This window comes from Periplaneta americana, chromosome 13 (assembly GCF_040183065.1).
Source record: "Periplaneta americana isolate PAMFEO1 chromosome 13, P.americana_PAMFEO1_priV1, whole genome shotgun sequence".
Lineage (NCBI taxonomy): Eukaryota > Metazoa > Arthropoda > Insecta > Blattodea > Blattidae > Periplaneta > Periplaneta americana.
In genome coordinates, this window is record NC_091129.1 from 48,933,262 (window position 1) to 49,055,157 (window position 121,896).

General features: G+C 34.7%; 1 protein-coding gene across 5 annotated transcripts; it reads left to right on the forward strand.

Annotated features, from left to right (window-relative positions):
• The first annotated feature begins 32,339 nt into the window (after window positions 1-32,339).
• LOC138711870 (uncharacterized) lies at window positions 32,340-109,806 on the forward strand. 5 transcript variants are annotated; one of them, XM_069843124.1, is made up of 7 exons: window positions 32,340-32,477; window positions 47,353-47,495; window positions 57,368-57,402; window positions 74,592-77,383; window positions 82,513-82,617; window positions 85,423-85,513; window positions 105,632-109,806. In XM_069843124.1, exons 2-7 carry the CDS (start codon window positions 47,371-47,373, stop codon window positions 105,796-105,798), a joined length of 3,315 nt encoding a protein of 1,104 aa, XP_069699225.1. In that variant the 5' UTR covers window positions 32,340-32,477; window positions 47,353-47,370; the 3' UTR covers window positions 105,799-109,806. The 5 variants fall into 5 exon arrangements, with proteins under 5 accessions (XP_069699225.1, XP_069699228.1, XP_069699226.1 ...); XM_069843125.1 differs by having other exon boundaries at window positions 32,397-32,505; XM_069843126.1 differs by lacking the exon at window positions 32,340-32,477 and adding an exon at window positions 34,498-34,528.
• Window positions 109,807-121,896: the final 12,090 nt, after the last annotated feature.

Sequence of the window (121,896 nt, forward strand, 5' to 3'; positions counted from 1 at the left end):
AAAAGTTGTTTTAAAATTAGAGGTTCAGTTTTGTATTGTTGGTTGTCGTGTAAAAGTGAAGTGTGTGAGTTCTCATTTTTCTCGAGAGTATAACATAATAGTGTTGTTTCATAGAAATGTCGAAACGTGGTTGTGTAAATGATTCAAATTTGTTTGGCTATATATGTGGGTCATATACGTTAGTAAAACAGAGACAAAATATAAGAGCTTTTGTAAAGAATACTTACTTTCAATATTTTGGCATTAAGTTAGGAGACCAGGACAAACCCTAGTGCCCCCACAAAGTATGTCGTAGTTGTGTTGAAGAGTTGAGGATTTGGAAAAATGGAAAAAGGAAGTCATTGCCCTTTGGTATCCCTATGATTTGGAGGGAATCTACAAATCATGGAGACGATTGTTATTTTTGTACAGTTAAGGTAGCTGGATATACTGCTAAAAACAAGAAAGAGATTCTATATCCTAACATTCCCTCTGCCATTCATGGTCCTGATATTCCCGTTCCCCTCAAAGACGTTATAATGTTCCCCTACCCTCTGAATCAGATACATTGCCATCTGCATCAGTAGCACTGAAACTGAATCTCCAGTGGATAATACTTATGAACCAGACATTACTGGTGATGATAGATGTTTTAATCAAAGTGAGCTTAATGATTTAGCGAGGGATTTAAATTTGCTTAAAGAATCAGCAGAACTACGTATTAGCACAGTCTACTATATACAGTCGCGAAGCTTGAGGTGATTTTTTGCAAATCTCGTGATAAAGCGCTCCAAGCGGTTAGCAACTAGAAACAATAGACTGTCCACGGTCGACTTTGGACTGTGTCGTATTTCCATCGAGTCCTAGCTCGTTGCGTATTTCACATTGATGCTTGTGAAATGTTCGTTATTGGTTGTAATGAAAATGTTAATGGCTAAAATACAATAATTGGAATAATGATATTTTACTAGAGACGTAGAAAAATTAAGTTTGTTTTAATGAAATTTATTGATCCCGTTTTATTTTCAATTTTGGTGGGATTATTATTGCTTAGGCCTACTTTTTTTTTCAAAGGATATGTTTTTAATTATAGCTGTTAATTTTGTTGTTATTTTTATTTGTTACTTTAGTAGAGACGTAGAAAAAGTCTGTTACAATAAAATTTATTGATCACGTTTTATTTCCAATTCTGGTGTGATTATTATTGCTTAACCTCATCCCACTTTGTTAACTACGTAAGCCTACACTACAAGTACCGGTACACGTAAGTTACTCCATTAATTCATATTTCCATTATTATTGTTGTAAAGGGAAATGCAAATTAATATTTATTGGTTTCATAGTTAATTATCGCTATAATCTTGAATGAGTGAAGCGATTATAATAAATTTCAGTTTGTTTTGCATAAACCAAAATAATATTAACCTATTTCTTGCAGGTATCTTCGAGTTTATGGTGGAATTTAATATACTTCATTAAAATAATAAATTAACTTTATGCATTTAATATTTAAATAATGGAAGGAAGGTGTTAATATTTCTAAAAGAACACAACGAAAATGTAACATATTTTGTCGTCTACTAGGAGAGAGATCTGCGATGATGAGGCGATAGTAGCGATCCTAGTGGTGGGCAACTACCCATGTTTGCATTTTTACTACATATTGAGCTTCGCGACTGTATATAGTAGACTGTGGTATTAGGTTCTAGGTTAAAAGAAAAGAAAGTATTGACTCAAGGTACATATTTTTCATAGTATAGGCATCATGAGAAGGAACTTGTCCCTTTTTTTGCTGAAGAAGAAAATTTAGTGTATTGCCAAGACATCATTGCCGTCTTAAAATTTTATAACATAAACTATAATTCCAAAGAGTGGAGGTTCTTCATAGATTCTTCTCAGAAAAGTCTTAAAGATGTTTTGCCTTATAATGGAAACATTGCAGACTATTGCCGGTTATTAAAAAGAGACTGCTCTGAACAACATGCGAGGAGGTCAAAGAGGAGAAAATTTGAAGTGCAATATTGAAGTAAGGTTATGAAAGTGTTTATAATTATTAATCCATATTAATTAATGATTAATTAGTGGCAAATAGCAAATTGTGGCCTAACTTTTCTCACAAAATTCTTGTTTAAAAATAATTTTATGACGTTTCACAAAGCAATAATTTCATTTCTAGTTATTCATGAATTGTCTGAAAATCTGACGTAATGGGAAAAAATGGAGATTATTTTCGAATTCAGCACAAAAAATCCGTATAGAATCGCCTATCAGATTGAAAACAACAGAAGATAAGTTTTGAAATGCAGAAGGGTGAAATTTATAGAAGTTTGACTTCAAGCTTATAGGCCTATAGTTGTTTATGTCTTCTCTCGTACCTTTTTTGTGGAGAAGGAAGATAGTGCTTGTTTTCCATTGCTCTGGAATGGTCTCTGTTTCTATGATTCTATTGAATCTTCTGCATAATATAGGAGTCAGTTCTCCAAGAGTTTCAGCACTTCGTTGCATATTCCGTCCTGGCGGGGGTTTGTCCCGTTCTTCAATTCGGTGATTGGAGATCTTACTTCGCTTTGTAGAATAGGTGGTGTGAGCGTGGTTATACAGGTACCAGTTGTAGGGTCGGGTTTGGGTTTCTTTATGGATTTGTGGAAGGAGCTAGTATAAAGGAGCTTGTAGAAATCTGTTCCTTCGTTAAGTACCGGTATGCCTTTTCTTGATGTTGTGATTTCCCCTGTTCGACTCTTTGTTCCCAACATCCACTGCTTTCCTTTTTGTAGGTTCCTCCTTGCTCTTCCTACCGACTTTGAAGATTCTAGAATTTGTCTCGTTCGCAGAGAGCGATAGTGCCGTATATCTTTTCTTATTGCTCTTTTAGTCAACTTATCTAATTCTGCATATTGTAATCTCCGGTGTTCTGAAGTGTCTCTGATTTTCTGCAAGGTTGACCTGCGTTCAATTAGCTCTTTTGTGTACTGGCTTAGTTTCTCGTTGTTTTTAAATGTTTCCTGCTTCTTGTCTGATTCTCTGCTCGCCTGTTGGGGATTCTTTTATTATAGGATATCACTTAATTTTCGTGAAGTTTGACAAACGATGACGTCACAACATGGCCGGCGTAAACCAACACGACGATTAAATAAAACTCTCTGAGATATCACCTCAGCTAACCCACTAATCTTCTCAAATACGTCGACCTCATGTCACTGAGATATCACCTCATCTAACCCACTAACCTTCTCACATACGCCGACCACATGACATCACCCCATTCTCCAATCTAGCCAACATAGATTCTCATAAACATACTACCGATCTCTATTCATTTATCTATGCTACCAATATCCTATAGTCATATAGACACTGTACCAGTTGCTCCTTTCTGTCTAAATTTATTGATCTCCAATACCTTGCCATTCATATGAAAATTATAGGTTATGTTTACTATACTTAACTTACAATCCTAAATTTGCAATTATATATTATAATTAAGCATAATGTCATGTATAATACCCCGCACATTCAGTTTTTCTATATTTTAATACTATAGTCCCGACGCTGTTATTTCCGGCGTGACTCCGCCTCTTTGCTTACGTTTCAGAAAGTGAAGGCTCTATAAAGTCTAGGTAGGTAGTATCGTTTGCCATTTTTGTTCTTACGCTGCCGAGCTACCATACGAGGACTCTATTTGCCACACCGTTAAATATTATGTCGTAGGTCCTATGATAATAAATCAAACGCGATGTAATTCAGCAAATAATTGAGCGGCAAATAACGTCTTCGTGTGCTTTCTGCGAACGCCAACGGAAGAGCTAAAATGGCGGGCGATTATATTAAGTATTTATTGAGCCTTAAGAAATGAATCAGCGAATCACAAGACGCACATGTTTAAATGTAGCCGACCTGCAACGCGATTGGCTGCCGGAAATTAGAGCGACGGGACTATACAATTGAGTACTGAATTATTGTATTTATCTACTACTTAAGAGACGAAGTAACACAATTGTACGTACACTAATTTCATAGGTGTGGTATGGTAAATCTTTTGTCTAACATTAAGGAAGGTAGATGTGCTAAATTGAAATCACAATATAAATTCTTTTTTATTAAACCTCAAAATAGCTTCCATTCTAAACTTAAAATGTTGACGCGAACAGATTATGTTAACATGTAAAATTCTCTTCACATTAAAATAACACAGTTTTGTAATTATTTCTGCAACATATTATGCAACAAGAAGTAAACGGAACTTATGGACACATTATACTAAATAAATCTTAGCAATGATACGCAATAAAGTTATAATATTTCACTGAGTTCCATACACTGAAATAGAAAACTCGATGGTACATTACGGTTTGGATCGAAAAGGCATTGACTGTGCCGTATTTCGCATTGTTGTGAAAAGTTGTGTAAACTGTGATATGTTCGTTATCGGTTGTAATAACTGTAAATAGCTAAAATACAATAATTTCAATAATAATATGCAACAAGGAGACGTTTGTAGTACGGTACTATAAAGTGTAATAAAATGAGGTCAGAGTTATCCTTCCTCCGAAAGATCCAGGAAGGTGAGTTACAAAATAGAATATTTTTTTATGAAAATAATATATAAACCTTATGTATTTCATATTTAAATAGTGGAAGGAAGGTGTTAATTTTTTCAAAAGAACACGATATCGAAAGTACAATACATTTTATCGTCTGCTAGGGAAAGAGTCTGTGATGAGGCGATAGTAGCGATCCTGGTGTGAGCAACTGTCTGTGTTTGCATATTTAGTAAGTATTGAGCTTCGTGACTGCGGTATTATCTCGATAGTATATTTATGTTAAATGTTATGTTTTATTTAACGACGCTCGCAACTGCAGTGGTTATATCAGCGTCCCCGGATGTGCCGGAATTTTGTCCCGCAGGAGTTCTTTTACATGCCAGTAAATCACGAGACGATAGAAGTCACCCTCGGCTCTCTTTTTGCGCATGCGCCAATCGGTGTAGTATTTCCGTTTCTGGTGTGATGCTGGGCCCCGTTGTAAGCATAAAAATTGTTTTATTCACCGCATGCTAGATTCACCTTCGTCACAATCATATATTATTTACATTTCGGTGATACAAGTTACGTAATTATAATAATAGTGCATTGGTAGATTTCGCAATTATTACTCCAGCTCTTGTTATCCAAGTCAAACCTTATTTTCGTATAATTGTATTCCAGAATATTTCCTCATAAGTCTTGATAGGCTATATGTATTAAGAGTTAATTTCTGGTGGTAGTATTGATATTAAACTTGGCCAACACAATATTCCACCTACAACTTCAGAGGGGCGGCAAGAACTAGCGCTGAGGTAGTTCTGGATATTTCAACTGTAAACCAACTTATGAATGTCGTGATATGCAAATAAATATCACCAAACGTAGATGCCAACTTCAGAGGGGCTGCAAGACACTTTGTGTGCAAATTTATAAAACCAGGGGCATCACATCCAGTAAAATTAAGAGTGATCTCAACCTTGTTAACAATTCGAAGAGATATTCCTATGTTAATAAAGCGGCGAAACTAGCGCTGAGGTAGTTCTGGTGATTTCGGAAGTGAAAATTGTTGAATTTATAACGGATTCTTTTTATGTAGATACAGTTGATCGTATATGCATCATAGACAAATATATGCATGGCATAACAAAAGCCTAAACTAACCAAATCTAACCTGTCACAGATTCGTATATGCAACATGTATATAAGCGGGGAACTACTTCAGCACTAGTTTAGCTAAAAATCGAATTAATTTATTTGAAAGATGAAGTAGGATGTAGGCCAAAGATTATTATTTGAACTCTATAGAGAGTAGTGGTTTGGTTCGACTGGAACATCTCGGAAAAAGAAAATATATATTTTTTTATTATTACCGGCATAGACCTATATTCATTATTATTTATTATTCCACAGTTGAGTAACAAAATGGACAAGAAACCATCAAGAAACTGTATTACAATAATATGTAAGATGTTTACAGGACAAAAATTATTAAAACATGTAACAATGCTATACAATATTGAAGTATAACTTAATACACAATTTATGGCATTCATAGTTGACAAATTACCTAAGCAAGTGGTTGCCCACCTGGGTGTGTGGAACCAATGTATGTTTTCAAACGTTATTTTAACTAAATTTAACTTCATCGCATTCTGTGACATATCAGCTGGCTGAAATATTTTTTATCTCACACTTCTAAGATTTTAACAGGAATGAGTTTGTCCAAGGACTTCCCTTGGCTTGAAACTCTTGCTTACATATCCGATATTATTATTATTTTTCTTTATTTTAATCTCTAGGTTCCAACTGTGTTCAGCATTCAGGATAAGACTAAAGCAACAATAAAGAAATTAAACTTGTCTTGCTGAGTTATCAATCGAGAATTCGATTAATGTTCCACTCCGTGACTTTCGTCCAATATGTTTGGAAGCATAAAAGTATCTTCATTGATTGACATTAAAATTACGGAAATATTATCTAATAAAGACAATTGTATGAAAAATTCATTCCCGATGACAAACAATTAATAGTTTGACCAAAGAAAAGGGTCTCTTAAAATTATTAGAATTATCTACTGATATCGTGGTTAAAAATTGTGTTTCCTAAAACATCTCTGTTGCAATCTTGGTTCTATGACTCACCAGTATATCTCAATGTTTTCTGGATTGCAGTACTACACTTAATGCCATTTGCATCAATATATTTGAGTGAGAGTACATTTTCTGCTCTGGTCTTCTTGAAGAACAAATACGAGTATAGAAGTAAACATAATCTTAAGGTAGATTTGCAACTTAAGCTACGGTTTGTTTATGGTGATCATCACCGGACGCACATCGCCGGCGATTATAAATGCTGGCGATGATCGTCAGGAAGTGGTATCTTTATCAGTGTAAATCGCTGTCATTTCTCATTTGTTTTGCTACTTTAACTCGATTAAATATTTCTACATGGCCTTCTCTAAAAATCGATTATTGAACATGTCGCTCATTTGCGACAAGAGAGGCACAACTCAAAATTTTTCATTTTTGAGATTTTACAAAAATGAACTCCAAAAGTAGTATATTTTCATCGTGAATAACGACAAATACATGATTACATTATTTTTCCCCCAGATGGCAGATGTGTCTTTATTAAATTGTTTTAATCTAACAAAATCATTACAACAACAAAGACTTAATTTTAGTTGTTACGAAGCATTCAAACTGAAAGGTTTAAATCTTTTCATGAAGAGTGACAGAATTTGCGTTGCGTCTTTTCATTGAATAATTTTTTTTTTCAGCGGCAAAGAATTATTGTGTTGTGTCATTATTTTAGAAAAGTAACAAATACTTACTTAACTTCCCTTATTATCAGTAAGCTTACATTTAATATTGTGACGGTATTTATGATTAAAACTATTTTAATTTAATAATTATTTAATGTTATGTCTGTCTATTTGAAAAGTATAATAACGTTTTACCTTTATTTTGAATATGGTTAGTCATTTTTTTTACACGGAAATGAGTCAATTACGTTCCCATGTAATTCTAAAGCTGTCAAAACAAACATTTTTAGACAATGATGTCTGGCACCCGGTTACTCAAACACAACTCGAATGTTTGTTCAATAATATACCGAAAATTTTATCAAGATGAATAGTATTAATGCCTTGATTAAAAATTTAAAAGAAATAACAGTGTCCCTGTAAATGAAATAAGTTTAAAATATGTAACATGAATAATGATCTGCCCTGTTATTTACATAAAGTAAGCATGCTAGTGTAAATGATGCTGATACAGATTCTAAATAGAATGTTTTTAATTTAACATTTTGACTTGAAAACAACTGATGTCACCTATTTCATTTGGCATGTGGGAGAAGCAGAAAGAGATGTCAATGAAATAGGTACCTGTGTACTTAACTTCTTGGAAGAAAAACAGAAAATGTCGGCTGAAGTCATAAACATAATTTTCTATACTGAGCATTGCTGAGGACTTCTGTTCTGAGGTTCATGATCCATCTGTACGTGTTCACTGTATCCAAATTCCCAAATCTGAAATCCATTATCCATAAATTCTTGATAACTGGACACACTCAGGATGAAGATGATAGTGCCCTTTCAATTATCGAGAGCGAAGTAAAACGCGTGTCCAAAAGTGGTCCGATTTACACTCCACATCATTTTGTCTCTATTGTTAAAGCTGCAAAGAAAATACGACGGACCTACAAAACCAAGGAAATATCCCATAAGGACTTTTTCAATATCAAGAATCTAGGAACAAATTACAAGAACGCAAATTACTTCAGGAGCACAAGGAAAATGAACGAAGTAAAGGTTTTGACAGTGCATCAAAGTCATCCATTGTCATTTTTCTACAAAACATTCTATTTCGACGAAGAATTTCAAGAAGTATAACTAAAAAAAGTTCTTCAAGAACTGAAACCAAAACCGAGACTCCAGAATTGCCACAAGTTTATAATGAAAAAAATAGGTATAAGTGAGAGAAAAGAAGCAGATTTACTAGATCTCATTAAACTGAATCACATTCCAAGCTTCTATAAAGAATTCTTTGAATCTTTGAAAGTGTAGAGAAGTGTTGTGAACTGTATTGAAAGTGTTGTGCTGTAGTTTATGTTTACTGGGCAATTTATTTCTGAAATAATTTTGTGTAAAGAATTTCAGATCTTTTATAATGCTTTCTCAATCTAGGTTGTTGCTATTATATTATTTTTTCTAGCATAATTCATAGTCATGTATTTAAAAAGAGTCATTAAGTTATACGGTTAATTATAAAGTATAATTTTTATAAAAAGTTATTACATTCGTTTGTCAATAAAACAACATCTTTGTTAAAATTTAAATTTATTAATTAATGTCACAGAGCATCCTTACAATATTATTCTGTAATGACATGCCAATAAATTATTCCCTTGCATTACTTTATCGAAAAATTTCCTTTCTAGATTCACAATAATTGTGCAGTTATTGTACAACTGCAATAATTGTACAATTATTGTACGTCAGGTAAATATTCTTACTGTCATAACTAAAAACAGACATATATTTATTTAAAAAAGAACGACACAACTTAAAATAATTGTTGAAATTATTGAAATTAATTAATAATTATGGTACTATACGCTACAACACTAGAAATATAATATATATGCAAAATTGCATTCCGTTTGGAAAATGCGTGTGCCTACAATTTGATTTCTAAGAATATGAAAATTTTGAAATGCTTCTCCTGTAAAATTAACACTTTTTTAAGTTGTGTCACTCTTATCGCAAATGAGCGATGTATGGAGTGATATGCGTCCTGAATTTGCTTCAGAAGCAACCTCCAGCGATCTGCACCGCGTCCAACAATCATCGCTGTAAAGAAACAGTGCTCATTCATTTTAACTGCCAGCAACTCCAAGCAATGATCGCCGTAAACAAACTGCAGCTTTAGAGTACCTACAATTCAGCCAGACTTCGCAAAGCGACTTCAACCATTCCACTAATAATTTTATAAGTATAAAATAAAACTTGTTTAACACTAGAAGAACCAACCGATCATTTGACTCATTTCGATATTTAATTAATTTGTACCTCCTCTGTGTATTTGCTCATCAATCTAGTCCTTCAGGACATTTATTGAATTTACTCTTTTTAAATCCTCTGAAAATGTCAAGTCCCTATCATTATTTATGGGGATAAAAGTACAGTTACCTAGAAGGACGAACATAGGTCATTTTTACTGGTCTGCACTGTCTTATTTTCATGCAGCAGCAAACTACAAATATTGCTGTTTTATGATCGTCTTACGCCTCCTAATAATGAACTCAATAGGCCTACATTGTCCCCATGTGACAAGCTTATTGAATGTATGTGGCAAGTCTTTCATATTACCGAAAATATTCCCTTTATGTAGACTGGTTGATACTCAAAACATAAGAACGACAATAGGGAGTTTATAACCGCTTTCCTATGACATTACAATATAGTCAATATATTCTGGATAACAGCGGCAATTCTTTTGGCAACTGTGTGAAGTATTTCATTAGTCTATCTCAAGATTTCTATTTGCCATGTACTGTAGTTATTTTGCAAACATGGCACGAAAGGGTTTGAGCGATGAACTTCTGTTATGAAAGATTATGAGGGATGAAGAATTCTGCATTATTTAGAAACACTGTCAGAAATAGATTAGGAAAGAGAATATCCAGTTAGTGTTTGTGACGAAGATGAAAATGAGACTGGTGATTTTAGTTATATCTCGCGAGATTATATATTCCAGCAGTGTCCAGGAAACCAGAGAGGAAGACCTGTCAGATTGGAGGGTGTCACAGCAGAAATAAGACCACATGTCTGCGCAAAGTATAACAAATTCTGAAAGAATCATGTATGTGTGTGCAAAGTGTAGAATCATGTACATGTGTGTGTGTGCAAGATGTGATTATAATAATCAATAGACTATAGATAAATTCAGAAAACACAAAATATATATGTCAAAAATATTTAATGTAAAATTGAGTGAACATGATGTTAAGAACAGAATTACATTTGAGAAATGGCAGAATTAATATGCTAGTACTTATACACAGTTAATAAAACAATTTTTCTTCATCTACACATAACAATTTCTTCTTAGAAGAAGAGTGTATTGTGGTCTCAAATTTTGTTCTGAAATTATTAACTCGCAACTCTTTAATTATACCCACTAAGTCTGTAATAAGACGATATTTCAAATGAAAGCTGCTAATGAGACAGAAATTTAGGATAAAACGTACATGTCAAAATGACCTGTGCTGGTCGTACTAGGTAGTTTGAAAGTCCCAGTCTCTGTAATGTTAATTTTAACAGCAAAAGAAACATCCCACTGGAAACCGTATAGTTTTATTTTTGACAGTAAAGATATGATAAAACATAAAATAACCTTGTATTTGTATATTTATATTCAAAACTTAAAACTGATATTTAATATAGCTACCAACTTATTAAGGGTAGTTAATTCACTACATTATGCAAATGTTTAATGAGTACAAAATGATTACCAGATTATTACAGAAAACACTGGAGGTCCACCAAAATGAAATGTAAGCTTCAAAGGGTTCATCACACACCATATTTGGAAACCACTGATTTAGGTTATGGCAAAATATAAGGATAATAAATAACGACTATAAGATGCAATGTTACAAATGTAAGATATTTACAGGGCAAAAATAGAGCACAATACATTAACAGAAAATAATATATAAATTATGAGGAATATTTACAGAAATTATCTTTGAGAAAATAAGAGACGATACATGGAGACATTATTCATTTAAGATAAATGATGATAAAAACAATAATACGTTAGCATTAAATAAGTGCAAAATAAGTGTTTGTTGCTTGAATAGTGGTGCAAAATTACATGTTGAGGATGTAATGTAATTAATGGAACGCACTGAATATCTGGATTGCGGTAAATAAAACATTTTTATGCTTACAACGGGGCTCAGCATCACACCGGAAGCGGAATTTCTTCACCGATAGCGCATGCATAATAAAGGGAGCCGAGGGTGACTTTTATCGTCTCGTCAGTAAATCTATACTGAAAGCCAGGTTATGAACCGACTAAACAGGAAGTAGTTGGCATGGCGAGAGGAAAGTGCGGGTTAGAGGGGTAGACTGTGCAGTGATGACACGTTGAGTATGGCGGGGTGTAGGGGGGAAGGAGAACGGAGCTTTTCATTGGACGTCACGTGAAAATGTCGTCTGCTAACGAGAATCTGGCAACGGAATCACGGAGACAGTGTAGCCAAACTTCCCAGTTCATTTGCTCTACCATGTGCATTACGAGTCGCATTTCGTACCAGCGTCATTAGCTCGTCCTAATTTTAATTACTAATATCAAAGGCTCTCACTAATATTGTTGATAGTGTTATCGAGAACTATAGACAGTAGTTATTTTAAACATATCGGTGGCAAACGCTTAACATGCTTTGAATCTCGCGCCACTATGTGGCCATAGAGCTCAGAAAGAGAGCAACAGAACGTTGCTTCCGGTTTAGTGGGTTCATAACCTGGCTTTTAGTATACTGACATGAGCCTGTCGCATTTAAGCACACTTAACCCTGGTTCAGGCGGTGCGTGTTTCTGTGATGGCTTCCAAGGTGGCTGCGCGGATGGGTCGCCTGCGTGCTGACTGGCTGGCTCCAGTGTTACCTACGGTGATGGTAGTTGTTCACACGGAGCTGGCTCTTTTCACCAACGAGATAGAAAGAGAAGACTATAGAGTGGCCATGTTGTCCTGTACAGCGCTCTTTGCGGTGCCACCGCGAAACACGGCAGATCTGAGCTAAGCGCCCACCTTTGTAAAAATTCGTCTGCTTACAATGTTGTATAACGGAGGTAAGGAGTACAAAAAAACGAAGAAAAAACATGCCTGTTGTGTGTGCTGCATATAACTGCAATGTCAAAAGGAAAAAGACAACTGATATATCATATTTCATGTAAATTTTATGAAGTTAAGTCCATAGTTTTGTTAATTAGCAGCATTTTTTTCATGCATAAATGTGTAACAACGCTCGGCATAAACAAAATAAATGGTTCACTGGTAATGTACTTAAACTAAATACGGATAAAACCAATACAATTCCGTTTCAGACCCAGTGAAAACAAATAGCAATACAATATTAAAACTGTATTTCGTCACCGGCATCCTTTATTTCTGCTCCTTCTGTCCTTACTGCTTATACAAGAAGATGATGAGCTGTAACTTATAAGAAGTAGGCCTATTTCGAAGACAAACGATTAATCAAATAAATGGTTCACTAGTAGTAAAGTTAAACTAAATACGGATAAAACCGCTACAATTCCGTTTCAAACCTAGTAATAGCAATCAAATATTAAAATTGTATTTCGACACTCGCATCCAAAATAACGCAAAACTCTGGGGTAGGTCGTATTATTGTTAGTATTTTGACTGGAAGGACATGAAAGAACATAATTGAGCACCCACTTGCAATAATGGGGTAAGTATGAATATATTATTGTACGTGGGTACTCAATTATTCACTAATAATTATCTTTGGTGCCACAGCCCTTGAAAGGCTCAGACAGACCAGACGGCTGTTGGCCTCACGTTCACATTTCGATAATAATTATACTTTACTGTAACAAAAAAACTGAAAGCGTGTTTTGTCATGTTTCACCCACGTTACAAGCTTGGAGGTAAAGGTTGTTTACTACATATAGGGCCTACTTTCATTCTATATCTTATGGTATAGTAAATAGTTTTGCAACGTGTAGAGACAGGGAAAACAATTTAATAAAATCATCCGAATCATACTCGTTCATTTTATAGGCATTCTTGCAGGTCGCATTTAAAAGAACCTAGGAATATTAACATTTTCTTCAGTATGTTTGCTAGGACTTCTTGTCATACTACATGACAATTTTGCTTAGGTTATTCTTTTAAGCATTCCTTCTAGGAATAGCTCAAGTGTTTTAAATTTAGCGTACATAAGTTTAGATTAAGTTCCTAGCACGTATTTGGCGAAATACTAGGTTTTTCCACTTCAATTTAACTGATTTATGCAAACGAAATTAAGACAGCTGACGATTCTAATGTCAGTTATCACCACGCCCACTTTGTTTTGGGCGCATAAGTTCATTACCGACGGTCGTTCAATTTTCTTCAAACATGGCGGCGCAATGACCACTCTATATCTTTCTCTTTCTAACTCGTTGCTTTTCACAGTTCAAATTGGAAAATCATCTGCTGTTTCATCTGTTGCCAACTCTCATGGTCAAAAAGAAACTAAACCGTGAGTGGAAAACAACTAAAGTCCTACATTAACAGTAGTAAATGTCGTAATAAAGTAATTAAGCCATAAGTGCAAAACAGCTAAAGTCTGATATTTAATTGTTGTTTCATAGAAACTAAAGAATATAGAAAGAACAGGTTTAGTTGGAAAACAACGAACATGGCGACATGGTTTCTGTCAACGACTCGTTGGTTTCAGTGGTGATATTATATGTTCAACTTTGGTTTCCAGCCTGCAAACCATCACGAAAAATAGCAAGGAACCTACCCTCGAGATCCAGCAAGCCGAGCCCCTACCACGCCGTAGCGGAGAACTGAGAAATATGTTCCCAAATTGAAGCAGCAGAAAGCAACGAGTTAGAAAGAGAAAGATATAGAGTGGTCATTGCGCCGCCATGTTTGAAGAAAATTGAACGACAGTCCGCCATGAACTTATGCGCCCAAACAAAGTGGGCGTGGCATTAGAATCGTCAGCTGTCAAAATTTCATTTGCATAAATCAGTTAAACTGAAGTGGAAAAACCTAGTATTTCGTCAAACACGTGCTAGGAACTTAATCTAAACTTATCCACGCAAAATTTAAAACACTTGAGCTATTCCTAGAAGGAATGCTTAAAAGAATAACCTAAGCAAAATTGTATGTAGTATGACAAAAAGTCCTAGCAACTATACTGAAGAAAATGTTAATATTTCTAGGTTCTATTAAATGCAACCTGCAAGATTGCCTATAACATGAACGAGTATGATTAGGATGTTTTTATAAAATTGTTTTCCCAGTCTCTACACGTTGCAAAACTATTTATTATACAATAAGATATATAATGAAAGTAGGCCCTAACTGTAGTAAACAACCTTTACCTCCAAGCTTGTAACGTGGGTAAAACATGACTAAACACGCTTTCAGCTTTTTCTGTTTACAGTAGAGTATAATTATTATCGAAATGTGAACGTGAGGCCAACAGCCGTCTGGTCTGTCTGAGCCTTTCAAGGGCTGTGGCACCACAGATTATTAGTGTATAATTGAACACCCACGTACAATATTGGGGTAAGAAGTTACGAAATATATTTATACTTACCCCATTAATGCATGTGAGTGACCAATTATGTTCTTTCATGTCCTTCTAGTCAAAATACTAACAACAATACGACCTACCCCAGAGTTTTACGTTATTTTGGATGCGAGTATCGAAATACAATTTTAATATTTGATTGCTATTACTGGGTTTGAAACGGAATTGTAGCGGTTTTATCCACCTTAGTTTAACTTTATTACTAGTGAACCATTTATTTGATTAATCGTTTATCTTCGAAATAGGCCTACTTTTTATAAGCTACAGCTCATCGTCTTCTTCTATAAGCAGTAAGGACAGAAGGAGCAGAAATAAAGGATGCCGGTGTCGAAATACAATTTTAATATTGTATTGTTATTTTTGTTTTGCACTGGGTCTGAAATGAAATTGTAGTGATTTTATCCGTATTTAGTTTAAGTACATTAGCAGTGAACCATTTATTTTGTTTATGCCGGGCGTTGTTACACATTTATGCCTGAAAAAAAATGCTGCTAATTAACAAAACTATGTTCTTAACTTCATAAAATTTACATGAAATATGATATATCTGTTGTATTTTTCCTTTTGACATTGCGGTTATATGGAGCACACACAACAGGCATGTTTTTTCTTCGTTTCTTTGTAGTTGTTACTTCCGTTATACAACATTGTAAGCAGACGAATTTTTACAAAGGTGTGCGCTTAGTTCAGATCTGCCGTGTTTCGCGGTGGCACCGCAAAGAGCGCTGTACAGGACTACATGGCCATTCTATAGTCTTCTCTTTCTAGCTCGTTGGCAGAAAGCCGCCATTTGTTAGGTAGAAAACGCGCGTGATTTCGAAACCGCTATTTGAATACGTGTTGTATTGCGTATCCGAAAGCTAAATGTTTTTGTTTAAAGGAACAATACTTCCTTAGCAATACCTTTAATACCGTGTTTCTACTGTCAGCAGAGTTGCTAGGTTTTCTGCGAGTGAAGTCGGGTTGTCAGAAGCTAACCTAAGACATTAGACTTGTCAACAATTTAGCCTATCATAAGATTTATAGCAGTTTTCTGCATAGTGTTCACGTGCTTTTTAATGTAATAGGCCTATTCACCTCCGTGAGAAATACTAAAATACGAAGGACATACAGTGCAGTGAACACTAAAATATTTTTCTCTTTTACTGGCCGCGAATAGCCTATGTTTTAACAATTTGCTAATAAATTAATTTTGGAACCGGTACTGCAACAGTTTCACTATCTGACGATGAATCCATGTTTAAACATAGTTTACTAAACTACAAAACGCAGCAATTGTATGTCTCTGTTATTAGTGTAAAGTACGATATCAAAACGCTATCTTTCTTGCCAGTCAACGCACTTGAAATACACAATGTTTACTAATTGCGAGAACAGCGACTAGGGACCGGAAAGGAATAATCAACGATGCGGTAGAACCACAGTCTAATATATACAGTCGCGCAACTTCAACACTTTTTTTTTGTCAACATTCACGACACTAGCGCTCAAGCGGCAGGCAAGGCACTGGTCATAGGGTTGATACAGCCAGCACGTGCTTTAAAGATATGCGAGATGTTATAATAACGTTTTAATCATGCGTCGGAATAAAGGCAATGTGTGCAATGACGAAAATTGCAGTAACAACAAGTTTAAATCTCCGAATTTGTCGTTCTTCAGATTCCCTAAAGACAAAGAGAAAATCATAATTCAGTCATAACCTATAATCCACGCTGTAGGTAGCCTACGTATTGTTTTCTATAAAACATTTATTAGTTATCTATTTGTATGTCAGGAAGGAGAGTTTAAATAAAAACAAAGTAAATACCTGTTACAGTGTATTACTGTTTTTCAGAGATCATATGTAAATGTGTAACCATTCCGATTTTGGATAATATATCTACAGCTTTTAATGCAAGTAATTCCATAATTTTGTATTCGTATTTTTTTCTTTATATTTTTCAAAAGTTGAATGTTATATTGCATTCAAGTAGGGATTATGGTGTTAATTTTTTCAAGAATTCATGGCGTATTACAATCCTTTTGCAAAATATTCACTTCTTGAATAAATCCAGACTGTGTCGATAAATTTCTGATGTGTTGGTGCAGATTCATGTGGCAGACGTATTAAGTTCTCAAGAAATAAAAGAGCCTTTTTAAATTTAATATAAAAAGCAATCTTTTCTGTAATAATTTTCATGACTGTTATTGGTGTTGATTTTACATTACCAGTGATTATTTGAGCTGTTCAGAGCAGAAGTGGTATAAGTCAAAATTAGGTAATGAGGTTTAAAGTAAAAATTCTGTAAAATACAGCGCAAGGTAGCAATTAATATATCCTTCGTGCTACTCACTGACTACTAATAGTTTAAATAAATTCAATATTAACTGCTACTTTGCGCTGTATTTTACAGAATGTTTACTTTAACCCTCATTACCCTTTTTTGACTTACACCACTTTTGCTCTGAAAATAAAAGTAGACCTACATTTTCTGAGTTAATTGAAGTTACAATGTTTTCAACAAAGTTCTGTAGTCATTTGTTCTCACCTACGTCATACTAACAGTAAGTGCATGTAAATTACGTATTATATAGGCAGGGTAAGTTAAAATTAAGCTTATGTGTGAAAACTGGAAATGTAATGTAAAATGCAGCAAACTTTCCATAAAAATTTAAACCATAATATCAGCACTATCAGCGACTCAAAATAATATTAAAAAAAAATTGAAAAATAATGAATTTCATAAATTGATCTGTCAAATTAAGGTTTAAATCTTCCCCTTTTTTATTTTTAAGTTTACCTCAGCGGCCGAGTTTACCCCAGTTTGCGGTATGGAAAATAGTTAATTTCTCAGGAAATAGGGAGAGGAGTTCACCACGCGATGTACCCTACGAGATATGCCCTACAATTTTGACTCTTCTCAGAGGAAATATAGAGTTCCAGTGGTTTATAAATATATTTAGGAATGAATTGAATTAACCGTCCACGTACAAACAATTATATTATTTCAAACCATGATATGTGATCAGGGCCATGATTCAGTTATAAGGAGCAGAAAGAATTACGTTTATTCCCAACTTCTGAAACTTGTAGATTAACTGCGTGTGAAATTCTTCCAGGATTCTAAAGTAGAATTAGTAAGAACCATATACACTTATTGTATAGCATAAAAATATAAATTAAATTACGCATAACCCGTTTTTTGATGTGTTACCATATGTCGTGTGCACACTTTTAACTTGCCTGCCGCTAGGGGGCTACTGTCGCGCCAGCTGTCAAATGTTGGCATATTTTATACGTATGAGTTGCGTGACTGTATCTATTAGACTGTGGTAGAACTAGAAGAAGTATTATTTTGCGAGTTTAGTTGCCTTACGGCAATCAGCTGGGCTACCTCATAGACTTCCTAAATATCCGCGGATTATCTCTATGTTTACAATGATACCATTTGAGTTAATATATAAATAAAATAATGGATAATGGAAAATACAGACTAATTTGCTTAAATATGTTCAAGGCTAATATCTGTAAAATCGGAATTTTTGTCAATCCCGACTCCCTTTAATCGGAATTCGACCAGGAAATTGGGAGAATCCCGCCTAAATTGGGATACCCGATAACCCTGGCTGTCAGACATAGGTACTGTGTTCAGACTTGCATCATTTTCATAGGAACTCTGAATGTGAACATTCATAACTACGGTTAATAAAAGAATTAATATGTCAACTTTTAAATTCAATCTGTAGGTTAAACTGCTGCATGAAGTAAAAAAGTAGTAACAGCAGTAGCAGAAATAGTAGTAGTAATAATAGCAGTAGCAGCAGCAATAGCATAAGAAATTGTTTCATTAATCCGTAACTAAGACAAGAATTACTTTCAATCAGTTATATTAAAAAATATATTTTTTTATAATTTATGCAGTTTCTGTATGTTTAAGTTCGGTGAATAATTTTATTAGTCATGTATACACTGAAACAACAACTGTTTGAAGAAAATGAATGATATAGATTGAGTGAAGGACAATAACAATGTATAATAACGTAGTTTGAAAGGTAATCACTATCTTCGAAATGAGTTGAACACACTGAATGATTCAATGTCGGGTAGAAATTCTCTCTGCGGATTGCACCTATCCATTTTCGGTTAAGGGAATCTTTACTCAGAGGAAACTTGAAGTATAAAGAGTCACATGGCAAGTACAATAGTTTGTCTTCTGTAACATAATATGGAAAAAAAATCGTCGTAGAAATTAAGGATTATCAAACCAGTGAAATATAACATTCCTTCCTTCTTCATCGTTACAACCGTGTGCATTGCTGTAATAAAAAGCAGCACACGAAATAACCATACTTATACAGCTCTACCAAACAAATGGCCGCTCGTCGATTGTTCAATTTGGGAACATAACACTAGCGCCAGTGAGCGGTCTAGCGGTTATTTAGTAAGTCAATGCAGCAAGCTAGCCATCCACGGAGCCACCAGAGCGCATTACTTCCGGTGAGTTTTTTTTTTTTTTTTGAGATGTTTTTATTAAAAGTACCAGGTCTCTTGGACCGTTACCTTTTACAAAAATATGATTTTATAAATTGAAGTGTAAATAGGTGTTGTTAGATAAAGTTGATTACTAAGACCGTCAAAGACGGAAGTATTTTGTTTGAATTTATGTTATGTATCTTAGTAAAGGGTTGACATGATGAAGTAGCTTGTTCCTGTATGTAGTCTGTATATCTTGAATATGAGCAACCAGGAAGGGTATATGAAGCAACGAGTTAGAAAGAGAAGACTATAGAGTGGTCATGTTGTCCTGTCAGCGCTCTTTGCGGTGCCACCGCGAAACACGGCAGATCTGAGCTAAGCGCCCACCTTTGTAAAAATTCGTCTGCTTACAATGTTGTATAACGGAGGTAAGAAGCACAAGAAAACGAAGAAAAAACATGCCTGTTGTGTGTGCTGCATATAACTGCAATGTCAAAAGGAAAAAGACAACTGATATATCATATTTCATGTAAATTTTATGAAGTTAAGTCCATAGTTTTGTTAATTAGCAGCATTTTTTTCATGCATAAATGTGTAACAACGCCCGGCATAAACAAAATAAATGGTTCACTGGTAATGTACTTAAATTAAATACGGATAAAATCAATACAATTCCGTTTCAGACCCAGTGAAAAACAAATAGCAATACAATATTAAAACTGTATTTCGACACCGGCATCCTTTATTTCTGCTCCTTCTGTCATTACTGCTTATACAAGAAGACGATGAACTGTAGCTTATAAGAAGTATGCCTATTTCGAAGACAAACGATTAATCAAATAAATGGTTCACTAGTAGTAAAGTTAAACTAAATACGGATAAAACCGCTACAATTCCGTTTCAAACCTAGTAATAGCAATCAAATATTAAAATTGTATTTCGACACTCGCATTCAAAATAACGCAAAACTCTGGGGTAGCTCGTATTGTTGTTAGTATTTTGACTGGAAGGACATGAAAGAACATAATTTAGCACCCATGTGCAATAATGGGGTAAGTATGAATATATATTTTCGTAACTACTTACCCCACTATAGTACGTGGGTGCTCAGTTATACACTAATAATTATCTGTGGTGCCACAGCCTTTGAAAGGCTCAGACAGACCAGCCGGCTGTTGGCCTCACGTTCACATTTCGATAATAATTATACTTTACTGTAACAAAAAAACTGAAAGCGAGTTTTGTCATGTTTCACCCACGTTACAAGCTTGGAGGTAAAGGTTTGTTTACTACAGATAGGGCCTACTTTCATTCTATATCTTATGGTATAGCAAATAGTTTTGCAACGTATAGAGACTGGGAAAACAATTTAATAAAATCATCCGAATCATACTCGTTCATTTTATAGGCAATCTTGCAGGTCGCATTTAAAAGAACCTAGGAATATTAACATTTTCTTCAGTATATTTGCTAGGACTTCTTGTCATACTGAATGACAATTTTGCTTAGGTTATTCTTTTAAGCATTCCTTCTAGGAATAGGTCAAGTGTTTTAAATTTAGCGTACATAAGTTTAGATTAAGTTCCTAGCACGAATTTGACGAAATACTAGGTTTTTCCACTTCAGTTTAACTGATTTATGCAAATGAAATTAAGACAGCTGACGATTCTAATGTCAGTTATCACCACGCCCACTTTGTTTTGGGCGCATAAGTTCATGGCGGACGGTCGTTCAATTTTCTTCAAACATGGCGGCGCAATGACCACTCTATATCTTTCTCTTTCTAACTCGTTGATATGAAGTTCACTGTAGATTTTGACATTGTTCGTGAGATAGTGTGCATCAGCGATTGTTCTGCAGACAGCTCTTTGAATTCCTTCCAGACTCTTCAGGTGGCGAGGATGAGCTTGGCCCCATATCTCACAGAAGTAGTGGATGTATGATCTGATGACTGATGTATACAGCAGGACTTTTGCTTTCCTTGAAGTCAGACTTTTGAAAAGTGGATAGAGTGCCATGTATCTTTGAAATACTTTGTCTCTTATATTTTGAATGTGATGCCTGTAAGATAAACGTTTGTCTAGAAGTACTCCAAGATATTTCACTGATGTGGTAAAAGGTATTATTTGATTTTGAATACTCAGTTGGTCTATAATCCTGGGAAAACGTTTAGTAAAGACCATCAATTGAGACTTTTCGCCGTTTACTTTAAACCTCCATTTGGTTGACCATTGTGTTAATAAATTTAGGGCATTTTGCATGTTAACACAAGCTGCATGAATATTAAAATGTCTGGTAAATATGACAGTGTCATCAGCATAGAGACTATGGGGGCAGTCCGGCATTGTTGGCATATCCTGGACATGAATGGAGTAAAGAACAGGTGCAAGAACAGATCCTTGAGGAACGCCTGCTTCGATGTTCCTGGAGGTAGAGAGGGCTGCTCCTATTCGAACTTGAAATGTACGATTTTGAAGATAGTCAGCTAGCAGATGAATGTAAATATCAGGGAAGTTTAATTGATGTAGTTTGTATATCAGGCCATTGTATCATACCTTATCAAACGCCTGTTCAAAGTCCAGAAAGGTAGCAACTGTATGGCTATGTTGTTGAAAGCCATGTTGTATAAAGTTGTCAATCTAAACAAAGCATCTGTGGTACTATGAAGACTCTTAAAACCAAATTGAAAGTGATTTATTCTTTCAGGTGAGTTTAAGATTGGACTGAGGCGATTTAATATTAAGCGTTCAAAAATTTTACTTAGAAAGTTCAGCAGACTTATTGGCCTGTAGTTATGGGGATTTATTGGGTCTTTACTAGGCTTAGGAATAGCTATGATGTGAGCTGTTTTTCAAGTTAGAGGAAAATAGTGATAGCGTAGGCATAAATTAAATATTTTAGTGATGTGTGTCAGTGCACGATTAGGTAGTCGTTTCAATGCTTCCGTACAGATTGAATCTGGGCCTGGTGCTTTGTTATTTGGTAAGTTCTTAATTATAATTTTAACTTCCTTAGGGCCTACATGAGGTATGATCTTCGATGGAGATCTAGTAAGTATTTGTTTTACTTGCTGAGTAACAGCCATAGTGAAATTGTCATCTGAGGGTTGTGCACATGGACGGAATCTGTCATAGAAACTATTGGCCAGAATTTATGCTTTGTTCAGAGGTTCATAAATCATATTGCCTACATTATCTTGCATGGGAGTTGGAATTTTTGACTTAGATTTTCCAAGAAGTCTTTTAGTGAAAGTCCAAAAATCTCTTTCTCCTGGTGAAAGTCGTTGAGCTTCGTTTGTAAATTCTTGGATTATGTAAGCTTGACTTTTCCTTCGTATTGCTCGCTGATAACGATAGTAAGCTCTCTTTGCCTGAACATCTCCAAAACGTTGCCAACGGCGTCGTGCTTGATTTTTAGCTTTGACGAGGAACTGCAGTTCTGTGTTGTTATTTGTATTATAAGTTTCAGGTAAGAAAGTTGTTTCATCAAGGGTAGTTGTTATGGTATCAATAAACATCTGTATTGCTGTGTCAATATCACATTTATTTTGAATTGAAGGGTTTCCTGGGATAGTGTCATGTAGGCGTTTGGTATATTCATTCCAGTTCATCAATTTAAAGTTTTTAACTGGTTTAAAATATCTAGTGATGGATCTGCTGAAAGTTATAAGCACCGATATATGATCAGAATCTAGTGCTGTTAGACAGTGTTGTTCTATAGGGGTGTTTTTGCCATGATATAGACAGATATCAAGAACATCTGGGTGATGCATAGCAATCCAGGGATATCTCGTTGGTTCCAGTGGTCCGAGCACAGTGTCATTGTGTGTTAAGGAATGATCTAAAAGAAGTTCGCCTTTCGGGGTATTGATTCTAGAGTTCCATGTGCTGTGTTTGGCATTGAGATCCCCACATATAATAAAGTTTTTATGTAACGAGATTAAGGAATCCAAATCATTTCTATCCAGACGATCATATGGTGGGTAGTATACAACTGCAACCAAGACTTCTAAATCCTCAAAACTAATATAAATAGCTGTAGCTTCTAGTACATTAAAGGTGGGGATGATGGCTGATCGATGTGGAATATCCGATTTGATGAAAATGGCTGTTCCACCTCCATAACGTCGATCCCTGTCATTCCTACATATTGTGTAGTTTCTGATTCTCATCTTTATGTTTGGTTTAAGATGTGTTTCTGAGATACATGCAATATCAATATCGTGGGAGTTTAGTTGTTGTTTAAATTCAAACTGTTGACTTTTTATACCGTTGGCGTTAAAATTAAATATTTTCAGATCTTTATGAAACAGCTTATGCCTAAGGGCCATTTTGAGGAGAATTTGTGATGAGAGCGAAACCCTCCATTAATATTACTGCCTTTGATACTAGATCATTTGCACCTTTTAAGCGGTGATTGACCACGCAGGCGACCAATCCGCGCAGTAACCTGGGATTCCATCACAGAAACACGCACCGTCTGAACCGGGCTTTAAATGCCATCGACCTGGCGCGGGATCGAACCCGGAACCTTGGGCATAGAAGGCCAGCCAACTATTCCAATTCGCCAACCAGGCCGACTAGTATATTTGGGCCGTATTCATAGACATTTCGTAGCACGCGCGCTACGAGCGTACTAAGCTAGCCCCGGTTATCCACTGGTTACTAGTACAGAATTCAAATCATATCCTATCGCTAACACTAGTTTATGAATACGAAAAACATTGATAATCCACCGAAAGCCCGCGTTAAAAATGTCTATGAATAGGGCCCTTTATGTTTAAGTTGGTTTTTGGTTTGTTTATTATTTTTATTTTATTAGTTATTTTTGTTATGCTACCTCCACACTCTCGCCGAGTCGACCCGAGTGCCACTCGAGCCCCTACCACGCTGTAGCGGAGAACTGAGAAATATGTTCCCAAATTGAAGCAGCAGAAAGCCGCCATTTGTTTGTTAGAAAACGCCCGGGATTTCGAAACCGCTATTTGAATACGTGTTGTATTGCGTATCCGAAAGCTAAATGTTTTTGTTTAAAGGAACAATACTTCCTTTGCCATATATCTTTAATAACGTATGTCTCCTGTCAGCAGAGTTGCTAGGTTTTCTGCGAGGGAAATCGGGATATCAGAAGCTAGCTTAAGACATTATATTTATCATCACTTTATCAAAGAGATATATAGTTGTTTTCTGCAAAGTAGTATTCCCGTGCTTTTAATGTAATATTCGCCTCCCTGAGAAACACTAAAATACGAAAGACACACAGTAGGCTACAGTGAATACTACAGGCTAATCGTTTTTTCTTTTATTAACCATGAATATGTTTTAACCATTCGCTACTAAATTAACTTTGCAACTTTTCTTATTCGGAACCGGTATTGCAACAGTACATCGACGATGAGTCCATGTTTAAACATAGTTCACTGCACTACAAAACGCAGCAATTGTATGTGTCTGTTATTAGTGTAAAATACAATATCAAAACGCTCTTTCTTTCTTTTCTTTTTTTTTGGCACTCAACGCACCTAAAATACACAATGTTGATTACTTGCGAGAACAGCAACTAGGTACCGAAACGGATTAATCAACAATGTGGTAGAACTAGGGGAACTATTATCTTGCGAGTAGAGTTACCTTACGGCAATCAGCTGGGTTACCTCACAGACTTACTAAATTTCCGCGGGTTACCTCTATGTTTACAATGTAACCATCAGAGTCAATATATAAATAAAAATATCGGATAATAGGAAATGCAGACCAACTTGTTTAAATTACGTTCTAGGCTACTATCCCTCAAATCGGGATTTTTATCAATCTTGATCCGCTTTATCGGGATTCAATCCGGCTGTCAGACTTGCATCATTTTCATAGGAACTCCGAATGTGAATATTCATCACCAAGGTTAATAATGTCTACTTTTTAATTTAATCTGTAGGTTAAACTGTTGTATAAAATCAAAAAGCATTATTATTATTATTATTATTATTATTATTATTATTATTATTATTATTATTATTATTAGTAGTAGTAGTAGTAGTAGCAGTAGCAGTAGCAGTAGCAGCAGCAGTAGCAGCAGTATAAAAAACTGTTTCATTAATCCGTAACTAAGACAAGAGTTACTTTCAATCAGGGATATTAAAAAATTAACTTTTTGTAGTTTATACAGTTTCTGTTGAGTTGTCCAAAGGAACGATGGTGTGAAAATTCCTTCCTCTAACAGGCTATGTGGCCTAATACTTGTTCTGGGAGATGAATTTGAAATGTGTTATGCCATTACTTAATGAGTGGTTAGTACATGCAGTATTAATGAACATGTTTCAGCTTTTAGGCTCTGAAATTTGTTTATATATATATATTTTTTAAACAGGATCTATTTCTACCGTCCCGCGCCGTAGCGTGGTGGTCTAAGGCATACTGCCTAGGACTCGTGTTACGAAATGCGCGCTGGTTCGAGTCCTCATGGGAAAGAAATTTTGTCATGAAATTTCGGCCAGTGTATGGGACCAGTGCCCAACCAGAATCGTGATGCACTTGGGGAGCTACGATAGGTAGCAAAATCCGGTTGCGAAAGCCAGCTGTAAAGGCTGGGGGAATCATCGTGCTAACCACACGATACCTCTGTTCTGGTTGGATGATCGTCCACCTCTGCTTCGGCATGTGGGCGTGAGGCCAGCAGCCGACTGGTCGGTCTGGGGCCTTCACGGTCTGTAGCGCCACGGATTATTATTATTATTATTATTATTATTATTATTATTATTATTATTATTATTATTAATTCTGTATCTTCGAATTCGGCGAATAATTTTATTATTTATGTATACACTGAAGCAACAGCTGTTTGAAGAATGGGAAGGATATGGAGTGGATGAAGGACAATAACAATGTATACGGTAATAACGTAGTTTGAGAGGTAAGAACTATCTTCGAAATGAGTTGAAACACTGAATGATTCATTGTAGGGTAGAAATTCTCTCTGCGGATTGCACCTATCCATTTTCGGTTAAGGGAATCTTTACTCAGAGGAAATCTGAAGCACAAACAGGCGTATAAGTACAATAGTTTGTCTTCTGTAACATAATACGGGCCAAAAATATTGTAGAAATTAAAGATTAACTAATCAGTGAAATGTACCATTCCTTCTTTCTTTATCTTTACATCTGTGTGCATTGCTGCAATTAAAAATAGCACACGAACTAAACCTATACTTATTCATCTCAACCAAGCAAATGGCCGCCCGTCGGCTGTTCAATTTGGGAGCATAACACTAGCGCCAGTGAGCGGTCTAGCGGTTATTTAGTAAGTCTATGGTGCCACTCGGCGAGCACCGAGCCCCTACAGCCCCACGGCCTAGTAGGCCGTGTACAGCCGAGGCTGCGCAGAAGTTTAGAGTATGGACAAATTGTAGCTTGCGTCCGTCGCCATGTTTTGGGGAAAGCGCGGATAGCAGAAGGGTGTGTTATGCAATGTTGCATGTTTAATTCATATGTCTGTGTATCTTATAAATCAATCTGAATGGATAAATGAAAAAATCCTATTATCATTTAAAGCAACCACGTTATGAACATAATCAAGTTTACAGTAGTTACGTTAGTTTGACAAGAAAGAAAAGAAGACTGCAACAATTTGATACTGTAACCAAAGACGTTGTATAGTTATTTGACAACATATATAGCGAACAGAAATACAAATGCATAGTGTAGTAATTAGTTCAGATGAAAAGAAAATTATCAGTATTATTAACAAAACACTGCCAGCTATGTAAGGCATTACATTAGGCCTATATTGTAAACACAGGTTTGCTTTCATGTGAACGAGAAACGAACAATTATTATTTATCTGCTTTCATTTCACATAATAGACACTTGTAAAATAAAAACAAGTACATAATGTTTAGTTTGAAATATAAGTAGGCCTACCATACATTAGCTTATTATCACAGCTGTAGTACTAAATAAACATCACATGCATGAATCAGTCATATAAGCCTAATAGAACTCAGGTGTAGTTTACAGAACATCTTGCCTATTGATTCATTATTATTATTATTATTAATATTATTATTATTATTATTATTATTATTATTATTATTATTATTATTATTATTATTGATTTCGTTAAATGTTGTCTTTGAACTCTTTTTATGTAAAGACGTGTTGTACTAGTAACTTTAAGCTATGTGGTGACACCTGCTCTTTATGTAGTACTTTCTTTCAGTTGGTTATTTAACGACGCTATATCAACTATTAGATTATTTAGAATTGATGGTATTGATGATAGCAAGATGGTATTTCGCGAGATGACGCCAAGGATTAGCCATAGATTACCTGACATTAGCCTTACGGTTGTGGATATCGAAAAAATCTCAACCAGGTAATCAGCCCAAGCGGGAATCGAACCCGCGCCCGAGCGCAACTTCGGATCGGCAGGCCTTAGTCGATTGAGCTACGCTGGCAACTCTTCATGTAAGCCTACTTCTATGGTCAGTTTAATAAGTTTAAAATGTGATTCTCGGGGGGAATCTGGGAACCCATTTTCTAAAATATGTTCCTATAGTTGTAGAAAGATTGTATAAGTGTTCTACTGTTATCACATTGTTTTTCACACGATGTAAGAGAGACCCTTGGATGGTAGTCTGCCATATTCTCTCTCAATATCTGTATAATCGCTCTTTCACTTAAGCGGCATATTTCTATAATCTCAAATGATGATATGATAAGACTCCGATTATTCTTTCGTTAAAGAAAAAGAAAAGAGATTTTGTTTACTGCTAATATGTCAGGGGCGGCTTTTGGGGCAGTGCCAGTGTGCCATGGCACCACCAATGAAAGAAACAAAAAATAATACCCTAAAAAACAGTTGTAATAATTTATTTCTACGTATTTTATTCCAATTTCATTTGAACGAGCGCGCGCACAGATCGGGACGCACTCTTGCAGTGTTTTTTCGAACGTTGGAGCCAGTTCTCTGTGGCACCGGGTAAGCCCATATAACACTGTACAAAAGGCTACTGGTTTAGTTCATATGCGGTTCTTATGGCGGAGACTGAGCCGAGTTCAATTTGACTCAGTAGTTAAAATTCCGCCCGCTGGAGCGCAGTAATCCAGAAATTCCGCTAGATGGCAGGGTTTGTTGGAAAAGTTTGGCAGGAAACCGTTGTCTCAAGAGCAGACTTACACGAAAAGTTCGGCGCCAAATCTTAATGCAATGTTACCAATTCAAAACTAATGCACACAACTTGGATTTGAAAGTACAAATTACTATTCATTTAACTGTATCGAATGCAGAGAAAGTCAGTCATGGTTATTTTTAGAAAGACAACTACGTATTTCCTCATATTATGTAACACTATTTGTTAATTTAGTGTGATATTTGTTTTATTTCGCGGCAACTAAATATCGTTACACTGTTGCTAGTATTGATGATTTTGTTAACGATATATGAGATTTATGCAGGACATGAACATGTGTTATTCAAGCTGCTGCCTAGGATTCATCGGTCTGTTTAAGTGAAATGTAAACGTTTTCATTTATTGTCTGTATCACCGTTCATTTCGTGTGTTTTTGCCAGTAACTTTACGAGTTCTAAAAGTTATTTATATTTTCCATTTCTTTCCTTAATTCTAGAAGATGAAATATGTGATACTTTCGAGGAGATAATCAAAATTTTGAAATTGTTAATTACAATGCCCATCTCCACTTCTGAAGCTGAGCGATGCTTTTCTATGCTGAAAAGAATAACCACATTATTTCTTAGAAACACTATGAAGGAAGAAAGATTGAGTGCTTTAGGAATGTTATCGTGCGAAAAATCTTTCGTATGCAAGATTGAAGTTTTCAATGCAAAAGTGATAGACTTGTTTGCCAACAAAAAGGAACGACGAATGGATTTCCAGTACCGTTCTTTTTAATCCAGATGCAGATGTCTCTCTCTCGGCGTTGGATTGGCACTTTGGTGAGTACATTGCTTGGAATTTAAAAATGTTAGTGATTAGTTAAATTCCTCTCTTAACATTCAAGTGATAAATTTTATATAAGCATATTTTTAAGTTAGAAAAGCGTTTATTGCTGTTTTTGGTTTGGTTGAAAGAAGCCACGTATGTCAAATATCTGGGTATCATTATTGATCAGAATTTAAAATGGCCTCATCACATTACTTATCTTTGTAAGAGGCTTCGTAAAACAATTTATAAATTCGTTAATCTTCGATGCTACTTACCTATTAGAGTTCTACGAAATGTTTATTTGGCCATTATTCAGTCTATCATTCAATATGGTATAATTGTTTGGGGTGGAAGTACAAAAATTAATCTTAGTCCGTTAAATTTACTACAAAAACGAATAATTAAAATTTGTTTGAAGAAACGTTTCGATTATCCAACTAAATTAATTTATTCTGAATTTAATGTATTTAATATTGAACAAATTTATAAGTATACGCTGTTAAAATTTTATCATAAAAATCGTAATAAGTTTGTATTACAGACACACAATTATGACACAAGACGAAATATTAATTCAACATTAGTAGAACCTAAATGTCTCACATCTGCTGGTCTAAAGCATAGCATAAATTTTGGCCCTCGGTTGTACAATGCTTTAACTAAATTACACCCAGAACATCTAACATGTAACCCACTAACATATAACAAGAAAATTAGAAACGTGTTAATATCTTAAATTTGATTAAATAAATTTATTGCCTATGTGTATGAATTAATCAACCTATATTATATTTGTATTCTATAATTTTGAAATATATAGTAATCCTACTTTTCACGTGCGAAATTATTCTTCTCTAGTGTTAATATTATATTATATACTTAATTCCATTGCCGCTGTAATTATATTTTAGTTCCTATTTTATTTTACTTATTTATTTATATTATTATTTTTTATTTTAATATTATATCTGAACTGCGACCGAGCACGAGCGCTGCTCATTCGGTCTCAAATTTTGTTAATACTACTGTATCTTCTTTTTATATTGCTTGTATTATTTTATTTGTATTTCTCTTTGTTTGTTTTTGTAATTATATTTCTTTATTCTGTATATTTGAATTTAAATAAATAAATAAATAAATAAATATAGGCCTACTAGTTGCATTATTAACTGCACACCTGGTAAAATAGCTCGGTTAATTAATTTGTTTTATTTAACATAATGTAAACATGAGCTGTGATTATCACCTTTCACTTGGTGATTTGCGTGCAACCTTCTTACATTTTTGGCACCACCACCAGAATGTCTCACCGGCCGCCACTGTAATATGTACCATAAATTGAATCTCTAGATTTATTACACTATATTTTCTTAATGTTAACAACAAATCCAGCAATGCAAACAATCACATTTTCACAATATTCTGTAATTGAGAATAATGTAAGAATGAGGGAACTGTAATGAATGTCTGCAGTTGAAACTTCTAAAGAGACATATCGCCTCTGATCCTCAAAACACTGAGGATTATTGTTAAAGTGCCTTATGTGTTTGGAAAATAGCATTGAGTATATAGCCATCTTTTTAGCGGACATCCCCTCTTTGTAATATAACTTATATAAGTTATTTACGTATTTCCTAACGTATATAAAATAACATAAGTAAAAACATCCCATATTTTCGGTCATTGGAAATAGAAATAAACTAATAAGTATATTTATAAGCAATATAAAGCTTTTATATTTAAAGCAATGCTTAGTTACAGTATTTATATTTACTTATTATACATTAGAAAATACGTAAATAAGTTTAGTTATATTACAGTACAGTGGGATGTCCGTTAAGAAAACGCCTATATACACAATGGTATTTTCTAAACTCCGAATGATATATAGAAACAATCATTTGTGCTCCCCAAACATGGCGTCGCGCGAACCTGCGCGAGAGGTTTCAAATTTGTACACGACACCAGCACCAGTTGTGTGTCTAGATATATAACTACAACGTCTTTGGCGAGCACAAACAGTGTTGTTGCCAAGTCCCCACCGTCTAGGCGAGACATGGCGAGGCGAGGCGAGCTCACCGTCCACACCAGCGAATAGGGATTATAAAGAATGGACACTTAGCGAATTTTCCTGTGTTTTGTTTCTCTGTGCGCCAGCGGCTAGTTCCACTTTCAAGCGCTAGAGGTAGTGTAATCGAGCATACGCTGAGAATAATTGAGAATAGAATTAAGGCACAGGATCCAAACATCGCCTACCTTATTGCATAATCCAGTAACGGTTTGCTTCAAATAAATTCAAGTTAACCGCTTTTCCTTATTTCTCAGTGACAAACTAGTTGTAATAATAATATTTTATATTTCAGATATCATAAATTATATTATAAAATAATATAATACATTATAAAATTAAGTATCGAATTCGTTTAATATTTGTATATAATATAATATAGGTATATGGTTTTACTTCTCATAAGAGTTTTGTTTTTCCATTTTCAGCGCTATCAAATCATTGCATATTTTAATTGTTGTTGGGGTCAACGTCTGAACTCTCATTATAAAGGAACTCTAGAGTCTAGACATTACAGTTAATGAAGGATTTATTATTTTATGGATCCAATTTATTTTATTTGAGTACATAATGTACTAGATGTATTAATTGTATGTGTTATATTTCCGCTGTGTCGACTGCTAGCTGGTGTGATGTCAGCGCCAACTCTAGGGAGAAAGCAGAATCTGACGCTCTAGCTGACTTGAAGGTCATTGAAATCAGTCCGGCTACATCAAAGGTACCGACGCGAAGTGTCCATTCTTTATAATCCCTATTCGCTGTCCACACTCTCGCGCTCGCCTTGGCTCGGGTTGACTCGGCGAGAGTGTGGAGCTAGCATTATAGTTGGGGGTGCCTTTTTAACTTTATTGGAACGTAAGATTCTTGATCACAGTTATTTCCTTTATTCTAGATCATGGCCTTTATTTCTCATATTTCTGATTGCGCCATATTTATTCAGATCCAGTATTCAATGGCGGAATTTAGCGGAATTTTGACAACTCTGTACATGATTTTCCGTTTCTAGAGTTGGAGGCACTGGCAGTGACTTGAATCTAGCTTGAATTTGTTACGGGAATGTTAGGAGGGGAATATTGGTACTGAGGGTTTTGTATGTCATTTAATTATTTGAACTTATCCGTTTTGTCGCCGAATTTGAAATAAAGAAAAGTGTGTTGTTTGAGAAGTAAGTGCATATTTGAGCATATTATTATGTAAGTCTATGAAATTGGAGTATATTTAGTTATTGCAAAATAGTTGGAGTATTGTACGGAAATGGTGTTGTATCTGGTGAATGCATCTGATTATAGTTTGAAATTATTTGATAGTCATTTGACCTCTTGTAAGTTACTCCCAATATTTTTCAAAGATATTGTCATGATCAGCCGCTGAAACACAGATTTTGAGGTGTTCCAAATCCATTTCTTGGTTTCAGTTGCACAATGGGCAGTTAGGAGACATATATTCCAATTCTATGGAAGTATTTGGTCAAACATTCATGGCCTATTGCCAAACTAAATGCAGCCACAGACGATTTGCGTGGTAACTTAAATCGGGAGTTAACTGTGGATTATGATGCAGATAGTTTCATTTTTTCCTTTGAGATTATGTTATTAAATTTTCTTTGTTGAAGTCTAAGTATGTAGATTTAATAAATCTTCACAGAGTAATACGTAGATTTAGTAACTTGTCTGTAAGTAGCAGTGCTGCCCTTCTTTGCTAAAGCATCCACATTCTCGTTTCCAGGATTCCACAATGGGATGGTATCCATTGGAATACAATTCTTTTATTGAGTGTTATTAATTGAGAGAGCATTTTAGTTATATCTGCTGTTTGAGATGAAGGTGTGTGTGTCAAGGCTATTGATAGAATAGCTGCTTTGGAGTTTGACAATATAACTGCATTCTTAAATTTATTGATCTGGCATAGAAGATTCCTGAGCCTTTCATTTATTGCAATGATTTCTACATCAAAACTTGTTCCATATCCAAGAGATCTATAAAGTGAGAAGAGACAGCACGTAACACTTGCACCAGCACCTTGTTCCCTGGAAGTCAAGGATTCGTCAGTGTATAAAGAAAGCCGTTTTTGTGGAGGGTGTCTAATTTTAATTGTCTCTAAAGACAGTTGTTTCAGTATGTCATTGTTTACTTCTGATTTCAGTATTTCTTCTGTTAAATTTAGATTAGGACTCTATATTTAATAGAGTTAAAGGGTTTGGTTTAATTTGTAGGTTTTCTTTTAAATTCGGGATGTTGATTTTCTGTTTTAATTCTTGAACCGTAGATTTGAAACTTTGAGGACTGTATGAATGCCAATTGTTTCCTGCTAATCTGATAAGTTTTTCATATTGAATCAGTGCTTTTTCTTCTATTATCATTTTGATGCTGTTAATATTAGTGAGGAATCTCATAGAATCTATTGGAGTTGTTTTGATTCCACCAGTGATGAGCCTGAGAGCTTGGTTTTGAACACGTTCTATTTCGTTTATGAAAGGTGAAGTAATTAAAATTTCTCCGCAGTACGTCAGCACTGGCTGTATAAACATTTTGTATGTAGTGTTCAAAGTATTTCTAGAGCAACCTCATTTCTTTCCTGCTAGTCTTTTCAGAAAGGAGAATCTTTTACGAGCTTTTTCAGAAATATATTTCAAATGGTTGTTCCATGTTAACTTACTGTCGAAAATAACTCCAAGATATTTGGATTCATAAGTCCTAGGGAGGTGTTGGCCATTGTATTGAATATTGAATTCTCTTTCTTTTTTACCAAGTGAACATATTTGGTAGTTACTTTTGCTTAAATTGAATGTCATCAAATTTGATGTGTTCCATTCATGTAGTTGATTTAGAGCTTTAAGAGCAGAATTTTGAATTTTGTCTCTATGTCTGTGAGGTCTGGAAGTCCACAAAACTATATCATCTGCAAATAGTGCTGTTTTCATATTAGATTCCTCTAATAGGGAGGGTAAGTCATTTATATAAATAGCCTATTGAATAAAGTTGTGCTGAGGGCAGCAGTCTGGGGTAAACCTCGATATGTTTGTAACTAGAAAGTGAGTTATTGAAATGTTTGTAACTAGAAAGTGAGTTATTGAATTTAGTAGCAATGAATCTTTGACTAAGGAATTCTGATATCCATCGGAACATGCTGGAGATACCTAATTTCTGGAGTTTTAGTAATAATTTATTTCTCCAAACAGAATCATATGCTAATTGAAAGTCAATAAATAATGCCAAGGTATCTTCTTTCTTGTTAAAACTCTCTTTTATTTCTTGGCCTAGGCATAGGCTTATGACTTGGTCGTTAGTAGAGTGTAGTTATCGAAAGCTGGCTTGTCTTGGTGATAAAAGATTTTGGGATTCTAAATACCAAGTTAATCTGTTGGAGATCTGACTCCATAGTTTTTGCTATTATGCTTAATAGTGCTACTGGCGATAACTATTAACATCATGAGCAGGTTTCCCTTTTTTGTGAATTGGTGCATTGATTGCTTTTTTTCGAAGCTGCAGGAATTGAGGTGTTCCATGATAAATTGAAAATTGATAAAAGTATAGACTTGGCCTTTTCCCCCAGATGTTAAAAAAATTCTGAATGAATGTTGTCGGGACCAGGAGATTTCTTGGTTTTTAAATTTTGTTTACAGCTTTAGGTAATTCTTTGGAAGTAAAATTTTGATAAAATATTTCAGGTTATGTTATATTACTAGTAATAGTGTTTTTATTATTTTTACTTAATTCATATATATAATATATATATATATATATATATATATATATATATATATATATAATGCTGGGGTAGTTCCGGTGATTTTGAAAGTGAAAATCGTTTAATTTATGGGGTGGGGGGCGTAGAAAACGTTGGTCAGGGAAAATTTCAGAACACGGTTACCACCAGTTATTCCCACGTTATGAAATTTATCCTCATTTTATGCATATTGACCAATGTTTTCTATCGAATTATCGCAATTTTTTGTGTAGATGCAGCTGTTCTTATATGCAGGGCATAATAAAAACCTAAACTAACTAAACTTCACACCCCCCTGGGTCAATGCAGAGTATCTACCAGCTTCTGAACGAATGTTGCACACTTTTATCACTGCCAATGTAATGCTATAAATCAATTTTCAACACTTTTATCACAACCACAACACATTTAAATTTTTGCTGCAGTAGCTATAAATATATATATGGAATTATCACTGCATTAACACATTGATTCATTCACACACTTTAAACGAACTAAACAAAGAATGGAGGCAAAAGGCGTTCGCTGTGACATTCCACTTCTTCCACTAGATTGTTCTTGACACGTACACCAAGATGGGTAACAAATGCAAACGAAGTGATACGAAACTTGAGGAATGTTACTACAGGGGTGTAGTATTATGTGAAGGTTAGGTTAGGTGTGGGACACCCTTCCATATAGGGGCAGTGGCATTTCTATAAGGTTAGAGTCCAATTTAGGTGTGTGTGTATTAATAAAAAAAAAAGTCACATAAACATGCGTTCTATTCTCAATATTTTCCAGCCCCTAATTTTCGATTAATACACACACACATCTAAACTGGGCTATAACCTTAGAGGAAATGCCACTGCACCTGTACGGAAGCGTGCCCTAGGTGTGTAGTATTATGTGACAGGTTAGGTTAGGTTAGGTTAGATTAGGTATGTAGTATTATTACTATGTTGAAACCCACTGTCACATTAAGGAAGTATGGTCGTATTTATTCACAGACGACGATTTTCGTATATAAGTAAGGTACGTATTTAGGGCAGATTGGGTACGCATACAGGTCTCCCAGTGATCACATCAATTTCTAATAATCAATACTATAAATCCAAGGCATTTTCAAGTTATTTTAGCAAGTTCATATAGTGGTCAGGACATAAGTAACCTTCACCAGGTGATGAAACCCGAACCTCATTATTAAATTGAGGTTCGGGTTTTTCCGAGGTTTTCATAATTGTAAGGCAAATGTGAGGCAATCTCAGGGTAAATGTGAGACCTGCCTTGCTATCCCAAAATCCATCGACTCCAGATATATAAGGTAATTGGCTGTGGTAAATGGTTCTGGTCCCTCACGTTTCTATTTCATTTCTCTGCATAGGCGGAGAGAACAGTTTCCTTGAGGGGGGGGGGGGCAAAGCAAAACCATAGAATCCCGATATAATGATGTTATGGAGGACATTATTTACCATCTCCCCCTGTTATAGCTTGACTGTGGTACAGTATATCGGAATGTGATCATTTAATAAAGGTATTTTCGGGGAGGGGCATATTTCTTACAGTGTTACATCCATATCTGTGATGTTTCGGACCAAGTTGTGTAGGGCTTGAACTGTAGATCTACTACAAATTATAATAGGGTATAACTTAAAACAATCTCCCTTTTTTTTTTTTTTTGTCATACACAAACACATGCATACATCAATAACACTAAGTAACAGGACTAACAGAAACTTATCTGAAGCTTACCTTCCTGAAGATATCATATGAAATATAAATTCTAATTATTTTACTTAATCTCTTGTCTTTAAATTTACGCATTATACGTGGATCACTTTTCTTTTTTCTGCATTGATCTGCAGTATGTTATTCGTATTTCTCCAAGTGACGGCTTTACTTGCAGATTTCTAACACATGAGTAGGCTGTTACAAAAGAAACATTACAGTGCTTCCATTCTTCAGATGGGGTATAGAAATTCTTATAAATTCAGAAATTTAAAATAAATATTATAGTCCAGACGCATGATCTGAAGACATTAATTCGTCAATTTAAGCACAGAAACTTAATCGTAAAAAAAAAAAAAAAAACCAAGAAAAATCTTTTGAATTCAATATTTTCTAACGTTAATAGAAAAAAAAAAAAGAGTTCAGACAAGTTTGGGAGGCAGTTCCCTCCCCCCATAACTCCGTCTATGTTTCTCTGTGCTTAATCCAGTGCGTGCTCGATCAGATGTGCTATGATGAGTCCAGTACTAGATGGAGGGGTAGCGGTCATTCTACTTTTGCCAACGAACTATTATGTTTAAGCAGAATGTTTATATGGGTAACAGATTATGTTTCTAAAATATGTAATTTTACTACATGAATTTCATAATGTTCTCATTAACTTGGACATGTAAAAATTATATAAGGCCTAGTAAGGATTAGCCTAATAGCAATACAGTAGGACAACAGACGGGTACCAGATTTACAAAAGTAATCAGTAGGGCTACAATTGAGCCAAAGTATTAAATATAGGCCTAAATCAGCTGATATAATACAAAATTAATAAAAATTTATTCATTTATTGAAGTTCAAAATTCTAATGTTCTGAATAGCATGAAGGCAATATTTTTCTAAAGAAGCTTTAAGTTTCGATTTTAATACATTGTAACCATTTACTATACTTCTGAGTGATTTTGGAATAGAGCATTGTACATTTTTATTTCTGAATGTAGGACTCCATTTTTGCAGAGACTGGCATTTGTTGACAAACCATGTAGGTACTGCTTATTTCTTGTATTATGCATGTTGGTAATTGCATTTGTTTCAGATTCGTTTAAATATTTTGTTTTACAAATAACACAATCTAATATATAAAAGTGAATGTGGGTATGTATGTATGTTCTCTATACAAATCTACACGCTTTGACTGATTTGTGTCAAAGTTTGCACATTTAACCTTCATAACCAGGAGAAGAACATAGGCTACATTAAAATCGGACAAATAGATGTTAAATTAATTAAAAAGATAAAAATATATATGATCAAATATTAATGTAGGCCTATAATATTAAATGCAATCTTCTACAGTCTTTATTATTGTCTGTTGTATTCAACATCGACTTTCATGAGGCCATGGAAAAAGCAAAACGATATAAAATAACATTGTAAATACATCATGAAGAACAAAATCTAGACAATCCATGCATTAAGTATCTTTATGCAGTCCAGAACCGTATTATGTGTTTCTCGAGATAGTTGTAGGTAGTGAGCAGACTGTGTTTTATCATACTGAATTCTTGAATTCTTTGTAATTGCAAGGATTGTCAACACATAATTGAATACTCAATATTGAATCACCAATAGTACTATTGCGAAATATTGATCCACGAAAAGTATGCAATGGAACAGGAATTGGTGTGAAAAAACTCATGCCAAACGTAACAGAAGTGATAGTATTAACTGGCAAAACGAAAAGAAAAGATGATTTGATCCCACATATTTCTATGGTAGCCAGTAACATGCCATTCGATTTTAAGCAACTGCCGTTTCAGTGCAACTAGCATTCGTAATGACCGTAGTAAAATAAAGCTCAAAGATAGTCACTCAAAGTTGCAGGCATTCACTTAAAAACTCCGCGTTTTTCACATTGTAAATAAATTGCGTAACTTGCTTTCGAGTGAGCACACCTAAACATATATACACATTTATACAAAAGAGGGAAAAACGAATTGTATGCATATCAATGATACTTTTGTCATGTTCCTATGTGAATATACGTAAACCCACTGAAAATAACACTATATTAATTCTAAAATACGTATCTTTCAAAATATTATTGTCCGTGTCCAATAATGTGTTATTGCGAAATTCTATCTGTGTAATCATGTTGCCAGTGTAGAATGTTAAGCGTTGTGGAAAGAACAGTGACTTCATTTCTATAACATGTCTTTCAGAATATTATTATTTATGTTGACTTCTTGCAAAATTATACTCTATCTGCAGTCTGTACATAAAATAAAAAGTAATATATTTAATATGTTCTGAATTTTTTAGATGTAATATCGCGAGTCTTATTTAAAAAGCCCGAGTATGATATAAGCGGACGTACAGTTGTCAAGGGGTAAAAAATCTTCCAATATAAACTGAATTATACAGTATATGTATATATTGATTCTTTGGTATGACCGATAGATAAATTTCGGCTCACGATGACACTCCAACGGATTCAGATTGGGAACAAGGGAATTCCCTAATTACCGTCAGCTCTCTGAAGTTCAAGTGAAAGCACATGTAGACATAAAATTACGTGAAATGTATGTCAGCACAGCTTCAGATCAATGTACAGATCTTATAATTATTTTATTTCTGCCTCAGTACAACGTCACATTTGTGGTGGGGAGGAAAGGAGACGGCAGAAAAATTATTTAATATGCTGACAGCCACGACTAAGATAAGGCACTTGAAATTTAGTGGTAACTGACCGGCAGAGATAAAATGTAAGATCCGTAGCACATTGGGTCAACACTAAGGGGGCGTATAGAGATCGAAGGGTGTGTTTTTGTTTTGTTGAACTTCAAGACAATGTTAGCTCATTTAAAGGTTGTGTGACTGTAGCCTGTATATATTTTCGTTGGGTTTTACTTTGTTTATACTGTAGTTTGATTTTTCTGTTATTTTATTTGTATTTCTGGCGGTGTGGAAGAGAAGGCCTAATGGCCTTATCTACACCAGAATACATAAATAGACAAAAAAAATAAATATATAAATTAAAAAAAAAATTAAATGTGAAGCACATGATGAAATGTTTTCTTCTCGGTGCCTGATCTAAAACTGTTTTAAATTTAGTTAATCCTGGCAGGCATTTGGCTAAGAAGTTAATTAATTCATGTTAGTGAAGTTAAGTAAAGATTCATCTTTATGGACGAGGAAAGCTTAGTAAAGACAATTTGTTATGGTTGTCTATAGTTGGGTTTTCGAGATTTCCGAAAATTTAATAACCAGTTCAATTAAAAATAGAAGCAGAAAGAAAAACCCGCGCAACGCCGGGTACTTTCAGCTAGTTTCTAATACGAGGTACAGTCATTATGTTCGTGGAATGTTCACAGACACAAATTCATCATTCCTAAAAATAGTCGCTGTTGGCCACTATGCATGTCTGCCAATGTTGATACAGCTGGTGGAAACACCACTGAAAGATATTGACAAGAAGATTTTGTACAGCTTCTTTTGTGACAGTAATGATCTCGACCAACTGAAACCTACTCCCACATAGCTTTGCTATCAAGTGGGGAAAGAGAAATAAATTGCATTGTGCAAGATCAGGCAAATATGGACAGTGTGGCAAGACTGTGACCTGTTGCCTTGCCAGTTCCTCTTGGACAAGCACAGATCGATGTGCAGGGGCATTGTGTAGCACAGCCAATTCTACCTACACCAAAACTCAGGACACTTATGACACTTTAGTGAGTTGTGATGCAAATGTGAGCATTGAGCACTGAAAGACCGTCCGTACATGGCTTGAGTTGGTAACTGGCTGCTTGCAAGCACTTTCTTCTGTATTTGATTGGACTGCTGCACACGGCTCGACCAAATGCGAACGGTTATTTGCAACTTGGAGTGCAGGTCGCAAACCAACCTTAGTCACATAGTTGCATTGCATTACCTTCAATGTATTTTGCCTGGTGTTTTGCAGTATGAATGAATAAATTGCAGACATCAAATGCATAGAAGTTGAAAAACACTCTTACTATATAACTAGAGGTGCCGGGTAGCTCAATTATTAGAGTAGCTGAACTAGAACTAGAAGGTATGGGGTTCGATCCATGGTGGTGACGGGATTTTCTCATTGCGAAATTTCCAGAACGTTCCGAGATTAGCTCAGCCTCCTATCAAATTATGCACTTGGTCTTTCTCAGGTAGTAAAATGCAGTCAGAGCATGGTGCCGACCACACCACCTCATTCTAGTGTTAAGGTCAAGAAAGCATGGGACTCTACCTCCACCTCTACTATATAACTAGAAACTGCCAGGCTACTCAAGAAAAGATTCATCAGACACAAATTCCACAATTTGGTACATCTGGCCGAAATCTACGGCTGACCACTAGGATCCAGAATACAAAGCAGAGGTTAAATTAAAAATACAATATGATTGCGGAGAGAATATGGAACAATGATAAATTTAAATAGCAAAGTAGCAAAAACAAGTCAAAATGATGAGTATCTAACTCTTTATTTTTGAATATACATAGTTGTAATCTGAAAGAAATGAAAACTAAAACAACTTAAATAATTCTTACACGTTACACTTTTTGACATATTTTGTAGATTATCTTGGCAAATGAAGTATAATCATCAGGGAAAGGATTTATATGTAAATACATATTTACTTATAAAGCTAATATAATTTATATTTTGCATTAGCTTTATGTTTCACAATGTGTAGGGTTGAAAAATCCTACTTTTATTTTCCATATTTTTCCATATTTTAGAGTTTAGTACATATTTTCGTTAATTTCCATATATTTTCCATATTTCATATAAAACAGTCCATATTATATTAGGTTTAACAATAAAACAAAACAAAATTCCATTAACTTTTAAAAATACATTTCAACAATAGAGATTTAAACACATGTTCAGTAATCCCTTTAACATCAGAGTTATTTGAAAATTAGCAGTCCTATCAACAATGGGAAAGTAAGTTACAAAACTGTATTAATTTAATTTAAAATTTTTAACAGACTTCAGTTGTGCAGCTCAACAGTTAAATGCCAGTCAGAGTACACATAGGTTCAGTTTTGTAAATCATACTATAAAGACGGTAAATATGCCAAAAGTACGTCATTCAGTCAATTTAAAATCAAAACTAACAAGTTACATTTCAGAATTTAAAGAAGATGGTTTATCAACTGACAATAAAATATTATTTTGTAATTTGTGTCAGTGTGCAGTATCATCTACACAAAAGTTCCTGGTGCAACAACACATTACAACTAGTAAACATCAGGCCAACAAACAACTAAATTCCAAGCAGAGACAATTGTTTTTAACACAACCAACAACATCGAATGTAAGATCTGAGTTTAACATCGACCTGTGCCGTTCTCTCATCTCTGCTGATATTCCTCTCTACAAACTAAAGAATAAGGTCTTCAGGGAATTCCTTGAAAAATATACTCAACATACAATCCCGGATGAGTCAACACTTAGGAAGACGTATGCTCCATCCATCTACGATGAGACAATACAGAAGATAAGAGATGAAATTAAAGATAGTTCAATTTGGGTTTCCATTGATGAGACTCCCGACAAAGAAGGTAGACTTGTTGGTAATGTAGTTATCGGTTTGTTAAGTGAACAATATTCTGAACGAATTCTTTTACATTGTGATGTTCTAGAAAAGTGCAATAACAAAACTATAGTTAAACTGTTCAACGAAGCTATGGGTATCCTGTGGCCAAAGGGTATTATGTACGATAATGTGTTATTCTTTATTAGCGATGCTGCCCCTTATATGGTCAAAGCTGGACAAGCATTATCTGTTGTATATCCTAAATTGACTCATTTTACTTGTGTGGCGCATGCATTTCATCGTGTGGCAGAAGTGGTCAGAGACAATTTCCCTAAAGTAGATTTGTTGATTTCATCAGTGAAAAAAGTATTTCTCAAAGCTCCCAGTAGAGTTAACGTGTTGAAAGAAATGTACCCTGAAATTCCATTGCCACCAAAGCCAATTTTAACTAGATGGGGTACATGGCTAGAAGCAGTTGAATATTATGCCGAACATATAGACTCTATTAACAATGTTCTCCTTGCATTGGACTCTGAAGATGCAGTCTCAATTGATACTGCGAAAACAGTTACCTGTGACATAAGTGTGAAGAATGACTTAGCTCACATTCAGCATACATTTTCATGCATCATAAAAACGCTCAAAAGTCTCCAAAATAGGCACCTTTCACTATCTGAAAGTTTTGAAATTATAAATAGTACTGTGGAACAACTGAATCGTGGTAGAGGTAAAGTTGCAGATGCAGTAAGAGCTAAGGTGGACACTGTACTTTCAAAAAACCCTGGATATGAAGAACTACAAAAGGTTGTTGCTGTGATGAGTGGTGAATCAACAGTGAAGATTAACTTGGACTTATCCCCAGCAGACATTGTGAAATTGAATTATGTACCAGTTACTTCTTGTGACGTCGAACGCTCTTTTAGTCAGTATAAATCTATCCCCAGAGACAATAGAAGAAGATTCACTTTTCAGCACTTGAAAGAAATGTTTGTAACCTATTGTTATGGTAACAGACAATAAAAATTGTGTTTTGTTGAAACTACATTGGAAGATAAGGTACGTCCATTATATTTTTTGTTTAGTTTGATTAAAATGTACCAATATTTAACGTACATAGTCATTTTTTTATAATTTTAAGTCCATATTTAATTCCATATTTTGGTAAAAATCCATATTTAATTCCATATTTTGGTAAAAATAACTACATATATATTTACATATTTCATATATTTTTAGTCCATATAAATCCGTTCCCTGATAATCATTATGGTGTATAAATGCAACATACGTAACTTAATTTGAACTAACTCATTTGCATAACAATAAAAGAAAGTAATTTGCTAAATAATTTCTTGAAGTATTTGGGGAAGGAGCAGCATTTATTGAAATGTTTTGCATTAGTGGTTGGTATAATTGCGTTATTTTGTGGTGTAACCGAGTTGTTAGTCATTTCAGGACATTGTTGTAGTTGTGTTGGTGTGTAGTCAATCTCTTTGCATCTGCAGACATAGGCTAGTTATGAACTTTTACAATATTATTGGCTTTTCCTGGTGTTCGACATCATATGGGTCCATTAAAAACTTGAAACTTTTCAGTTGCAATTCCAAATGCACATCGCACATTCAATAGTTTTCCTTCTCTGTCTCAGTATATAGTTGAAGATTCTTTTCACATAGTTTACGGTTCTTCTTGAATATGATCTCATTAATTGACTTGTTAATGGGAATGCTTCGTGTGCAACAAAATAATAAGGAAATGTACTCTCTTTTTCATGGTACTTCAATATGGAGGTTATACACTCTATGCTATGTTAAAATATTCTGGTTCTCACTACACTAGAAAAAGCTCCTTTTTCAGCAGGTTGGACATAAACTGGCGTAGTGCAGTACCAACTTCAGTTGCTCCATGTGCAGAATACAGCTTCAAGCAGTTGCTAACCAGTTGAGTTTCACAACAGTTGATCAACTCTACTAACTAGTAGAGCCATGTGCTGACGGCCTAAGATTTAATGCTTTCTCCCACAATCTCAACCTCTTCCACTATTCCTTGCATGACAGAGGACCAATGGTATCAGTGGTGCTTGTACTTTCACAATGTCTATATCGAAGTCATGTTTATTCTGTGTCGATTATGTAGAAAAGAAACTTCCATTCACAATGAGAGGAGAAATTATAGTTTCTGAGTATAAAGGAAATATTAAATGCCTCATTTGTGGCAAGGCTTTGCTTGGCTTTTCAAAACCAATCTAAAAAGCCATTATACTCCCAATATTCTGATTTAAAGGCTATACCTAACCTACGTTATTATTATTGTTATTATTATTATTATTATTATTATTACTATTATATTAAATTCTTTATAACAATTTTAATGTTATATATAGTTAACTGTATTATTACTATAAATGTGATGAACATTGGAAAAGAACATTTTGGAAGAATTACATATAGCTGAATCAGATATAATGTCAGATTTTCATGTTGTTTTTGGTCGATTCGATGAAGATTAGGGAACAGTAATGGTTAAAATAATTATTAGTTATTATTACGAACACATAAACCAAGTTCTTTAGAGTGGATTATTAATTGATTTGATATAGGGAAGACATAACTAAAAATTAGTTACTAACAATTCATCAGTACATCATATGCTTGCACATTAGCTCACTGAAGTCGGCCTGGGTAGCATATAGTCGGTATAGTACTGGCCTTCTGTGCTTGAGGTTGCGGGTTCGATCCCGGTCCAGGTTGATGGCATTTAAGTGTGCTTAAATGCGACAGACTCATATCAGTAGATTTACTGGCATGTAAAAGAACTCCTGCGGGACAAAATTCCGGCACACCAGCAACACTGATATAACCTCGGCAGTTGCGAGCGTTGTTAAGTAAACCATAATTTAAACATTTTCTGGCTCACTGAAGAGAATAACATGCATTATATTAATTTTCAAATAAATGTTGATTGCGTTATATTTAAAAAAGTAACTAGAGAAATATTCCATGCAATAGCTTTGTGTAAATACATATTTTTAAGTTAATAATTCGATAAACAGTAAGAGGTAAATGACGTAATCTACCACTGTCATACTTTGTGATTTGAATCAGCTACCTCTCTAACTCTATCCTCAAACATAGACTGAAGTGTTGGGAGCTGCATTCAACAGTGATTCAATACTACCTCTTGCTTTGGTCATGCCTGGCATAGATGATGGAGCTCCTTCTACTGGGTCTTGTTTACAGTTGCTCCTTGTGGGGTGAATTCCATGTGAACAGTTCCTGATGAGTTGAAAAACAGTTTAAATATCATCTTGCCTTTTCATTTGTCCTGTCGCAATTTTTTTCTTTCGTGGCAATAATGGCGATTTCCAGATGGCCAATTGTCATTTCAATTCCGGATCATTCAGAAAATGTCATGTTTCGTCTCCTGTTATAATCCGGTTGAAAAATGTTGCATTATCGTCAGCACTACTGATCAGGTCACCACAAATGTGGAGCTTGCGCCCAAAAACAGACACGTCCATCAGTTCTAAATTTATATGAGGTGAAAAAGACTAAAAACAATCCTCACATCAATGCTATTTTTTAATATTTTGTGAGCCATTGAAGGGTCGCCTATAAATTAATATTGTATATCACATTCTGTTTTACACAAAAATGCCCGTGCCCTATTGTGAAAAATCTGTAGGACTTGTTCAGTTTTGATTAATAGAGGTGGACTTGTTCAGCATTATTGAAAATTATTTATTTTTTTAATTGGTTGTATAGACTGTTCTTTTTGTATGTTAAATACACCTTGTCAAAATAACTCTGGAGTTTTGATTCTGTCCCTGTAGCTTTGTAGTAATTAGATTGACATCATTGTCAATGTTTTACCTTAGTCATATGTTAACAGTGTTACTTGCCTTCAAATAACAATAAGGGCATGACTAAGTGTATAAGTGTAATACATAATTTTAGGTTGTACAATCAATTCTTAGTACGGTAATATATTTGACAACAGTAATTAATTAGTAAAATCAATCCATTTAGGTATTAATGTTCTGACTTGTTAGTTTGTTACATCTAGAATTGTTATGTTTAAAACAACTGTATTGATATAACGTTTCTTCAAAAAAAATAATTGTACTTTTTGCAACTGAAAACACTTTGCTGTAAATCTAATCCAATTACTGTAAAGAGTCTTTTCTGAATAAATAAGTTAAAAACTTTAAAATTATCAATTACAATTTAGGTCTTTTAAGATCTCATAAAATTCTCACACTTTGTTCCCCAGAATTTAAAACAAAAAATGAGATTAATTTTGAGATTAAAAATACAGGAATAAAATAAGTTCGCACCTAAGAATCTGAAGCTTAGTGATCATGATTGCTGCGTACATGTATGGTAGGCGTAATGTAATTCACGTTTATTTTTTGTAACATTATGCAGAATTACTTTATACAGAAATACAAATTCCACAGTTACTAATTTTTTTTTAGGGAATTAGAGAACCAAGATCTATTCTAATTAATCATTCATTCATTCTTTCTATCAATTACATGATGTTCACAGTACAATTTATATACGATTACATTATAGAGAAATGTAAATTCCACAGTTAATATACTTCTTAGGGAACTGGAAAATCAATAACTATTCTAATTAATCCATTCATTCATTCATTCATTCTTCATAGATTTTCTGTTGATTGCGTGATGTTCACAGTATAATTTATATGCAAATAATCACAGACCGTAGAATGTAAGGATCATTTCCAACTGGTATTGTTTTGTAATATATTCAGAGTTTTTTTTTTTTAAATATAGATGTGTCCTGTACTGTATACTCCATAAGAATGGGTTTAGTTTTCTCATGATTTATGCGAAAATTGTACTAGGATGAATCATTTAACTTCTTAGGTTCCTTACATTGTAAAAACAAAATTTCAATTTTGTGATGTGAAGCACGAAGCGTTAAGTGGTTTATTCTGCACTTCCAGTATGTTAGGCAGGAAAGATGACTATAAGTGAATGACTTAATAAGAAATTAGATATTTGTGAGATTAAATCTGTTTCAGAAACCTTTCCAAGCAGCCATGGAGGCTCTAGATCAATACTGTAATAGTGATGATGAGGTCTTCTTTGGACAACTAACAGTGAAAGAAATTAGGAAGATTTTGAGTTTAAGGAGAAGAACAGAAGTACTGAAACCAATGACTGAGTAAGTGTAATCATAGTCACTGATTCACTATGAAATGCAGTGAAAATCTCTTACAGTGACATTTTTAATAGTATAACCAAATTTGCATCTAAAAACGAACAGGAAAATGAAGTGTGTTTCATTACGAACAAATATAATTTCACTCATAACAAGGTGATTTACGAAATTATCCCGGTACTTCAGAACTTATTCTTGGGGTTATTTTGGACTTAGAGTTTTTGTGAATCTGAGTCCTGTTCTTAATAACTAAAAGGGTTGTTTGAAAAGTTCATAGCCTGACATAGAAATTAAAGTAGGATTATTTTGAAACAATTTTTCGTGCTAGAACTAATGTAAAATGGCTGCTAACAACGATGGCATTGTTGACAGGTTTTCAGTGCTATCTATGTGTCAGGCCACGAACTTTTCAAATACACTCTGTATAGTGCTTCAGTAGTTTCAATGTTATGTAAAGGAACACTGTAAAAGTTTAATTAAATAAGAAAGTTATAAATGTTTAATACAAATTATTAGCAACTTTTGTCTTGACGATTCACAGCACTTTCATATATTTTAGTGTGGAAAAAAAAATGTCGTGAATTTTATTTCTCAGAATATGAAAGAACAACTTTCCTTATGAATGATGTGTTTGTATCTGGAGAAGTTCGTTCTTTGTCTCTCTACCCTGATCTATGTTTATAACAGATTTTCGGAAATATAACTTCCTGGTGCATTGGACCTGACTTTGTGAGTGTGGAACATGCATTTTTTCCCCTCTAACTAGATTCTTATGAATATAATGAGGAAAGATATACGGTATCTATGGTTTAATCAAAATATGTCTCTATTACAGATAACTTAATGTTTTAATTCTTTGTGTGAGGTAGTCTATCTGAAAACAGATATGGTGTTAAAGGATTCAGGAAGTGCTATCTGACAATCTCCCATGTGTGAACTTATTTGTGGTAATTGTTTTCCTCAGATAGTAAACAGTATGGTGAAAATGCTATTGAATCTGGCTACCTGTGAGAGAAGTGCGAAAATGGCAAATGCATTTTACATTTGAAAAAAGTGTCACAAGGATGTTGATGAAAACAGTATTTTTTTAAGCACATTGTGACAATATATCAGACTTTTCGTCTGCAACTTTTCAGTAAGAACAGATATAGTATATTTCTGCAGTGGTTGACTAAAATTCAATGGCAGGAATGAAAAAAATCGAAGCCAGAAATGATTCACTGCATTTGATTTGGAAGTAATTGTTGTAAAATCATATTTTGTGATGTCACACCAGTGAAATGGAGTCTTATAGTCACATAAAGTTTTTTAATTATTGCAATTATTTGAATTTTTATCAGGAAAATTAAAGATAATTAAGTTTTCTATTAGGTATTATGAGATTGTGTATTTTTTTCCAGTAAAATAACTTATTTTCTGTGGAAAATGAAATTCATGCATGTTCCTCAATATGCATCTAGATTATGGTGCAACTTCCAGACATGTGTGCAGACGGTAGTGATTTTGGCTAAAATGGCTAAAAAAAGCTTCTTTGGGACAGGCATACTGTAAAGTATATATCTGTGACTATAGTGTGTTCTGAGACTGCATACTGGTAGATCCATGCTCTGTGATAAAAGAATGCGATCACCATAACAGTACCAGCCAACTTCATAACTTTAGTTTTCTTTGGTGTTTGTGATGATGGACTTTTCCATACAGAACTCTGTTGTTTGTCCTGAGATTCATACTGATGTACTCATGTTAATCACAAGTAATTATAGACTTTTGATAATCCTCACCATATTCAAGTGCCTGTGTTATTAGTGCTTGGCACATTTGAACTCACACTTTCGTTCTAGTGTGAGCAACACTGGTACCCAGCTTGCATAAACACAATAAAATTCATGTTGAGGTGTTCGAAGTTTCAGTGCAGTGTTTCTGCAGACAAAATCTTAACACTGCATGCTTCTCAACTGTGATGTCCATGTCTTGACTCGTGATTTGTATATGATTGAAGACAGAACCTGTTTCAAAGGATTACAGTTGCATGCACATGTACATTAGATAAAAGTTCTCTTTTGCAGTTGTTAACGTAGTTAGTGGCAATATAGCATAATTTGCAATGGTTTCCATCAGCATGTTAGTATGAAAAAAGTTGTGCATTTTTTTTAAACGCTTGTAGAATATAGAAAATAGGCATAGGCCTATATCAAGATTTTAGGCTTTTATAGTGATTGTGCTATGAGAAAGAATGTGGAGTTTTCAACTGTGTATTCTATTAATTTTTACTTCATTCTATAAAATATGAAGAGAAATTATTGTGATGCTGCAAGAATCGGTTTCGAGATTTTCAACATGGTTTTAGATATGATATGTGTGTACAGCAGTTTCTACTAACTATTGAACAGATTTTGTTCATAATCAGTATCTTTGAGTCAACTTATCTTGGAATTAAGCAATGGAATGGTATAATTTTAGGTATGTCTTGTGAGTAATATTTTAGGAAGATAAAGCACAAGCAGCAATATAGCCTAATTCGAAATAATAATAAAGGAACAGAATTGTTACAAAAAACGAACATATGTATACCAGTAATGAGAAGTGTGTCATCTTTGTGACACTAATTTTTTATACACCTTGATTACACAACTTTTAACACTGTATCACTTCGGAATATGTATGATAAGAACTTTCTTGTGTTAACAAGGTACGTTAAAATTTAACACAAGAAAGTTCTTATCATACATATTCCGAAGTAATTTTTTACTTTGTTACTAAGCCAATACAGTGTATAAAGGAAAAATACGGTTCTGTTCCAAGAAACTGATTCTAGATTTTTATGAGGGGGGGGGGACACAGGTTTTACATTTTGTCATTGTAAAAAAGTGGCTTTCTGACGTGTCATTTCTGTCTGCCCATCTGTGTACAGAATTTCTCCTAAACTGCTGAATGGACTTAACAATATTTCTCAGTCAATTTATTTTCAAAATGTTGTGACTGGAATATAATCATTTTCAGAAAAAAATAATGGATTTTGATTTGAAGAAATGATGCAAACTAGCTATTTAATGGTAAAGAAGCGACATAAATGTATTAATTATAAAATATGTCACAGAAATAAACTAAATACAAATATTTACATACAGAAAACGTAATAAATTTTACAGAAGAAAGAGTTCGTCCAAAGGTCTGGATTCAGGAAGAGTACCTAAAACGCTCAGTGCATTTCCGCATTGAATAGCAATACTTAAGCGTTGACACAAATAAGTAGTGTGCAATGGCGATCACCAGTAATGGAGATCAAAATTTGACCGATTTGAGATACCAAAACTTTAGCGAAATGACTCCAAGAACCAAAGGTCTCCACAGCAAAAGGGATAAAGATATAATTGTCTAAAAGATGAGCACATTTATTGACTTTTTTTCTTCACTCGAATTAATGAACATTTCCTTTTTTATTTTCTCTTTACTTGAAATAAAATGACAAATGAAATGATACAGATCTAATGTCTCCATAAATAGCCTATTGGTTTCAGGGAAATTTATTACCTCTAAAGTTTCCTTTTCCTTAGTCTGTTTTCAATGTGACTAAGACAAAGAAATTGGGACACTAGTAGGTTATAATTGACGAATGAGGGATGTCTGCCTAAGCATGGTAAGACGAGTTTTCAAATGGGTTTCAGCAGATCCTATCCCACATTTTACCAGTAAGCTCTTCTAATCTGCCTGTAATCTCTAATAAATATGCATGAATAAACATAAAATACGTTCTTTTATTAATATAAAATCAGTCCAACTGACCTAAGTATTTGAAAATATTAGTTTAATAATATCAGGAGAATGGAAGAAATCCAAGATCCTTAGAATTGATCAACAACAGCAACAGCAATTTAATGCATTCAGTGTTCTGTCCAAGGGCAGGTCTTTCACTGCAAACCCAGCTTTCTCTAATCTTTCCTATTTTCTACTTTCCTCTTTGTTTCCTCATATGATCCATGTATCCTACTGTCGTCTATCATCTGATATCTTCTTCTAATCTTCTCCCGTTCACCATTCCTTCCAGTGTATCCTTCAGGAGGGAGTTTCTTCTCAGCCAGTGATCCAACCAATTCCTTTTTCTCTTCCTGATCACTTTCAGCATCATTCTTTCTTCACCCACTCTTTCCAACACAGCTTCATTTCTTATTCTGTCTGTTCACTTTACACGTTTCATTCTTCTCCATATCTACATTTCAAATGCTTCTATTCGCTTCTCTTCACTTCGTCGTAATGTCCATGTTTCTGCTCCATACAATGTCACACTCCATACAAAGCACTTCATTAGTCTCTTCCTTAGTTCTTTTCCCAGAGATCCGCAGAGGATGCTGTTTTTTCTATTAAAAGCTTCCTTGGCAATTGCTATCCTCCTTTTGACTCCTTGGCAGCAGCTCATGTTACTGCTTATAGTACACTCCAAGTATTTGAAGCTGTCCACTTGGTCTACTTTCTCATTTAGAAAAGTTTATCTTCTGTATTTTTCTTCCTATGACCATGTTCTTCGTTTTATTTGCATTTATCTTCATCCCATACTGTTCACAGCTGTCATTTAGCTCCAGTAGCATATCCTTTAGTATCATTTCCCCTTCTGCTAACAACCACCATATGATCAACAAATCTGCACTTTATTCTTCTTCCTCCTACTATCACTCCTCCCATGTTCTGAAAACAGTTCTTTACTAAATCCTCCAAGTAGATGTTGAACAGGGTAAGTGATAAAGGACATCCTTGATGTACTCCTCTCCCAACTTCACTTCTGACATTTCTTCTCCTATTCTGACTTTGACTCGTTTCATAAAAGATTACTGAACAGAATTCTCTCTTTCTAATTCACACCATCGTAATTTTTCAGTTGTTAACTTTAACACATTCTGACATTTTAATGTTATGGTGATGTTATCAATGACTCAAATTTTCGTAGAAATTGTGATATAATAATAATAATAATAATAATAATAATAATAATAATAATACACAACATTTAAAATACCGATAATGTAAATAGTTGTAAACAATTTTAATAATGACCCCTCCCCCCCATTCTTGACACAATTCTGTGTGTGTCACTGAAGACATGAATGTCCTTTATCACCACTTCTTATGGCTTTTAGAGAACCAGGAGGTTCATTGACCCCTCACATAAGCCCACCATCGGTCCCTATCCTGAGCAAGATTAATTCAGTCTCTACCATCATATTCCACCTCCCTCAAATCCATTTTTATATTATCCTCCCAACTATGTCTCGGCCTCCCCAAAGGTCTTTTTCCCTCTGGTCTTCCAACTAACACTCTATATACATTTCTGTATTCGCCCATACGTGCTACATGCCTTTCCCATCTCAAGCGTTTAATGTTCTTAATTAGCCTATGTCAGGTGATTTAATTTTTATATTGACAAAGCCAAAAAAGAATGACAGCAACTGCTAACATATAATTATTTTGTAAATGGAACAATTTTAAATATGGTCTTATTTACTGATGACCGAGTGATCTCTGATTCAGGGGATAATTTACAAAAGGCTGTTTATTTACTACACCAAGATTCAGAAAAAGATAATTTAAAAATTCCTATAAAAAACTGAATTACTTGGATTTAAAGAAACTGATCCTCTAAGAACCAAAATTATATTAGAAAATAAAACAATAGAACAGTTTAATAAGTTGGCTGTATTTTCTCTTATAGTGAGGCAAATTACATAAATTCCAACAACTAGTAGATTCAATAAGGAAAACTTCAAAAAGGAAAGTGAGACCAGACACAAATAAAATTTTATGAAATTTTGGCCATTCCAACACTGACATATGGATCAAAAACGTGGACTCTCAAATCTCCACAGCTACTGAGAATAGACACTGCAAAAATGAAATTATTACGACCTCTGGCAGGATATAACCTGCCTTAAATGTAGTGAAGACATAAGAAAAGAACTTCATATCTGAAATATGAGAGACTACAGACAAAGATGGCAAGAACATTTATTGCATATGGAAGAACATAGACTACCTAAACGACTAAACAATTACAGAGCAAAAGGGAAAAGAAGATTAGAGATCAAGGAAATGTTGGAAGGACGAATTTTGAAACATGGGGAGTCGGAACTGGCCTTAGTCCCTGTTTACCAGGCGCCTCACTCTCTTAGCACGCACATTACATTTTTTCTCCAAGTCGGGCATCAGAAAAGAATCGAGCTCTGGTCTCAATTCCATTCCTGTCCGTACTATCAGGAATGTGTAGATTGGCTGTTCCTCAAACAACTGATGCGCGCATTTGCCTCTGTCATCATCAGCATGTCGCTCTGCAGAATCCTAGTCTGCTTGTGTCTCATCACGTCTGAAGAGCAAGTGGCTTTCCTTGCTGCTTCAGCAGGGGTGATATCATTAGTTGCAGCAGCTGGATCAAAGAGGAAGTGATTTTGTTGGATAAAATCGTGGAGAAAAGGGAGGGAAGAAGCAAGCAGTTTAAAATTGTTAAATAACGAATTGCATTTAGGGGATGCCTTAGCGTATGGGAACTATTTGAGAATGAGTGAATGTAATTTTAATAAACTTCTCAGTTACATGGAAAACTCGGTTAAAAAACAAGTTATGTGCTACATAAGATTTCTAGCAACTGGTGAATCACACCAGAATTTCAAACACTTCTGTTCAAGTCCTCTTGAGTAAAGAAGTACCACATTTACGTGAAGTTTTATATACAGCTCTTTGAAAGGAGAATACTTGAAGACAGTCTACAGTTTGTTTGAAGGAATCATAAAGGGATTGATATAAGGGATTGTTGAATGGTTAATGATAATACAATAATAATAATTATCATCATCATAATATCACTATTAAATTGTAATGTATAGGGTGTTTAAAAATCCAGAAATGCATATAAAGTGTTAGTTGGGAGGTCGGAGGGAAAAAGACATTTAGGGAGGCTGAGACATAGATGGGAAGATAATATTAAAATGGATTTGAGAGAGGTGGGATATGATGATAGAGAATGGATTAATCTTACTCAGGATAGGGACCAATAGCGGGCTTATGTGAGGGCGACAATGACCCTCTGGGTTCCTTAAAAGCCAGTAAATAAGTAAGTAAGTGTAGGGTGTTTAAAAAATATACGGCAAATTTTCAGGGTTGGATTCCACACTTGTAGACGATAAAAATATTAGATAAAAATGGGTCAGGAAATCAATAATTATTGAGATATCAGACATTAAACTATGTTAGTGTTGCAAATTAATGGTACAAAATTAACTTACTACAATACATATAGTTAGTCTTGGCTAATAAGGTCAGTGCTGAATGGAATCTGTTAGCACTTGTAGATGGATTGTAGTAGTTAAAACACTAAATGTGTAGGCATGACCTCACCAACAACAGCTTATCTCCTTTGTTAGAAGACATTTCACTAGTAGTCCAGCAAGCTAGTAATGTACTAACATCAGATACATCATTGTCTGATATCTCAATAATTATCAATTTCCGGATCCGTGTTTTATATAACATTTTTTGGTCCTCTCCATATGCGGAATCCAACTCTGAGATTTTGCCGTGTATTTTTGAGACGATATAAATAGTTAGGTCTATTTGTCTTGGGTGACTGGTGCTCGCGACATTTGTTTCGTTATTACGAACATTAAAGCCATTTGAATTTCCCATTTTGTCTCATTAACTTCAATGCCTGCACCACTTTCTTCGACTTCACTATTAATTGCTTCTTATTGGAGCAATGCGACCACATAGTCTTTGTTTTAGATTTTATTTCAGTCACAGTAATTTCACATCTCACTTTTCGGAGTTCACTGGACATTTGTTGCACAATGTTCTATGAATAGAATTGTCACTTTCTTTCTCCACTTAGCCAAATTATTAATTTTATATTAGGTACTGTATTAAAGTGTTATGCTTTAAAATTATTTTCCAATTAACTATCTACATTGTGATTTATAAATGAGGCAAAAAACTATATAACTTAGTATTTTAATGTTATAAAAGAGAAATAAAGTAGATTAAAATATATAATTAATACTGAGTGACACAATAAGCCTTCTCTCAAGAAAATTGTAACCGTACTGCATGACAACTTTCACTTGAATGCAGGGCAGGAGACAGAGTAGGTGTGGGAAAGCTGACAGACACCTGGTTTCAAGAAAGGAATTAATGAGACTGTGTACCTACGCATTCGATTTTCCTTTCCTAACAGATCAGTCAGATGCCTAAAAGGCGAGAAAACAAGACTGTAAACTGGGACTTAAGGCCTAAACTGAATAATTTATGTTAATGATTCATTTAGTTCTTGCTATGCTGCTGAATGGATTTTGAACTTTTGTACAAATAGTTTCTTTAAGTAACGTCTCATGCTAAAAATTATAAAAACGTATTGATTCACTGAGGAATGAACCAGTCTACCACTGTGGAGTAGTGGTTAAATGCCTGACCGTGAAACGAGCAGACTGAGTTCAAATCCAGGTTGGGACAAGTTACCTGGTTTAGGTTTTTTTCAACGTTTTCCCTCAACCACTTGAAGCAGAATTGCTGGGTAATTTCCAGCGTTGGATCTCAGACTCATCTTGCCTATATTAATTTCATCTATCATCTTTAATAATTTCAGGTTTCACAGGAGATAGGAGCAGATGTGGTCCTTTTATTTGCTTACTGTTGTTGTCTGCCTGGGGGAGCTGCACAAATCCAGGGAGGCATAGGAGTTCAAATTCTGGTTGGGACAAGTTACCTGGTTTAAGTTTTTTCAATGTTTTCCCTCAACCACTTGAAGCAGAATTGCTGGGTAATTTCCGGCATTGGATCTCAGATTCATTTTGCCTATATTAATTTCATCTATCATCTTTAATAATTTCAAGTTTCACAGGAGATAGGAGCAGATGTGGTTCTTTGATTCGTCTACTGTTGTCTGCCTGGGGGAGCTGCACAAATCCCAGGGAGGCATAGGGACTCTTTATAGTGGACTACAGTAGACCTGGAAGTGTAGCTCCCTTGGACAGATAACACCTTGGTAAGTCGTGGAATCTCTATCGTGCTGTGATTTTCAAGTCATTGGATGCAGCAAAATATAGCATGTGAAATGCGAACAGATACCATCGATCTGGGGAGGTGGCATATAAACAGGAAGACAAAGGATTATTTCTACATACGAGCAAACTGCCAGAACTGGATGTCAGAACTGAATCAATAACATGACACCAAGCAGTGAATCACATGTTCACATAAATGCAATACTAAGGATTCCAGTAATAATCTCAATATAAGGAGGTTGCACAATAAGCCCCAGACTGAGGTGCTAACCTTTGCGCCCTCTTCCTCTGGAAAAAAAAAAGAATGAACTCTGCCAGATGATTGAATCTCCATTTTTTCAATTTTGTGGCCAGTAGTTTATGATAAATTGCTTCATGCACGGAGATGGCATATCAAATAATCTTGTCTCTTTGAAGAATCCAAAAAACATGTATTTTTCGAGAAAATCTCGAAATCGATATTTTGCAGAATCGATATTTGTTTTCTATCATGAAAAGATAAGCTAAAAGTATTTTTTTTTCCTTTCTGTCATGTTTGTGAGTATAGAATGTAAATCTTGTTATTATAACTCACTCAGTAAGTAAACTATATTGCTTCCAACTGGAATATTTAATACTCATTTTTTTGTCTTGATCTGTTCAATTCATGAATTCTAAAACCTTTAAAGCAAATATCATGTCTAATTCACAAAACTTCTTCAGTCATTATTTTAGAGTAGAATAATACCCTATGGTCTCAACATGTTGAACCAGATATCAAGTTCTGAATCTGTCACCTTTACAAATAATCTCTCTCGTGTTCTTGTTTTGTTTTGTAAGATATGGAAATATTTGTTTCAGGCTTAATGAAGAACATCAAAAGGATACTTCTGATGGTAAGTTATTATTAAATCATACAATATAATTATTAATTACATACAATACACTAATATGATATAACTTTGCTAAAATTTTAAACAAAGTTGGAATTCTGAACATACAAAGTTTACTTGAAATCGAAACTAATTTTATGGATCAGAAATATTAATAGCAGCTAAAGAAACAACATTAAATGAACTAGAAACATTATAAAATAGATTGGTCTGATTAGTCACAGGAGCAGTAAAAACCCAACACAACAGCAATAAGGATGTTTACAGATATAGCTCCAGTATAGAAAGTGATAGAAAAGAAAGCTCGTGTACTGCATAAAGCCTGCATATTTATGTTATATTACTTCCAAATACTGTATGTAACAAAAAGCATTAAAACGTGTAATAATTTCTAATAAATGTGACCCTATTGGCCCTCTTTAGCAGTGGTCATCAGCACAGTGCACCCTCATGCTAGCATTTCTTACCCGCAGATAAGAGAGGCATTAACATGCATCCGTGGCTGCTGGCGGGTATGCTTTCTACTTCTTTCTTCTGCACAGTGCATATTGCGATACACTCCTTACCTGTTATGCATTTCAGCAAGTTCTGACGACCACTGCTCTATAGGGCTTTAATTTAATTTGTATTATTTATGTTAGTGTTTGTATTTTTTGTATTAATGTGTGCTTTCTGGTAGGATGGAAGAGAAGGCCTTATAGCATTAATCCTGTCAGATTAAATAAATAAAATATCAAAATTTATTAAATTACATAAGTTAGGTCAGATGCAACAGTGTTCATGAGTAAGATAGTTATATATAATAAAAGTAATAAAATACAGTTATATGAACACTTTTCATATAACTGTATTATATTACTTTTATTATATATAATTATCAAAATTTATAATAATGTTATAATATAATAATATTATCATGCTTTGTTTGTCTGTCGTAAGGTTACCATAATTCTGGATACAAAAATACAGATGTACAGTAGAACCCCCTTTTTAACGAATCTCTGACGGATTACTTCCCCCCCCCCCCTTAAAAGTGGGTTTAGATAAAATAGAAGGAAAGACTAAAATAACTGGTACTAACATGTATATTATATACCAAACATCATAATTTAATTTGGTCTACAATAATTATTATTTAGAATTCATTTCATTATAATATTTTCTAACTCTTCAAATAGTGAAGCACACATGTTATTCCATTTTGTTGAACCTGAACCACACTGAAAAACCGCATTGAAATTTTATCCTTTTTTATTTCCTATAATGAAGTAGTTGGCAAAACATGCTTTTTTTGCTATATGCGATAGTGTTATTTGACGATTAGCCTCAAAATTCCTTATTATTTTCACTTTATGTCCAATAGTTAATTTTTTTCATGTAGTCACCCTTGATGCATAAACAAAATAAATAAAAACCTGGAAATTGGATCCACAAAACTCGTGAGAAAAAAGCGATACGTGGTAAAAAAATTAAGTTTCTATCTGGAATAAGTTTCACACTGAGTGTACCCAAGTTTGAAAAATCCCAAAATGAATATGGGTCAAGAAAATGGGATGTAACTGAAGTCTGACTTGCTTACAGTTACAAAACTACTAAATAAATGGCCTTTGCCATAAGACTTCATCATTTTCATGGTAGGCCGATATGGCCTGTTCCATCCAACTAGAAAACATTTACAATTCATTTTCCCATCTTCTTCTTGGGCATCCCACATCCCTTTGACCTCTAGGAGTGTAGTTCATGATTTGTTGGGTCAGCCTATGATGATCCATTTGTAAGAAATGCTTCTGCCACATCATCTTATTGTCACATGTCCTTTCATTGATATTTAAATATTTTCAGTTTATTTCTGATATCTTCATTTCTTTTCTCATCTCGCATCATATATCCAGCTGTTTTTCTCAGAAATGTAATTTCAGCTGTTTCAATTTTCCTTTTGTCTACTCTCTTCAAGGCCCAGGTTTCGCATCCATAAGTTAGTATTGGCACCACCATTACTTTATAAAACTTCATCTGTGTATTCTTTTCTTGTTTTATTCATAAGTGTTCTCCTTATGGTGCCAGACATAAGTTGGAATTTATTTATCTTACTTTGTAAATCGTTCTCTTGGTTATATGATATGTCACAGCCTAGGTAATTAAAGTTGTTACATGATCTGTAATCTCGTTGAATGCTGATATTTTGGAATATTAAATTTAAAGTGTCATTGCTCATATGAATCAGAAATTTTTTTTAAGCTACCTTGTCATATCTGGTTCCCTTAAATTCTGAAAATTTTCATTGACTAAATTTTGATGACACCTGATCTGTCTCAATTTCATGATGATATGTTTGGTAAATCTATAAATCTAGTTCCATAATTACTGTTCTTTAGTACAGTAGAATTCCTCTTAACCAGCATCAGTGGGACCAGACAAGTTCCAGACACGAGATTTTGCTGAATAATAAATTGAATAAGTATTTAAAAAAGTTACTTATTCGTATTTTATTATGCAGCCATATGAAGCTTTACAATTAATGTTTTTGTATCTGATAAGTCTAGTAATAGTATATATTCATTCATTCATCATTCAGTGTTCTTCCCAAGTCTTTCACTGCAAACCTAGGTTTCACCAATCTTTTCTTCTTTCTGTCATCCTCTTTGTCTCCTCATATGATCCATATATTTTTATGTTGTCTATCATCTGATATCTTCTTCTGCCCCGACCTCTTCTCCCATCCACCATTCCTTCCAGTGCATCCTTCAGTAGGCAGTTTGCCAATAACTCAACCAATTCCTTTTCCTCTTCCTGATCAGTTTAAGCATCATTCTTTCTTCACCCACTCTTTTCAACACAGTTTCATTTCTTATTCTGTCTGTCCACTTCACACATTCCATTCTTCTCTATGCTAATTAGGATTTCCTGTTCACTGATCAGGTCAAAACTCTGATTGAACTGATATTTAACCCTTGCGGTGAATTTCGGTGAAGTCTGGAGGGCCTAATTAGTCAAATCCACTCTCCTCACCTTCACACTGGGGCTCTCTGGGATCTTTTAAGATACGAAAGAGAGAGTGGTGTGTGGAAAGCAACAGGAAACTACTGCATTTAACTTTCTCAAGAAAAACTGCAAACATGGCATGATGAGTCTTTTCATAGTAAAAGATTCCGGACATAAACAATAATATATATAAAAGGTTTATTTTCAATTTTATGACTTAACAATTTCGTTTACATTAACACTTGATATTTTACATATTAAGTGTCAATATACTGTTTGTATTAAAATTTTCGCCTGGTATGGCATCTTCTGATACAGTTTTAGCAATATCTATTTATCACATTAGTTTGATCTATAATATAATTATATTCATTTATCTATGTTAACTTAAGGTTATGTACAAAATTATAATTATGGTTCTGTCAAATATGTTAAAATACAGTGCATTGATAGATACTGTACTTAAATAATGTGTTATTTGCACAATAATTTTCATGAGTTTTATTCATATGTTACCTATAAGCATTACTTTACAGAGCACAAAACCAAGAGTATAATTATTGCCCTGAAGTGTTTGAAACGGGATGAAATCCAAGAAATAATTCTCAAACTACAACATCAGAAGTGCCAGTATTTACAATTCTACTACAAATGATATTTGTCCAGTGTGATTGGCGTCTGGCATGCAGTCGAGAATAACAAAAAATTATTTTGCTTTTATTTTTTTAATTCCTAATTTTTTATTTAATACCACTTGCTAAAACAGATATAATTCCATTTTGAAAAGCATGGCCTAAGTAATGGGGCATACGATTTTTAGCAGTTTGAGAATGAGTTATGTCATTGACATGTTGTGAAATAATGTGATCAAATTTCGCCAACATTTCTATAAGCTTAAAAAAATTCCATTATTTGTTTCATATAATTTATCGTTTATACCTTTGAAAGCTAAACACTGCCCTGCTAAGAACTGTACAATTACAATGAGTCTTTCAATGATGGCTCACCATCTTATTTTTTCAGATTCAAAATACCATTGTTGTTCTTTGTCAGTTGTACAGTTATTGTCAAGGCATTTTTTTTTTATTCATACCACATTTTACAGTTTTGCATATGTTCTGCACCTGTTTCATGCCATGACAAATGAGTGGCTAAATGTCGTCAATCTGAAAATCCCTGACTATCTGTTAATTTGTTTTTCTTCAAAGCGAACAGCTTGCAACAGAAGCAAAACATACTATTAATTTTTCGGAATAGATTTTTTGCTATTAGGCAAGAGTCTCATAAATTGAGACGTGGAAAATGATCTTCCATTGTGATCTTTAGGAAAGTTTATATTTTGAAGTGTTACAGGTCCCTTTCGAATTATTAGTTCTAATAAACTATTTTTAACAGTAGGTGGCCAGGTACTAGGATCCCCTAAATCACATTCTGCCATCAATTCAGCACAATTACTATTACCCAGTAAATTATTCCTGCAATTTGATTTCGGTACTGACCAATTCTCTCAGCACAATTTCAAATAAACTTCAAATTTCCCATCTGATTTTTCACCTTCCATTTCGATTTCATTCTTACTGTTTGGAAAAAGTTCCGAACCAATTGATGTTTATGCAATTGGATCACCATCTTACTTAACGAATTTCAGCATGGAACCTCGTAATCTTTTCTTTTCCTTGTCACTTTCATTCTTCCTTTTGCGATTATAAGCACCAAAGAGATGTTTAGTTTTTCTGTCTGCCATCTTCAAATCTGTAATAATAATAATAATAATAATAATAATAATAATAAACGTGTTTGATTGAAGCCAACTTAATTTTATTGCGGACTGCTCCTTTAAAATAGTCTGTATTTATTTTTTATGTATCAAGTGAGAAACTACTTATTTAACACTAGGAGGACCGGACCCGTCATTCTGCTGGATACCACAAATTTAAATAATTATTAGTCGAAAGCTTTTCATCCTGTTACTCCCACGATTTACGACTTTTATTTTATTTTTTTAACGTATGATTCCTGAAAATATTGGAGTTTTATGTTCTCCGTGAAGGATGTTACAAGCAATTACTACTAGAAACACCATCGCCTGTCATTTTGACGGGTATCAAGTTTCAGCCCGACTGTGCTTAAACACTAGGAGTGGTTCAAATTTCTATTGTTGCAGCGAAGTTTAGAATTGATTTTGACATCTGCGAGTGGTTTATGACTTCAGCAGGTCCTTCGTTGGTATCTAAAAATAAAATATACTCTCTGAGTGTGTGTTGTTTTGACATGTTGACTTCAGCAGGTCCTTCGTTGGTATCTTAAAATAAAATATGCTCTCTGAGTGTGTGATGTTTTGACATGTGCACTCTGTTTTCGTCGGCAAAAATTCAATTTCACAATGGCAGCCTCTGGAGACAAATGTTATTTGTCAGAAAAAGAAATAGACTATTTGATGAATATGTCTGGTAACGGATCAGAATGTGAAGATTCCCGTAATCTGTATGAAATTGACGAATCGACAAATTATGTGAAAATCAAGGTACAGACCATGCTGATAAGGATGCAGATTACGTCCCTAGCAGAGGTGAAACTAGTGACTCTTCAGATGAGTTTGATTGCGTAATGTGAGGCAAGATAACGAGCAACCAGAACAGCCAGCTGATACTTCATCTACAAGAGATAGGTACATAATTTATTAGGTATTTATTATCATTTCTTCTTCTTCTTCTTATTATTATTATTATTATTATTATTATTATTAATTTCATCACGATATTTTTTATCAATACTGGTAGTATGTTACATCAATTCTAATTATCACAGCAGCAATATGAAAAAATCTGTGTAAAATTATTTCCTGGATTGAATTGTGTCTCTAATACAAAAGCATTTAATTTATGAATTTATGTTTTCAGTTGCTTCATTACCACTGGCTCCTATTGTTTCAACTACCAAGGTGGCTGTGGCGGAGGAAGAGGACGAAATTGTTCTCAGGTAACAAACAATTCTGACCTAGGAAGTGTTGAGACTGCTCCTGATGGGACACAATGGGCTGTTATTCCTCCACAAGCTGCACCTGGAAGAAGAGCACGGCAGAATATCGTGACATACGCACCCAGACTTACAGGCTATGCGAAGAGGTCCATCATAAATGGTAACCATTTGAGCGCAATGAAACTCCTAATTGATGACAGCATGCTTCTGAATATAACAAGATTTACTGAAAATAGAGCATGTCAGGAATTACAAGATGACAGCTGGACCATTAGTAATGAAGCATTAGAAGCTGCTATTTCTCTTATGTATGTGAGAGGAGTATATGGCAGGCTTGGAGACGAGCATTGTTTCGGAACACCATGAGTAGAAATCAGTTTAGTGAAATGTTGAGATTTCTGCGATTTGACGAGAAAGCCACATGGTCTCAAAGATTACAAACAGACCGCTTCACAGCTGCTACACCTATATAGAATACCTTCATTGCCAATGCTTGCTATGATACAAACCAAATGAAAACATCACTCTGGATGAACAGTTGTTCCCTTGCAAGGCTCGCTGTCCATTCATACAGTACATGAACAGCAAACCAGACAAGTTTGGAATAAAGTTTTGGCTGGCTGTTGATACAAGCTCTAAGTACTCGGTGAACGGTTTTCCTTACCTTGGTAGAGATGAGGAGCGTCCTGCAAGTGTACTGCTAGCAGACCATGTTGTAATGAGTCTGGAAGAGCCCAAACTTTCTAAGGGAAGGAAGAAATATTACTTGCGACAATTTCTTCACGGCAAAATGTCTTGGAGAAAATTTGAAATGCAAGAATACTAGCATGGTTGGTACTCTTAAAAAGTCTAGATAGGGAGTTCCTCCATCAGCAAAATCACCTACAGTGCCCTTGCACAGTACCACTATTTACAAGTCGGGTGATATGACCCTGACCTATAAGTGTGAAAAGAAAAAGAATGTGCTCCCCTGTTGAGCACAATGCACAATACAGTTATCATCGAGCTGCATGAAAAAAAGCTACCTGAAACAGTGATGTTCTATAATGAAACTAAATGTGGTGTTGACATTTATAGATCAAATGGTTCGACTTTACACTGTGAAATATGGGTGCCATAGGTGGCCTATGCATGTTTTTTCAATGTGCTGGACCTGGCCGCAATCAACGCATGGATTCTTTACAAGGATATAACAGGTGACGTGTCTTGGTGCCAGTTCATATTCAAGTTGGGAGAAGAACTAGCAGCTAGGTATGAAACCATTGGACCACCAGCCCCTCTTCCTGAAAGAAGTTCTAAGCAGAGCATGTTCGTAAGACATGTCAGATTGGAGGATGCAGAGGGAAGAATAGAAGTAAAAATCAGTGTGCAGAGTGCTTCAAGTTTGTCTGTGGGGCATGCTTAGCACTGTGGCTTTGAATAAACAATTACGAAAGGATGCTTATTTTTGTGTCTTTTTTTGTTGATACTCTTATTCTTGTTTATAGTGTAGTGCATAGTGTTTAAATGTGAAAATTATTCCCTTCATTTGTACTTAGATTTCTTAAGATGAACTCAATAGTTATTAAAATTTAAAGAATCTCTTATCCTAAAGAAAAATCATACATATTCTCTAAAAGTATTTAAAAATTATATAAACAAACATTCCTATTCAAAAGTGTTAAATATTTGGAAAGAAAACCAAATAAACTCGCACCCATTAATTTTATTTGTGATTTTTGCACAATTGTAATTTTAAACTGACACTCTGAAATTGAATGTACATTATTGATACATTAAACATTTCTTCTCAGTGTTACTCCAATAATTTTTCAAAAAAGTAATAAATCTCCATTTACTTTTTCGAGATATGACCTTCAATCATCTGTCTATCAATTGCACGTGGGTCGGAAATTCACACTTTTTGAAGTACTATTATACAACAGTACACTAGAGTACATCATGTTCACTTATGCACACTTCCGAAAGCAATAAGTGAAATATGCACAAGTCACAAGTAAATAACCTCCAAGAACCACATCAAGAGTAAAAATACAGAACAAGATATCCAGTATCTTAAATATCTAACTCTAAGAAAATATAAACTCTGTTCTCTATTGAATAAAATATATAAAGGTATAGTAGGATCGCTCTTTGGATCCCCAGTTAAAGACAGAGGCTACCGCGCGCTGAGCGGTTGTCTTTTGAAGTAAGACGGTCCCCCCAACCTTTTCTGTCCACTCGGGGGATGGGGTAATCCCTGTTTCCGCTTTCTGAGGCAAACATAAATGTTGCCAATTCTTCCCTGAATGCTAACACTAACTGCAGTCTTTCTTAATATGTTCAAACAATTCACAAATGTTTTTGTTCGCTGTTTGAAAGTCTTCTGTAATTTTATTATTATTATTATTATTATTATTTCGTGGAGTATATTGTAAATTGCTTAGTTTTTTACAACCCCAAGATAGCAATGATAGGATGAACAGCAATTTTAAAGACATAATTAACTTTATTAGGACAATAGTATAATCCTGCCCAACCCCATACTCATCAAGGGAGTTATGTTGCAGATATCAAATCAGCCATGCAGTAAAAAACATGCAGTGGAGGAGCTCGCAGCCTAATATGGACACGTTGTGTTACGATTTCCTCCGTACCACTGTGTTCTAAATCCTTTGGGAATGTTAAATGTTATGTTTTATTTAATGACTCTCGCAACTGCCGAGGTTATATCAGCGTCGCCGGTGTGCCGGAATTTTATCCTGCAGGAGTTCTTTTACATACCAGTAAATCTACTAACATGAGCCTGTTGCATTTAAGCGCACAAACGCCATCGACCTAGTTCGGGATCGAACCCGCAACCTCAGGCATAGAAGGTCAGCACTATACCAACTGCGCCAACCAGGTCGACCTTTGGAAATGATCTGGCATCAACTGAAGTCTTATGTTAGGAAAAACAATATTATCCCGACTTGAGACTATAGTCCCGACGCTGTTATTTCCGGCGTGACTCCACCTCTTTGCTTACATCTTAGAAAGTGAAGGCTCTACAAAGTCTAGGTAGGTAGTATTGTTCGCCATTTTTGTTCTTACGTTGCCAAGCTACCACACGAGGAATCTATTTGCCACACCATTAAACATTATCATGTCGTAGCTCCTATGATAATAAATCAAACGCAATGTAATTCAGCAAATAATTGAGTGGCAAATAATGTCTTTGTGTGCTTTCTGCGAACGCCAACGAAAGAGCCAAAATGGCGGGCGATTGTATTAAGTATTTATCGAGCCTTAGGAAGTGCATAACGTCATTATTAGCGAATCACAAGACTCACACGTTTAAATGTAGCCGACCTGCAACGCGATTGGCTGCTGGAAATTAGAGCGACAGGACTATAGTGTGTTAACTTCTGCGTGATGGAGCTGCAACAATCGGTCCTCATAATTGGTCCTCCTGTGTTGAACATGCAATTAAAACGGAAGGGAATTATATGAAGCACGACAGGGACAGTAACCAAGAGAGATTTGTGATTAATTTAAGAGAGAGTGACGACAAATAAAGATAAGAGAAGAAATATGTCATATTTTATTACATAACATTTCAGATTTCGCTGCGAATTTAGACATGAAATACAAATTGACAATATTCTTTCGGTGTTATTATTATTATTATTATCATCATCATCATCATCATCATCATCATCATTATTGATATAGTCTAAGTATGAAAATATATTAGTTTGAAGAAGTTGACCGTACAATGATTCTATAACGGATCTTTATACCCACAGTAACTCAAAATTAACCATTCATTAATTCGTGATTGATTGAATGAAAGTACAATTTGTTGTTTAGAAATAAATATACGATTGTTTCATACCCACGTGGCAAAGTCAATGTAAAATGTGACAACAGCACGCCTAGAAATTTCCGCACGCGTTCCTTAATGACCGGGATGGACCGTGTGGTTAAGTTCTTCTAGCAACAAAAGAGACCGACTGGGGATGCTTTGAAAAATCCTACTTTAGGCAGGGATACTGATACTCGAATTTGAAGGAAAACCCATTTTTCCATTGGCTAAAATTCTGAATATGTCGAAATGTTTTCATTACAAAAATGTTGCTTCTACAGTGGAAACATTTTCACAAGAGGATCAAATGAACGAACACATTATCCAAATATTCTTCCTCTTCTTTAAGTACCACATCGGAACAACTGTTGGCGATCTCTCAGATGTCAGAACAACAGAATCAACTTGTATTTATGAGGGAGATAGATAGAGGGGGAGAGGGTTGTCTGTGTGTTAATAGAAATAAAAATTGACTTTTAGATGGTACAGATGACAGATTTATTACTCACAATACAGTGACAATAAATTAATATTGCTTCACTTATGTATAGTCTGGGCTAAATTGCCATTCTTAACTCTTTTCTAAATTTACCATTCTTTTGAAAGTACATAGTTTTTTACATAGTTTTTTTCTTTATTTTAATTTCGAACTAAGGTGTCCTCCAATAATAAAATGTGTAGGGCACAAAAGTGTTCTAGTAAATCTTTCACAGCAATTTAGTTTAGTAAAAAGAACAGTTTGTGTACATTTTCTTATGTTACTGCTTTAATTTAAGAGATATGTTGATAAAATTTAAACCATTAATATAGAATATATAACCCTAAAGACAATACAATACATATTTTCTGAAATATTTAATATTGTCTTAAAAATCAACACATTTTGGAGATAGTCTTTGTTGCTAACATGAAGCGTTCAATTTAGTAGATAGTGTTAAAAATAAATGCCAAAATATTGAATTTAAACACTTTAACGAAAAATTATAGATCTATTTGACAATGAAAATTAATAAATTTAACTTATTTTGGTGAGCAGCAATTATCATATTTCTTCTTCTTTATAAAGAAACATTATCTATTATATAAGCATTATTATAAAAGTACCAGTTAATATTATTTATAAAGCATAATATTACCATTATTAAATCAATTTATACTATTATCTGAAATAATAATTTTAATAGTGCATTTATAAAATAATAAAAGAGAAAAGTTATCTTTATTTTTACAGTGCATTTCAGAACAACAGTATTTTTAAATAGTTGCTAATGTTACTTTAATTTACCACAGCTGATGAGGGGTTTAGACGAAAAAGTTATTTAACTAATGATCAATTTATTTAAAAAAAATAGCAAAGCCTACTTATTCAGTCGATTTAAAAGACTGTCTGCATGTAATGAAAAAAAAATACACACTTAACTCAGAATTTATGCCCTATATGACATTGAATAAAATTATAATCTGAATATATTTTATTTTATTTGATTCGGTATTTTATGTTTTGAATAGTATCAATATCCACACCTCTCATATAAGAATTGAAAATTTCCTCTTAATTTTATAATCACTCATTGCTCTTCATTTTGAATATCTTCTACTACGATTTCCTGTTCTCCATTTTTAAACTGTTGTAAAAGAAATAGTAATTTCCTGGCATAATGTTGTGTTTGCACAGTTGCAATACATTTTTCATTTTCTAATCTTGTATATTTTCAGTATCCCATAATGCTTTGGTTTAAGCTGAAGAATATCCAGTCTAAATTCACGTGTAATCTTCCTCTGTACCTTGAATTTATGGAATTTTTCATCATAGTTGTATTTAAAAAATACGTGTTCCCTGTCACTTTTCCAATACTGGAACTATACTATATCCAGCCATCTTACAGTGTTTTCATTAGTGTCAACTTGTTCTTTATTAATGTCTTCTGAATTTCTCTTACATCATTATATCACTCTGTTCCACTTCTATTTTTGATAAAGCTCTAACTATAGCATACCACCCTGATGGATCAAATGTTTCTGTATATTTTGCTGTTTTTTTTTTCATTGTCCGCGTGGACTGTGTCCATTTATGAATGTCCTGGTTAAAAGAAAATATGTTCTACAGTGTAGAGGAGCATGGTTGATATAAGCACATTCTGGTTTTGTCCTCCACAGGTATCGGAAATGAAACAGAACCTTTTACCATTCTGGAGTTTTTTCATTTGAGCAAAGAGACGTGATGCTACCTCTTCAGCTCCCCTTTCTGCAATTCCCTCATTTCATATAAAATTTTCTGCTGTTCTGTTGGCTACATCGTACATAGTCAAATTATATACAGCTAATCTACGTTTATAAAACACTCATTCCATTTTAACATTTGGACTGTAGCGCACAGTTCGAAATCAATTTTTAAAAAGTAAAGATCGTTTACTGATGCCCTAATTTTGTAATCCTTTTTTTTACTTGACGAGTTGCTTCCTTTCTTTCAATGTGGGACTGATGAACTGCCTGTGTCTCTATATTCTTACTTTCAGACATGTGATCATATTTATAACATTTATCTCATTGATCCTTTCTGGATTTATGAAAAGCTATATTAAAATTATTTTTGAAAATATGACGATAATATGAAAGCTTTTCTGCCTGAACATTAGCATTCCTGAATTTTTCTTTGTACAATTCATACATTTTTTGTAAATTTAAATCACAAGACATATTCTTTTGCAGTGTCGTTTCTTCTATTCTTGTTGGACGGTACTCTAGGAAATGAAGCAGTGTGGTTCACTATATATTCATGAGTACCTTCAGATTTCTTTACTCCGGGCTCATGTTTTCCTCTTCGATCAGTATCCACTATGTTATTGTCACTTTTTTTCAAAATAGTTCTATTATTGTGTTGGATATATCAAAGATGGCGAGAAAAAATACTACATAATCATATTTTTTCTTTATCTTTCACCAGAAAAAATGGTGTTTTGCCTTCTAGATTCATCCTTTTTGGATTTGGATTTTTTTCACTTCTCTAAGGCCTATCAAAAATTGCCGCTTCAAATTTTTATTCTCAGTATTCCAATATTGTTTATGAATTTCATGTCTGTCTTCAGCACTAAATGAGAGGTTGCATTTAAGGGGACATTTTGTACAATCTTTGTCTAGAACTTTTTTTTACCAGCAATTTCTTTCCACTATTTAAGGACTTGTGGACATTCCCTGTTATCCAGCATTGGACATGGACTACTAACACCTATGTTCTTGTTAGATTCAGCACTCATTTCTTGTGAAATTTTAGATGTCGCTAAAGCCATCTTCACCATTAACCTACCCCTAGTATTCGAATTGAGTAGGCCTATTTCTTAGCTCTAATAAAAGAGCATAAAATTATCAGAGCAATCCTGTGCTGCGTTTCTTACAAACTGGATTGATTTAAGAATGCTTGTTCTATTAATTAAAAAATTATCAATTCTCTAACAATTAACAGTATGCTGATTGTATTACATTCTTGGTTGTATGTTCTGAGGCAGTGTCACCAATAAAATCTTAGAAATGTTAAATAATTTAGAGACAAAGAACACTATCTCGCAGGAGCGGCTTTAGAGGCAGTGCCATCATGCCATGACGCTACCAGAACACAAGAGAAAAAAGGAGAATTCATATTTTCCGCGCAAAACCGGAGAGATACAAGTTATGCTTGTATTTGTCAATTCTACCGTCAATATTATCGTTGCTGTCAACCACGTTGTAACCAGTGTTTGCAGCATGGTTCTGAGCCAGGCACTACATCCTATAAGAAATATAATGGGATGCGCGCTCAACTTTCATCTCCTCCCGTCCATTTCAGCTTCTAAAAGGTGCCAGGCACAGTTTACCGCTTTCGTTTTTAAATGCTTGGGTAGCCACGGGTAACTGTATACAACTCTATTTACTATTTCACTCCCTTACCTCGCACTCTTGTCTCTTCTCCCGCTTTGTTGGAATAAGTTTCTTAGAGGAAAGGATGCAAAAATAAAGTAATAAAATCCTTGCCGGTTTCTTAAAATACTTTGTTTAAGAATGTTTTTATTTCAGTATATTTCTAACTTAGTACGAAACTATAAGCCTGTGAAGTGTTATTGTGTTACATAAGTTGTGAAGAAATTAATTCAGTTATAACTTTATTAAAATCTCCGCTTTCAATATTAACATATTATGGAAACTAAATTCCTGTTAAATAATTTACTTACACGGCATTTAAATACTCACCAAGAACAGCAAAGTGCTAAAGTTAACAGATCTGGCAAATTCAACTTGGATGTTTATTATAAAAAAACAACTGGTTGTATGGAGAAGTGTTCTTCTGTTTCCTGTGTGGTCTGTTCTGAGGCAAACGTAACTAGTTAAAAGGGGTCTTACAGATTAACTACACTTAGAGATAAGGGATAAACTAAAACAAAAAATCAAAGGTTTGTATGAATAATGTCTTCAGTTTGTCTGTGCTGGTTAAAGAGAATATTGAAATTCAGTTAAACTTACATTACAGACTCGCGATTGCAAAACACAACGAGCAAGTTGAAGAAAACAGGTATGTTCTAAATTTAATAATAAATTGTGTAAAATTTTAAGCAGCAGTAGATTTAATATTAACAAGGTGCGATAAATCCGACGACTTAGGCGTGTTTCGTGAATTAGTTCTCTTCAGTTCTGAGTTAGATAAAGACTTAAAAAGTTAAAAGAGCACTTAACCAAGTCAACAGCATTTAATGGTCCTTCCAAAATCATTCAAAACGAGTTGCTTGACTGTATGTTGAAAGTGTACCACGTAGAAATAAAAAAGAACTGACGATTATAGACTATGTTTCTATCATTGTTTACCATACAACTGATGTTTCAACTCCTACTATTATGTTACGAGCCACTGTCGTAGCTCTGTCGGCTAAGGCGTTTGCCTGCCGATCCGGAGTTGCTCTCGGGCGCAGGTTCGATTCCTGCTTGGGCTGGTTTTTTCCGAGGTTTTCCCCAATCGTAAGGCAAATGTCAGGTAATCTATGGCGAATCCTCGGCCTCATCTCGCCAAATATCATTATCACCAATTCCATCGACGCTAAATAACCTCGTAGTTGATAGAGCGTCGTTAAATAACCAAGTAAATAAATTATGTTACATTACTGATAGAATGCTTGTCTATTAACCGACGAATGTACATTTTTCCTCTAATTTGTCTGGACTTTGTGTACAGTTGTATACATTTTGGTGATTTTAATAATAATAATAATAATAATAATAATAATGTCATTATTGTTACTGTTTATTATTATCCTTATCTCTAGCACTAGGCATTAAATGTTTATGAGCCGCCACAGCTATCTCGACTTAATGTTCTTCTAGTCCATATTTGTTATTGTCAAAGGAAACTAATTCTAGATAGTGTTGTTTGACACTCAGCATCTGTCTAAATTAACACAACACTATCTCCAAAAATAATAAAACTATTATTTGTAGAGACATATTACTTTCAGACTATATAAAGGCTACTTTGTACAACATGATACTATAAATAACTCAAAAAGTCGAATTTTGGAGTTAGTGTCCTTTGACACTAAGCTGTCGAATTACCCGCTTAGCTTTAACATATATCAATGTCGGCTATACTATAATGAATAAGCATTTTCCACTGTGTGCTGCATCACTTGCAAAACAAAGGAACAACGTCATGCAGTGAGATCCCAGAAATCAATCAATCTCTCGTTTTGATATTTTAAACTTGCGAGATACCAGAGATCGTTGTAAACAGTGTAAACATTTCGGTCATTCAGTGACACTAACTTCTCTGTTCGTAAAAAAAGAAAAAGCACAATCTATCCTAGTTAAGATTATAATGGTTCTTGAATGTGAGTGCATTTTATAAATGCAATTTAGAAAATCCCCCTGGACGCATTAAAAACTAAGACATGTCCGGGAAAACTAGGACTCTGGTAACCCTACTTATAGAGAACCTGGAGGTTCACTGCTGCCCTCACATAAACCCACCAATCATATCTCACTTCCCTCAAATTTATTTTAATATTATACTCCCATCTACGTCTTGGCCTCCCCAGAGGTCCTTTTCCCCTCAGGTCTCTATATGCATTTCTGGATTCATCCATACATGCTACATGCCCTGTCCATCTCAAATGTCTGGATTTAATATTCCTAATTGTTAGGTGATGAATACAATGAGTGTAGTTCTGCATTATGTAACTTTCTCCATTCTTCTGTAACTTATCCCTCTTAGTCCCAAACATTTTCCTAAGCACCTTATTTATGAACACCCTTCAAATGTTTCATTTTTAAATTGTTTTCTCAACATTTTAAGTTAATGTTTTGATAGATTGGTCTATCTATCTATCTATCTATCTATCTATCTATCTATCTATCTATCTATCTATCTATCTATCTATCCATCCATCCATCCATCCATCCATCCATCCATCCATCTATCCGTCTGCCTGTCTGTCCGTCCGTCCGTCCCTATCTATACATACAGAATGATTCAAAAGTCCAGTGACATAGACAATCTCTGTTATTAGTGCAAATAGCAAAAAATGGAAAGAGGGGGAAGTTGTTGGAAATAGGTAGTTTTCAATCGAATGTGCTTGAATTTTCAATGTAAATTACACCATTGAGGCTGTACACTAGTACGACACACCCACCAATTCCGATGTTGCCAAATTAATGACTTTTCTCCTAGTTTCAGGAGATTTTAGATAACTTACGTATTATTTAAAATAAAAAAATAGTTGACATGCAGAGTTTAGTAATTATGTAACTTCTCACAGTTCGAAGAAATATTTCTTCACATTGATAGCATAAGTATTCAGAGGAATTTCATTCTTGCCGGTGGTTTTCCCTGAACTTGTATTGGCAACACTGCTAATTATCGTCATCATTTCGTAATCTATCCTGTACACTATGGTGATTGCGATAATGTAATGATGTATGTAACGGCAGGGCATTTTCCATTCTCATTGAGGCTCATACCAGTGTACAATCTCAACGGCACATTCTACGTTGAAAATTCAAGCACATTAGTTTCAAACTACATATTTTTGATAACTTTCCCCTTTTTACATTTTTTGCTATCTGCACTAATAACAGAGTTTGTCTATGTCACTGGACTTTTGAATCACTCTGTATATATGTCTATATTTCTATCTTTATGGCTATATACCTGACTGTCTGTCTGTCTATATACGTATCTACCCATATCTATCTGTCTGTCAGTCTGTCCACCTACCTACTTATCCCTATGTATCTAATATATCTCTCTGTGTGAGTGTGAGTGTGTGTGTGTGTGTGTGTGTGTGTGTATCTGTATGTGCGCATACGCACATGTGTGTGTATTTCTATCTTTATGTCTATATACCTATCTGTCTGCTTATCTATCTATTTTATTTATTTGTTTGTACAGGCGAAGCAGTCAGCAACAAACCATTGAATTCAGCTTCCACAACACAACTTTCGAGGTGCTCCAAAGATGTAATGGAAACAAGTCAACGAAGTTTGAATATTCATCCACTAGAATTGGATTGTAATTCTAGTGATGAAAGTGGAGAAGCAGGGACCCCAGCTCCACCTCCAAGTCCTGAGTTCGCAAGATACTGTGGCTCTCCTTACCCTACTCCAAATCATTCGCGACGACGACTCTGTAGTAGCCTCAAAGACATTGTGGAGGAAGAGGGATGCACAAGCTCTGAGAACACTCCCAGACATGTATCATTCTTTCCCAGGTATTCTGAAATTGAACGATTTGGAGGATGGAGAGACCCACATTGTGTCTCGTATTCTTCTGAAATGTCTACTGATTCATTATCAATATTATCAAAGATAGATGGGCAACTAGCAGATGAAACCTCAAGATTGTCACTAGATTCAAGCATGATGTTTGAAGGTGCTGAAAAATTAAGTCCAAGTGAAATTTCAGAAGAGGATAGGAAGACAAGAGATATGCTGATAGAAAAGATGAAAGAACACGCGTTTCGAACACAGCAACTGATGAGTACCAAGAAACAGGCTAATAATACTAAACAGTCCGAAACATCGATGGATGATGTAATAATCTTGAATGATGATGAAAATGATTTGTCTTTTGATCAAGATAGTTTTGCCAGCCCAGAATTGCATCCAGGAGCAGATGACATAGTAAAAGGTGAAATCTCGAGTAGAGATTACTTGGATATTTCCATGGGAAATTGTGAATCAGATAGAACAAATTGCCAATCAAAACCCATTGTACATACATCAGAAATGTCTCACTTCTCGAGGCTAATGTCTGAAACAGACTTATCATCTTGTAGTTCACCAACAGAAAAAGATGACACTTCATTGAGTCGTAATATTTTCCTTGGAGATTTAGAGCATCACTATGGTGAAGAAAAAGTAGATGAGGCACTTGCGTCTTTCAGTATGCAGTCAAATGAAGAAGAGAAAGAAAGTATTTCCTACATTTCTGATGAACATGACCATTATTCTCAAATATCAGAGGATATGATTCCTGCTAGGGCACCTTCTCCAGAGTTTGATATTGAAATAAAAAAACAGAAAGCACATGAAATGATTCCTGATGAGGGGTGCTATGAATACTCTTTGATTTCTGAAGCTGAGGAGCAGTCACAGTTGTTCTTGAAGGATGAAGAAGTGAACACAAGTAATAATGATAAACAAGTGAATACAAGTAGTGAGGATGAAGAAGTGAATACAAGTAGTAAGGATAGTGAGGATGAAGAAGTGAATATAAGTAGTAAGGATGAGGAAGTGAACACAAGTAATAAGGATAAAGAAGTGAACACAGGTAGTAAGGATGAAGAAGTGAACCCAAGTAATGAGGATGAAGAAGTAAGCACAAGTAATAAGGATTTGCAGAACAATGTGAAAGATGCTGACGAGGATGGAGGATTTCTGTCTGTTCTTTCTGAAGCTGCAATGTATCATGCTGCTTTGAAGAATGTACCTTGTGATGGTGCAGACAAGAAAATGTCTGTTCAAAATAGCAATAAAAGCTTTAAAGAAAATTCTAATGTAAAGACTAATGATGTCATTCACGAAAATGGTGAGGATAGAAATGAATGTCACTATGTTCAGTGCACACTTGCAAAACCTGTTGAAAGCAGCTTTCATGTTACAGCTGAAGATTCTTTTGAATTCGGAATGAAGAGCGAATATTTATCATCTAACACATGCCAGAGTGTTGCTAGTATTGATGAATGTGCCATACATAATTCTACGCATGGCAGTAGTGTACATTCACATACAGTTTCATATGGTCGAGAAATGGATGCTACAAGTGATTTAAATGAAAGTGATATGGAGAATATGACTGATTTAAAAAGAATAAAATCGTGTTCTGAAGAGGACGACTTTCATGACACACTGGAAGAGATGGAGTTGATGATGAAGTTTGGTATTAGCTATATGATGAGTAGTAACATAGACAATGCCAGCAAGAGTTGTGATGTCACGGGACAAGAGTCTTTTCATAATGCCATGTCCACACCTAAGAATACAAGGGATAAAATCAAAGAATTCGAAGATTTTGGAGGTTTTATTAGCAAGGTTGATGATAATTTTACAGTTAATATTGGAAGAGATAGTAGGAGTTACGAAGAAATACATGAGAAGGAAAGGGATCATGAGGCTTACATTACAGAACAATCAGAAGCAAATTGCTTACAGTGCTGTAAAGAGGAAGAACACTTAGATCAGGTCAAAAGTAACATATGTGATCAAGCAGATACACAGTCATTAAGGCATGTTAATGGAGCCAGTGACAAAATTAAAACTGGCAAGAGTCAGATATGCGAAAATATACGTATTATAAAGAACTCTCAGCATAAAATAGTGTTCCCAAACGAAACCTCACCATCATTTGATACAAAGAATTGTGCATCTGTAAGCAGCGAAAATCCAAGTCCTTTCAAAATGCCTTCAAAACCATTAACTTCTGCTTCTGTTGGTTCAAAGCAAGGGTCTTGTCGGAGTATGAAAAAGAGCCCCTTGAAAACAATAACAATGATATCACCTTGCAAAAAGTCAATTAATTATAGCAAGATAATGAGTCCTGTGGGAGCATACATTAAGAACACTCCATCCCCATCACTGATGACTATTGTGAAGCCCAAGCCATGTCATGTGATAACACCAAAGAGAACTACATCGAGCAGAGTAGCTGCAGGCTCTGGCATGTTTGAGAAGATACACTCAGGGGTCAGTATTGTTCTTTCTGTGTTACATTGTTTGGCTAAGTACTTCTGTGTAGTGATTCTCACACACAATCATGCATGCATATATATGAGGTCGTTCCGAAATTAATGCCTCCTATTTTTTTGTGTTGACCTATAACATCTGAGCCGGATGTTATTAGTGACATTGTAGTACAGATTGAACCTTCACGCTAATGATTAGTTTGGTTGTCGTGCGACGAATAGTGGCAGGAGGGCAGTCTACCAAAATGGGATCTGACATAGAGATGCATAAGAAGCAGAGATGTGTTATTGAATGTCTCACTTCCGAACAAATTATACTCCTTGACATCCATCAATGCTTGCTAAAGGTGTACGGAGACTATACAGTGAGGCTCTGGGTAGTGCGTTTCAACAGTGGCGAAAATGATTGCCTTTTGGGATAGACTGGGTGTGATTCCTTTTTGATGCCCTGGAGCAACGTCAGTCCTGAACGCTACAAGAAGATGCTGACTAAGCTGAAAGCCCGAATTTGCAGAGTCAGGCTAGAGAAGAAAACCTTTCACTTGCAACACGATAAGGCCAGGTCCATACCAGTTTCACGACCACAGGGCACATTACAAAATTTGGCTGGACTCTCCTACCACATCCACTGCATAGTCTGGATTTAGAGCCTTTAGACTTCCATCTTTTTGAGCCTATGAAAGATGGACTACATGGGCAAAATTTTCTATTTTTCAACTGTAACAAAGTGGCTTGCCTCTGCTGGTTCAGATTTTTACGAGCATGGTGTACAGGCATTTGTTCATCGCTGGCAAAAATGCATAACAAATGGTGATGACTATGTGAAAAAATAACTATGTAGCTGAAATCGTGCTTTATGTAACTGTTATTATGTTCTCTGTATCTGTTGTAGTTTCCATGAAAATAAATATGAGGCTTTACTTTCGGAATGACCCTCGTACATACATACATACATACATAGTGGTGGCCAGGTAGCTCAGTTGGTAGAGCAGCTAGTTATGAACTGGAAGGCTGGAGATCAATCCCTGGTGGTGATGAATTTTCTCATTGCCAAAACTTCCAGAACAGTCCTGAGGTTTACTCATTCTCCTATCAGGTCTTTCCCGGGGGTAAAAGGTAGTCAGAGCATGGTGCCAACCATACCACCTCATTCAAGATCAAGAAAGCGTGGGCTCTACCATCAGCCCCCCCCCCCCCATGTGTCTTCACTGCATGTGAAGACCTGTCTTTATTTTTACATACATAACAACATATATTGTGTGTGTCTCACTTCTTGAGCCAAGAACTCCTTAATGCTTACAGCTATGCCTCTTAGGTCTATTCGGACCATCATGCAGTGTGTGGCACGGTAACATATTACATATGCTGAAAACATTATCCTATGCCATTCTAGTGGTCTTTACTGTTCATAATACTGGAGAGACTAATCACTATTACCACTATCACTATTATCTCTGATGGCGATTTCCGAAAATGTATGTACACACTAGATCAATTTTCGTTCAGTTTGGAGAACTGCTGAATTACCATAGAACAGTGTTTCTCAAAGTATGTTGCTGGAGTTCCGTGAGTCCTATATGGTTTAAAATTTTATTTTATACTTAGTGGAAAAAGGGGAAAGGAACTAGCCACCCTACCCCATTATCTCCTGGCCTAGGTGCCTCATAAGTGGTGCCTTTTTGGTATCACTTGTGAGGTTCAGATCTATCTTTGGACAGTTGAACAAAACAACAACTTAATGGATACTGTAAAAATATATAAAAGTTACGAAAATATGAATCAATAATAACATGAAACATCACCGATGATGATGATGATGATGATGATAATATTATCATTATTATTATTATTATTATTATTATTATTATCATCATCATCGGTGATGTTTCATTATTATTATTATTATTATTATTATTATTATTATTATTATTATTATTATTATTCAGTGTCCTGCCCAGGGCAGATCTTTCACTGTAAACTTAGCATTCTCCAATCTTTCCTATTTTCTGCCTTCCTCTTTGTCTCATATGATCCATATTATCTTAATATTGTCTATCATTGATATCTTCTTCTGCCCCAAACTCTTCTCCTGTTCACCATTCCTTCCAGTGGATAATATTATTATTATTATTATTATTATTATTATTATTATTATACATCTAAAATGGAGAATAATACTTATCACTTTCATTACTGGATTCTTTACATATGTGTCCACTAAAACAAAATACCGAAACAGACAATATGCAGAAGTAGAATTGAGACTACTACTTTCCTCCATAACCAGATTGCAGGCTTTAAAAGTAAACACATTCATCCCACTGAACAGAATTATTGAGATACTAATAAAGTATACAAGGGTTCCGCAGTTACACTTTATGTTAAAAGGGGATTCACGGTGGGAAAAATTTGAGAAACACTGCCATAAAGGAAAGAGTTTACAGCTGTGTACACACAACAACTGTGATCGTGATTAGGTCGATAATCTCGAGTAGAGACTGTAGTTTACTACTGTTATTAGTGTTACAAGAATTGATGAGGAAAACATATATTTGTTTTGTGAGGGGATAACCTATATATTCGCTTGTTGGTGGCTGACCTTGCTCTATAGCTAACGAAAGGAATACTGAAAAGGCTGATGTGTTGAACACAGGTTAGTACTAACTGCACATGCGATACTCATTATAGGACCTCCCATTCTCCCTCTCTGAAAGAAACAGCTCAGGAAGTGAGACACAGGCACTATATTGTCCACAGTTGTGGAATGATGGTTAGCATGTCTGACCATGAAACGAGTGGTTCTGGGTTCAAATCTTGGTTGGAATAAGTTAACTGGTTGAGATTTTTTCTGGGGTTTTCCCCGCAACCAATTAAGAGCAAATTCTGGGTAACTTCTGGGTCTGGACCCTAGAGTCATTTTGCTGACATTATCACCTTCATTTCACTCAGACGTTAGATAACCATAGCAGTTTTAAAACTTCGTAAAATGACATATAACACAACATACGAGGGTTGGGGCATAAGTCACGACAACTTTTTTTGAGAATTCGAGCATGGGTGGAAAATGTGAAATATACAGATGAAAGGACAAGGAATGGACGAAATGTACGGACATTTAACAACATGCCAACATTTTGCTCATGTTAATTATGGTCGTTGCCATAACATTTACAGAGCTCTGTGCCAGAATCATTACAGCATACCATTCTAAAGGCCTTCAAAGTAGCTACCCACCTCGCAACTGTCCGGTATGAAAGGACATTATTTCCGACAGCTTCTACCAACTCTTTGTGGCATTCTTTGACATTCCTGCCATGGAGAATGGCTATTTTGATATACAAGTGTTATTCAATATGGGTTACATCCATCCTGCATAGTGCTACACTGACAATTGATTTAACATTACTCTCTGTTCTATTACAGACAAGCACAGAGCCATCTTGTGTTGTGGGCACACATTATGACTGCATGGCTTCCGTGCGACATATAACATTTTGTGATACCAACCCTTACCTTTGAAAAAAAAAATAGTTGCCATGACTTATGCCTCAACCCTCATATAACATAAAACGCATAACATACATACATACATACATACATACATACATAATGAAGTTTCAATTCATGATGCAGGGCTCTTACATTCTGCAGTTTAAAACTTGAAATCATGACTAAAAGCTATTGGTTTTATAGATTGTTTAGCTTAATTTACATTGCAAGTGATTTAATATGTTTAAGTTTTAAGTTACTGTAGTTTGTTACTGGAAATGAGAGATTTCTATCACGTTAGACTCATTGCTTTTTTTTTACACCCTTGAGTATATAACATTCTTATTCCAATTATGTTTTTATATAGTTTCAGTCCTCCCACAACACTTAGAAAATTTTTGTTACTTCATCAGCTGCAAATATTTCTTGAACTCATGTTAAATTTTTGGCTCAATAGGTGTTCATTTGGACAAGAGATATACTTGGTGCTTGGTTCCAAGTAGCAATGATGGTAGTGAAGGTGAAAGAATGACAGCAACTTAAATGTTATGAGAATATAGTGATGTGGTGTTTCCTCCACAACTAGCTTTGCAGCCATAGCCATAGAACATGACATTATACAAATATATCATAATTAGGGGGGCGGATATTGATAACCTAAAAATCTACTTAAAATGATCATTAAAATGCCCTTAAAATAACGGAAAAATGACATAAAAATAAAAGAAAATGACATTTAAATATTATTCAAAGTATTCGCACCACAACTTCTTAAAAATTAGTCACTTTGTTTCAGTGACTGTCCTGCAAATCTCGGAGAGAGGAGGCAACTTCCTGGAATTTGGCTAAGATAAAGGAAAAGAGCATGCAAAAATATGAAAGTTGTAAAAGAAAATGATAGATTTTAATGAGGGTTTTACAATGTGTTTCAATCGGTGGTGGTCCATGTAAATGCCTTCTTCTTCCGTTCTTCACTTTTGTTACTAGATCTTGCAGATGGGGGAGTGTGAATGACAAAACAAATTGTGGGTGCAGCTTGCATTCTTGTAATCTTTGTGTTAAAAATACTGTCCCATCCCTTCCATGGGGACACAATGTCCTGTCCACAACACGGTGAAAGTTTCCCCCCCTTCCAAACAACTTCTAAAGACACCCTCGTACTGACAAAAGAACAGTAGTGGTCAAAGCCCTCACTTAACTAAGCTGTTAAGCATTTTATATTACTTCCGTTGTGTGAGGTGTTATTCACTTATTCAATAGGTAATTACTACTGACCTATTTGCTTAGAAAAAGATTTAACAGAGCTATTGATAAAGAAGAAAGTAAAATACATCCCAAATGATCTCAAAATTCTTCAAAGTATTAAAAATGACCAAAAAATGCCGAAAAAAATATAAAAATTATCTATTAGTTCAAAAAAGTCGAAAAATGCAATATAAGAAATTAATTTGTTATGTTGATATTAACATAGAAAGGATTTATATATTAACAGACATCGTCCTAATGTGAAAAATAAGAAGATGACTTTTCATCAACATCCGCCCCCTAATCATAATAATCATAAATTTATAATACAGGATGTCACTACTATTCTCTCGTGAAGCATACATAATGATTATCTTCGAACAACTTGGGTTTTAGGTTATTTGCAGAGTTGCAGATAAGGGCAGAGAGAATGTGGATACAAGCAATATTCGACCAGTCTTGCCTGTTGTGACATACAGGAGCGTACCTTCTGTCAAATTGGTAAGAAAACCTGTTGTACTAAGCAGTTAATCTTGTGAATGGTTGCTTGTAATTTTTTATCATTAGTTATTTCAAAATCCGAATATCTACCTGTATTTCTAGGTTTGTATTCTTGATGAAGTGTTTTCTGGACACAAAGAGCAACAAATTATTGTGTAAAGCAACTCACCAGGCAAAAAACAAAATTAAAATTCAAACACTTTTCTTTTTATAATTTCGTTTAACATATGTTTTGTATGTAATGTCATTGCAGTCAGTAAAGACTCTTATGTTAGATTAAATTATTATTGAATCTTTGTATTTCAATGTTTCTGAGTAAAACTAATCATGTTGTTAATGATAGTAGAAGTTATCAAATAATAGATTTGTCCTGTGATTTCTGTCCTGAAAGAAAAAGACTTGTATGTCTTGTAAATTGTAGAAGAAAAAGTTATTTTTGAGTTTAATATGTGTTCAATTGTTGAGTTGTTTGGACCTTTTTCATTGCTAATTTTAAAAAATTGTAGCACAACGTTTCGAAGAGTGGATCTCTCTTTGTCAGATGAAAACCTACTGTTACAAACAGCTAGCCTGTCTGTCTGATCGACGACCGTCAGGTCGGTGCGAATATAAAGACGAAACACACAATGTCACAAGCTGTTGTAACATGAATTATAGAGAATGAAAAGAAGAATTCCGTGATTGTAACTAAACTAATATATAGAATAATAACATCAAAGACATGGAATAATAGGCACTAATAATCAAAAGTGGAAATAGTGAAATGATGAAACAATAGGAAATAAATTCATGAGTGGGGAAACAAACTACTGCTGCCATCTAGTGGGGGAAGAGAGTAATAACTAAGTGGGATCAATTAACCTGCTCTTGCCATCTAGTGGTGCTGGAAACAAACTACTACTGCATTTTAGTGATGTTACTTCATGCATTTTTCTTGAATTTTCTTGATGCCCTGTTCGACTATAGGTAGCCATATGTCCAGAAGAATGAGACTGGGTTGTCTGGTAGGTTTTTCACCTGACTACAAAGAAAGATCCACTCTTCGAAACGTTGTGCTACAATTTTTTAAAATTAGCAGTGAAAAAAACAACTCAACCATTGTACTATTCACCGTTGCTCCCCCCCCCCCCCTTCATTCAGATCATTAATATGTGTAGTGCAAATACTGTGTATGTATATTCTCACGAAGTTTGTTTTTTATAACTAAATAATTGAGACTTGCACTGACATCTTCAAATAAATTATTTACATATTTATAGTAAGCTGTAAATTAACGATTTTGAAGGTAGTCATTCTTCATGGTTGAATGGTTATCATGTTTGCCACTAGATCTGAGGTTTACACATCCTAGCCAAGGACAGTGGATTTTTAGAAAAAAGTTCTTATCATGATTTTCTTCAGATGAGAAGCAAACCTAGAGGGTTCAATTCATAAATGTCTGAAGCCTAAAAGAAATCCTGGCCATGAGTTAGAGTCATCATCATCTCCGCACTACAGCCACACATGGGCCTTGGAGTCCTCAACAATTCTTTTCCATGTTTGTCTTTCCTGTGCCTTCCTCCTCCAATTTCTCACTCCCAATGCCACTAAGTCATCTGTCACGCCATCAAACCATCTGAGCTTAGGTCTTCCCTTTTTCCTTATCCCTCTAGTTTCATTGAAAAGCAGCTTTTTGGCTATTTCGTCTTCGCTCATTCTCATGAGATGACCAAGCCATCTTATCCTTTCTACTTTTATAATCGCCACTATATCAGGTTCTTCATATAACTGATATAATTCCCAGTTAAACCTTCTTCTCCATATTCCTCCCTCATTGCTCCGTATATTCTTCTTAAGATCTTTCTTTCGAAAGTTCCCAGAGAATTTTCCTCTCTTTTTGTCAGGGTCCAAGTCTCCACTCCATAAATCAACACGTCTTATCATTGTTTTATAAATTTTAGTTTTAATCGTACAAGGGCTTTTTAATATATTTGCTAATCCAAAATAGCTCTTATTGGCTGCTATTAATCTAGCTCCTATTTCACTATCCATGGTATTGTTTTCTGTTATTACTGATCCCAAGTATTTAAAAGACTTGACCCTCTCAAATGTAAATTCCTGTATCTTAAGCTCATTTGGTATTGATATTCTAGAATACCCACTAAACATATATTTTGTGTTCTCTTGATTAATAGCTAATTCCATTTGTCCAGCCTTTTCATTCAGTCTTTCAAATTTGTTACTCAGAATTTTGATGTTTATACTAATAACTATGTCATCAGCAAATGCCAAGGTCTGGGATGTTCTATAGAAAATAGTGTTAGTTGTTTGTACTCCATCTGCCCTTATTACCTTCTCTAGGGCGGCGTTAAACAACAGGCAAGCTAAAGGATCTCCTTGCCTTAATCCCTTACTTATTTCAAATGATGAGTTAGAGTATTTTATGTAAAATTTATTGGCCACATATCGTCATTGTCAAATTTTAACTTTGCTTGTCATCCTGTCGTTATTGGTGGTAATGAAATTCGTCTTCCAAGTGCCTCTAACTCAGAATTTTCCAGAATAGCGCAGTCAAAGAATGCCACATCTGGAGAAATTTGGAAATCAATCAACCAATTATTTTGAACGTATAACGATTTCTTAAATTTAAATTTTCATATAATATCAAATATTGTAGTTCAGTTCTTATTAAGAATGATTTTTAAATCTTTATTATGACTAATGATAGTGTTTATAATTGTTATGGATTTTATGGTGTTATGGAGACAGTTACAATGTGTGTCAGTCAATTATTATGCCTTTTTTTTTTTTTCTTTTTTCCTTTAGGATCAGCCACAAATAGAAAAAATGCCACGAATGAATGATAAAATGAAGAAATTGATAGATACACCAAGACCTCACATTATCAGACATGAAGGTGAGTGGGTAGTGTAAACATAACTTCAAATGCTTGGAATTTCTGTAAGGGAGCAGTGATTGTGCTCACTTGACAAGGTGACTACTGGACAGATAACAGATGAAGATAGGGAATGAACAGAAGAATTGAACTATTGTTCTTAAAACCACGTGCAGCACTCATTGTTAGTTTTCAGTGAAATTGAAAAAAGTCGTCTGGAATATATTTGTCACTTTGGTAGCAGAAATACGAGCAAGTACAGTATCTTTCAGTAGAGGAGTCTGTATTTTTTAATTCACTTTTTTATATTGTTTTCCTCTTAGCTCTTGTTTTCAATTTCTTAATATACGAAATATAAAACAAAAAAATTTGATTTTGTCATTTTCACTGAAGTAACACGTTCCACCATTTCTACTACCAAAATAGTGTTTTTGGGAATGCCATCTGCATTATTCACATGCACCATCATCCCAATCCCCATTTTACTATGTCGTGGATGTTGCACTACTTACTTGCTTACAAAGATTTGCATAATATATTCGTTACTGGAGGTACGTTAACAGGAAGCCAGAATTTAAGTCACACAGAATTTGTGTGCACTCAAAGTTTGGTTGTGGCATCTTGTCAGCCCATTTGAGTTGTATGGATATAAAAGGAAAAATTGTGACGGTGTCGTGTATAGTTCCTGGGGTAGCTCAGTCGGGAGAGCATTCGTATGCTAAGCGAAGGGTCCCGAGATCGATACCCGTCCCCAGAACAATTTTTCCTTAAAATTATTCAAACCTGCTTTACAGGGAGTTACTGCCTGAAAGCCAGATTTGCATAATATATTCGTTACTGAAGGTATGTTAACAGGAAGCCACAATTTAAGTTGCGCAGAATTTGTGTGCACTCAAAGTTGGGTTCTGGCATCTTGTCAGCCCATTTGAGTTGTGTGGATATAAAACGAAAAATTGTGATGGTGTCGTGTATAGTTCATGGGGTAGCTCAGTCGGGAGAGCATTTGTGTGCTAAGCTAAGGGTCCCAGGATCGATACCCGGCCCCAGAACAATTTTTCCTTGCAATTATTCAAACCTGCTTTACAGGGAGCTACTACCTGAAAGCCAGATTTGCATAAAATTAGGACACTTAAAGAAACACGAGAACAAAAAATGTAGAACTACTTTTGTTGTGTCAGCCCCCCTCCCCCACCCCATGCCTTGTTATAATTTTATTATTGATAATAAAAGTTATAAAATGTTCATCTGGATTGAAACCCGCCTTTAAGAACAAAAATGATTTTTTAAATTTTCTATTCACTTTCACTTGTAAAATCATTAGCTAAGCTGCTGACATCTACAGTAAATAGATACGCCTTCCACTATGTTACTGAATTGGTGCGTAAATAAAATATTTCACTCTAAATTAAATTTATGGTTTATTACCACACACTTGTTCATTTTAACTTCATTGTCTTTGATTAAATGAATATGAATTCCTTTTCCTTTAAGCATAGCTAAGTTTGAATTGAAACACTCTACTTAATAGAGAGGAACACAGTCACTACTGCTACCTGCTTCAAGCACAACTTATAAAAACTATTTTCCTTGCAACCTCTCCATTCATAGCTGTCCATATAAGGAAACTCAGTTGATTACTGAACATATCCTACCTGCTCCATAAAATAAGGTTTCAATGTATACAGAATTGTATTTTTACTTGAAACTGTAATGCAATAGTTTAATGTAACCAGTTACGTTATTTTTACGTTACAAATAATTAAGCATTATTAGGTGTGTTTGAAAAAATGTAATTAGTTGAATTATATTTCTACAAAAGGATGTTGCATGCAAATACTCTAGGGAAGTTAAAACAAGAATCATTGCATATCATTCTACATTGTTTTAGAGAGTAATCAAACTTAATATTTGTTAGGGAAATTACGACTTTGTATCCTATTGACATAACATCTCTACCAAATAATTTCAATTCATATTTCGCAAATTTTTCTGTTCTTTGTCTCTTCTTAATTGGCTCCATTTTAACAATATCAAAGTTTCATATTGTGAGCCATACAATCGACAAATGTAATGGTTGAGATGCCTTCAGTTTTACATTCAGCGGAGAAATCTATAGGTTGAAAAGTTAAGTTCAATTGCCAGCTAACGCCAGTGACATAATAATCGTTTAAGTTTGGTGCACCCTTCAAGAAGTTTTAATACCCATAAACTTCAGCAGTTTTTACGAAATGGCCGAAATTAATCGAGGTTGGTGCACTTTGTCATAAGACTGTAAGAAGAATTTTTTGTGTGAAAATAATGTCAGAAGCACATTGGTCATTGTTGGTACAGCTTGTAAATTCGTTAGATTGTTGTTAACAGTCTTCATAAGTTATTAAACAGTATAAGACTGTAACAAGAATTTTTTTATATGGCAATGTCATACACGCATTAGTCGTTGTGGATACTGTATGTAAACTTACAGATTCATTCAGTTGTTGTTGACAGCCTTCGTGTATTGTTAAAAGTTATTAAACAGTGTAATACTAGAACGATTTTTTATGTGACAGTGTCACACATGCTTTGGTCATTGTAGGTGCTGTCGTACTTATAATTTCTTTCGATTGTTATTGACAATCTTCGTGTGTTATCAGAGTTATTAAACAGTGCAAAACTAAGCTTAAACACAATAACCGAAAATAATTTATATTAAGTTTTGTCTTTAATGGATAGTTGGCTTAAACATCGTCATAATAGGATGAAGATGAACTTAGTGACATCGATAAGCAGTTGGGATGTGCATCTTCTAGTTCAGTTGCTTCTCGAAGTGTTCCAGTAAAAAAGAAAAGAAATCAAGGAAATATTGTGATGAATATCTGCAGCATAGACTTGTGCCTTCAGGACCCAACACCCTACAGCAGCCTCAGTATGTTACATGTTTTGATGTTCTCTCAAACAAATGTATGAAATCTGCTAAACTTAGTAGACATCTTGAAACCTGTTATCCGGATCATTCTGGTATTTCAATTGATTTTTTTTTTTAATGAAAGCCAGAGAAATTAAACAAACAAGAAATGTGCTTGAAAAAATTGTATCAGAAAGCATTAATGTAAATTAACTCTTGCTTCGTACAAAGTGTCATTCCTTATTGCTAAAAGTGGTAAGCCATACACAATAGGGTAGGAATTGGTTTTACCAGCTGCTAAAAAAGTGGTAATATCATGCTTGGTGAATCAGCTGCTAAAGAGATCAACATAGTTTCTTTCTCAAACAGGGTTGCCAGATTTTAGATTACTGAGGAGGGACATCCTTTTTCCATTATATACAGTACTTACGTTTTGTCTTGAAGGAAGGGTGATATGAATATGAGCAGAGTTGACATTTTCATGATTGTACCAAAAAAAAAAAAAAAAGAGAGAGAGAGAGAGAATAAAAAACTATCCCTTTATATGCAATTGAAGGAACTAATATGAATCTCGAAATTCCAGTTTTAATTAAAAAAAAACATATTTTCAAGTATAAAACAATATTTGTCTAGCTGTAAATTACATTGCGATCTCTGACATCTTTCTGAAGGGCTTGTGGCAATAATACATTACACCACATTATTAACTTAATGACTTAACAGAAGTTGTATCTCATAGATTTCGCCACTATTTATTATTAATTGTAAAGCACAAATCCCGAAAGATGGCATCACATGTGACAAAATATTTAAATTTCAATGTTTATTAACTGATTACAATGACAAAATTTAATGATATCTAAATTCATACTTATTTTGTTACTTAGCATATTAACTGCTCCAAACCCATCATCTAACAGACAGTATACATTTTCAGATCTTAGATACATATTTATCGTTGTGCTTTAACATTTTCAACAAGCTTTCTTCCATTCTCTGTGCCATGTATTTCTGATGAATGTCTCTTTCTAAATGTTTAGAAACATTGTATTTGCACTGAACTGGCTGTCTCAAATCTTACACTTGCCAAAATATTCGGTTTTTCCTATGTGCAAACCTACATTGTGAAGAAAATTAATTTAAATTTAATGTGATTATGTGGGTCTAGAAGAAAATAATTACTAGGTAATGATAAAATTATGCAAGTGATATTAATTTTCCAAAGGAGGAACTTTTTACAGTCGAAGTAGGACTCAAGATTTTTATATGAAAATTGGGACATCTGGCAACCCTGTTCTAAAAAATGATACTGTTAAAATAAGAATAGATGAAATGTCTACCAATATTGAAGACCAACTAATATCGAGGGTGAAAGGAAGCATGTATTTTTCATTGCAGCTTGACGAAAGCACAGATTTAGCCAATGAATAGAACCTTTGAACTTTCATCTGTTGTGAATATGGGAATAGTACTGTTCTTGAAGACATTTTAATAATTTTTAAGCTGTGTAATACAGCTGAGACTGTTTTTGATGGACTCAATTTTTTTCGTAACTAATGCTATAGACTGGGAAAAATGTATGGAATTTATCACAGATGGAGCTCGAGTTATGGCAGGTTTCAAGAGTGGTCTCATCACTCGTATTAGAGTCACCACATCAGAAGTCAAATGGACTTACTGCTTCATTCACAGAGAAGCATTAGCAGCAAATGGAATGCCTGATAATCTCAAACAGATGATGGATGTAGTTATTAAAATCGTTAATCTCATTAAAGTCTGGCCATTAAACTCACGTGTTTTTCACACTGTGTGTGAAGCTATTGGCAGTGAACATGTTGTTGTTTCCAATGGCAGACCCTGGATTTAGTCCATTAGTCTTCTGGCCTCCCAATATATCTGGACAATATTCTTTTGATTTTGGTCAGAGTTGAGTTTGGGGCACTTTTTTAGGTGGGCATAACCATGATGGAGTCTTCTTCTTTGCATATGGTACAGTTAGCAGATTGGAGAACGTTGATTTTCTGGAGGTGGACTGCCAAGCAGTCATGTCCAATAGCCAATCTAAATATAGTAACAGACTCTTTTCTTGGTTTGGTTTTATTTTGTTCCCATAGTTCCCTTATTCCCTCCCATTTCTTCCTGTTTGCTACTTGATGTGCATCTTCTAGAAGCATGCATTTAATTTTGTTTTTTATCAGTATTTTGTAGATCCGATGTTCAGTAGTGATTTTTCTGGGATAATGCTTGTTCCTTTTTTGGCTAGGTTGTCAGACCTTTCATTCTCTTTTATCCCTACATGAGAGGTTATCCAGCGGAAGTGGATCTGTTTTGGCACTGAATATAATGATGTGATGTATATTTGATGTCAACATTTACATCCATGTAACGTGGACCTCACAATAGGCAGTGAGTATATCAATCTTTTCTTGCATATAGAGGTACGATGGCTGTCCATAGGAAACATCATATCAAGGTTCTTCGAGCTTCGTGATGGGATTCGTCTTTTTCTCTTGGATTTGAACAAGAAAAATGAGTGACAACCATGTGATTTGTCTTGGTTGTGCATAGGAGCTTATTTAGCGGGAAATTTATCTTATTTGAATGGAGTTAATTTGGACCTGTAGGGTAGAAATGTTTATGTTTTCCAAGTGGAGAGCAAAATTGAAACTTCGATAAAGAAAATACAGTTGGCGAACAGAGTGGAGATATAGTCCTATGCTTCGTTATCTTTACTTCAGGAGTTTATACGTACCTCTGAACGAGATCTTCCAGATGAAGTATGACAAATAATAGCATACCGCTTGAAATGACTGTCAGCTAAATTCAGAAATTATTTTCCGGTTCCTAATTCTAATAATATATGGCTTCAAAATACCTTCATTAGCTTGGAGACTCTCAATCTCACTGAAAAGAAGGAAGATCAACTTATTGAATTGTCTTGTGACACTACTTGGAATAACGTTTACAGCGAATGTTGTTGTTGTTGTTGTTGTTGTTGTTGTCTAGTGCCTTGCATCTGGCAATGAAGCCATGAGCAGTTGTGCTTTCCAATAATTTGAACTGTGGTTTCTTCTGATCTTAATGCTTCACAGGTCTTCAAGTGATCTTCATTCATTTCTGCTGGATCGTTACACAGGACACATATTGGTGAAGCTGAGATACCTATTCTTTAGAGATGACTTGCTAGACAGTCATGATTTGTCAATAGTCTGAAGGCTGCAACTGCTGTTTTCCTTGGTCTCTGGGGGATTATATCTGGGTTGGAAAGTGGCGAATGTCAGCTTTTTTATTTTTGGCTGAAAGTTCATGCCGAACATGAACTCTCAGAATGAGCTTTAAAACATTTAATGTTGTTTCCCGCGATTTACTTGTGTGAGCAGGCATTTTCTGCTCTTTTTTGTATCAAAACTGTTAAAAGAAATTGAGTAAATTTGGTGGTAGACTTAAGATTAAAGATGACTAACATTAAGCCTAAATATAAAGATATTTTAAGCACAAAAAACAGTTCCATCATTCTCACTGAAGTAGAGAAATTATAAAAGTATACTTTATTTCTTTTCCAATACAAGAATATTACACAAAGAATGTATTTAAAGTAGAGTGTATTGTTTTGTTTTACCTATATATTTTAATATCAACTCTGCTGTAACATATTAATGAGGGTCATCTACTTCTTTTTCTGGACAGTATTATATCATTTACATTTTGTTTAATTCACATATACATTTAATAATGATTCAATTTTGGAAAATATGGCAGAAATATCACTACTCATTTTCACTTAATATTAACCCCAAAATCTAATCTTCCCATATTTCACTGACGACTTTGAAGAGGTCCATGAAAATACTGATCTATGAAAAAGGGGTCCGCAGTGCTAATAAGGTTGAGAACCACTGTATTAATTATTTAGGTGTTTGTTTTAACGACAAAATTATTTTTGATGAAGTGTAAGTACTGTAATGTCAAATTTAACTAAAAATATTACAAAACTTTTTATGTCCCCTTTATTAAAACCAGACCAAAAACTTTCAATTATTTATTAACCGATATATTTGGTCTACTCGTATGTCCTTTCCAGTGTTCTCCATTATCTGAGATTGAAGCCGGTTTTCTGGATGAGTTGCTAAATTATTGCGAAATACAGTACTGTTAAACATATAGTAGGTTTATCACATGGTTTGCCCTGCTTTATGCACTAAAACGATTAAGTGATCTTGGTCTTATGAAAATACAGTGGGAAGCATACATTCAGCACATTAATATATATATATATATATATATATATATATATATATATAACACTGATGATGCCCATTTACACGCAGTTAGAGATCTAGAAAGTGAATGACAACATGCAATACAAAAATTAAACATACAGGAAACTGGAGGTACTAGATTGCGTGCTAGACAAAAAGAACAGCACTAAGACGACAAGCTTTTGACATGTGGACCTCTCATTCTTTGCAAGGAAAAGGTGTGATTGTGTATGCTGACCATCCTAAAGCAAATTTTTGAATAGACAATAGAAGAGGAATATCATCATCCAAGTGGTCTAATGCACTTAAAGTGTTGGCTAACATCTCAAGAGGCATCCCTGGTAGAAATTCCGGCTCTACCTGCTGCTGCCACCCTGGTTACAGCGAGATTGAAATCCTTGGACATGTGTTGGGTTTTTGTCATAAGGGAGAATTACTTCGAAACAACCACCATTACAATGTTATCACTCCTGACATCTACATTACAATCCCTTAAATGGGAAATTTATAAAGAAGAGTTTTCTGTTCATCTTCTTCAGGATTCTCTAGAAGAGCAGATATTGTTATCAATTGCCAGAAAAAGAAGACCATGATTTTAGATCCTACCATCAGGATTGAGCAAAATATTAATATGTCTTCTGAGGTAGAGCTAGAGAAAAAAAATAGTGAGAAATACAGCATCAATCCAGAGGGCTCGTCTGTGAGAGAATTACTATGTAGTAGCCAAGAAGGTATATCTAAGTATACCTGAAATAATTTAAAGCAACTTACCATCCCTGATAGAATATTAGAACAAATCATTCTCAATATTATCCCTGATCACATATATACAAGGTTAGTTAAAAGTTCCGCACCACCTAAATAACTTTTGAAGCATATGGTTCAGTGACATGAAACTTGGTATGTGAGGATAACCATATACTAAGAACTCAATAATGGTATTACCACAGTCTAATACACACAGTCGCGCAACTTCAACACTTTTTTTGCCAACATTCGCGACACTAGCGCCCAAGCGGCAGGCAAGGCACTGGTCATAGGGTTGATAGAGCCAGCACGTGCTTTAAAGGGATGCGAGATGTTATAATAACGTTTTAATCATGCGTCGGAATAAAGGTAATGTGTGCAATGACGAAAATTGCAATAACAACAAGTTTAAATCTCCGAATTTGTCGTTCTTCAGATTCCCTAAAGACCAAGAGAAAATCATAACTCAGTCATAACCTATAATCCACGTTGTAGGTAGCCTACGTATTGTGTTCTATAAGACATTTATTACTTATCAGTTACCTATTTGTATGTCAGGAAGGACAGTTTAAATAAAAACAAAGTAAATACCTGTTACAGTATATTATTATTATTATTATTATTATTATTATTATTATTATTATAATTATTATTATTATTATTATTATTATTTTTTTTTTTTTTTTTTTTTTTTTTTTTTTTTGCAGAGATCATATGTGTAAATGTGTAACCATTCCGATTTTGGATAATATATCTACAGTTTTTAATGCAAGTAATTCCATAATTTTTGTATTCGTGTTTTTTTCTTTATATTTCTCAAAAGTTGAATATTATATAGCATTCAAGTAGGTATCATGGTGTTAATTTTGCAAGAATTCATGGAGTATAGTAATCCTTTTGCAAAATATTCACTTCTTGAATAAATCCAGACTGTGTCGATAAATTTCTGATGTGTTGCTGTAGATTCATGTGGCAGACGTACTAAGTTCTCAAGAAATAAAAGAGCCTTTTTTAATTTAATAGAAAAAGCAATCTTTTCTGTAATAATTTGCATGGCTGTTATTGATGTTGATTTTACATTCCCAGTGATTATTTGAGCCGTTCAGTGCAGAAGTGGTCTAGGTCAAAATCAGGCAGTGAGGTTTAAAATACAGCGCAAAGTAGCAATTAATATATCCTTTGTGCTATTCACTGACTATTAATAGTTTAAATACATTCAATATTAACTGCCACTTTGCGCTGTATTTTACAGAATGTTTACTTTAACCCCTCATTACCCATTTTTGACTTACACCACTTCTGCTCTGAAAATAAAATTAGGCCTACATTTTCTGAGTTAATTACAATTTTTTCAACAAAATTGTGTGTTCATTTATCTGTTCTCACCTACGTCATATTAACAGTAAGTGCATGTAAATTACGTATTATATAGGTAGGATAAGTTAAAATTAGGCATTATGTGTGGAAACTGGAAATGTAATGTAAAATGCGGTAAACTTGCCATAAAAATTTAAACCATAACATCAGCACTATTTGTGACTCAAAATAATAAAGGAAATACCGGTTCTTAAGAAATGGAAAAATAATGAATTTCATATTAATGTTTAAATCCTCCCCTTTTCTTTATTTTCAAGATTACCTCAGCGGCCGAGTTTACCTCAATTTGCGGTATGCAAAATCATTAATTTCTCAGGAAATAGGGAGAGGAGCTCACCACGCGATGTACCCTACAATTCTGAAGCTACTAATTTTTACTCTTCTCACAGAAAATGCAAAGTTCCAATGATTCATAAATATATTTAGGAATGAATTGAATTAGCCGACCACGCACGAACAATTATTTCAAACCATGATACGTGATCAGGGCCATGATTCAGTTGTAAGGAGCAGAAAGAATTACGTTTATTCCCAGCTTCTGAAGCTTGTAGATTAACTGCGTGTGAAATTCTTCCAGGATTCTAAAGTAGAATTAATAAGAACCATATACACTTATTGTATAGCATAAAAATATAAAATAAATTGCGCAAAACCCGTTTTCTGATGTGTTATCATATGTCGTGTGCACACTTTTAACTTGCCTGCCGCTAGAGGGCTACTGTCGCGCCAGCTGTCAAATGTTGGCATATTTTATACGTATGAGTTGCGTGACTGTATCTATTAGACTGTGGTATTACCGAGATTTTTCTACTTCCGATTTAACCGGAAGTAACTCCAACTCTCTTATTTTAAATGTAACACTCATATATATTTTTTTTTATTTTTGAATAAAGCTCATTAAGAGCTTTTCAAAAAGTACCCACACTTGATACTTCTGTACAAATTCAGTGTTGCTAAATAAAAATGGAAGTGGTGCAAGATATTCCTAAAGCCTGGTTAAATCATTCCTTAAATGCTTTCTATGATTGAGTGACATATTGTAAAGTAGCTGAGGGATACCAATTTGAACACATAATTTAGAAGGTGAGCTAGCTTTGTTTTGTTTTTGTTAAGGAAGGAATATTTTATTATTTTAATATTCGATACACTTTTCTGTTTTCTTGACTTAGCAACACTGAATTTGTACAGAAGTATCGAGTGTGGGTACTTTTTGAAGAGCTCTTAATGAGCACTATTCAAAAATAAAAAATATATATTGGGTGTTCCATTTAAAATAAGAGAGTTGGAGATACTTCCGGTTAAACCGGAAGTAGAACAAACTCGGTAATACCATTATTGAGTTCCTAGTATATGGTTATCCTCACATACCAAGTTTCATGTCACTGAACCATACGCTTCAAAAGTTATTTAGGTGGTGTGAGACTTTTAACTAACTCTGTATAACAGATTGCTCATCCCTATATTAACATTTCTCCATTGACATTGAAGTTTGCATGGTGAGGGTAAGTAATTTTACGAAATACGTATGTTACCAGATTTTCACGGAAATATACTTTTCAGCATCCCTGGTATTGAAAAAGTGGCTTTCTGCATGCCATTTATATATAGTGAACTTTCCTACACCGCAAGTCGAATGTTGTCCATATGGGTATTCCTTATTTGTGTTGGAACTATACATATAAAATATAGTATTTTATAGTAAAAATTTAATGTGTTTTATTATAAATTGTAAGTACAATGACAATTTAGTCTCAGCCAAATTTAAAAAAAAAATTCTTCATGACTATATCATAATTGTATAATAAACTAATACATGAAAAGGTGATATTGTTCTTTTTCTGGTGGAGAATAAGAGAGATCAGCTCTTTGTGCAAGGATTACCATTCCTATTAAGCACATACTACACGTGAATTAAATCATTGAAACAAGTTCTCATATTAATCTACTTTCTTTATTCCTTTTGAAACATGAGGTTTCTTGCCTAGTGTGTCGAATTTTGATCTTATTTCAGTGTGCCTCTTTCAGTTATTTAACACTCTTGAAATCTGACATGTCGAAGATCCCTGTTGTTTCCACAACTCGTTCTTATGTTTTCTGAATTTTTGTTATGAAATTTTGGGGACACATTTCATAGCCTACCTGTTGTTTGCCTCTCATAAACATAAACAATAATTTCTTGGTCCTGGCTACGCAATGTTTTTCATTTTTATGTAGAACATATAGGAGACATAGTGTAAAATTATTGCAAACGAAAATAATCTACGACAATCTGTTGAATCCACTCAGACTGTATTGTGGTGTGGTTCATTTGTATGTTTCATGATAAAGATATGAGCTGTGGCAAAAAATAGAGGTAATGAAATGAACACAAACTTGTTACATCATCTCCATGTTTTATTCACGCTGATTACTCTGCCCTCTCCGGCAACTATACAAATCAAATTACAATCACTGTTCTTTACTATCATTCTGTTGGCTAGCTTCATGTTCCCCAGCATGAGCAGAGGTTGTGAAAATATAAGCAACGAAGGAGTACATGATCGCAACTCATTCATACAGAACAACAGTACCTTGTTAACTGGACACTGTCATCAAGATTATGCATCAAAATCGGTAGCTCCAACTGTATTCAAATAAATAAACACTATAGTTATATGTCCTTGTTATAATGCATTATTACTAGTGCTGTCGATCGATCAAAATATTTAATCGATTAACGATTTGAATTTAATCGATTAATCTAGTTTTGATCTAGCTGAAAAAAAGTTTTAATATACTGTAACACACAATAATTATTGTTAAATTTAATTTGTGTTCGGTAATAAGCATTATTATAAAATTTTGTATATCTGTATATACTGTATTGTTATATTACAAAACAATATTATTTTAGTTATTTACTAACACATTTATTATGTAGGCTTATCATTTATTTTATAAATTTCCCCGAGGATTTTTGAGACAAATGTAAATAAAAAAGTATGAAGACTCGCCTAGTTTAAAACTGCTTCATTCATGATTTTAAACATGTGAGTGTATTCACATGCTCCAAATTAAGTGCCGCTCTACGTTTAGTAACAATATTTCCTGCATCACTAAACACTTGTTCGCAGGGGACTGAGGTAGCTGAAACACAGAGTAATTTTTTCGCTACAGACGAAAGAATTGAAAGTTGAAGGGAATGTGTCTTCCACCACAGTAGAGGATCTGCAAAGTTGTCATCTAGTTCTCCCAAAGATTTGTAGACGTCGATCTCTGCTGCAAGTGGTGTTAACAGAGTGGTGGCCTCAATTTTGTCGTCGTTATCTTCAAAAACCAATTTTCTTTTCTTCACATTTAATTGTGTTGTAGTTTTCGTAGTAGCCACAACTTTTTTGGAAATTCGTGACCACACTAGTTCTCTTGCTTCTCTAGAAAGCCATTTTAAGGATTCGAATCTTGGATTGAGAGCTGTAGTTTCTTGATACATTTCTAATTTAGGCCAGTCATTAACTCTTTCCACTAAATCTTCGACAATAGCTGTTTTAAATCTGATCACATAACGAGGGTTTGTGTCAGTGACTTTCAAATTCAACCTTAGATATATTATTGCAGGCAATACAACACTTGCCATGACGTATTTACTTCTTCCAAGAAAATCACATATCTAGACATGGCTTCAGACATTCAAACCTTTTTTGTGTCATTTCCCATTCAATTTCAGTTAATGGAATGATATTTGATGGGTGGGTAGCTAATATATCCACAATTCCTCTCTTAGCTTGTAGGATACTTTCCAACATTAAGCATGTACTGTTCCATCAAGTCACTACATCTTGTTTTAGTTTCAGTTGCGGAATATTCAGATCATTCAGTTTTTGGGACAGTTGATTTTCAAGATATGAACTGTGTTTAAAATGTCCCACAATTTTTCTGCATTTACTAAGTAGATTATCTATGGAAGCACTTTTAATCCCTTTATTAAGACTGTAACGTATGAGCAGCACATCTGACATCATATTTAGACTTTTCAATGCCAAGTACAATATTCCTAGCATTATCTGTGCATATTCCGACAACATTATTTTGTAAATTCCATTTGCTGACAACTTGTTTGAACTCGTCAGTACATGTAGCCACAGTGTGTTTTTCTATTACATTTTTACTTGTAATGTCGCACTGCAAAATTCCCAGTTCGAGTCATTCCAATGTGTACTAATACCCAAATAACTTTGATTCGCTATTAAAGTCCAGAAATTCCCTGTTAGGCCAACATATTCCGTGTATTTTTGTTCAGCTAATAATTTTGATCTTTCAATGTCGTAAAATGTGGCAGTTTGCCTAGTTACAACGTGTCTAGATGGAAGATTGTATGAGTACTACCAGTAGCTTCCCTTAAAACATCCTTTAGTTCCTCATCTGAAATAATATTGATCGGCTGACTATCCCTTACAATCCATTTCACTATTTTGTTTGTTAGTTCAGCTTCCTTTAAAACAGAAATCGGTTGGGCTATGAAGTGATTTAAATTCGACTGTGATGAGCGGGATGTAGGAGCAGATGATGATTCAGTACTATTGCGTAAATAAAAATTATGGTTTATTTAATGATGCTCACAACTGCAGAGGTTATATCAGCGTCGCCGGTGTGCCGGAATTTTGTCCCGCAGGAGTTCTTTTACACTAAGAGAAAGAATATCAGTAGCCAAGCGAGTAGAGCAACAAGTTAATTTTAAAAAATTCAATATTCCGAAATTAAAGAATGAAGAAACTAAGCAACATTATCAGGTCGAAATTTCAAATAGGTTTGTCGTATTAGCAAGTTCCGACGAAGTTGAGGAAGAGTTAGATGCTAATAGCGTGTGGGAAAATACCCGAGATAATATCAAAATTACAGCTGAACAGAGCATAGGTTATTATGAAACTAAAAAAAGAAACCGTGGTTTGATGAAGATTGTTGCATGGTAGTAGAAAGAAGGAAACAGGCAAAATTGAAATTCTTACAGGATCCAGTTGAGGCGAATAGAGATAATTATTTCAATAAGACGGGAAGCAAATCATACACTTAGGAATAAAAAGAGACATTACTTGAAGGAAAAACTGAATGCGGTAGAAACAAATAGTAAAAATAAAAACATTAGAGATTTATATAAGGGCATAAAGGAATTCAAGAATGGATATCAGGCAAGGGTAAATGTGATCAAGGATGAGAATGGTGACTTGCTTGCAGACTCTCATTCATTCCTGAACAGATGGAAAAACTATTTTGGGCAACTACTAAATATACATAGGCCAAATAGAAATGATTGGGACGAAATTGAAATACAAACTGCTGAGCCATTTATACCCAAACCCACACTTTCTGAAGTCGAAATTGCGATAGAAAATCTGAAAAATTATATGTCTCCAGGTATCGATCAAATTCCAGCAGAATTAATACAAGAGGGTGGAAGCACATTATCTAACGAAATTGATAAGCTTGTACTTGCTATTTGGGCAAAAGGAAATTGTACCGGAACAATGGAAGGAGCCCATAATTTTACCTATCTTTAAGAAAGGGGACAAGACTAACTGTAGTAACTTTCGAGGAATATAAATTTTGTTGACGTCATATCAAATGTTGTCCAATATTCTTTTGAGAAGATTAACTCCATATGTAGATGAAATTATTGGGGATCATCAGTGTGGTTTTAGGCATAATAGATCAACTATTGATCAGATATTTTGTATTCAACAGATAATGGAGAAAAACTGGGAGTATAACGATACAGTGCATCAGTTATTCATAGATTTCAAAAAGGCATATGACTTGGTTAAGAGAGAAGTTTTATATGACATTCTTATTGAATTTGGTATTCCCAAGAAACTAGTTCGATTAATTAAAATGTGTCTCAGTGAAACATACAGCAGAGTCCGTATAGGTCAATTTCTGTCAGATGCCTTTCCAATTTACTGTGGGCTAAAGCGAGGAGATGCACTATCACCTTTACTTTTTAACTTTGCTCTAGAGTATGCCATTAGGAAAGTCCAGGATAATAAAGAGGGTTTGGACTTGAACGGGTTACATCAGCTGCTTGTCTATGCGGATGACGTGAATATATTAGGAGAAAATCCACAACAATTAGGGAAAACACGAGAATTTTACTTGAAGCAAGTAAAGAGATAGGTTTGGAAGTAAATCCCGAAAAGACAAAGTATATGATTATGTCTCGTGACGAGAATATTGTACGAAATGGAAATATAAAAATTGGAAATTTTTCTTTTGAAGAGGTGGAAAAATTCAAATACCTGGGAGCAACAGTAACAAATATAAATGATTAAAATAATTTCGAAGGAAAAATTGTTCCGAGGCCGGGCATCGAACCCGGGACCTTTGGTTAAACGTACCAACTGAGCTACACGGGAACTCCACCAGACACCGATCCAATTCTTCCCACTGTATCCACAGACCTCAAAGTGGGCTGATGACTGTCAAACAACCAACATTGAGTGCACACTAACTCTGTGTGACTTAAATTGTGGTTTTCTGTTAACGAACAGTGACGTGTATTATGCAAATCAAGCTTTCAGATATAACTCCCTGTAAAGTTCATTTGAATAATTTCGAATGAAAAATTGTTCCGGGGCCGGGAATCGAACCCAGGACCTTTGGTTAAACGTACCAATGCTCTACCAACTGAGTACCCGGGAACTCTACCAGACACCGATCCAATTTTTCCCTCTGTATTCACACACCTCAAAGTGGGCTGACGACCGTCAAGCAACCAACATTGAGTGCACACTAACTGTGTGACTTAAGGTACAGTATATGTACACCCACAAAACGCAAAAAATGATAAAAAATTAGAATTTTCAAAATATAACTATTTTAATAGAGAATTTTCTCTCCTGTAATTTGATATAAGAATTGTCGATTTATGCCTTATGGTTTTTCAGATAAGTCCCATTTTCCAAAATTCTGTGTCATCAGCCACGGTCACTTCTACGAAGATCACTCCAAAAGTAATGTACAACATTTTTTTAAATTTATTTTTTATTCTAAACCTTTACAATTTATGGAGGTCATAGATACATCCTTACCCCTTGTATTCAAATTTAATTTAAGTCGTTCTCGTGAGTGGCGCCATGATGACACTTCTTCAAGTTGGCTGCTGTACTTGACATTTGTCAGAAGCAACGTGCTGTTACCGAGTTCCTGTGCTGTGAGAACGAGACAGTGGGAAACATTCACAAGAGGTTGAAAAAAGGTGTATGGAGATGCAGCTGTCGATCATAGTGCTGTTAGTCGGTGGGCAAGCAGATTATCTTGTGAAAGAGGCCACGCCAATATTCGGGATACTCCTTGCAGTGGAAGACCCTGCACTGCACGAAGACTTGCCAATGTGCAGCGCTTTAACAACTTGGCTGAGGCTGACAAACGCGTAACAATGAAAGAATTGTCACTCTAAGTTGGAATAGAAGAAGCAATTGTGTGCAGAGTATTGAAACAGTTGAGGTTAAAAAAAGTTTATGCCAGGTGGGTTCCGAGGATGTTAACAGAAGCCCACAAAGAAACCAGAAAAACAGTGTGCAGCGAACTTTCGGACCAGTATGAGAATGGTGGAGATGAATTTCTTGCAAGAATTATGACAGGAGATGAAACATGGCTCCGCGATTTTGATCAGAGATAAAGAGGCAGACAATGGAGTGGCATCATGCAAATTCACCGAAGAAAATAAATTCTTAACTGTGCCTTTGACAGGAAATGTTATGGCTCCTATGTTTTTCGATTCAGAAGGACTCTTGCTTGTGGACATCATGCCACACAGAACTACCTTTAATTCTTATGCATATGCGACAACTCTCAAGAAACTTCAAGCTTGACTGAGTCGTGTTCGACCACATCGGGAGAAGCAGAATGTTCTGCTATTGCACGACAACACATGGCAACATGTCAGTCATAAGACCACAGATCAGATCAGAAAACTTGGATGGATAACACTGAAACATCCGCTGTACAGTCCGGATCTGGAACCATGTGATTACCATCTCTTTGGTAAACTGAAGGAATGAGGTTCGAAGATGATGACTCCCTCGTGCACGCTTCTAAAGAGTGGCTCAGATGTGTTGGTCCAGACTTTTATCGTGCAGGTATTCAGGCTCTCATTCCAAGGTGGCGTAAGGCAGTTGAAAGGTGCGGGGATTATGTGGAAAAGTGACGTATTGTTCCTGAAGGATGTATCTACATTCTATGAAAATAGCAAAGCTGTAGGATAAAAATGTAATTTTTAAATAAATATTGTGGATTACTTTTGGAGTGATCCTCGTAGCTGTCAGTCCCCTCATCCAGCATTGCTTGTAAAATAAACTTCTTTCTAGTCCCAAAATAGATGCATAGATATCAGGGCATGATCATTAGATTGAAAACACGTTTTTACATAATGAAGTAATTTATAATCTTTTCCTGTTAGTCATAAAACTGTAAATTTGTGTGTCAGTGATATTGTACGTCATTTTAATAAGCGTCCAAAAGTAGAAATTAAAGTTCTGAGGAGGATGGGCATAAACCCTGGGACAAACACCATCGCAGGTTGTTGCATCAATGGAAAGTAAGGACAAAAATGCCAAAAAAAAAAAAAAAACATTCAATACCTGAAGTTAAAACAAGGAGGAGGTATTTGAGAGGCAGAAAGAAGCTGAAACTGGACTGACATGAAGCTGCTTAAGGGGTGACATATGATGACAGAGTCTTCTAGGCTCTGAAAGTTTGTGGCTTATTTCCTGCAAATAGTAATTTTAGAATATTTAATTCTTTTAAACATGATATCTCACTCAAATATGGTGATACCAAGAAGATATTGGTGTCATTTTGAAGCTTGAAATGTCCTCTAGTGCTTGACAATGAGTAAAATTATATTAATATAGTTAATAATTGAGGAGCATTTTTGCAAAAGTCGATAGATGCAGAAATTTTCGAAAGTGAGTTACATATGGGTATCGTATGTTTTCTACCTACGGAATCGATCTATGAAATCAGATTTACCAAAACTTGATTCATACCGTATGTAGAGACTACCAAACCTTCCAGGTTTTTTTCAAAACTCGATAGACCCTGTCACTTAGTGTAATTTCTGTAAAATCTTGATTTCTGCATCTATCGACTTTTGCAAAAACGCTCCTCAATTATCTATGGATTTTTTACATGATTTATGCAACATAAAGTATTAGTATAAGCTACATATATGGTAATATTTAATTAATGTAAATGAAAATAAAAAATAGCTATATGTCAGGCACTAAAGAATAGTTTTAGCTATAAAACAGTGAAGAAACTGTGGCTCTATCTTAAAAACTGCATGAGCTATCATGTTTCAAGTTGTATGTCAAAATTATGAATAAAATAATTTTTATAAATAATTTGGACATAATTTCAAGGGATCTGTTCATTTCATCCTCTTTCTGGTACTAATCTCAATTGTATAAAAATTTTACAGAGCAAAATTATGCAAAACAAAATTTTTTGTATGTAAAGGTGTGCATATACCTTAAATTGTGGTTTTCTGTTAACTAACAGTGACGTGTATTATGCAAATCAAGCTTTCAGGTATAACTCCCTGTAAAGTTGATTTGAATAATTACGAAGGAAAAATTGTTCCTAGGCCGGGCATCGAACCTGGGACCTTTGGTCAAACGTACCAATGCTCTACCAACTGAGCTACCCGGGAACTCTACCAGACACCAATCCAATTTTTTCCCTCTGTATCCACAGACCTCAAAGTGGGCTGACGACCGTCAAGCAACCAACATTGAGTGCACACTAACTCTGTGTGACTTAATAAATCCAAATGTTTCACAGAGTTTATCTCTCAAATTCTCATATGACATAATGGAGTTTGCACTTTTCACAGACCACAGAAAACTGATTTTTTATCTTTATCAAACTAAACGAACAACCGTCTTATACAAACTCAGAACAGAAACTGCAACTGCAAAAGTACAGCAGTTGAAACAGAAGACTGGCTCCTATTGTAATCCAAATTACCAGATTTTAGAAAAAGAAGAGGATAGTTAGACTCTTACTTACACACAGTGTAGACGTGGCTATTTTATAAGGAATGAGGGGGACGAATCCCAGAAAAGTATTTATTTCATATGCTCGGAAGATGAGCTGACAAGGTGTAAGTTTTCTTGGAAAACCATAAAACTTAATAAGGGTTCCACATTGTGTTTCAACTTTCAATAGGCGTAGACCAGGCCTGCAGAACTCGCAAAGTAGGGGAACTACGACATCAGCCTCACTCCACTTCTATTGGGGATGATTGACTTCATCCCCGAGAATGAATGTTGATGCAGCCGAGCGTAACTAGAATGCCGTGACCGCACAGGTAGAAAGGGTGGTGGGGTAAAAGAGGGGAGGAAAGCAGTCGCTCTCGAGCTACAGTTCTGAAGGCCTGACGTAGACTAAGTCACTGCCCTCATATCTCCATCTCTTTATAAAATGTTTGTGCAGAGATTTTCCCTATACTGTCTGCTATGCAGTTAGAAAATAACAAATATTGTCAGAATTTTTAGTATGACTTTCTATTAACAAAATAATAATTAATATCAACTACAGCCGATTAATTTTAATCGACTTGATTATTCGATTAAATATTTTTTATCGATTAATCTTACAACAGAAATTGATTGATTAACCGACTAGATTAATCGATTAAGTTCCACAGCATTAATTTGAATGTCTTTCTGCACAATGCTGTTATACAAGAGCTACTCGTAAAATGTTTGATGCCCTGTATATCTAATACAACATTTTATAGTTAAGTTCTTGTTCCAGATAATGTCTCACAATTTGCATTGCATCCAATATGTATGAGGGAGAGAATAAAAATAAAAGATTCTTTCTCTTTGATTACAGGTCGTGTGAAGGTAGCACCCAGTTCTCAGGTGCGGAATACAAAAGTTGCAAGTGTGAAAAAATTGATCGACAATGATGACAGCTTCATAGCTTCAAGTGATGGCAATGGTGAAATATCAGTTGTTGTGAGAAAGCAAGCTATGAGAAGCAACACACTTGGCTGCTGAGTTCATTGTCAAGATTTTTTTATTATTACTTTATTCACAGTATTTTTAAGCAGTTGTGTCTTAGTTTTGTTGAAATTTAAGTAGGAGCATTAGCATATATTTTTTTTCTTTGATTATTTAATGATAAGAGGAATTAAGACTGAGTTTTCAGATCCGGAAAATCTTAGGTTTGTTGTGATATTTTAATTAATTTCTAAAAGTAACTATTAATATGATGAAAATGGGATGAGTATTTTGATGAAAGTTTGTAACAAGTGTAAAATGTTAAGAAACTATTGTTTTCTTCGTTTTTCTGCTTGAAGGATTTTTTTTAAATAGTCATTCATTTGGCCTAGAATTACAAATTACTTATTAGAGTTAAGTATAAAATATGTATGCACTGCGTAAATGTGAATGAAGTCTTTGATCTTCTTTAGAGCTGTATTGTTTCTCCATAAACAGGTGTGCTTAAAAAGTTACATTATCTAAATTATATAAATCACCACTGAATAGTCTTAAATCTTCATGTATAACTCTTGTAGAATTGCAAACTGTACCAATACTGTTCTCTTTTGAATGCGAAATGTTAACACACTTCCATTCCATTTTTTGTTTTATGCAAAGTGTATTCATTACTGTTTAATATATCTGTGAGAGGAAGCACTTCATTCTCATCCACGTTGATATAAAGTTATCTCCATTTCTGACACTATTGTATCTATATGTGAATCCACCAGGTAGGCCTATGTACATGATTTGTCTTTCAAAAGTGTCTTCACTCTCACCTTCATGAATAATATGAAGGTATTAGTATGGTTTCTATTGTTAAACTGAACTCGTAGACATCTGTGGCCACTTTTTGCTTGTTGCTAGTGTGAAACTTTCAGAATATGGATTAAGGACTTCACATTGGAAAGAAGTTCTGTTTAGTCTAATTTACATTTCTCAAAATTGCTGCTCATTATAACTTTCTCGCTAAAAGGCACTGAAATTTTACAACCATGTAATAATAGGCTTCCATTTTATTCTGTAAAACAACTGATCAAAAGCAAATTCAGATCTTCCCAAAAGCAACAAAATTTGGATAAAACATAATATAAAACCTGGGAAATTTTGACTAATCTCGATATAATTCTTGAAGGGGTATGTAAATCTGCTGTTGTGATATTTAGGTTGATAACAAGTCATGATTATTTGGCGTGCTACCTATACAGAACAAGAATTTCCCATTACACCTGCCTGTGCATTGTGTGATGTGAATGAAGAGATGAATATGGAACACATCAAAAGATGCACAACATTTCTACAAGAAGACATACAAAAATACTGGAGTGCGAGACAGTGAATGACTTCATTGTTAAATGCCTAGGCATTGAACCAGCAGCAACAACGTGATGGCATAGAACTTGTTCAGATACATTCAGAATGTCTTTTCTGTAAATTGGTGATAGAATCTCGATAAGATCTGTATTATATAATAGCATATTTTGTCTCTGATAAAATTAATAAACCATTAGAAATACCTAGTTTTCACAAATCACGAATTCGCTAAATGAGTTTTTCAGCTGATAAAAGCAGACTTTTATGTTTTAATCCCATCCACATCAAAATATCATTAAGTTGAAACTCGCGAAATTTTGTGTATATGCAAAATTGTTGTTTTGAGCACGAATTTATTCGAAATTTGTTACTTTCAAGAGAGATTTGGATTTCTTTTAACAAAATTTTAATTGAAACTGCCCGAAGGTTGTTATTTATGTACAAAATTTTGAATCTATTATCCAAATCCTATTTCAATAGAGAATTCGAATCTAATATTCAAGTCAGGTTTTGAGTGACTTCATTTTTAAATATACAGTACATTAGAAATAGTCTCAATGTTTTATAGTGTTCATTAGTTTATTTTATAACCACATGTGGGATGGGAGACAACACAAATTTCAAACAGTAAATACTATTAAAATGTGCAAAAATAACTTCAATGATACAGACTTGTAGTCTTCGTAAGAATATGTAGTAATGTAAGAGTGTTTTACACAACAACGATAAGAAAGTCATAGATTTTTTTAAATGTGAAATGACGTTGAATTTATTTATTTTTTTTTTTTTGTGCGAAATACCACCGAAATTAAAGAAACTTTTGTACCGAAATGTAAGATTTTTATTCATTATAAAATACGATTCCTATAAACCATCATTGTGTTGTGTAGAATGTTTAAATTTTTTAGTTACGAAATAAACAGCAATTGACAGCATTTTGAAACAGAATTTCTGAGCTTATAGATTCAATGTGGAATCAGAAATTTTGCAATTCTAGAAATAATCAGAGGAGAAGGAGAAGAAAAAAGGTTATGGGACCTATGGCTAAGAACTACGACGAAATTTGATGGTAAAAAGTGAAAAATTACAATCCTTTTTTCGATGGAAAATAGTTTCCATAACAGCCAGTGAAATGGAAAATATTTGTGCAATGTTGTCCCTTTCTTCCTCTCTATCTTTCTCCCTTTGTCATTTCGCTTGTCATTTCGCTCTGAATGTGTACAACAAAAATTTCATAAATACACCCACTTTTAAAATAAATGTTGATCTTAATCTACTGAAAGTACTTAAAGGCTATCATCGGTTTTGCTACTGTTACCATTGTCATTGTGTTAACTCATGATTAATATGCAGTTCGTCATTAAAGTGTTGTAAATTTATTACTCCATCTATCCATTCAATATGGTAGAACTCAGGTTTGAGCCTTGGCCTCTATAATTTTTGCCTTCATCTATTTCTGTTTTGTGCAGCCAGCTTCCAGTTTCGACACTGGAGCAAGCTGGCATATCTTCCTTTATTCCAACTTCCTATCTCTTTTTTGGTCTTTCATTTCTCCAGGTTCAAAAGAAATTTTCTCTGAGGGCTTTCTTTGGTATTTAGTCAAGAAGAAGTTGTTGTTCATATCATAAGTGAGGATATTGGACTCTCTGTACAATTCATATAGTTAGTCCATCATTGTTCTACAATATTTCACGTCCTATTGCTTTCATAAAATCCACTTGCTTAATTTTTATTGTATATAGGATTCCCAATCTTTTTATTTCACGTTGCCTGTTTACTGATTTAGACTAGTTGCTATCAGTTAATAATCTGTTTTCGAGGACCCTACATTGTAAACAGTAAGCCAGCCTTCCTTTTCAGCAAGTGTCTTCAGTTCACCATTATTGGAGAAGTCTTACCAGATTGATTTTAATGTGTGGTCTTGATTTACCTTGCTCCGTCTAATTAAGAGATTGGTCTCATGTTACCAGAAATTCGAATGTCAAGGAATTTTAATTTAGCTGCCATAGTGTTCCTCCTCTCAAAATGTTCCAGAACTTTGCTATTTGCTATATAAGGTCATTCATATGAAAAAAATATTTCGACCCGGTACCAGTAACATTTATAGTATTGGGACTTCTCTCCACGATAAGATAAAGTCACAGGGGACAAGCTCCTTGTTGAATAGTGTTCAGAGACTTTTCAAGATCAAACAGTTTCCCACTTGAAAATTGAATACTAATATGATTATAATTTTTAGTAGGTTATTTTACGACACTTTATCAGCATCTTAGGTTATTTAGCATCTGAATGAGGGGAAGGTGATAATGCCGGTAAATTGAGTCCGGGATCCACCACAAAAGTTACCCAGCATTTGCTCATATTGGGTTGAGGGAAAACCCCGGAAAAAGCCTCAACCAGGTAACTTGCCCTGACCGGAAGTCGAACTCGGGCCACCAGGTTCCACGGCCAGATGTGCTGAATTAGAGAATGTTTTAATTTGATGTTTTAGGTTTATATAACAGATAAATCTATAGTAGTAATGCTTGGTAATGTAGGAACTGTGAATATGTCTAGGTTAAGGAAAAATTTTGGCTATGTGATTTCCAAGCAATTTTTTCATCTTGAAGTTCAGATGAAATTCAGCATAATTAGAAAAATACACAAATTAATTATTCATGTGTTTCACGATATTACCTTTTTATCTCCCTCCAAACTCACATTTATGTTGATGAAGTCCTGTATGAAAGGATGATGTAAATGTCAGTTTATTGATGACAGACCAAATATTACGAGAGATATTTCAATTCTCTCCAACAAAGAAACATAAAATCCCGTGTATTACCTATTCATATAATATCGGATACTTTTTTAATTTGAAGAAATGTATTTTGATTGCGTTTTTATGAAGAAACTGAAGTATGTAATTATAGAAGTTACCCATGTCTGTTGTATAAATTCTTTTCTAGAATTAAGAGTTCAAAATTGTTTTGAACGAACTTTCTCATAATTACAGAGTGTCCCAAAATAATGTTTACACTCTTTGAACGTTAATAACTAAGACACAAATAACAGCATGAACTTTTTTTGTGTTACAAACCTTTAAAGTTACAAGTGTTCAGAATGGCCGCCATTGGCAGCAATATATCGTCTGAAATGTTGTAGAACAGGTCGGCAGACAGAAGATATGATTTCTATGAGAATGGATTTACAAGCAGTCTCATTCGTGTCTCTCATGACATCCAGTATGGGTGACTTTGTGGCATACAAACTGTTCTACACAGGTAGAAATCTAACGGTGTTAAATTGGGAGATCTGGGTGGATAATTGATACTTCCTTGACGGCCATTCCACCTTCCAACAAATGTTTAATCCAGACGTGCCTGAATGTCTTGATGGTAATGTGGCTGTGCACATCCTAACTCCGGAAGATTAACTGTTATTTCTTCCACAATGTGAGGAATTGCATTGCCCCAATACACCCAATTGAATCGGTCATTTGCAAAACCACATGAGTCACAGAAAATAAGTTTCAAGAAAAATAGAAAAAACTGTCTGTAGCTAATGTATTAAGTTCTTGGACTCATGTTGTTTTAACAAGTACCAATAAGAACAACTCCAGTATCCTGTTACAATATGTAGTGTATTGTTTGTTGCACTGTGAAATACATATTGTACAGTTTTCAATCAATTTATAACTTATTGTTATTTTTACTTAAGATTCAAAATGGTTCATTTCATTCACAAATTAAATACAAAATATCATAGCTGATTTAAAAAAAGTTATTTCTGAGTAATTCATTTTCAAAGCAGTGTGTCACATCTTTAATGAAAATGTATGCATACACACATCTTTAGTTAACAATAAGTAACATAAATTGCATATTATCCCTCCAAAAAAGACTGTGTTTCTTGCTTTGGGATCTCTTTTCTAGGATGTTTCCTCTTTTCATCATGCACTTCTACAGTTCTTGAAGGTACAAAACTTGCTCATTTTTGCTTTCAAATGGTGCAGTTTTGTTAAAAATGTCTATTCTATCTGGTACAGGTATTTTCATAAAACACTGTTCTTTGCACATGAAAGCAACAAAATGACAATATTATTATCTGTGCCATGTTTCTGACCATAACCCTACATAATTTCAAATAAATGATTCTCGTTGACAGAACTAACAACGAGATCTTGTGACAATGTAAGATATTCCCATCAAAACTTCATACAGATAACATAAATTAAACAGTCGTATTGTACTTATATGCATGGATCTCCTTGCTTCCTTGCAACTAGGCTATATTATTTCCTCTGTGAGAGACCCTTCTCTTTGCAATGCTTTATCCTCTCTTTTATACACATCTCTGATAATGACACCTTTTTGCGTATTTTTTCTTCTACAGAACTCTTGGAACTACACTCACTGTCCAATATCTTGACAAAGAAGTGCATGTTAGCAAATGCATCATGGCGTTATTCGTTAAAACCATATGTCTGAAGTCAAATGCTTAGTAATGATCAGACTTATGTTGTTTCAGCTGGAAATGTTGCATCTACCCGTAGTGCTTGCTATAGGACCAGTAACTCATTTTTGTAAAAATGTGGATTCATGTGGTTTTACAAATCACTGATTCAATTGTGGTGATTGATAGTTATGTTCAATTTAAAAGTGGCCACATCAGATCAAAAAATCAAATCAATAAAATGTTCATTATCACACCTGTTATAAACCACACAAAATTCAAGACGCCTATCTGGGTCAATCCTTATTCATAACAAGAAACAACCTGGGAATGTATGGCCTCCACTTTGCATTAAAATGCGATGGACACTTGATTTACATACACCAGACTCAGGCTTCTTGTCATATTTACTTTCTTGGTGATCTTATGAAAGTTTGTAACATCGCTTCCGTGGCATACATACCTATACTGGTTTAAGGGTCTGGGCTATCACTGGCCCTAATATTACACAAAATGTATTGATTTTGACATCCATATAATAAAATTCCTTACCTATTTATATGTGAATTGCAAACGTTTTAATTGGGACAAAAATGCGTTGATGACTCGTCATTGAAATTACAGTTGGCCGCTTGCAAAGTTTTTGTCAAATTGACTTTTCAATGGACATCAGTGCCAAGCCAGATAAACATTCTTGCGTCTGAGTTGATCTACAGTAAGATTTTATTCTCTTCAACATAGAAAATGTTCTTTGTACCGATGCTGATGTAGATGGTATTGTCATAATTTAACATTGCCATACTTTTCTCTTTATAAAAATGTTGGCAAGTACACAACAAATTTTGATGGCGAAGTTGAAGCCATTTATACATCACTTCAAAATGTATTTGTTTGGCTAAACCAGTGCAAAAACATAGTCATCCTGCCTGACTCCAAAGCTGCAATCCAGTCCATCAGCTCAACTACATCCCCTAAAATGGAAAAAGTAAAAGAAATTCATTGCATGGTAAAACAAATTCAAATGGTAAATAAAAAAGTGGTCTTCCAATGGATCCCGGCCCACTGCGGACTGAACGGTAACGAGAAAGCAGATATGTTAGCAAAGAAAGGAACTTATATCAACTTAAAAACAAATTTCAAGTTCCCATATGACTCAATAAAGCGAGTCATAAAAAGAATAAGTTACAGCGAACAGGCAAAACATCAAAATTCAAAATGGAAAGAATCATTCAAAGATCCAAAACTAATTCCTGATCTACCTCGAAAATCTGCCGTGGCCATGTTTAGATTGATTACTGGTCATGATTGCCCCAGTAAACACCTCCATCGTATTGGAGTACTGAATTCACCTAAATGCTTACTGTGCACCAGAGAAGAGGACATGGAGATGGAGCACCTGGCTAATTGTGAAACTCTTAGGACATTTGTGGACCTTCCATCAAAATATTGGGAAGCAAGAAGGATGATGACTTCATTGTTAAATCCAGAGCATTAGATACACACACATTGCCAATTTAAGGACTTCAGGAATTACTTGGTTCAGCAGGTTTTCATATATGGCAGATAATAATATTTCATGGATTGGTTTGTTCGAGAAATCAAAGACTTCCGCTGAATATATTACACTTATTTCATTTTTCAAATGTACTTGATCAAAGTGACTTCACAAATTTTATGAATTAGTAAGAACCATTCTGTCTGGCCGCGAAACTAGGTGGCCCAGGTTCGATTCCCGGTCGGGGCAAGTTACCTGGTTGATTTTTTTCCGGGGTTTTCCCTCAACCCAATAATTATTATTATTATAAATGTTTTGATTACTACGTACCAAAAGTGTCTTGATTTTTAACATGAAATATCAGGAAAAACTGTAGGATACTACTCAAAGAAAGCCTTAAGTCAAGATTTCTAAATTGTGGAAAATCTTTCATGCACTCCTGTCATTATGCTTGGGGTTTTCTATTGTAACACAACAAGAGAGAATCTATGTTTACATCACCACAACTACAGATTACATAAGGTGTATGAGGGTTTACTTAAGTCTTTTCAGTGCTGTAATAAATATGAGTTCGATATATATTTTCTAAATCACTTACTTGTGTTTTATAAACACACATATGATGAAATTTTATAGCTGACCATCAATTTGAATCCTACAAATTTTTTATGCTTATGTAGATAATGCTAACTCAAATAATGCTGTTTCTTCTGATGAAGTAGAGAACAGGGAATCTCAGAAACCTGTACCGGTACTACTAATTCCACAATTTGGGACATCTGGCAGACGGCTGACCACTAGGATCCAGAATACAAAGCAGAGATTAAATTAAAAATAAAATACAATATGATTTGTGGAGAGAACACAAAACAAGATAAATTTAAAAATAAAATACAATGAAGAGTAATGAAATGAAGTATCGTCCTGTCATCGAATGTGCTTCTGCGTTGTTGGGAACGTTTAATTGTGAAAGAGCTTGTTTTTCAGTTTCAAGATTCCTGCAGAAATGGAGATGTTCGTCATTTATTTGCCCTTTAAAATAATGAGTGGTATGTATAAAGTTCTTTCCTGGGTAGCAGAAAGTTGATCTAAAAGGCCGTGTTTAGTTTATGCTAGAGTTAGTAGTATCATCGCCGGCTGCTGAGTATACGGTATAGCAGCTGGCAATGGTAGTATAAACCCAAGCCCCTACAGCCCAAGGCTTCTAAACTTCTCATAGGTTGCATTAGTATCGAGCTTGTGGGTGAGGGATCTATGGGGAAAGGAGAGCAATTCTGACGTCACAAGATAGCTGAGTTCGCCAAAGCTCAAATGCTTCAAAGCAGTATCTCGTTTTTTTTTTTTCCTGTTTATGTTTTGAATGCATTATGCCAGGTCAAAGGTGTGCTGTTGCGGTATGCAATAAGTCTAACAATAAAAATAAAGAGTTGTCTTTCTTTACCATTCCTAAAGATTTAGGAATTAGAAAAAAATGGGTAATTGCATTTAAAGACAAGATAAATTCAGTCCTGATACAAGCAGAGTATGCTCTGATCATTTTAAAGATGACGATTTTGTTCCTGATTTTCGAGCAGCTTTAATGAAAATAAAGCCGAAACGACCGAGAATGTTAAAGCCTATAGGTAAGTTTAAATAAATCACGTAAGCCTATATAAATAGCCTACATTAATACCAGCTTTGCATAATAATAAAATTAGATTAGGTTCATCTATGTTAACCGTCAAATTATTTTCTTTTGTAATCACTACTGGGTCGTACATAACTTACAGTTAACAAAATAATCATGCTACCAGGGGTGGCCGTTATTAAGGGGCATGTGCCCTCCCAGTGATTTTTATTATCGTATTATGACTATATTATAATAATTTAATTGTATTATAAAATAACTTAAAAGTTTCACATTTTCATTTAGATTTAGATTTTATTTAATAATAACATATACATAAAAACGTTACATTAAAATACCCCGAAAGAGCAAAGCTCGTGTTCGGGGACAATTCCGTTACATAAATATACATACTTTGTAGACAAAATACTTAAGAAAAAAGCTCACATAAAGATGATAATAAAATTAGTAAATAATAATACTAGTAATAACTGAGTGAAAAAGAGACGATGTTGAGAGTGATGGATTAATATTAAATTATTAGTATAATTAGTGCAGGTCATGTTGATATAATAACCAAGATAAAATAGAAAAATACACTGGATAGAAATAAACTTGTTTTACAATACATGGTACATTATATATATATATATATATATATATATATATATATATATATATATATATATATACATACATACATACACATTGCTACTAATGTTTTCAGAATCTGTAGTAGTCTCCGAAACTCATGTTTTCTGAACAGGTAATAAAATGGGCTCTCTCTTCTCGTGCCCACCGATGGACGAGGAAGGAATGGGGGTGTGAGTTGTAGGAAGGCGGAGCTCTTTGCCTCAGACCGTGTGCTTTGGGCACTGTATTTGTCGTGCCTACCAAGCACTGTCATCGTGATCTAATACAGGCCGTAAGGCAGACCACGTGACTCGCTTAACAGCTGATCGCGAAGGGCGGTCTTTCAACCATATGAATTAGTTGCAGTGCATGAAGAATAACATATATTTCTCTGAAATGCAGTGTAATTGCGTCAGTAAAATTTTAAACAGTGATTGTGAGACACTTGAGACACAATTTACTTGCAATTTAAGGTATAATATTATTTTTGGTGTGAAAATTACGTTGTTGCAGGCAAAGTTTGTATGTGTAATACCTGCCTTTATTTCGATTAAATATTGCGCCCTTATGTGGTTAAGTGAAATTTTGGTCTTATAAACAGTAGGCTAAATATGTGTAATAATATATACGTGAAAGTGAAACATTGACTGGATTGTAAAGTAAGTTGTGATTAGGCCTAAGTGCAGCGTTACCGATGTTACTCTTGTCTAATCCATTATTGTTAGTTTACCGTATTTGTCTTATTAAATTTAAATTATTGAGCCCTTTTTATTTGTGAATAACCTACATTATACGAGTAAATAATACGACGTTTGATAATATATACAATTTGAACTATACATATACAGATAAGTATATTACGAAAAATTATACCCTATAGTTTTCATTACTGTTACAATATCTAGAATTGTAATTAGTTGAAATAAAGCACTCATGCTTCATTACGAAATTCTTGCACATTCATTTATGCACGTTTCAACAATTTTCAGTTGCATCGCATGCATATTTTAATGTGTTGAAGTTATAGGTTATGTTTATTCTATCAGTACTTGCCTTATTTCCATATTCGCAATTATGCATTATAATTAAACATAACGCTACGTATAACTTATAAATGTAATTTGTCTACACTTCAATTGTATTTATTCGTTTCAGGCGGTACTCCAGTCTGAAGTCTGATTAGTTTAATATGTTACTAGGGCTAAACTAGCGCTGAGGTAGTTCCCTTCGTATTCATACATCTTGCATATACAAATTAGTTCGGTTCGTTCAGGATTTTAATATGCCTTGCTTATAGGATCAAATGCATCTCCACAAAAAATAAATTCAACTGTTTTCAGTTCAGAAATTACCGGAACTATACCTCAGCGCTACTAAATAATATAACGTATGTACATTTCATAGGAGGGACTGTGGTGAATTTTCTACCTATACGTAAGGACGGTAACCGTGTTCTGAAGTTTATCCTAAAAATATATTCTTCTTTATTAAATCTCAAAACAGTTTTCGTTCTCAACTTAAGCCTAAAATGTTGACGCAGATAGGTTATGTTAACATGGTAAATTCTCTTCACATAAAAATAATAGTTTTATTTATTATTCCTGCCACATTATGCAACACATAAATGGAACTTATGCACATATTACATTGAATAAAAATTTAATTGTATTATTTATTTGTTCCCTACTATACTGGGTTGTAATGAATTGTATTTATCTAACCTACCAGATTAACACACAACTGTACATACACTAATTTCATAGGAGGGACTGTGGTAAATTTTGTACCTACAAGTAAGGAAGGTAGATGTGCTAAATTAAAATCACAATATAAATAATTCTTCTTTATTAAATCTCAAAATAGCTTCCATTCCAAACTTAAAATGTTGATGCAACCAGGTTATGTTAACATGTAAAACTCCGTTCACATTAAAATAACACAGTTTTGTAATTATTTCTGCAACATATTATGCAATAAGAAGTGTGAAGGGATCTTATATACACATTACACTAAATAAAATTGAGCGCCGACACGCTATAAAGTAATATATTTCACTCAGCTCCGTATACTCAAATAGAAAAGCCCGACTCATCGAGTGACGTCACACAACCTGCATTACGGCACAGTCTTATACATAAGACTGTGATTACGGCCTGGTCTAGATCACGATGGCAGTGCTACCAAGAGGAGTAGAATAGAAGCCTACTCCTCTTGAGTGCTACCAAGCCTCTTTAGTTTAGGAACAGTCCAATTATAGCTGCGTGCCATTTTTAGGGGTGTTAATACTTGCTGTATAGCAGACGACATTTTACAGCTAAACTTGACATGAAAAATTTTGGATGTAAGTTTACTAATTTAGAAGCTTGACTCACTGTATAAATCACGTATGTATATATACACATTCATTTGTCACAGCTATGTTGTTAATGCTCCCTGTAAACTTTTATGCTTCCACCGTATCCAAAAAAGAAAGTTTACATTACAATACATGAAGTTGGCAGTTCTCAAAAACCTTGGTCACTGACAATAGAGAATCTTGGCGGGCGCTTTGCCGCCTTCAGTGCATACACTACACTCTACAATTTTCAACTGAGTTTCCACAAGTCTAGTGTTGCGGTAGTAAGACCGAGTTGCGTGATCTGTGAGTATGAACGAGTGAGAATCAAAATATTTCTGTGAATTACACTTAGAATTCCATTTAACTTTCCTCTGGGCCTAGCAGTGTCAGCGTGAGTGTGTGTGCGTGTGTTTTATTAATTCACAATGAATAAAGTGAGTATGCGTATTGGAAAACAGACTATGAAAGTGAAGTACGCGCAAAGAGTTTAGGACCACCTCGACCCGATATGGACATTCAACAGGTAACTGAAGGGAAAACTAGAAATTTTAATAGAAAATTCAACAGGAACATTTACGATAAAACAGCTTGGTTGTGCGGATGTGACGAAAGAAATGCGTTTTTCAGCTTCCCTTGTCTTTTTAATGGCGAAGACGCTTTGAGTACGGTAGGCATAAGAGATCTGAAACATTTTAATGACAAAAAGAAGAAGCACGAAATTTCCAAGAGATATTTAAATAATGAAATGGATCTTGCACTTTTAGGTCAAGTAGACATAAAAATGCAGCTTGATGATGCATACAGATTATCTATTCGTAATCACAACGAACAGGTAGATAATAGGTACATCATTTCACGTCTAATTGTATAAAATTTCGCGGTGCCTTTGAACTTACTTTGCGCGGACATAATGAAACCGTCGTCGCAACATTAGACATGAAAGAACATTTAGAAACTGCAGGTGTAGGTCAACTTAAAGGAACATCGAAGACTATTCAGAATGAACTGCTTGATGCAATTCTCACAGTGTGTCGCGAATGTATAGCGCAGGAAAGCACAACTGCTAATTCCCTGGCTCTTCAAGCTGACGAAACCCCGGACTGTGCCGTACAAATGCAATGGTTTTAATTTTTCGTTACCATATTAATAGCTACACACATGAGAGGTTTTGGGGCTTTTTTCAGCTTCCTAGCCATACAGCTGAAGGACTGAGTTCAGTCATTCTAGACGAACTGAGTAAGCTGGGTGTTGATAAACACCCTGACAAGCTTATAGGACAAACTTTTGACGGGCGGCAGTTATGAGTGGGCAGCTCAATGGAGTACAAGCTCGTATAAAAGAGTATTACAAAGACTCCAATTTTGTGCACTGTTATGCCCATCAGGGGAATCTGATAATGCAGAAAGCCATATCAGATATCACACAGGCAAAGATATTTTTTAGTAATCTTCAGGGCTTATCTTTCTTCTTCAGTCGCTCCAGTAAACGTGCAGAAGTTCTCGATGCGATTGTTAAGAAACGGTTACCACAACAGATCCAACACGATGGAATTTTCAGTCCCGTATTGTGAACACTGTATTTGAGAACAAAGGCACGCTGATAGAATGTTTCCAAATAATGTGTGAATCGGAAAAAGACCAAAATACTGTCAATCAAGTTTCTGGTTTCCTCAGATTGCTTCATGACAACGATTTCGAATATTGGCTCGAATTTTTTCACAAACTTATGCTCCATGTAGATATTCTTTTCAGCCAAATTCAGAAGCGTAACATTGATTCAGTTCAGGTGTGTGGATTTGTATCAGACTTCGTTCGTAATATTCAGAAAGTTCGAGATCAGTTAGCAGACATTGACAGCGATCAGGTGCCAGCAAAGCGACGTCGAACGGACAAAAAAAAAAAAACAGTGCGTTGGAGATCTGTGACACAATAGTTGCCCAAGCGAAGAATCGATTTCAATACACAGGTCACCTAGCAGCTGCCAAACTTTTCTGGGTAGACAGTTTCGAGACCTTCTCAAAAGACTTCCCGGAAAATGATTTTAGTATTGCTGTAAATGCGTATTCAAAACTGGACAGGGCTCGCCTCAGAATAGAACTTGAAGTGCTATATTCGCGGAGTGATTTGCGTAGTGCTACAGGAGCTGCTTCACTTCTACAGCTGTTTCTATGTAACAACATGGAAAATACGTTTTCAATGTGCGTTCAACTGCTGAGTATAATTGTGACTCTTCCAATGACCACTGTTGAGAGTGAAAGATGTTTTTCAACATTGGCTCGCTCGCGTGTGAAGACAGACTAACAGCGCTGGCAATGCTCTCAATTGAGAGAAAGATGGTGCATTATATCCCGAACTTTAACAATAGAGTTATAGATGTTTTTGCTAGCAGAAAGAACCGAAAAATGGAGCTCATCTACAAAACTTAGAAAGGTTAGTGCACATAAATTGGTTTTATATGTTTTTAATTTTCAGGGTTCATCATTAAGGGTCCACACCTGTGGAGTAACCGTCAGCGCGTCTGGCCGCGAAACCAGGTGGCCCGGGTTCGAATCCCGGTCGGGGCAAGTTATCTGGTTGAGGTTTTTTCCGGGGTTTTCCCTCAACCCAATAGGAGCAAATGCTGGGTAACGTTCGGTGCTGGACTCCGGACTCATTTCACCGGCATTATCACCTTCATTTCATTCAGACGCTAAATAATCTAGATGTTGATACAGCGTCGTAAAATAACCCAATAAAATAAATAAATTCATCATTAAGGTTGTGCCCCACTTGACAGAATGGCCTTCGGCCGCCACTGTTACACACTCAAGTGCGTACTTTGTCTTGCAATATAAGGTGATACTTTAGAAACAACAAACTGAAATGTTTCATCATCCATTCTTAAGTACTTAGTATAGGATTTCACATCTTCACACTGAAGTTCTCTCAGTAGCGTTTGATGGATTCCTTTCATATCTCTTCTCCCTACCCAATTCCTAACCCAAATTCGTTTTTTCTTTGACATCTTCTTTAGACGAGACGATAAAAGTCACCCTCGGCTCCCTTTATTATGCATGTGCTATCGGTGAAGAAATTCCGCTTCCGGTGTGATGCTGAGCCCCGTTGTAAGCATAAAAATGTTTTATTTACCGCAATCCAGATATTCAGTGTGTTCCATTAATTACATTACATCCTCAACATCTTATTTTGCACTTATTTAATGCTAACGTATTATTGTTTTTATCATGATTTATCTTAAATGAATAATGTCTCCATGTATCGTCTCTTATTTTCTCAAAGATAATTTCTGTAAATATTCCTCAAAATTTATATATTATTTTCTGTTAATGTATTGTGCTCTATTTTTGCCCTGTAAATATCTTACATTTGTAACATTGCATCTTATAGTCGTTATTTATTATCCTTATATTTTGCCATAACCTAAATCAGTGGTTTTCAAATATGGTGTGTGATGAATCCTTTGAAGCTTACATTTCATTTTGGTGGACCTCCAGTGTTTTCTGTAATAATCTGGTAATCATTTTGTACTCATTAAACATTTGCATAATGTAGTGAATTAACTACCCTTAATAAGTTGGTAGCTATATTAAATATCAGTTTTAAGTTTTGAATATAATATACAAATACAAGGTTATTTTATGTTTTAGCATATCTTTACTATCAAAAATGAAACCATACGGTTTCCAGTGGGATGTTTCTTTTGCTGTTAAAATTAACATTACAAAGACTGGGACTTTCAAACTACCTAGTACGACCAGCACCGGTCATTTTGACATGCACGTTTTATCCTAAATTTCTGTCTCATTAGCAGCTTTCATTTGAAATATCGTCTTATTACAGACTTAGTGGGTATAATTAAAGAGTTGCGAGTTAATAATTCCAGAACAAAATTTGAGACCACAATACACTCTTCTTCTAAGAAGAAATTGTTATGTGTAGATGAAGAAAATTTGTTTTATTAACTGTGTATAAGTACTAGCATATTAATTCTGCCATTTCTCAAATACAATTCTGTTCTTAACATCATGTTCACTCAATTTTACATTAAATATTTTTGACATATATATTTTGTGTTTTCTGAATTTATCTATAGTCTATTGATTATTATAATCACATCTTGCACACACACATGTACATGATTCTACACTTTGCACACACATACATGATTCTTTCAGAATTTGTTATACTTTGCGCAGACATGTGATGTCTTATTTCTGCTGTGACACCCTCCAATCTGACAGGTCTTTCTCTCCGGTTTCCTGGACACTGCTGGAATATATAATCTCGCGAGATA

What these genes read in the sequence shown, in the direction of transcription:
- LOC138711870 (XM_069843124.1), top strand. Translation starts at nt 47,371, where the DNA reads ATGGAGGCTCTAGATCAATACTGTAATAGTGATGATGAGGTCTTCTTT. An exon ending in TCAAAAGGATACTTCTGATG is followed by an intron (nt 57,403 to 74,591) that starts GTAAGTTATTAT and finishes TTGTTTGTACAG; the next exon opens with GCGAAGCAGTCAGCAACAAA. An exon ending in TTGAGAAGATACACTCAGGG is followed by an intron (nt 77,384 to 82,512) that starts GTCAGTATTGTT and finishes CTTGGGTTTTAG; the next exon opens with GTTATTTGCAGAGTTGCAGA.